The sequence below is a fragment of the Cuculus canorus genome, chromosome 3 (genome assembly GCF_017976375.1).
Source record: "Cuculus canorus isolate bCucCan1 chromosome 3, bCucCan1.pri, whole genome shotgun sequence".
Lineage (NCBI taxonomy): Eukaryota > Metazoa > Chordata > Aves > Cuculiformes > Cuculidae > Cuculus > Cuculus canorus.
The window spans coordinates 17634610-17778788 of NC_071403.1; the positions used below are offsets into that span (position 1 = coordinate 17634610).

General features: G+C 37.8%; 1 protein-coding gene across 4 annotated transcripts; it reads left to right on the forward strand.

Moving 5' to 3' along the window:
• The first annotated feature begins 15868 nt into the window (after window positions 1-15868).
• MEI4 (meiotic double-stranded break formation protein 4) lies at window positions 15869-97615 on the forward strand. Of its 4 annotated transcripts, none has more exons than XM_054064152.1 (6): window positions 15869-16017; window positions 27589-27672; window positions 34321-34569; window positions 47386-47945; window positions 60941-61072; window positions 94420-97615. In XM_054064152.1, exons 2-6 carry the CDS (start codon window positions 27651-27653, stop codon window positions 94669-94671), a joined length of 1215 nt encoding a protein of 404 aa, XP_053920127.1. In that variant the 5' UTR covers window positions 15869-16017; window positions 27589-27650; the 3' UTR covers window positions 94672-97615. The 4 variants fall into 4 exon arrangements, with proteins under 4 accessions (XP_053920127.1, XP_053920126.1, XP_053920125.1 ...); XM_054064151.1 differs by lacking the exon at window positions 15869-16017 and adding an exon at window positions 25134-25172; XM_054064150.1 differs by lacking the exons at window positions 15869-16017; window positions 27589-27672 and adding an exon at window positions 25141-25172.
• Window positions 97616-144179: the final 46564 nt, after the last annotated feature.

Genomic DNA, 144179 nt, shown 5'->3' on the forward strand with positions numbered 1-144179 from the left:
AAACTCTCCTGTTAGGCAGAATATTTTTGCCTCTCTGTTTGAGATGTGTTCTGAATCAAAGGTATCAAAAATACAGAAAGAGTTTGTCGTATAGACTGAGCGTTTGGAATATTTTAACAGGTAGAAAGAAGGATGGATGAGTGAGAGCTTAGCAAACTAATACAGGCCTGGAAAATAAGATGTGATGACCTTTTAATTACTGACTTTCTCAGTATGTAGAGGAGGATAATTTATTTCCCCTGTGCTTCAGTTTTTTTTCTGTAGAGTAGGGATAATAGAGCTCCTTGAAATAAGCCTTGGAGGGAGAAATGTTAAATACCAGCAGCTACTTACAAGTTTCGACCAAAGAATCACACTGGCTCTTTACTTTGTGCAAGTAAATACTATGTGTAGATATAGGATTTCAAAGTAAAATAGGTCATGAAATCATGACATGGTAAGGCACTCCTCTCAGACTCTGACCAAAGGGTACCAGAGGGCCTGTGGTATTTTATGAAACATCTGTACCGCGAGCAACAACTGGACATTAAAGAGCCTGTGACAATTTTTAGAGGAAAGGACAATTTTTCACCTTTAAATCTGAAATTAGAGGTAATTACAATTTTCTCCCTTAATCCCCCTGTAGTTGCCATTAGGGATGCTATTTTCACTTCCTCTCCCAAAGCGTATAGTAATGTCACTATATATTATTGAATAGCTGCCTTACGTGACCCCAGAGGTGACTGCTTCTTGGATGAAATAAGCCACACAGATTCCTTGATTACATCACAGAGATATTATGACTAGCTTAATTAGATAATGCTAAAGAAGTGTCGTGAGGTACTTGGATGAAAAGCATTATGTAAGGCCAAATTAATTATGAGTATTAATACAATCTTGATCTAAAGAGTAATTCGAATAAGGGATAAAATAATGAGATCTTTTTGAGTCACATACAGAGTGCTCCGCTTCTTCATATAAAATATCTCCCATATAATTTAAAATGTTTCCGTGGAGCAGAGCAGGACAGTGATGCTCAGAAGTGACAGGGATACGCACTTCCAGATGTGAGTCATTGCTGAACTCCAGCACTTGTTTCTTTGTTCACATTTCAAGCACAAGACATCGTGTTCCCTATGACAGTTGCCTGCAGATGCCTTGATGGAACATGAAATGAGGAACCGCAAGACAAGAAGGGGTTGTTCAGTTGTATTTTGAAGTTTGGAGGGTAATTTCTGTTCCCTGTGTAGATCTGTGGTGATATGGCACAACTATCCTTGTCCCTGGGTGAAATCCTGGCATTTCTGAAATCAAAGAAACATTGCCTTCGATTTCAGTCAAATCGGGATTTTCACCACATACAAATTTCAGTGCTGTGTTCTTTTAAGTAAGGAAACACAGAAATGCTGGAAATGATGAGAATTTGTATAGCCGTGTAGTCAATTTCCTCACAAAACCAGAAAACGCCAGACTGAAGCAAACTGACTGATCTCCAAATCTGTCTCAACAGCTGGCTGGTCAGCACAGGGTTCCACTGCAGCTTTTTGCTCAGTAAGCTTTATATGTTTTGTGGATACCAAGAAAGTGTGGTATCAGATTTATTTTAATGAAATCTGAACGCAGATTTCTAAGCTGAAAATTTTTATATTGCTAAAGTAGATTCTTTTGATTAAATACATATATCTACAGTATATTTAAGACATCTGCTCCAGGACGAACCGAGTTGCTCTCTAGATCTGCATTGACTCTAAGAGGAGTAACTAAGTAACTAAGTAAGTAACTGCATTTAGTCATGTGAATTTTATAATTTTATTTTTAATTTTTTCATTTAATTTAGGATTTTAATTATATAGAGATGGATGGAATATTGTATTATTTAATGTTACTGTGCTAGTCAACACAGAAACGTGAGCACAGAATTGTATTTTCACTTTAAAAGCAATGTATCTCTGCAGACTTCTCACTTTGCTTACTATCTAATGAAATTCTTGAACTGAATAACCATTTTCTTTTCAGGTATTGGACAAATATCTCTAATGACTACTCTTCACACACACTCCACTTACAAGGCCAGATTTCCACATGCTGACTTCCTTGTTATGTAGAACTTGAGCTGAGAGACTAAAGCCAAGGGTATAAATGACATTCTGCACATTCAGTTCTAGTCCTTTTATTTTTGTTTACTTCTTTGCTTCATTATAATGAGAGATACATTCTTTGTGTATCAGGGATTATAATTACTCATGTCCATAGAGCAGCTCACCAGAGAGTATTATTATTGCTCACATGTTGGCTCAAGGCAAGAATTAGACTTGAAAGTCTGACACGGTCATGATTCTTACATTTTAATTTGTTCACCTCCTGGTAGCACCTAACAGATCAGCTATGCCTGTCCTAATTTTTCAACACAAAGAGATTAAACTCCTGCTTCTGTATTCTTTTTTTGTGAGGAAGATATACCCGAGAATGAAGTTCACCTTACTCACAACAACACAGAGCTGTCTGAATCACTACCTGGTGCAGGGACGGGGATGGCACACAGGGCAGCCGGCCATGCGTGCCGCACAGCCAGTCTTACAGAAATGTCAGAGGCCACAGAGACATGATAGACAGTGCTTGGTGCACAGGGATAGAGGGCATTCTCCTTTTTTGGGAGAATTCAAACAAGGTCATAGGGAGGGCTACATATCTACCACAGTTAGTGAGAATTATTCAGGCTGGAGGTGACATATCCATTGCTCATGAGCCACGTATAGGTCAATAATCAGTTTGATGTGGCCTTTGAGGACTCCATCAAGATAAGGGTTACAGCAGGGATGGCCAGAAACCTTGCACCACATGTTCTCTATAGGTGCCATGCATGACCATTTATTTCCAGGTGCAAATTGGTCCAGAATTCAAAAGCACTTTTAGCACAGGAAGACATTGGACTACCCCTTGCTCACCTGTGGAACAGCAGCAGAGGAAGGCTACTGCCCAGCACAGGTACCTACTCTTTCGCTATTACACTGTCCTGTGCACCACTTACACTTCTGGCTTCTTCTGTTTTCTGTCTGGTGCATAGTATAATTTCCTGAAAACTCTCATGCTTCAGTACAACAAAAATCTCCAGGCTTTAACACAGCACACCTGGTAAAGCATTAGACCATGTGCTGTGTCTTGGGCTAAACCAAACACATTAAGCTCTATCAAGCAACAAAAACTGGAAACATTTCTTTGCCTATTGCTAGCAAGGCCCAGGTCCCTAAATCACTGAAAAGTATCTGATAGTCAGGCTTTTCTGGGGTGGATTACTCTGAGTTTGTATGAGTGTTTTCCTCCACAGCAAGGAGCTCTGACCATCTCCTCGGAGCTATACTGCAAGGCAAACATGCATGAGCTTATTTCGGGAACTATAGACCTAGCTATAATGCTAGGGATGACCAAGATTTCTTCAGAAGGCCTTAGTAAGACATATGAGGCTATGCAGACAGGGCCATCTTCCTCTCCATGCTATCACTAAGTGAATAGAAGAGTGACATTTTCCTCTGTACTCATGAACTCATTACAAATCAATAGTATGTTTTTTAGGAATTTTACAGAAATGCTGGAGTGTTAAGAGAAGAATGAGTGAGCCAGTTGTAAATATTACTTATTCAACACTGTCCCACACGATATTCTTATCTCGAAATTGAAGAGACATGGATTTGACAGATGGACTATTCCATGGATAAGGAATTGGCTGGATGGTCACACTCAAAGAGTTGTGGTCAATGGCTCAATGTCCAAGTGGAGACCTGGGACAAGTGGCATTCCTTAGGGGGTCAGTATTTGGACCAGTGTTGTTTAACAGTGCAAGGTCCTGCACCTGGGTCAGGGCAATCCCAAGCATAATTACAGGCTGAAGGATGGATTGACAACAGCCCTGAAGAGGACGACTTGAGGGTGCTGGTGAATGAGAAGCTCAACATGAGACAGCAATGTGCGCTTGCAGCCCAGAAAGGCAACTGTATCCTGGGCTGCATCAAAAGAAGTGTGACCAGCAGGTTGAGGGAGGTGATTCTGCCTCTCTACTCTGTCCTAGTGAGACCTCACCTGGAGTACTGCATTCTGTTCTAGATGACTCAGCACAGGAAGAACATGGTCTGTTAGAGCAAGTCCAGAGGAGCGCTATGAAGATGATCAGAGGGCTGGAGCACCTCCCCTGTGAGGACAGGCTGGGAGAGTTTGGCTCATTTAGCCTAGAGAAGAGAAGACTCTAGGAAGACCTCACATCAGCCTTCCAGTGGGGGCCTACAGGAAAGATGGGAAGGGGCTCTCTATCATGGAATGTAGTGATAGGACAAAGGGTAACAGACTTAAGGTGAAAGAGGGGGAATTTAGATGTTAGGAAGAATTTTTTCCCTGTGACGGTGGTGACGCACTGGAACAGGTTGCCCATGGAAGCTGTGGATGCCCCATCCCTGAAAGTGTTAGAGTGCAAGTTGGACGGGGGCTTGAGCAACCTGATCTATTGGAAGGTGTCCCTGTCCATGGCAGGAGGGTTGGAACTAGATGGTCTTTAAAGTCCCTTCCAACACAAACCATTCTATAATTCTATGAATATCTCTTAATAATAAATGTTCACAAAGAAGCACAAATGAAGTTCATTCCGCATATTTTAAATCCATTTTTACCTCTTCTATAAAACTTACGTCTCAGTATATGATTTTAAGTGGTTTTACAAAATGCTTCAAAAGACATGATTCTGTAGAGTTTGCATACACTTGATATATGTCTCCGGAATTATTTGTTCTTGTGCATCCTTTTAGTTAAAGAACAAAGGCTGCTTAAACTTTTATTGAGACTGCTCAAGTAATTTCCTTATAGCAAACTGAATGAAAAACACATCATTAAAAGAAGATTTAAAGATCAGGAAAAAGCCTTTTCATGAGAGCACAACTCTTGGATAATAACTTCAGCTTTGACAGTGAATTCTTAGTTATTTAATGAAATCCTAGTAAGCAGTACTTCATCCCATACGTGTCAGGATTTTTCAGTGAGAGAAAATGAACTTTGGTCCTAATGTGTGATCTAGGAGAGAAATGCAGTGGGAAAATATAGTAGGGCATTTAAAACTTAATTTGCTCGGTTGTCTTGGTAGCTTGGGTGCTGATAATAGCAATTCCTTGTTCTCCATCAGGCTGTGCATGCGTTTAGGAAAAAATGTGTCACCATCCTTTGCTTCACCACCCTCTCTCTGGTTCTGATCATTCATGCTGATAATCAATCAATTTCCCCAGCTCTCTCCCAGGCATCACTAACTGTGACCCAGCTGCATCCCTTCACCAATCTGCCATGTTCACCCCAAGCCTTCCTTTGCCATCACACCATCCCCATGCTCAGCCAGCAAGCCAGAGTCTGGACAGACACCGCCAGTGGTGCGTGCTGGAAGAGCACATCCTCCCACACTTCAACACTTTGGCACAAGGGCTAGTCTGAGGACAGTTTAGGGGACCCAGAGCTGCTGCAGTGCATGGCAGTGAAGTCACCCTCATGATCACCACCTGTCCCTTCCGTGCAAATGCGCAGGTCAGCACCCTTTGCAGTGGGCAAGGTTTGCAGCAATGTGTTAGGCTGCGGAGGCTGCGATCCATTTTACCTATTCCCAGCTTTCTAAATGTTAGAGACCTAGATACTGGTCTGTTTCCTTTTCAGCTAATGGAAGGAGACAAGAACAGCTGTGCTTAGAGCTGAAGATCCGGGTGGACCTCACTGCTCTCAGAAGGTGTCTGTCCTGCACCTACGGGGACATCAGTTGGCTAACACTAACTGCATGTGGCATTGCCAAGTCTCGAGAGTTTGCAGAGACAGAGCTTGACCTTAAAGTGCACCAAAATGATTTTAACATTAACAGAACTTTTATTGGCAAAGAAATTGCTCTACTATAAGGAAAGAGATACAAGTGGTCCTCCCAGCATCCGTTCCTAATATTTCAAGTCTCCTTTGCAGATTATAAGATGCAAGAGCAATACAAAAATAAACATACTGTTGTTAGAAGCTAATGAAATACCTTTCTAAATCATTTTACACCAGTTTGCAAATAGCCAAATCTCAGACTGATCTAATTCAAAAGATTCTATTTTTTGAAAACTAATAAAATAAATAAAACCATGCTAATGTTGTCTGATCAAAATTAAAGGTAGAAGCAAGAAAAGTAGAGGCAGATTATTTGTGTTTCTCAAAGATTATTGCTGGAAATCTATTTATGTCTATAAGTACAAAGAAGAAACTAAAATTAACCCTATTCATAAATCGGCACATTTAAAGTAATATTACATCAATATTTTCATTAAGTATTGATCCATTTAAAAGTCATTTATAGAATCATATAATCACTTGGTTGGAAAAGATCTTTGAGGTCATCAATCCAAGTCCAATCGTATCTGTTCACTACTGAACCATAACCCTAAACACTTCTTCTACCTGTCTTTTTAATACCTCCAGGGATGGTGACTCAACCACCTCCCTGAGCAGTCTCTGCCAGGGCCTGATAACCCCTTCAGTGAAGAAATATTTCCTGACGTCTAATCTGAACCTCTCCTGGCGCAACTTGAGGCCATTTTCTCTTGTCCTATCGCCTATCACTTGGGAGAAGAGACCGACATATAATAGCAAAGAACAATGCTCTCTTTACATGAAGTGCTTCATAATAAATAAGTGAACCACTGAGTAAATCCATCTCATTCATAATCTGCATAGAAGATGGTAAAGATAATCAGTGGGACAAAAAAAAAAATCAACTGAATCTGTCAGTGCTCTATATGAAATTATTGTTTAGTGCCAAATTAAAACTTTCTCAAACTCTTTTTGTCGTGTCACTATTTGATTCTTTAAGTTAAAGATGCATCTGAATATAAAGCCAAAGTCATATCTTCCATTTCCAAATAAGAAATAATTTGAAATTTGATTAAATACATTTCATCAAATAGCATGTCTGGTACCAGAATGTGATTGTGAAGCCCTTCCAGTACAGTAAATGATCTCTGAGCTATTTTTGAGAAAAAAGTGACTTACTTGCTTTTTAGCACTAGCTTTTACTTTTTACAAATACACATTCTGTACCTTATGTTTTTGTGATTGAGCTGTTTTGACTGATCTCACAGATTTAAAACTCAGTGAAATACCTCTGTTTCACTGAAGAGGAAGTCTTGGTCAGGCATTACTTTTTCTTCTTAAAGCTGGAATAAATATAGAAGCATATTTCTTAGTACGTTTAGATCAACATTTTCTTCTGCTCATGAACAAAGAACTCAGGAGTGAAGGGACAAAATGAGGGCTTTCTCAGGGACAGGAGAGAAAGGCAAGGGCAAAAATTGATACCCCTCCCCCTTTTGTTTTAAAATCCATAGAAGACCAGCTCTTCCTAGCCCTTCGTTTTTTGTGCTGATTGGTAACAGAGATGGGCCAACATCAGGATCATTTACTGAAATAAGGAAAAATAGCTCTCCAGGTCAAATATTTGAATACCATTTGTCTTTTCCAGTGGTTACTCAGTACTGTCTTTTGAGACAAAATGACTATGTTGTTTTGTGTTGCAAAAATATAATTGTTGTAAAAATGTTCAGCTGACAAAAACTGCAGAGCATATATTATCAATTTGTATGAGTCAAATCTTTGTTGGCAAAATCTCACTGGGATTTCCTTGATTCTGCAAAATGCATTTCCACCTCTAGCTCAATAAATTCATAGTAGAAATACAGAACTTGTTGCAAAACTCATCCCTAGTTGTTTCTGTAACAACAAAACAACAAAAGTTGTTCCAGTAACTTTTCTGTATTTTTATTTTAGAAAGTTCTTGTTAGTTGATACAAAATCCCCTTCTTACTCTGCATTCATCCCAGAAGATGCTAAATGAATTGTCTGAGTGTGAATGTGTACACACACACACGCGCGCACGCACTCTAATGTATGTACTCTATTTTGTATATACTCTAATACATACAAAACATCAGTTAGATTCCTAATATCTACACCCAGAGTTAAAAAGCAGGACTGTTTGACACAAGAACATGCAAATGCCCACACTGAACTGAAAGGCTATCTGTTTTTAAACACTCTTCTTACTGCAACCACAACATAACGGACATAGCTCTCCTATCTATCATCAATTATTTTTTTTAATGGCTCTACGTGAAAACTAGATTTAAACCAAAGTCTTGGAGGCATTAAATTCCTAGATATGTACCACTTCAGTAAACATCCAACTTCATCAGTTCAGATTTCGTTTACTTATCAGGACAGTACAAAAAAATCTGAAGAATTTTTTTATCTGCTTATAAATATTTTGAGATCAGTGACAAGAAACAAGATAAACTAATATTATTGATTTATACAAACAAATTAAGCATCAGTGAAGAAAATCATTGAAACGTCTGAAACTCCCAAAATTCTTAGAAGACTGGCTTTCTTTTAAATGAGTTTTTTCTCAATTAACTGACTTGGCAGTGCTCAATAAAAGTGAAAAGCTATTGAGCTAAGTTAATAATAAGCTAAGTGAATACAGTCAATAACAGAAATTATCTGTTTTTATGTTAGAGAGCTTCTTCACAATCAGTTGTAACCAACAGCCGTATTGTCTGATTGGGAAAACTCTTGGCTCTAGATAGATTCTTAGACGAGAAACTTCAACTTCAAAATAAATGGTTTCCATAATAAATGGTTTAATAGCTTTAAATTTTCATTTTGTTTCCTTAAATTATACAAGGAGATGGAATTTTGTTCTCTCATATACCAACCAGGAGCTAGGAAAATTTAGCAACAACAACCTGGATAGATGGTTACACACAACATACTGCATATTGCCCTAGGATATGACATGCTGTGTATTGCAAATAACACAAATCATTAAACACTTTAATGTTAAAGGCACTTAAGTAATTTACACAATTTACTGGCTAGTCCATGAGTCAGTATTTAAGGATTAATATTATAGGGTTATTGTTGTTGAACAATGCCGTGGTCAGTTCCCTTCTTTTTCCACCACCGTATTTTGTGGTTGCCATTAGTGCTATCACTTAATATTTTATTGAACCTCCATTTGCCTGTTTTCTCATTATGTAGACATATTTCTTTTCCCTGTAGCCAAATACCCACAGAATACAAATACTATCTGTTTAAGCACACAAAAATTGCTTGGATTGAGAGGCCAGTAAATAGAGTCAAGTCAATCTCAGGTGCTGTTGTCAAAGTCTTCCAATTTTTCTGCTTAGGTCTGTACATCCATTGAGTAACATGGTTGCATCGTTCATAAAGAATACTGGGATCACATCCTGACTGTCATTTCTGCTGATTTTGGAACAGCATACACTCCTCTTCATCATCTTAGGAAAATAAGAAGGGAAAAGAAAAAGAAGTGTGCTTTCTAATCATCATCGTTCAGCATACAAACTATTACTCTGAGCTATTTTAAGCTCTACTAGAAAATTTTAGCATTATTGAATACACACAGGACACAAAGAAGAATTCTGCTAACTCAATTAAAATGGAAAGAAAGATGTCAAACATAAAACTTCCCACAAATTATTAAGTATTCCTTTAGCATCATCCTGTCCTATAGGGTAGATGTGAAAGTAGATTTGTCTCCATCAGAGAAAATACCAAGCCAAATGTTGTCACTGTACCCTCTCATTTGAAAAGAAGTTGCATGATGTCAAAATGTTTTATTCCTAGAATTTATCTGACATTTTATTTTTCAGTATGCCTTGTTGTATATGTTAAAAGATTTGTTTTCATGAAATTAATGGAAAAAAAGAGGATAGTAGGCATAAAAAATGTGAGTCAAAGCAAAAATAAATTATCTATAGCCATATACCTCTCTGAAAAAATGTCAAATATCTTTGACACTAGGATAATTGGCTACTTTGTGTGACAAAGGGCATAGAACAGGCATTATCTCACTCAGAAACTGTACCGTCTCTCATTGGCGATATCCAGGCTTATTGGGTCCTTGCAGCAGGAAGGCGACCAGGAGATGAGCTGCAGTTCCATCCACATTTCTGTATTTTTTTGACCTCGTCATTCTTGTCACATGAAATCTCTGAGGATGTGACCAGCATGATGTGACTTGTCCTGCTTGTTTAGAGACGCAGGACAAGAATAGCATGTCCTACCTGCGGCTAGTGCAAGCAGTGTTTGTTTCTTTTATATCATGATTCCCTTGCATCACACATTGATTACAAGAATGCAATTTGACTCGCTCTAAATGAGGAATCACTTCATATTACATCTGTGAGTAATGTTATTGCGGTCTAAATTACTGTCAGTGAACAGAGGGTGTGCATTTCTCTTTTATTAATAATATTAATAAGCAGAATCACTTGTCTTCTTAGGCAGGCCGGGGAATACAAGCAACTGCGACTGTTCCATTAGCTCATTTACACAAGTACTTTTTGCTAAATAGATGCATATTTTGTATCGTCACTGCATGAAAAAGACAAGATTGCTGCAGCTCAAAAGAAATAGAGAGAAGCCCAGGGGTACTGTGGATATTAATTTAATCACAGGACCATTTACCTGCTCATTTGAATTCAAACCCATCCATAACAAGGAAAAAGCACTTCACCAAACTTTGAGATTTAGACATCAAAAAAAGCCTGTTATATCTGATTAAGTAAATTGAAAAGAAAATTTTCCAGTCTTTGGCATATCAAAAGATAAAAATCTTTCCCTTCCTTGCCCTCCCCCATATGCTTACACCTTGTCTCCATGAACATATCACACGAAGAAGAAACTTGTCAATTATCAAAACTTTTACCACTAAGACTGGGATTAGACAGAACATAGAAACATGTTTCAAAATTAATGCAGCAAAGAAATATGGAAGTAATAAAGACAGCCTTATGCTTCATTTAATATTTCCTCATTTTGGTTATTGATTTGCAATATCGGCATCTCATTAGAGTATAAGCTACAAAGAAGGCTTCAGGATAATAAATCTTGCTTTAGGCAACAGTGTTTGAAAAGAAAGGAACAATTTAATATTTTAACGTCAGTGGAGCTGTGTGTGGGCAGTAAGGAAAAGGGGCTTGTCTGTAGATTTACTGTGAAACAATTACGCTCCTGCAAGCTCTAAATGCCTCTTCTACTCACAATTAAGGGCATAGATAACTTCTTAACGTACAGCAGCTGACAGTTCAGATGATGGAAAGCCAATATCTATCAGTCTCTGTTTACTTCTCACTCTGTATGGGGAAAATCAGCCATATGCATAATCCATTTGAGACAAAAAGAGCTTGACTAGCAGTGTAGAGATGATTTTCAGTACGAAACTATTTAATCCATCAATTGTCTCCAGCAAGACACAACTGGATGTTTCCTTTGCAGGGCAGAGGAGGAGACACCAAAGGAGGAAGCAATCAGTTCACTGAGAAAGTGAAAACTCCTTTCAGACAAAATTTCAAGTTCTTCTTCTGGATATGCTCTGCACCACTCATTGACAGTTCTTTCGTTTGTTCGTTTGTCTTCAGAAATGTAATTGACAGAAAACTTGCCTTGAACTCACGTTTTTGTTCATAGGGTGAGCAGTGCGATAGGAAAGGGCGTGGGATATTAATAGGTCCAATGATCAAATTTTGAAGTATTTCTTTAGTTTGTGTTTTAGTATTTATATAACACCCTAACTGAGCTTGGCATAAGCTTTAGCACTTCAGGAACTCCAGAATCTGGCCTGCTGCGATTCATCCTGAAGCTCTTGCCTCCACTCCTTAAAAAGAGGTACAGTATTTTTACCCCTAAATACAATTTATTTCACTAGTAAAATTTATGCAATCCACCAACAAAGGTTGTTCTAATGCATGTTATTGCTCTGTTCCAGCAGAAAAAGCTATGAAAGAAATCATCTGAATCCAAATCATCCTGTGGCTCTCATTCAGCTCTTTGAAGGCAGGGAGGCTTGCCCTTATGTTGGAGGATTCTAGGAGCAGGGAGTTATTGGCTTGGGAAGCTGATGTGTATGATGCTTGGATTGTCAGTTTAAGCACTCTCGTAACTCTGTTCTGTGTCCTTGTTTTTCCTATTAATCTCTTCCCTTAAAGGATGTAAAAGAAAGACTGACAACTAAACTGTGCATAGAAGATTCCAAATGAGTAGTTTGGATTGTCTCCAAAATATCAGTAAAAACATCCCAACATTCATATTATTTTTCAGATTTCCATATCCTCCCTCTGTTACTTTCTTTGTTACCTTCTGTTACCTCCTCTGTTACCTTCTGTTATCTTCTCTGTTACTTTCACAAGAGATTCCCACCTGATCCTTGTCATGAAGATTTAGCAAGGAATATGTTTAAGTAGACTTTAATGAAGATGTCTAATAGTATCTTGCCCATGCTAACTATGGAGTAACCGAGGAGACCCAAGACTTGTCCTCCATCTGCCAAAATTTGTGGGTCCAAACCCATGCAGAAACGAAGTCAAAACCACTCTGTGTCAATTGTGCCCCTTCAGGATTCCATTTCGGTTTCAATGAGACTGTAAGTACACTAGGGCAAACAAGTGAAAATTACAGAATCATAGAACATCCTGAGTTGGAAGGTACTGATCAACAGTGAAATTACTTACTTCCTTTTTATTCATTTGCCTGTGACTGAAGATCACACTCTGAGAAAAATGGTATAAAAAAAAAAAAGCAGGCTTTTATTTTTCAAAGACATTTACACAATTTTTGAAATTCTTCAGGGAAATCTGAATGATCCTTTTAAGGTTTCCTATATTTGACAGGATTTTGCAAGACTTCTGTGAGCTACTTAGATATTTCACAGGGGCTTTCTTAGCCTTGCATTACAAGCTTATTGCATATAACTCATGAAACTGTAATTTAAACCTAGAAAATCAGTATGGGACGATATTTAACGCAGTAGCCAATAGCAATTTTTTCAGTTACAAATGGTGTAGTATCTTCATTTGGGAGTTCTCCTACAAAAATGTAAATACTGTGTTCTGCAAATGTGCAGAGAATTTAGGATTGTGGAACAGGTGTTTGGAAACATGATAAAGCCTATTCTATGTTATTTATAATTAATATATCTAAGCATCCAGTTTTGGAAAACCAAATTAACAACTCTTTTGCACTAGTGTCTTTGGAAAACATAAATAGTGATGGTGTATACGACTACAGAGTGACTTACAGATGTCATTTCGCCAAAGAAGGAGAAAAAAGCACTGTGTAATTTCAATCCACTGAAATAAGTCCTCCAGGAAAGGAGTTGAAGGCAGACCCTGTAAAAATGTAACTACAGCTAATGAGCATTAAGGGCAATATAAATGAATAGTAACCACTTTTGAGAGAGAAAGACAAATTAGTGGCAACAAACCTCCCCTTGATGCCCCACATTCTTTGTAGCATCACAGTCTCTGTCAGTTTTGCTAAACTCCACCTTATGCTTTATTGAAGACAGTTTCTTCATCTTACTATTTAATTTTAAAGAGTTTTGCCATTTTCACCTATTGAGCTATTTCAACTGCTAATGGAGTGTCTACTGGCTTACAGGTGACCTATTTCCTACAGAAGATTAGCTGAAGTAATCTTGAATATGATCACTAACGCCTGAAACAAGCTCTGGCTAAAAATTATTACATTGAAGAGTAAAAACACTATCTGCCTCATTTTCACTTTTGCTTCGAACAAGTAAGAAACAGGAAGATCTTGGAGACAAAGAAGCATGCACTGAAGAAGGCTAAACAAATGAACATCTATGAAAGCAGCTAGAACAAAGAGAGCAAGCAAGACTTCTGCCCAAATTAGTTGCTAATTAATATCTTCGTTAATCACGTGCATCAAATAGGATAACTAACATTATTAGATAGGGTAATAGCATAGAAGCTGGAGACAAAAGTTTAATTTCTCACTCTGTGGCTGATTATTTGTGTCACTGTATTCAATAAAGTTCAAGCAATGGCACTTCCCTATCATGAAAATGCTTAAGAAAATAGAAAGACGCTCAGCTACTGCAGTAATGAAGGACTCAGTAGTGTCTAAGAGCCTAAATGACACACAATGGAGAAAACAGATGCCAGTGAGCAACTTCTAAATAACATTCTAACAGCCTTTCCCAACTCTGCTGTAAGAGAGAGAAAACTGGGCCAGATGAACCACTGTGGCATTTTTTATGTTTTCAACTCATGTATGTTTCCATCCCTACTGGACTTCCCAGATATGGAGACGCAGGTGAAATTGTATTGACTGACAGCTGAAGGAATGAACTATGGGCCACTGGGATCGTCTCTTTGGCTTGGTATTGACTTTTAACTGAACCAAATTCCCAGAGCACTGATATGGTCTATCTGATCTGTATTCCGCAAATAAAATAAAAAAAGGGAGGACAAGCTGTTCTTCATGAATATTGGCAGAACAATTTATAGCCCTGAAAAAAAGCGTAGAAGTAATTACTTCTGAGGAAGAGAGAGATCCTTAGCATATGAGGAAACACCAGTGGCAACATGGGTTTTTTGAACTTTGTCAGTACTTCAAAACTCTGAGCAGTCTGCAGCATTTAAAGGATTATTCCTTGAAGACATTTAATAACAAGGAGGACTACCTAAATAAACACATCAAATGAGGAAAAAAAGAGCAACACATATTTTTTAACTTTTTATAGCATCTCACTTGCAATGGCCACGATGATGGTTGAGAAGGAATTCCATTATGATGTTTAAAGTTTTAAGAACATGATCCATTGTGCTAATATTGTTCATGCTCGTTCACTACCCAAATATGACTTATTATGAAAGTGTGGTAAAAATCCAGTCTGTCTGATTCTGAGTTATGGAATATGAGGAAACACACTTCTGCATCATTTGAAAAATGTTTAGGTTGCCCTTTTACACTCCAATTCACGTAACTTTTGGCTTGACATATACCTGCCTTTGGCATATTTGAAGAAATCTGTTTTTTAAATAATCAAGTTATGCATCTTAAACTTGCCTGCCTCAATCACAGCTGTGCCATGTTGCATATTTATTAAAAACTGTATTTTCCCTTGAGAGAAATATCTGCATATGTGCATGACTCTCAATGAAGTCATGCACGTACCTGTGTGTACAATGTGGCGATAAAGCATAAATAAAATAGTAGAGTTGAAGGAGGAATGAAAATTATAAAAGGTATTGGAAAATAAATCCCCTCCAAATGCAAGGGGTATGGGAACCCAAGAAGATTATCTCCATAAATACATTTCTTAGTCCAATTTCACTTTAGGATCTCGCAGATCAGCACACAGCAAAACTTTTGATTAAACTTCAGTTTCGCTTTCTTATAGACCTCAAGGAAATTATACATACAGCACAAATACCAAGTATCATATGTACTCCACAGAACTCATATTTCTTTATTTTCAGATATGAATTATCCAAGTAACCTACATAAGAAATTTACTCTGCTGACTTACTGCTTTTTCTTTCATTGTTCTTAAAATCCTTGAGATACTGAACTGTACAAGCAATCAAAGTTATAGTAAAAAGCAACAAAATGTTACAGTTGAATTGAAAAACTGCATTGATTTTGCATAACTGAAAAAATAAAATAATTATTTCAACTAAAGTCTAGAAATTAGTTAGAACTAAACTAAATATTTTGTTAATTAGAACAGAATTTAGTTCATTTTATGAACTAAAATGATGCAGTAGTTTTCACGGATTTAAATGAAGTCTCCTCACCTCAAATGGGGGTTTTAATGATGTCATAAGTCATCAGAATTCAGTCTTGTTCCAAAATTACACATATTGTAAAACTTAGGTTCATGTTCATTGTAATCAATTCCTCCTAATCATTTCTCTTCTTAATAATTCCTTGAGAAACACAGTCGGCAATTTTGTAAATGTTTTTCATATTTTCTTCTGATTTTTTTTCCTCATTCAGTAGAAACACGATGAAAAAGACAGCATACACATTTTGGCAGATGGGGATTGCCTCTTAAATCCTCCTATGGAATGGATATTTGTGAAGAATTATGGGGCATGCAATTTTCTCCCCCTAAAATATGTACAGTCCAGCCTGTATTGTTCTGATCCGCAGCCTGAAGCCCAGGTATGGACCTTCAGATTTCTAGACAGCTGCATCAGGACATCACTTGTATGGATTTTATTTGTATTCAGAATTGCATCACTTGCGTCACATCAAGCAAGTTTTAAATGGCATCTTTATTTGTATCTACTGATGCTTACATTTGTATATCACCACTGTTTTATTTCAGGCATGGGAACCATGGTAATGTGACCTCTCATGCTATAAGCAGATGCTCTTCTCTGCAGCAGCCGCTCAGCTGCCAGAAGAAATTATTTATGTCAGGTCCACTGCCCTTGATGGGTTGCAGGACCCCAGGAAGCACAGGATAGGAGTTTTGAAGAAGATACAGTATTTATTGCTCCCTTCATCTGTTAAAATTATGTTTAACCCTTCAGCTGTAAAGCTCAGTAACCATCAAACTAGGACATGTGATAGGATTTTTCTGAAGGAAGGAAAGTTGTGTGTGGAGGGGCAAAGAGTTTTATCCTTAGAAGCCAATTGTAATAGTTGACAAATATTCATCAAATAACAAAAACTTTACCGAAATAACTGCTTTACCAAAATTAGTCTTACGAGTAGCAGCTGAGGGAACTGAGGTTGTTTAGCCTTGAGAAGACGAGGCTGAGGGGAGACCTTACTGCTCTCTACAACTGCCTGAAAGAAGATTGTAGAGAGGAGGGAGCTGGCCTCTTTTCCCAAGAGACAGGGGACAGGACAAGGGGGAATGGCCTCAAGCTGCGCCAGGGGAGGTTCAGGCTGGATATCAGGAAAAAAATTTTCACAGAAAGGGTCATCGGGCACTGGCAGAGGCTGCCCAGGGAGGTTGTTGAGTCACCATCCCTGGGGGTATTTAAAAGATGGGTGGATGAGATGTTCAGGGGCATGGTTTAGTGATTGATAGGAATGGTTGGACTCGATGATCCTGGAGGTCTTTTCCAACCTAGTGATTCTGTGATTCTGTGAAAAACTGTTCTGTGTGCCTCTTTACCAAAACCTGTTTCACTCTGTCATTTATATCTATGTGTCTGTCTTTCTATGTATGCTTCTATGTATGACCTATTATATTTACATTAGATATTGCATTGGAAATTAGTTTTACTAATCTAAAATATACAACAAATTCTGAGTTCCAAGAATCTACATTTTAGTAATCTAACCTGAAGTTTACCTTTCACGCCAGGAAAAACAAATGAATCAATGGTTTAAGCTTGAAAATTCGGTGAGACACATCTACAATTAAAACAAACTGACAAAATACCTTTTAAGTGAATGAAATGGAGACAATTTACATAGCTGGGCAGATGGCCCTGCTTCTCACCTACAAGAGCAGTACAGCACAGTCCTTGTGCGGGGAAAAGCTATGCTAATTTTGAAGACTAAATCAGACTGCTTAGTCTGCAAGAATAGGTCTGTTACTCCGAAGTTATATGAGCATCTGTGTGCAAGTGAGTGTGTATAAACAATATAAGCATCTACAAAATCAGAAAATGTCTACACTGTCCTTTGCAGACCAAAGAAGCACTTTGATGCCTGGTTAATTAGCATAGATTTCTGAAGGCATACGGCTTCCTTGTGTTGACACCAGGTGTGAGGCGCAGCCAGACTGATTTAGCACAGTGCATGACACGGACCTCCTCTAGGTCTTGTGAAATGCCACAATACAGCACACACACACACATAGGTCCAGAAAACAAGTTCCATGTTTATACTCAGTGCAAAAACTGGGGTATTTTTTAGTAGGAGACTTCTTAGCACTACTACCACGGATGAGATGACAGTGTACCATCAGTAAGTCTGCTGATGACACAAAACTAGGAGGAGTGGCTGATACACCAGAAGACTGAGCTGCCATTCAGTGAGACCTGGACAGGCTGGAGAGTTGGGCAGACAGAAACCTGATGAAGTTCAACAGCGGCAACTGTAGAGTCCTGCACCTAGGGATGAACAATCCATTGCACTAGTAAAGGTCAGGGGTTGATCTGCTGGAAAGAAGCTATGCGGAGAAGACCTGGGAGTCCTGGTGGACAACAAACTAATCATAAGCCAGTAATGTGCCCTCATGGCCAAGAAGGACAATGGTATCCTGGGATGTATTAAGAAGAGTGTGGCCAGCAGATTGAAGGAGATTATCCTGTCCCTCTACTCTGCTCTTGTGGAGCCCCATTGGGAGTACTGCGTCCAGTTCTGAGCTCCCCAGTTCAACAAAGTCCAAGAACTACTGAAGAGAGCCCAGCAGAGTTCCACAAAGACGATCAGGGGACTGGAGCATCTCTTTCAAGAGGAAAGGCGGAAACACCCGAGTCTGTTTAGCCTGGAGAAGACTGAGAGGGGATCTCATCAATATTTATAAATATCTAAAGGGCAGGTGATGAGAGGATGCAGCCAGATTCATTTCAGTGATGCCTAGCAACAGGACAAGGGGCAATGCATGCAAACTGGAACACAGGAAGTTCCACTTAAACACCAGGAAAGACATCTTTACTGTGAGGATGAAAAGGTACTGGAACAGGCTACCCAGAGAGGCTGCGGAGTCTCCTCTGGAGATATTAAAACACACCTGGACATGTTCCTATGCAATCTGCTGCAAATGAACCTGCTCTGGGGCGGGGGCGGGAGTGGACTAGATGATTTCCAGAGGTCCCTTCCAATCCCTGTCATTCTGTGATTGTGTGATCCTAATAAAATTCATGGGAAGAATGAAAATGACAAAAGCAGGGGCCACCTGAGGAGCTTCTTGAGGGAGTCAAAATTCTTACCCATGTATAAAACCACCAGATCGTATGCAATTTCCTCCAGTGTAAATCAGAGTATGCATGTCCACATATAGGTCACAGGCTTCAAAACCTCTCCTGATTTTACGTTTGGAATAGTCAAATTGTTACAAAATACAGATAGTAGCTACTCAAGGCAGTTTCTGCTCAATAACTCAGTGGCCAGAGGGCTCACCTGCAATATGGCACACACTTACTCTACTCACTTCTGAGTTAAGTGTTCAAGCCCAACTCTCTCATCTTTCAGACCTATTCCCTAGATAATAGGCTGTCTTCAGGTGTATGGAGAGAAGGTAGGGGCAGAACATTCTGCTTTGCTTTTGGTTAGGTTTGATTTGGTTTGAAGGTATCATGGTATCATATATGATGCCTCACATAAAGGCGATTTTGTTTCTTATCTGAAAGTAGAGCAAGTTCCAGTTCTTGCTGCAGAAAAATACACATTACGTGGAACAGGGACAGAAACTGGAGCCCTCATCTTCCTGCCAGGTAATTCCTCTTTCATCATATTAGAACTCCCTGTAGCCTAAAGATTTTTAAGTCTTCTATCCGAAATGGAGCATTTTTAGCAAAAGGAATTGAGAGAAACATCTTCCAGAACACCACTGTGACTGCTGGGTGCAATGGTCCTGTGGGGAACAAGGTGCAAATTCCTCCCAGAAGAAAGAATTTACTCTGTGTCCTTCGCGTGCTGAACAAAGCACTAGTGGTTAGACAGGCAATGTGATAGGAGCAGCAGCACAACTGCGTCTTAAGCAGGCTAGCAACTGGCATTATTAGTGTGAAGTGCAATTCCAGGAGGTGAAACTCATTTTATCAAAACTTGTGCCAGACCCATTCAAGTCATCATTCAACTGGCACCCAATGTTTGCAGAGTAATGCCAATTAAAATGTCTCAACGTTCAAACAAAATAATATGGATATTTTAATGCACTCAGCTTTCCACATTACGAGGCAGTTAGAGAGGACTGTTCAGATGGTCTTCAATTCTAGCCCCATCTGTAGAAGTGTAATCTGAATTTTGTATATCCTAGAATAGCTATTTGATAGCAATTTCCACTTCTTTCGGGGTTTTTTTTTTTTGGTTTTTTTTTTTATAAACTTCACAAAGACAACTTTGTGGAATTACAATAAAAAGTACTAAACGAAATGAGAAGTCTTTATACATCCTTATTTTAATTTTCCTTTCTTCTCAGATGACTGTTAACCTATACAGGGAAAACGGAAAAAAGCTCTCACAAAAGTGTTTTGTCAGTCTCAGATCAATGATGAAATGCAAATGTAGACAATTTTCTGCTGTATCGTCAGGTTCATTTTTAAGCATCTCTACATTAAAGTACGACCATCATTCTGATTCCTTGCTAACATGCTTTTATCTTTTTTTCTTACCTTGTGGCAATCGTCTAGTATTGATTTCCAGATGGTGAAATTCCTTGAAAGGTTTTCTCTTTCTTTAGTACATACTCTACAGAAAAGAACGTTGTTATTATCGTGCGTGTACATCTAATTTTACTGTGTTATGTAAGTGATAACATTTAAATAAAGGACTGGTAAGTATCTACTCATAACAGAGCGTGCTGTCATAACTGATGATATGTTAATGGTAGCAAGTTTTGTTTGTTTCCCTGTTCTCATATCATGTCTAACTTTTTACATGTCTTTCACTGAATGAGCATTTCATTGCTTCAGATGCTGAAGTGTTATCTTTTTTTCCTGGTGGTAGTGCTTTATTTCTGAACAGTACAAAGAAGTCATTGCATAAGTCCCTGAACATCCTAAATCAGGTGATTCGTTCAGAATTACAGATTATGATCAAAGGGACTACTTGAACCATATTTCTGTCATCAGAATTACACACAAAACAGAGCCATCAAAATTACATTAAACTCTATTTTGAAAAGAGTATGATGCTGAGCAATGAAGAAAGATGATGCCAAAATTTTTATTTTTAAGTAAATATAGCACTGTAACACAGGAGAATGAAAGCTTAAATGAGAAGACACGGATTTTCTGCTCGTCATTTTCACACACTGTTCTCAAGATGGTGTATCTCTTGCCCTACATCAGCTAAACAAAACTGCGAACTACAACAGTTGAGACAGCAGATTTCATACATGTTTTCAGACACTTTCAGCTCTTGGGTAAACTGAGATGCATTAAAATATAAAGATGTCTGATGAATTCAGACAGATTGTAGTTGTCCAAATGGAACATTACTCTCTCACGTTTGCTCAAATTCTTGTTGATACTGCAGGCATCCAGTAAGAGCAGGACCTGCACATTCAACAGTAATGTAATGCATTTACTTTTAACAACTGATGTTTTGGAGTTTTGCCTGTGGTTTTGGAGTTTGCTCTTGAGCTGACCAGTGACTTGTCTATAATTATTCAGCATGTGGATTGGTTAAATACTAAGAATTCATGACCTCTAATGTGATTAAACACCTGCACTGCTTTTATGTTTAATTATCAATAAAAGCAGCTAATTATTTTGTATGACCTTTTGCCATGCATGTACCCTTTGACTGTTCTTTGGATCAAAAGGCATCTTGGAAAACAGAGATCAAAAGAAGCAGAAGTAGTAGAACAACTGCCTTCATGATCTACAAACTGCTTATTTCAAATCAAAGCTTGATTTTTCTATTGGTTCAGTTGGGATTACACAATTACATACGGTGCTAATCATCCTACATTTGGATATCAAAATGGGAAATGTATCTTAGTTTTTATTTATTGGATATGCATATGCACATGCACGCATTATGCATTTATAAAAAGGTACAGTTACATTATGTAACCCATGGAAATATTCAGTGCATAAAATTAATACAAGTTCTATATATTATTTTTTAAAAATGTTCTTCAGTAGAACAGAATCACATATCTCAGTGACTCCGGTTGATTGTTCCAAGATTTTGCTGCTTTTAGGTGAATAAAATAGTCCTTAGAGATTCTCTGTAATAGGAGGGGGGAATCAGCTTGAAAATATTGGGATGTTTCAATTTATTTTAAAGGCACACCTAAGGACTGTAAAGAGATGTATCTTTGTAGATATTCTGAAATCTGCATACGGTAAGTTTATAAGCTTAAGACACATTCCTTTTAACTGTTATTAGCTCAAAATAAAAAGAGGGGGGCTGTGCATCTAAAACTAAATTTATGCAGCTCTTAGATGTTTACATACAAAATAATGATGTGAAAAACACCCATCTGGGCAGCTGTTTACGGCAGAAGGTCCCAGGATTGTTAGGTGCCTCTCAGTAAGCCTACACTTGTGAGCAGGACCAGTAGTCTCACAAAAAGCAGAGCCTCTTTCCTTTTCAGAACAGTAATAATGTTGCCTCCACCTAATTCCGCTTTTTAGATTCAGCTCTCTGCACATAAAGCCCAAGTTTGTAGGTAAAAGCACTGATGTCTCTGAATCTTTTATTTCAGTCACAGTCGAAAATTGACTGTGAAAGCGCGGACATTCTGATCTGCGTAATGACTGTCCACATTGCAAAGCATGTTACCTATGTGCAGAAAAATGCACAGAAAAAGATAAACAAAATGTAGCTGCTGATATGGCACCACAATAAAAGGCTGGAGAATGTTCTGTTATTTTTTTCAACTGGGTTTCACTGCAAAATAAGCAGTGATGTCAAAATTAAAATAGTCTCTAAATTATTCAGTTTAATTTACTTTTGTCATTTTAAGTCTAAAATGAGATTTCCAACGTGCTAACAGTACTTGGGATAGTAAATCTATTTTTCAAATTAAAAAAAAAAGTACAATAGCTCACATGTCTATCACTATGTATCTTGATAAAATATAGTCTTTTGAATAAATCAACGAGTTAAAAAATAAAGCTCCTTAGATTATCCAAGAACAAAAAATGGGAATGAGAATTTTAAGCCTACATCTTCTTTATGACTTTTGAATACTTTTGCGTTTAGAAAGATAAATACTCCTCTGCTTCAGAACTTGATGCATTGTGGTAAGCCTCACTGCACCTAATGCATCTGACTCCATTAATAATTTCTTTTCTGTCATCCTGTCCTCCCTCCTCACCCTCCTCACCTGAAGATACTTCATCTCCAGCCAAGAAGGTCTTAACAAAACCTTCTCAGCACAGAATGCTTCCCTCTCATAGAATCATAGAAGCAGTAGGTTGGAAAAGCACCCCTGCTTCCCTCTCATAGAATCAGTAGGTTGGAAAAGACCTTTGAGATCATCAAGCCAAACCGTACTCACTCACTGCTAAATCATATCCCTAAGCACTTCATCTACCCACCTTTTAAATACCTCCAGAGATGGTGACTCAACCACCTCCCTCGGCAGCCTGTTCCAGTGCTCGATAAACTTCTCAGTGAAGAAATTTTTCCTGATGTCTAATCTGAGCATCCCCTGGAGCAAATTGAAGCCATTCCCTCTTGTCCCATCACCTATCATTTGGAAGAAGAGACCAACACCCATCTCACTACAACGTCCTTTCAGGCAGTTGTAGATAGTGATAAGGTCTCCCCTTAGCCTCCTTTACCCCAGACAAAGCAACCCCAGTTCCCTCAACTGCTCCTCATAACACTTGTTTGTCAGCCCCTTCATCAGTTTCATTGCCCTTCTCCGGACACGCTTCAGGACCTCAATGTCTTTCTTGTAGTGAGGGTCCCCTTCGAGACTCAGGTGGCTTTTGCCTTTGCAGCACAGTGGCCTTTTCATTCCCTCTCCTCCCTCAACACGCTACAAAAAGTAGTTACTATACAAGAAATGGAGTATTTTGATTTAAGCTAAAGTAAAGTTCATCCAAGTAACTATTTTTTGAAAGTTAGACAGAATCTCCCCCTGACAGCATGTGGGGTTTTACAGCATTTTTTCAAATACTGTTTTTCCAGACACAGTTACATTTTGTGTGAAGTATGATCTGTGCTGAACAGGTGTGTCTTTTTTTATATTGATCTCTGTTTGGAGTTTTTTCTAGTCTCAAATGCAACGTCAGGCAGAGAGCTGGAGTCAGCTCCAAATTAGCAAGAGACTCAACTTTTTGTGAAGTTCATAATAACATTAAAATTAGACCTTGGAAAATAATAGAATATGCATAAGGTTTCCGGGAACATTTATACATATGCATGCAAGTGTTGTGTCCAGTTCCAGAATCCCCAACATAAGGATACAGAACTGTTGGAATGGGTCTGGAAGAGGCTACAAAGATGATCAGAGGCCAGGAGCATCTCTTCTAGGCTGAGTTGGAGTTGTTCAGCCTGGAGAATAGAGGGATCCAGGCAGACCTTCCAGTACCTGAGGGGGCTACAGGAAGGCTGGGGAGGGACTGTTTACAAGGGCATTGAGTGATACGATGAAGGGGAGTGGCTCTACATTGGAAGGGGTAAGGTTCAGATTAGACATTAGGAAGAAATTCTTCCCGATGATGGTGGCAAGGCACTGGCGGAGGTTGCCCAGGGAAGCTGTGGATGCTCTCTCTCAGGAAGTCTTCAAGGCCAGGTTGGATGGAGCTGTGAAGCAGCCTGGTGTGGTGGGAGGTGTCCCTGCCCCTGGCAGGGGAGAATGGAACTCGATGATTTTTAAGGTTGATTCCAACCCAAACTGTTCTATGAATCTAAGTAAGAAATACATTCTGTTCTCAGCTCTGGTCTCACTGCTCACGATCGATAGAGATCACTGCCTTGTGTGGTCCAGGCCTGATAAAGAATGCTCATTTTCTAAAACTTCAAAATGAGTCTTAGAATCATAAAATCATAGAACAGTTCAGGTTGGAAGGGACCTTAAAGATCATCCAGTTCCAATCCTCCTGCCATGGGCAGGGACTCTTCCCACCAGCCCAGGCTGCCCAAATCCCCATCCAACCTGGCCTTGAACACCTCCAGGGATGGGGCAGCCACAGCTTCCCTGGGCAACCTGTGCCAGTGCCTCACCACTTTCACAGTGAAGAAATTCTTCCTTATGTCTAGTCTAAATCCGCCCCTCTCCAGTTTACGTCCATTGCCCCTCATCCTATGCGTACAAGCCTTTGTAAACAGTCCCTCTGCAGCTTTCTTGCAGCCCCTTCAGGTACTGGAAGGTCGCTGTAAGATTGCCTTCGGAGCCTTCTCTTCTCCAGGCTGAACAAACCCAACTCTCTCAGCCTGTCCTCGTACAGAAGGTGCTCCAGCCCTCTGATCATCTTTGTAGCCCTCCTTTTGATGCAGCCCAGGACACAGTTGGCCTCCTGGGCTGCAAGCGCACATTGCCGGCTCATGTCGAGCTCCTCATCGACCAGCACCCCAAGTCCTCCTCCGCAGGGCCGCTCTCGGAGTTTCTCGGGCGGCACGTTCGGTGTCCCCCCCGCGGGCCCCGCGCAGCAGCCCCGTCCCGCCCCCGCGCCGCGGGGAGGCGCCTCTCACCATGGAGCCGGGGCGCGGCGGCGCGGCGGGTGCGGAGGGGCCGCGGGGTTGGGGGGGCGGGAAGGAGGTCGGGGTCGACAATGGTGGGGGGCTGTCGCTATCAATGGTCACACCGGGGCTCCGGGGCGGTGCCGAGCGGGTGCCTGGGGGAAGGCTCGGTTTTCTTTGGTTTGTGAGCCGGGATTGGGCGCTCGCAGCCCAGAGAGCGATCGTGTCCTGGGCTGCATCAAAAGCAGCGTGGCCAGCAGGGCGAGGGAGGGGATCCTGCCCCTTTGTTCCTCTCTTGGGGGACCTCATCTGGAGCACTGTGTCCAGTTCTGGAATCCTCAACATAAGAAGGATATGGAGCTGTTGGAACGGGTCCAGAGGAGGCTACAAGGGTGATCTGAGGAATGGAGCACCTCTACTATGAGGACAGGCTGAGAGAGTTGGGGTTGTTCAGCCTGGAGAAGAGAAGGCTCCGAGGAGACAATATAGGCGACCTTCCAGTACCTGAAGGGGCCACTGGAAAGCTGGAGAGGGATTGTTCACAAAGGCTTGTGGTGATAGGACGAGAGGCAATAGGTATAAACCGGAGAGGGGCAAATTTAGACTAGACATAAGAAGGTACCTCTTCACCATGAGGGTGGTGAGGCACTGGCACAGGTTGCCCAGGGAAGCTGTGGCTGCCCCATCCCTGGAGGTGTTCAAGGCCAGGTTGGATGGGGCCTTAGGCAGTCTGGTCTAGTGGAATGTCCCTGCCCATGGCAGGGGGTTGGAACTGGATGATCTTTAAGGCCCCTTCCAACACAAACTAATCTATGATTCTATTCTATGATTCTATATTTATTCAGATTTTTACTTTTCTGATGTCTTAAAAATCCAGAGTTTTTTTTCCTGCTCATTTCACGCAATTCACGAATGAGAATGCCGCATTGTTGCAGCGCTGTCTTGCTTAGGTCCTAGAGTCCAATGAATGTTGTTAGTGTTCTGCTTGTTAAAATAAGGATGCATTAAATATGCAGATACAAGAGAGAAGACTTAACACAGTTATCAACATTTTTACTGAAAACTGATCATTTCTCATGTCATTGAATTGAAATGATTGTTGCTGATCACACTGTCCTTAGGAATGTAGAAATCATAGTAGTCATTCTCTTACATTTTTATCAGTGACCGATGGAAGAAAGTAATGATTGATTTTGTCTTATTTCCTGGTTGTTTTCTTAATTTGAATAAACTGGTAGTTGAACTGAAGTAAAGTGTAAGAAATACTTGGCTATGGACTTGGCTGTGTATGGTTGGCGAGTCACTTCTGTGGTTCATTTTCTTTTACAACTTCCAGTTCTTCATCAACTAAAATTCAAGCATTACTTATTTAAAGGTGGTTATAGTTATGCTAGTATTTATTGTACACATACGACTTCATTCTTCGTTGCATACTGTATGCTTTTTAGGGTGCCAAATTCCTAGTATTCCTAATATTGTCCATTTTCCATGTCTTTTATTGCAAAAACTTACTTTCTTTTGAACAATCTCATCTCTTATTCTGTCTATATAAAAGCTGTGTAAGGAAACCAAGAACAAGGATTTTAAAGTATAATGGATGCTTTCTGGTAAGTTACCCAAAGGAGACTTGTTCACTGAAAGATACCGATCTGACAGATTTAAAAACTTGTGGAAATGGAACTATTTAAGTAAGGACTTAAAGTGTGAAATTGAAAAGGAAATTATGGGGATACTTTAGTCAGTATATGAAGACTAGGATTGTTTTCCAGAGTCTGAAAGGCCAACCCAAAATTTATGCTTCGTGTTTATTATTAGCACATATGAAACTTTGTAGATGAATAAGCGTCTGAATTTCATGGTCTACATTATAAAGCTGTAATAAAAAGCATACCCTCATTTCCAAACCAAATGGATTTAAACCCAGCTGATTAGGTGAACACAGTTTTGTTTTGGTAGGGGAAGTAATCTGTGCCCACGTAAGAATACAGAGAAATTTATACCATTGAGTTACACCTTTAATTTCTGAACAGCAGGCGTTACAGAATAAATTCCTTTTTGTGCAACTATATGCCTATCTTTAGTAATGAGAATAGTGAAGCGAAACATGGTAGCGGCAATGGCACTGTGTGCCTGGTTCATTACGTCATTGTAAATGACACAGCAAAAAAAAAAAGGCGGCTGTAGTAGAGAAAAAAGGAGTGCAAAGTGTTCTCTCAGCTTGTTGGGAGAACACTGACCAGAAATCTGAGGCTTAGATGAAGGCTTTTTACTTGGCCTATTCTAATGGGAACAGAGCAAAAGTGTATCCTTTTATCTGGTTGAGGCTTTTATAGTGCATAAGCTGTCTTTGCTGTCAGTACTTTGTAATGTTTCTTTAAGAATTAGATTGACAGAGTTGAACTCTTGAGTGACTTAAGATTCTTGTGTGTTAAAGCTGATATGGTATTTCTCTTCTAGACATTTCTTAGAAAAAAAGACAGTTAAAAAGACCTGTCAGATGATTCTGTTCTGAAAGCAAAATGCCAGAACAGTCCAAACCTGGTAAGAATTAACTAAGCATATAATTATGTGATATTATGTGTGTATATATATATATATATATAATTATATATATACTTGTGGTATCTTAAATTGAGAGTTTACAGATTTCCAAGTGAGAGGAAATAACTTCCTCAGATAAGAATTTCCTCAGATGATGAGTGATGTACAGTGACTTCATAAGGGACCAAACTGATTGTTTTACACTCCTTTAATTCTGGGTATGCTCGATGCTTCCCATGTGTTCTACCTTGCACCCTTATGCTCTTTTGTTTGTGCATGGACGATGTTTAAATGTTCACAAGGTTATTCTTAAAAAAATTATCTGTGATTCTTGGGTTTTCTTCCAAAAAGCTTGTTTTCTTTTCAAAGATATTAAAAAAGATCTAGGGTTACAAACTTCTCTTAAAAGATGCTGATTTTAGCCTTGCAAAATTTCTCATTAGGCATGCAGAATTAGAGAATGTTAAAAAGCTCTAGTGTATCTTTTCAGTTCATTCATGTTACTTGTTTTTGAAGAATTTATATGACTTGATTTTAGACGCTAAAATTATTTACAAGCTAAATTGTTTGAAGAAATAAATCATGTTACATTTTAATCAAGTCTTCTTGTGCTTGTGACATAACATTTCAATATATATTCTTTTCAGTATCAGACTCATCTTGAGCTCCTTAAAAAAAATGTATCCTAGAGCTATTGTTTAGACTTGTGGTAGTAAACCCAAGTTTTTCCTTCAGTAAATATGTCCACATTACATATGATTGTGTGTATTAGGAGTATAGGATGTCTAAAACTGACACTCTGGAGTAGCCTTCATTTAATATACATTTTTACAATAAATGCTGCTTAATTGGAACACAAGGCATACTTTAGTCCATCTTGATTATGTAGCTGTCCCATTATCATTATTTATTATGTACACAAAAGGCAGTATTATGTTGGGCATACCAATTAAATCAAGTTTATTTCATTGTTGCTTAATGTTATGGCCTTCTGTATCTGCAATTCAGCCTATTTCCACTACTGCACTTGCAGCATTTTGTGCTCCATTATAATGAGTCAATATCTGGGTTGCTATTCTGTAATGCAGAATGAGGTTGTAACCATGTGAGTAATTTTTTTCACCTTTCTCTGTAGTGTATAATTGACAGACTAGTTAAACTAAAAATCATAGCAACAAACAAAACAAAAAAATGTTTTTCCTGTTATGTTTGTGCTTTTAAAGGCAGACCATACACATATACATAGAACCATTTTTTTGGATATTGGATACATACTGTTATTTAGGAATGTCTCAAGATTTTCTGTTGCATAGTAGTGGTGAATGGCAATTTGTTTCTGTCCTGACAAATCCTTTTTATGTCTCTTCTGTTTCAAATGTGAAGAAAAGTGAGCCCTTGAATGGCCTGGAAGCGAAATGAGTTACAGTCTATTTTGTGTCTTACTCTATTAATTTTTAAAATGTTCAATCTTAGATTATAGTGGTCTGAATAACACATAAATGTTCTGTTGTAAGCAATAACTTCTTGGGTGTGACATTTGCAGAAGTTTCTTCCATTATTAGCTATGAATTTCATGGGGAAACTATCATTTTTGGTGCCTAAAGATCATGCTTGAAGTATGTGGTTATGTGATATGAATAAGTGTTACTCAAATGTTGAATTATTTCAGACAAGTTTAGATTTTGATGTTATTTTCAGGTGCCTTATAATTCTAAATCACAGTATAACTTAGCCCCCTCTCCCCCATCATTCCATTAATCCCCTGTCTCTAAAGCCAGTCAGAAAACTGTTTGTAACACTCAGAAGGGTAAGTTATCTGAAATTATTCACTTACTTTACCCACTAACACCCCCAAAAACGTCTTAAAAATAGAGCTGAGGATTCACCTGTGCGAACTGAGTAGCTCATCCCATGATGGCTAGATGTGGCTGTCTGATGTTCCTCTGGGTAAAGGAACCCAGAGCTGGATGAGGGAGACCAATGGACATAGGCCCGGGAGCTGGGGTAGACTCACCCCAAGGTGATTTTTTTTCCTCAGGGAGCAGTGCATTTTGATCTGACTGCCGGCTTGATTGTACCCCTTTCTAGGTTAATCCTGTTTGGGAAGCCTGTTCCTCTAGTTCACATGTACTAATGCAAAGAATAATGAAGAGATCATGCCTGCACTTCTGTTAAAGACAGAAAATTATTGTTTTCCCTGTCAGCCTGCTGCTGACACTAGTGCAATTCTGTCATGAGATAGAAAAACCCAAATAGCAACCACGAGTATTTATTTCCTCTGAAAACTTAATTTGGTGTTGTATGTAGCCGTGAAAGCAACTGCTGTGCATTCAGGAGCTGAGCTATTTGGTTGTGCGTAGCTAACAGCGAAAAAAGAAACAATGAAGAGGTAAGAGGCAGAAAAGTTTCTCCTGCGAGCTAAACAAGTGCTAGGGGAGGAAGGGATGCTTTAGTGCCAGTAGTGGACTTGTAGAATTGTCTTTGTTTCTTGAAGATGTCACGTGTTTGACCTCAACTTGCAGACTTTGACAACGTGTTACTGGTATGAAAGTGGGGAACACTAACTAGCAAGGTGTGTAAACAGCCCGTTTGTGGTGTTTCAGGGCTTTTTTTTGAAATGGGAGATTTTATAGCTTGTTAAAATGACTTTAATGAGTGATTTAAGTTCAGATGCAAGTTTCATGGCTTTAATGGATGTTTTCAGTTTTTCCATAACAATGTATTATTTGAATTGCTTAGGGGATTTGACCAATAATGGAAAACGTTTGACCTTTGGAAGGGCATTAAATATAGGAAGTTTCTGAGTGAGAAGAAAAGGAACTAAAAAGGTGATCATCTGAAACTGGTGTTTTGTATTTTTTTTCTATTTAGTGGGAATTATTTCCTCTTTACACGTTGCAGTGTCAAAACAAAGGTGAGGCTTACCAGAAAGGTATCTTGCTGTAGTTAATTATGTGATATGAGCTAATGCATTGAATCCAGTTGCAAAACAGTGGGACTGGCAGGTTGGTGGAGTGGGTTAATGCTTATCAATCAGATTTATCCTGGTTCTTTCTGTTAACCTGTTTATATCTAAGGTCCTCAAAGGATCTTACACCACCTCTTATTTCTCCTTTGTTTTCTAACACAGAGCTGTACAAGACAGTTCATGACTTCTTTTGTAATTATTTCAGCAGATGAATAATTATGCAGCAGCCTTCCGCAGGTAGGACCTCGTCAGGGCTGTGTGTCCTTTATCCTCTCCCTACATGAGAGTTACAAGGCTGGAGAGAGGGCGAGGTATCCCTTTCTCAGGTAGGATAATCTGGAGACACAGTCCTGTTTGACAGTGACGTTAGCTGATCCTGCCCTCTGAGTGTACTTCCAGTATCAGATTGTGGATTGAGGGGTTTGCATTGGAAACTTGTCACTGGGTGCCATCTGTTGTTAGGGTGCTGAACCCTGGTACTAGAAGAGCTTGCAAGGGGCTACTGTTTCCCTCCTTAACACTGAGTAAAACACACAAGTGGAGCTTTGTTAATAAGTAGTTATTCTCACTAATTTGAGTATTGGATGTTATTTGATGGATAATTTTTGTTCGTTTTGTTTTCTGTCATATATTTTGGCATTAGCGGCTAGGATTATACTGGTGACTTCTTTCTGCTTTTGGCCTGGTACTGTTCCCAATCAAGGAAAATTTCTGTTTTGATTCTAAACCTTTCTCCTACCTAACCACTGGTGTCATTTCTGTGCTGATATTAACAAAAATATTACTGATGAAACTCTAGCTGCCAATATGCTTTTAGTAGAGCGCATTTGCTTTAGGTGATCTGCTGCAGCACTTCCTGAGAGCAACAGACTGCTGTGCAGGTTTTGCTAATGCACAGTTGGCCAGCATTCCCACATTTCTAACAGTGTCTAACATCCCCTTATTACTAACTGGATTTAGATTTGTGGACTGAGATTTGTAAAAGATTTGAAAAGAGGAGAGAGATGGTGATAGTGACAGTAATAGAAAGGAGGTGAAGGAGCTGTATGTTCCCTATAAAATCTTTAGGAAAACCACTGTTTCTGGAATTATAAGCAAGTGTATCACTATTTATCAATAATTATCTGGTTTTAAACAAAAGATTTTGAGATTCCAATAGAATTACTTTTCCAAAAACTGCTTTGATTTTTGTGTTGTTCCTAAGGAGGATCTGTGCTGCCTTTATTTTTTTTAACATTATCTTTACAAGTAATTATTCCAGAAAAGGATTCTTTTTCTCTAGAGTAAGAGTACCTCATTAAACTCACTCAGCGTAAGGCTCTTCTTATGTAGAAATGAGTCTGTATAAAATGTTAAAGAGGAAAAGGCCTCCTTCAAAATCCATACTTCATTACTTCACTGTGTGTTCTAAGTATTAAGGTGGAAAGTTATTTAAGATTTTGATGATGGTGATTTAACACAAAATTAGGTAAGATACTATGGTTTGTTTGATTTATTAGGGATACATATCCTTAAGAATGTAGGACTTCAGCATGTTGAGAGTGAAAGAACCTTTTGCTTGTCTATGTTGTATTATTGCCCTGTGCACTAAGGATTTTGCTCTGCTTAAAGTACAGTAGTCACCTTTAAAACAAAGTAGCAAGGTGACTCCCTTTATTTTGGTAGTAAGTGGTGAAAACATACTACTCAAGTAGCTTTTCACACTCCTAAACTTCCTTGAGCTGTAAAAATTCGGTCTCAACTATTCCCATTCCAGTTCCTTTTAATACTTGTCTACTTATTAGTTCATTTCTTTTTACTCTAAATCACTGGATTTAGAGTTGTGGGCTCTGATTTGAGAAGGGCGTAGTGGTAGAGTACCGGTAAAAAAAACAGCTAACTTTGAAATAGCATATCATGGGAGTAGAAATAAACTGAGCATGATAGAAAAGAAGGTATTGATGGTGACTCTCTAATGCTAAAAGGCACTCCAACATTCATGAAATTCTGAAATTAAATACCTTCCTCTGCCCCATACGGGAATGTTTGTCCTTCTGCAACTTCCCTGAATGTCGTGTGAAGGAAAATGTTAGTACTGACAAAGCATGTCAGTGAATCACAAAGTGAATCTGTATTTGTCCTTTTCCAAGAGGAAGGTGAATTGTAAAGCGTTTGCAAAGTAATCTCCAGAGATATCAAAAGGCTAAACCAGCAGTGAAAGCCATTTGTAAGACATCTTTCTGCTTGCTTTAATTTGTGTCTCTGCTCTGCAGAGGAACTTTGTTAATAATGGAGCTTGACAGGCACTGGGTACTATCTGGGTGAAAGCTCTGTTAAGAAGATGAAATGATCGGGGGAGCACCTTTCTGATTCAAAGACAGAGATTTTGGAGACCTTACTGTTATTAGTTACACTTCTTTCAGTGTGGTTCCAGGTATTTAATTTTATTCACAGCTTTGAAGGCAGTTCAATGACTTGTATGGTCTGTATTTGTAAAACATTTCATTTGATGTATAAAGCAAACAAGAGTATCGCACCAGTTTGACCCTCAGAGTTGTTGATCCTTTAAGGCTGAGGTAATTAACTTCTGCTTTTCACTGAAATTTTTATATATGAGTGGGAAGGTTGTTTGAAATAGATTGTTTTACAAGTAAGAAATTTTGCAAAATGTACCATTTCTTTAATGCATAGCTGCTCTAAGCAGTGGGTATGGATAGTATAGCTCAATTTCTATGGGCTTGCCCTTTCATTAGCTTTAAGAGTACACTGGAGGCTTGGAAAATGTTTTTGCCCTGATGCAGGGCAGAATGATAGTCTTCCAAGTGGAGAACTGTAGCTTCAAACATAGGTAGGTAGATTCCAAGGAATTTTTTGCAGTGTTATCCTTTGTGTTCTTTGCATTTCAAAGTGCAGCTGGTTGGTGTGTCTGAATGGACAGTGTGCAAGGAATGTGCAGGAATTGTTTGTGCATTTCAGAAGTTTTTGAAAGGTGAAAGATATGTAAAAGGCCTCTAATGCCTTTTGCCCTTCCTCACTATTTGTAACAGAGCTGATAAAAGAGTAAAAGTCTCCTTCGCTTATTTTGCTAGCCACTTGCATCACTTCAAAGCTGTCTGCATAGACTTTTCTTCAGGCTTGAGGCTTGCTGTAGAGTTAGAACTTCAGGTGCAGCAGTGCCAGGTGTCCAAAACCAAAAAATAACAACCTCAGAAGTTTTATGTTGTGAGATACACTTTTTTGTACACTTTCAAGAAATCATATGTATTGTGTTTAAGCCATATGCATTCTTCAGTCATGGGCTTTTGGGTGTTTGGGGGGGGAGGGGTGAGGAGTCGGGTTTTTTTGAGGTTAGTGTTGTATTTTCAGTGTTATCTTATTTGTTTTAGTGAAGGTAACATTTGCATTTAAAATTCTGCTATGATAAGTCTATTTGAAGTGCTTTCTATTTCCACAATTATTCTTAAACACTGCCTGAATTTTATTGTTACAACTGGAGTGCAGTGCATATATGTTTTATTCTCACATTGTGCACAGATGCTTATATTTCTACTCTATTCCTTGACGATTTAGGAATGCACTAAGAATAAAATAATTGCTCTCATAGTTGAACAGTTTACAAAGACAAGAAAATTTGTGCATAGTTTCCTTAATAGAGTCATAGTGAAGTTACTTTTTTGTTTTCTGTTTTTCTAATACATTAGAAATCAAAGATGGAAGAGAAAAACAAGTTTGGTATTTGAAAATATCAAAACTAGCATTGGCTTTTGCAATTATCCACTCAAAACCACGAGGGAAGAGTTGCAGAGAATACACTGAGCACCTTGCCAAAACTGTATCTGAACAAGATTTTGGATGGAAATCAAAAGTTGAAGCACTGGAAGCTGAAGTTCTTCGATTACGTCAGGAACTTCTTTTGCACAAGATCTGTCCAAGATTCTGCTTGGAAAACGGTATGTTTCTGAAACAATTTCTAACTATGTTGCTGTAGCAAGGGAAAAAACAGCTGTCACGTTGCCTGCACTGTTTCCCTATGCCTAGATAAGCGGGTCTTTAGTGTACAGCTTTCTGTTTTTCCCAAAGCTCTGAAGTATTAGAACACTTAATTCATATGTAATGGAATTGAGCTTGAGAAATTGATGCTTACTCAGAATTTATGGGTTTAGCCTTCAGAGTCAATAGGTATCATACAAAATAATTCCAGACGAGAGTATCGATCAAAATATTACTCTATAACCTTGGACATATTAGTTTGTAAGAATATTTATAGACCCTATTTATATATGTAATATGTCTTAAAGACATATCGCATATTTTTTTACCACTTTAATGATGCTTTATATCATAAATTAAACCTAATATGTTGAAAGAATGAGTCCCTAATATGCGTAACAGGAAGGCTGGGCAGGCAAAGGACTGTATCTCTGCTATTTCCATTAATGTATTTAGACTGGATACTGTTGAGTGTTTATTATCACATAATGGCACAGGATGAGCTTGGAAATCAGGCAGTGAAGGATGTCTCTAGGCTGTAGGGAGACATTTCCCCTAGGAAATCAAAATGTATAGCTAGCTGCTTTATGACTTGAGATTTTTAGAAGGTTTCCTGATAAAAAACTTGATGAGTCTTTATTGGAATGCTTTTGTACTGCAATGGTAGCTTTTTTATTGCCTTGTGAAAAAGGTCTGGATTCTAACTTTGACCGAATGGGTGGATGTATTAGCCTTTAGCTCAAAGCTCTTTTTTTTTTTTTAATAGTAGACCTTTCTCTCTAGAGAATTGATTTTATGACTATTTATACTTAATTATTGTTCGTGTGTCTGTTCTTTGCAACTTGTTCTAGACATGATGTTTATTTAAGAGTAAGAGTAACTTTCAAGCTGCTGTTTGCAACAGATGTCTTTAATGTTTTGAAGAACTGGTTGCATATGTTCAGGAGAGATTTATTAACATCTGATGTCTGAAGAGGGTATTCTAATTGTTGATTAAATAGAACATTTCAAACACTAGAGATGAAATCAATTAATCTGCAGTTTCTGTATTCCAAGTCTAACTTTTTAAAGCCTCTCTTCCCCAGGCTGTTGAACTAAGCAATACTGATACCTCACTTGCCAAAGAAGCTTCTTTTAGTTGCAAGATAGTGAGAGAAAAGCAACTGTAACTGGCAAATAACACCTCTTCCAAATATGTTTGATTTGCATTGCCCTAGTCACAGTGGAGTGTGTTCACAGATCTAAAATGTGGTAAATCTTGTCTAAGCTTAGATATCTATAGCTGCATTAAATTTGCTGTGCTTTCTTTAATTTGCTGTGCGTTATCTGTACAAGGAAATAACATGCTTCCTGTATAGTTTATGGTTCACTTGACCAATTGCGATATTCACTAATATTGTTATTGTTAGTTTCCGCGAAAGATGTCCCTCTCCATTATGCTACCAGTAGATTGGCTGGCTTAGAAAAAGTCTGATGATTCCCAAATCACTTCAGTAAGCTGTTCTTCATAGGTAGCTCTTTCTGGTTTTAATGGTCTCAGCAGCCTGTTCAAACATACTTTGGATAGCTGAACAAGTCTTATTTTTAGTGAAGCCAAACTTTACTTTCAGTCTACATTTAGCTAATGGAATCATAAATAGCAGAGATGAAATATGTGGTATCTACAATCCTTCTATATTCCTTCAGTTTCTCCAGGGAACAAAAACACCGCCCTACTAATTTGAAGGATTAGTGTGTAGCTGCTTTTCCCATTCAATGCTCACTTACATTTGTGATTACACTGTTGATAAACCTTTTTAGTCAGGAAACCTTCTGACATTTATCTGTGGGGGTTCACATCAGCCCCACCTGCATCATGTGCTGTCCAAGAGGAGTGGAGCATAATATTCTTCTTCGTTTTGTCTTAACCACTTGGGTGTAAGAGAGCAAAAATGTGTGGAAAATCTTAACTCTCTCATAATTTCTATTTCTTCATACAGGTTTTCCTTATAGCACACTTTTGAACTCTTGGAGTCCATCTCTGAGATGGCCATTTTTGTGGTATTTCTTTCTTTTGACTGGGTGGTTTTGGATGTCTTTTTTGTTGTTGTTATTTGTTGTGTTTTCTCCAAACCTTGGTATGATGTGAACTCTTCTGATAATAGATTTGAGCCGTGTGTTATTTTGGAAAGAAGATGTTCTTCATCAGACAGATGTAACTGCTGAGTGTGTATTCATGGGTATAGTTACATTGGAGAAAAATACTCATCCTCTTGCTTTTGAGTAAGGAAAGATCATTACTGATACTTGATGGGATATCTGTTGGTGAGATCTGTACACTCTTCTGGTGATCAAGTTAATGACATACATTAATAGCAGAACACTTGTGGCTGACATTTAAAGGGAGATGGTCATAGAAGTGAAGCCTACCTGAAACGGGCCACGCCACCACTGACATCTGCTCTGGAAAAAAAAGTTCCTCTTGTGTGTTTTGCCAGTTCTGAGATTTTTCAAGCCCATGGAGATTAGAAGCTAAAGGGTGACTGCAACCGAACTAAGAAGGCATTGGGAGTTTGGATCTAAGTTGAAAGGAAAAGTAGTGTGAGTTGTGTTCTGTTCTGTCTACCTGAAGGCTGAGGGTGTTCTGCTTAAAACAATGCAACCTCTTAAAAGAATTCAAACCCTCATCTTTTCTTTGGCTTTTTTGTGTTCTGCTTAACAACTCCATAAGCACAACAATACCAGGATTTCACAAAAATCCACCAGTGGAAGATCTCACACAGTAAGGATCAGATACTGTGTTTGTGTTTGCTGCTGCCTATTGAGAGCTGAAGTGTTCGAGTCCTTCAGCCAAGGTTCACTTTGCAGCTGTATCTTCCCTGCTCTATATTCAGAGCTTTCCTCTCCCACCTACTGTTTGTAATAATAATATTAGGTCTTTCAGAGGCTTCAGGAAAGATTAGAGACTGCCTGTGGAGTTCCATTTCCCTGATGTGAGAAATTTGTAAGCTCTTTGAAGCCTGTTTTGCTTCTCCACATAAAGTTGCAAACAGTATGGATATGCAAGCCCATGAAGGAAAAAGAACAAAGTATCAGTTTTTAAAGATATGGTGTCTAAATTATTTTTGTTCCACCTGAATATTTTTTTGTCCTTGGAAACCCTTAAAATGTTTGGGATTCCTCTTTGAGGAGAAGGAGGGAAGGAGCATGCATCAGTTTCTTGCCTTTCTTTGATTCAGATTGAAATTTCACAGAAAGGGGAGAGAAAATCATTGTAGTTATTCCAAGAACAAGAATTTAAAATACTCAAATGTTCTGTTGTCACTTTGTCTTTTCATGTAGCTCCAAAGCAAAGAGTCTTACAAAGCATTGGTGAATTGATAGATTTATGGATTGAAGCACCTGTCCTCGAAGACAAATTTCTTAGCTGTTATCAACTCATCAAATCAACAATCCTATTGTTTCTTGGCAGCTCTGTTAAAGAGATCTGAAAAGCCTGCAGCTGTTACTCCAGCCTAAGAAGGCATAAATGCAATACTCTACCCATTTTTGCCAAGTATGTGTTTTAGGAATGACAGTTTAGAAGATAGATGTTTATCGTCTGCGTTGCTTTAGGCTGATACTCTTGAAGAGTTCTAAACAGTCATCCAGGGTATATTTTTAGCTGAGCTTGTATTGAGTATGCGTTCTCTCTTTTTTAGCTTCACCTTCAATCTTGGTTCATATTATTCCCTTCTGATGCCGTGGATAGGAATTTTCTGAACTGCTTGCTCCTCTAATTACAAAAACAAAAATCAGATTTCCCCCCCTGCCTTTTTTTAGAATTAGTTTATTCTTCGTTTTATATGAATTTTGACACAAAAAGCTGAGACTGACCCTATAACTTGGGAACCAAGAGTGAGAGGGGAGAGACAAAGAGACAGTTGCAGAAAGTGTTCTAACCTGTCACAGTGAGACAAGGCTCAACTCAACTGCTTCACTCGGTACAAGTGGATGCATGTTCAGATATAGACATTTGCTTACCCTCAGTCAGAAAATGTTGGTGTGCACCAGCCCACAACGCTTTGCGTGTGAATCAGTTCTTAGCTAATGGCTACCTCTTCCCAAAGATCAAGTTAGTGCTCAAAGAAACACATTTTTTATCAGTAGAAGATGTGAAAGCAAAACCGATTGAGATCCTCAACAGCTTTTCAGAAAATGATCTGTGGAATTGCTTTGAACATTGGCAGCATCATATGCAGCTGTGTATCAGGTCAGAAGGGGACTATTTTAAAGATAGTTGTAGTTGATTTTCTTAATTTGTTAAATAAAAATAATTACAGGCACAGTTTTGCCTGTGGGACCTCATAGATTACTTACAGTAGAATTTAATTTGCCATGCTCTAAAGTCTCCCTCCTGTGTTCTAGGCCTCCACCGCAGCATATGGCTGCCAGCCCACTCTACCACAGTGCCCATATGTTTAAGGAAATGCTGAACTCTGAGTCAGAATGTGATTAACGTGAATGATTTTTAGCTGTGTCCTGAGGCTGTGTTTGACTTTTCAGGATACTGTCCCCTAAATTCTACTTCCTGTGTCAAGACATTTGAAGCAACTTGTCTCTCTTTAGGGAGTAAGAGACAGAGATAAAAAGAATTTTGTATCTCCTGCTTAATTCCTTAGCTTAGTGTGTTTCTTGAGGCATTTAGTTGTATGTGTAGAAAAAGGGAGCAGTTTCCTTTGTAGATTAGCATGAATGAAGACATTTTGGTCTCCTTTCTTCTTGTGGGTAGCTCAGGCTTGCTGCCAAAAGCAGAAACATATAGAATTGGAACCAATGAGGTCATCAGCTGAAGTTAAACTGCTTATGAATGATACGCAGCTCCAGTTTACCAGCAGCCTTGTTTAGGGCCTTAAAGTACAGCCCCTCTTTCCTTTCCATTTGCCTTTAAGTCATGGCTTCTGTGTTTCTTGTTCAGTAGAGAGAGGCAGAAACTCTGGATGCTCAACCTAAAGCCCCAGCATTTCCTTGGTAAACAAAGGAGGTCTCTGATAAGTCCTGGTTTGATGAGATCAAGAAGAGTGATAGCCAGTCAAAATCTTTTCTCAATAATTTCAAACCTGTGAAAAAGCAAAACTCTCCACTGTGACTTAAATAATTTTACTTGTGATGTTTTCTCTGCCCACTTACATTAAAAACAGCGATGGGAGAACATGATTGATCATAGATTTTGTGTTTAAGCTCATTTTCAAAGAGAAACCAATCAGATGAATTCAGAAACATCAGATCAAAAACATGCATGGATTCCTCAGCAAATAATGTTATCTACAACCTCATAAAGGATTCTTCATCATTAGTCAAGGGAGCAGTAGTCCAAATCAGGCTGAATAATACTGGTAAAAACATTAGTCTATTAGGAGAAATTACTTCCCTCCCCAGAAAGAAGATGAAATAGGGTGAAAAGTTTACAGCTGCCTGAATTGCACTTAGCAAAGATTTTGGTTCCAATGGCATACTAGTAATATAGAGTATAAACTAGAATTTTCATGTTGTTGTGGTATGTTTATGTAAAGGTTATTTCTCCAGGTCAGTATGTTTGTATGAGCTGCTCTTAGAGTTGTGCTGTCTCCTGTTACCACTTTTTGTAAGCAAGGAATGCAAAAGAACAACAGTTGCAGAGGAATTGTTAGCCCTGGTGGGGTACTTTGGGCTTCTTTCATTTCTAGCTTCTTTTTTCTGATTGTGGCCTTTTCTCCGTACAAATCCATAAGGGCAGCCCAGTCTAACTAGGTGTCATCTCAGCACTCTCGCTAAGGCATGATGGAGTCAGACAGACGGTACTTCAAAAATGAACTGTCATTTGACGTCTTAAAGGTACTTGTGTACTCCCATGCTTCTGCCAGCAGTACTAATGCAGATAGGGAGCATTGCAAGTAATGTCTCACAACCTAAAAAGTATTCTATTTTTTTAGCAGGGAAGCAGGGAATTGAGAACAGATATGTGAGATGACAAAAATGAAGTTAAAATTTGTTTAGCACAGATTTATGGGAATATGACTCTTGGAATATGATGATGAGATAAATCTGTTCCCCATAATTGTAGTGACACAATGGGGAACTTTATGAAAGCTGAGGCCTTTTCAGGATAATTAAATAAGTTAATTTGCAATCTGGAAAAAGCACCAGCTGGAGTGTAATGATTCATTGAAATCTGAGAATACTGCTCCTTCCATGGATAACAGGTCTGTTTTGATTGTGGAAACTTTCTTCCTTTGAAAGCAGATGCTGTCTATCTTATCAGATGGCATTGCTGCAGCTGTTCTAAGCACATAGTTGTGGCAGAATGGTACAAGAAGCATCCTTTTCTTTCCAGGTTTCTGTACAAGGAACCCATTCAGAGGCAAAACCAACCCAATTGTCCCAGCAAGAGGAAGGGTTTGTTATTATTTTTTTAAATTCCTTGTCTAGATCAAGTTTCTGTTAAGATGCAATGCGATTTTTAGGAATGAGGTTCATAAAAGCAAGTGGGATCCATAATTTAGTGTAGATTAATTTCCTTTCCTCTGGCTAACAGAGTGATAGTTTTGGGAAAACTGAATGTGTATGGTAAAAACGGGTTAAGGAGTGTGGATTGTTTTGCCTATAAGTCTACTGTGGGGAGCTAAGGATCAGTCAAATTTGTCTCTGGAGGTACAGAATCACAGAAGTGTTGAGGTTGGAAAGGATCACCGGAGGTCATGTTGTCCAGCCCCCTTGTCAAGCAGGGCCACTTAGAACCAGTTGTGCAGGACCATGTCCAGACAGCTCCTGTCTAAGAGTGGAGATTGCACTATCTCTTTGGGCAACCTTAACTCAAACTTAGATTGAGTTCCTCAAGTAAATCTTTGTTTGTGGGCTTCTAGATATATAAACAAAAAACCCTAGATATTTATTACATGTTGTATTCAAGAAAAGAGATGTTTTTAGGAATGTGTACCCTAGCTGATTTCTTAGGGAGTTCACCTAGAATCATAGAGTCATAAAATCATTAAGGTTGGAAAAGACCTCCAAGATAAAGTCCAATTGGTGGCCCAACACCACCATGCCTACTAAACCTTCTCCCAAACTGCCATGTCTACATGATTTTTGAACACCTCTAGGGATGGTGACTCCACTACTTCCCTGGGCAGCCTGTTCTAGTGCTTCACCTCTCTTTGACTGAAGAAATATTTCCTAATATCCAATCTAAACCTTCCCTGGTGCAACTTGAGACCCTTTCCTTTCATCCTATCACTTGTTACTTGGGAGAAGGTACCAACACCCGCCTCTCTATAGCCTTCTTTCAGGTAGTTGTAGACAGTGATAAGGTCTTCCCTTAGTCTTCTGGGGGGAGGGGGGGGGGGGGGGAGGGGGAGGCGGAGGGGGAGGGGGAGGGGGGGAGGCAGAGGGGGAGGGGGAGAGGAGAGGGAGAGGGAGAGGGAGAAGAGCCCCGGTTCCCTCAGCCACTCCTCATAAGACTACAGAACTTTCATCAGCCTTGTTGCTCTTCTCTGGACACACTCCAGCACCTGAGTGTCCTTCTTGCACTGAGGGCCCCAAAACTGAACACTGTATTGGAGGTGCGGTGTCACTAGCTCCATGTACGGGGGAACAATCAGTTCCCTATTCCTACTGGCCACAATATTTTTGATACAAACCAGGATGCTGTTGGCCTTCTTGTCCACCTGGCCATGTTGCTGGCTCACATTCAGCCAGCAGTCAACCAGCACTCCCAGGTCCTTTTCCACCTTGCAGCTTTCCATTTACTCTTCCTCAAGACTGTCGCGTTGCATGGGGTTGTTGTGACTAAAGTGCAGGACTCAGCACTTTGCCCTGTTGAATCTCATACAGTTGGCCTCAGCCCAGCAATCCAGTCTGTTTGTCCCTCAAGCAGAGCTTCCTACTCTTGGCAGACCTCATTTCAGTCTTCAGCTCATTACTGCTGCACCCAGATCATTACTGTCTGCATTACCAGTTCAGACAGGTAGTCTTCATTGGTAATGTTAATTTATTTAATACCTTAAAACATCTACTGTCTAGCTTAGAACTCCAGTTTTAGTCATCTAATTGAGGTGGTCGATATTGTAAAGCATATATTAGATCTTTTGTCATGAAAGCTGCGTGATGAGCATTAAGTGGCCCAGATCTGTATTTTCGTATGCCTGATTATTGATCCTTCCATATCTCTACTGCAAGTATTCTTTATTTGACTTGAACTACAGAAGATTTGTGCTGTGTTCTGCAGAAATTCCCTAAAAATGAATATTTATATCTTCAAAATCCTTCTAAGTTCTTACTGAATACTAAACGTTTAGGTACTTCATTTAAGAAAAATCCCTAACAAATTGAAGTATATGCTTCTAAGCCTTCTGAAGCTTAAATCCTGACATTGAACAATTAATTTGAGAATTTTAGATACTCAGTTCTATATTCAGTGCTATGAAATTATTTCTAAATGGGACAAAGTATGTCAGCATGAAATACCTTAGCTTTAAACAGAAGAGCTTTCTTTTCCAGGCTGACTATAAAAACACATGGAAATGCAGAAGTAAAACATGAGGTGCGCAGCTTCTAAAATGTCGTCATTTGGAGAATCCTGGGAGCTTTTTATTTTTTTTTACTATTATTATTACAAAACGTTCAAATATATGAGACAATATTTTTTTTCTTTGAGATATATGTAAGTATGGCTTGGTTCCAGATCAGTACAACAGTGGTGTGCTAGACAGAGGAGTTCATGAGAGAGAGAGAAAGTTGTTTTTTCTCAACCAGCCAGCTTGGTTAGTAATGAAAACAGCAGAATAGAGAAGGCTTACTGGTGAAGAAGAGGTAAAGAAAACAGTTAATATGTGTGAGGAGACTTTTTCTTTTTAGGAAGATAATAAATTTGATTCATTGTTCATGGAAATTGCACTTGTAACAAACCAATCGATGAATGTTAAATGAAGAATAACAGTCAAAAAAAATGCAGAAGTGGAGAAATGAACAGAATAGGAAAAAATATGAATAATTTCACATATTTTTTCCTTTCCTTTTAGAAATTATTGACTGAACTCCTACTTGGAAAGTAAATGCAGTATCATCAAAGAGATTTTTAAGATTGTCTCATCTTTAATTTTCTTTTATTTTTTTCTTTCAGAAGTGGAACTGAGCCTATCAATTGTAACTGAATTTTAAGAGAGCATTACGTGTCTAACATCATTGGTTTAGATTTTCAAGTGATAATCCAAGTGTGTGCTTATAAAGTGAGAGAATATAAACAATGCCTAATACTTGAAATTGAAGTAATCTTTTCTTTGCAGAATTCAAATAATCTCTTCACTTTGTTTCTTACATCTGCCACCTTCAAGCCTGTTTTCCATTCTGTTACACCTCTTGTTGGTGTAAGTGCTAAGTTCTTCAAAAGACTTGAACGCCATTTTATGATTGCACAGCAATTTTATCATTTGGGGACATTTCTTTAGTTTTAAAGTTTTGAGCTCCATATAGCATGTGGCGTTCCTCATTCAAACACTGGCCTGTAGCAGCCAGTAGTGTAGGTGTCTGAGAAAACATCTTCCACCCCCCGTGCCCCTGCTACATGAATGTTACAGGTACTGCCTCTCTTACTCTGTGCTGGGTAGGACCAGGAGTTGGGTCATTCCCTTGTCTCTTCACAGCTCTGAGAATCCTTATGACCATACGGCTGCCAATAGGCACCTGTGAGAAAAAAGGTGTTTTCCTGTCCCGGTGAAGCAGCTGGCTTTTCCTCCTCCTTTTCTTGTCTCCAAACTGAGTCTTGGTGTCTATATTAAGGTGATTATTCAGAGGTGACAGAATTCACCTGTGAGATGGGGTAGACTTTGGTGCTTACCAGGACTTGGTGAAGGCACCACACTCTCTATTAAGACTGATTGGCATCTCACTCCCGTAGTGTCTTGTGTTCCCAGAGCAGTATGTGGATTTGAGTTCTTATGCTTCACCAAAGTGCCTGCAGACCTTGCTTACGCACTACACACAGTATGTATGTCCCTTGAAAAATCTCTGGTTTACAGGCTGCAGGCTTTTTTCAGTGGTGGGTATGTGTAGAGGGGTGTTGGTTCTTCAGCCTTTGCACCCCAGGGCTGTTCTTGTGACTGTATCTTGCTTTGTTTGCAAGCCCACAGTTCTGATTTGCAGCTCGAGATCTTCATGTAGTAAGGAGCTAAAGTCCTAAATAGAAATTCAGAGTTTAAATATTTCCTGAATCTGATGTGACATATTTAAGAAGGCTGTAAAATTGCTCATGAGCAGGTATTTCATTACCTATATAAAGGCATTGCAAAATTTTGTGGTTAGTTTATCATACACACTGAATTTTTTTTATTTCTTGTTCCAGTATATTTATATTCAAATGTTCTTGAAATTACTGGTTAAAAATTATTGTTAGTGTGAGGCAGGCTTAATGCTGTTCCTTTTTTTTCATTTTTGTACTTGATAACCACATGGTGTGCACATCATGACTGCTTTCTCATATAAGTATTAGTTTACCTTCTTTCAAGAAATAAATTACAAGCTGTTTCTAGACATTTTGAGGGAAATAATGAGTATTTCCTGATGGGCGATATATTTTTTTGAAAGATAACTTCCACCTCCTACCCAGATGACTAGAACATATAAATGACTGAACATTTTTAAAGCATTTTGTATTATTCATTGAACTGGAAATATGCTGCTATTGCGGACTTAATATAACAGGGTTTTCTAGAAGCTCACCATGGGATGGGAGTTTTATATCTTGGTGAGTAGGAACCTAAGCATAAATACAACATTGTCTCCTACTGGTAAGCATGTTTCATTGAATATGTTATAATAGCTCTTTTATTTTGGGACAGTCTTTGGTTTGTATGGATATTTCTTTATTATTATTTTCTTCCCTTTTTCTTCTCTTTCCTTGTCCTTTGTTTCACCTCTGCCATTTTTTTTTCTTTCAACATGATAATCAGCAAACATACTTTTTTTTTTGGCATGTTTGCTTTGCTTTTTTTGGCTCTTGGTGTTACATCCTCATAAGCAATTTTCATGTTGCTCCATGGGATTAAGAATAGGAACAAAATATTCATATTACGAAACTCGCAGTAGATGGATTCCCTAGAAGGGCTTTTACTCCTTAAACAGCACCAAAACAACATTCTTTTGCTTTTTTTTTTTTTGTCTTCTAGAATGTCTTTTGCTCAAAACCCTTAGGGGAGAAGACATGAAAGATTGATGCTTGTTTTTGTTAGTCAGACCATGGGAAGTGTGCCTTGCTGCTTTGTTTGCTTTCCAAGCTTGGTTATGCAGGGCATTTGGGAACAGTGTTACTCTATAAAATGCTAGGCTGGTCTTACAAGCCCTGCTTTTCTTATCTCTTGGAAATGTTAGTTGATTTCCCTTCAGTTAGCCCTTTTATTGTGAGTCATTTGGTACCAATCCTGTTCAATTTCGAGTATGTCTGAATGTTAAAGGCTTGAAACTCAACAATATATAAATAAATCACATTTCCAGTGTTGATCTCAGTAGTAGTAACTCCACTGGATGGTCTGGTAGATTTTCAGAGACTGAAGTAATGATCAGAATTCAATTTGAAATTATATATTTAATGAAGTCTGTATAAACTTTTTTTAGGTAGTGTTAGTGTACAGAATACTGTAAATTGCTGCCTAGTGATGTTCTCTGTGTTAAAAATGCTATTTCTAACTTGCCATGAAATATGTATTTTTTCCCATCAGATCAAGCTATCTATAAATTTTTTTTTACTCATTTAACAATACAAACACATAGTATTACTTTGTATACTTGTGGAAAATATGAACAGTATATGCATGTTTTTTAAGAGTGAGAGGAGTAGGAGTTTGTGGGCACAGCCAGGAGTTGATCAGATGTGGTTTCTAGCCTTGCTCATGGCACTGATATGTTTACGTGTATTGTTCTTCTACTTGACTGCTCTAATTGCTTTTGCTTGTTTTGCCTGTAATCTTATGGCATAGGTAACATGTAGTGCAGAGGGAGTCTGTTGTCACCTAGTACTGAGTCTATGCCCAGAGGCACTGACTTAAATGTATCTAATGTGTGAAACAGGATGAGAGAGATTCTACAGTGGTGTATGAAAATAACTTAATAGTGTGACTGCAGTGCCTGCCTTCTGTAATGTAGTTTGCGTGTCTTCGAAGATGTTATCAGATGAGAGGTAACTGGAGAAATTTTTGATTCTGAATGTTTTTTTTGTTGACTAATGAAAAACTTAAATGTAATCTCCCATTCAACTTTTACTCTGTTAAAATTCCTTACCTGACCTGGGGAGAAAGAATACATGTGAAAGAGAAGACCTTACCTGATGCAGTTATGAAAAGAGACCTTCACTGACTTTTAAAAGCAGTTTGAGTTCTTGAAAATAAAAGTAGTGAAAATGTTTGGATGGCCAGAAATTTACATGCATTTCCTTTAATGGGAATTACTGGGAGTTCAAATGTCCACTTCAATTGTTTGTGTGATGACCATTTAAATTATATACGTCAAAACTTAAAACCTTCAGAAATTTTAAACTCAAAATTACTGTTCATATTACTATGAGCGTAAAACATCTTGCTCACAAATAGTAGCTACCTTTTGTAAGATTTTACTTGAGTTTAAAACTGTCCCTTCTTTCTCAGCTAAATTCTAGTCATGGGAAGTTCTTGAGCAAACATACATATGTATTATGTCATTTTTTTTTGGAAGCAAAAGGAGAAAGGATATGTGACACTTCCCATAAGCATGTATTAAAGTTTTACACAAACATAACTTTCATATTTGTCTTTCAGGAAAACCAGATGCCTCTGCTGAAACTCTTTTGGATCAGGAATGTATAAACCCTATGAGTTATTCAAGCCAGCTAGAAGACTCTGGATGTGATGTCTCTAATGACTATGCATTTGACTCTTTAGGTGTAGCTTCTGATTTTCACCAGTCAGAGCATAATGTCAGCGCTTCTAAATACTGGTTGGAAAGAGTTCCCCCATTGAATCTTTGCTGTACTAGCAAGGGAGAATCTCTGAGGGCTCCAGTGCAGTTTTTGCAACATCTGCTTGAAATAAGAAAACTGTCAGAAGGAGGAGTTCTTCAAGCAGACTTCACAGAGCTTGAGAATGATTCTTTTACCATATGCAATTCGGTGTCTGAGTTGCTTGATGGACTGATTGTTTTTTACAACAGTCCTGAATTTCCATTTTCGAATTTTCTTACTGAAGCTGTTTGTGTTTTGATCAATTTAATAACTGATACTAAATTATCTAATCACATTTTGAAGAAGTGTTTCAAGAAGCTGGAAGAATTTAAGAAAAATCTAATTCAGATTATTTTAAGAAACAGCAGCATCAATAGGGTAAGTTTAAAACATCTTCCAACTTTCCTACACCATTTCAGTGTTCTGTAATATTCTCCTGGGTTTATACAGTTCTTAAATATTAGTTTGTCATATTATATTCTGAAAAGTGCTTAGATTTTTGTGATTGACTTTTATTGTGATATGGACAATAAATGCTCTAGAGCATTTGAAAAACTTCTTACTCATGCATACAAGTTCTTCTAGTGTATTCCTGAGTATAGGACTTCTTAAAAACTATTAAGAAGGCAGATTAAAACCACTTTATAGAATGTACAAGAGAAAAACACGTTGTTTCTGTTGCTGTATGAAGATGCCTTGAAGATATATTCACAGATTAATGACTATACAATGTTTTTATTCTTTCTTGTGCACCTGGATTAAATAGGTTGGCTTGCTTCAGAAGGTCTCTGTCACTCTCTAGACATTTTCAAATTTGTGTTTTAAAAATAAATCAGCAAATGAGTGAAGAATTCAGAAACAGCATGTCCCTGGCACAAAAATCAAATAGGACTGACAAACATCAAATAGGACTGAATTGCATTTTGTCTGTATTCATCATTCTGCATTGTTCCATGCATCATCTTGTTAGTTTCCTCATTCAACTGAAATACCCCTAGTCTGTTTTCACCAGACTTCCCATACGTAATGAATTCCATTGTTTGTCTTTGGATTTTTGGTTTTTCTTCTGTCTTTCAAAGTAACTGGGAGCAGACATGATGGTGGAATTGATTGAGACTTAGATGTACCAAGATAATGTCCACATATATATAATTGCACTACATTACAAAGATTATATCCTTAAAATCTATGTACAGAGCCTGAAGAATGGTGACCATGTACTAAATACTAGGAAGAGCTTTAAAGTTACCTTAAGACATATGCTGCACTTGTGGCCAAAGATGTATACATTTATCTTAATTTAAAATTAATTTCACTCACTATGTAATAAGTATTTATGCCAGAATGTGAATATCAAAGAAATATTATTACCAAACTAAGCATGGGGCGTGGGGGATGCATTTAGAAGGAAATCTTCATCTATTGAAGCTTTTCCAGAACTAGAACCTTGTGTCTCTAATACTATGCTGTTTTCTATTTCGATGTTGCTTTGGTGTGATACTTCATTTTTAATTAGAGGTGTCCCTGGCCAGTGTTTTGAAAGGATGTAGGCATACATACCATTTACGTGGTATCAGAAATAGAGTCATGCAGGTGTAACTCGATTTATTTTTTTGGCATGATTTCAGCATATAGGACGAAGAAAACTTGAGGAGGCATTAATTAAGGACTTCTTCATAGTCGATGATGTCCAGTGTTTCCACCTCTTCCCCTCCTCTATCCAAATGAGAAGTCAATAAATATTTACTGTAATGTTAACTGTAGGAGAGAAATCAAGAGGTTATCCAGAGAGGGATTCCTTGTTGACTAGAAGAACCTGGCAGTGCTTAAGTGAGAGGTGTCACACCTTCAATGAGAGAAAATTCTGATAGGTTAGGGATGTTTCACATCTGCAGAGTGCTTTTATAAATCATTCAGGAAGGCTGGAATATGTCCATGTAATTTTCAAGTGGCATCTTTTCTCTGAATAATTTCATTGAAACAGATAGCTTTTTATGAGACATTTTATATCTTGCTTTCACCAAAACACTGAATTAACAGTCATTCCTGTTGGCAGCCATTACTTCAATCAAACAGATTCAGAGAGTTTAAAAATTGTAGCAACCAATTATTAATGGATAATTGTGGCAGTTTCCACCTTTCTAGGGAAAAGGGGAGGTGTTATGTGTAGTAATTGCAATGTTTATATAGATTTACGGAAATATCCTTTTGGAGGTTTGGTTTTCTTTAAACTGAATTGAATACGGAAATAAATATGTAGAATTCAGAATAAGTAGTGGATATTGTATAACTAATTCTTCATGTGCTGTGGACCAGATATCTCCCAGAGACACTTTATGCTTCAGTTTTAACCATCGCTGTTTACTCAAGTGTTGATTGAAATATTCAGATTTATAGGTTTAAAATAAAATTACCGTTAATTACAAGGCTGTCATCTGGTAAGAGTGGCAAACTGTATGAATTTTGGTTCCAGGAGGATGCTTAAATCTTTCCAGTATAAAAACAGTAGGAATTTTGTTGTATCTAACCTTATTGACTGTCAAAAAGTGTATGTGCTGGTAGCCACTAAGGCAGCTATAGTATTTGACAGAACTATTTCTTTGCCATCTTCACCTATAAAACTGCCAGGAGCTGTCAAGAAGGACAAAGGGCTGTGAGAAACACCTTCAAAAAGTGACAGAGAAATGGCTGTGGATTACACTTAACTCCTCATCTTCAAAAGCAATCCCAGCATTTTGCAAAGCAAATTAAATAATTTTTAAAAAAAACTCTTTAGCTGTAAAGGAAGAAAAACAGCAGCAGAATTACTTGCTGTAACTGTTGAGTCCCATTGTTTGAGATGTTTCTAATTATAAAGCACTGGGAGCTGTAGGAATCAGCAAAGCCATGCACTCAGTGCTTTTCTGCCTGGATTCAGTTGCCTAAAGCTGTGCACTTCTATAAATTTTTACCTGAAACTCCAAATCGACATGACCATCAAAAGGAAGAAAAAATCTATAATTTAAGATATGAGAGGTAAAATAAAAGGGAATGTTACTTAAAATATAAAGCCATTTAAATTAAAGAACTACAAATAAAAGTAGCCTGTTGAATTCCCCTATTTAATTTTTCTCCTCTCCCTCCATGTTTGGAGAACAGCTCAGAAGTCTGCACACAGATGTCAGACACACAATCTTTTGGAAGGAGCCTTCTGGAAATACCTAGGAAGGGCCTTAAGTCATGGCTGCTGGCAGTGAATCATGAATGCTCTAAGGTTAAATCATCTGCTCAAAGGCATGCCCCTATACCTTCTGCTGGCATCATCTTGGTATGGCAGCCACAGAAAAGCTTGTGAAGTTCTCCTGTGTCTAATTCTGGTACAGAAGAGCTGTTGCTTGCATGTTGCAAAATCTGTGATATTCACTGCTGATCTAGGGAGCAATCACTTTGCTTGTCACCAATTTTTGAGTCCTTAGCACTGAGACTTTTGGAGATTCGTAAGAACGTGTTGCTGTTGGTGTATTGCCTTTCAATGTGCAAATTGTTTATTCATACTGAGTCACTTCACTGTCAGCAGAACCACTGCATTGTTTATGCAGGTTCTTTGCAAGTTCTGCTTTCAAGCAGACAGAATTGTATTATAGGAAAACTCTGTGATACTATATTAAGTTTAAGGAGCCACTGGCTCTGCATTTCAAATGGGTTGTTCTCTACTACCTGAGAAAACATGAGAAAATATTTCCCATGGAAACCTTCATATGGCGTGTAATTACAACTCCAGTGGGATAGGAGCTTTGTCTCCTTCAGAAAGGAAGCACAGGAACACTTTTTTTCCGAATCTACTGATTTGGGATTTGATAACAGTTATCTCCATCCACTGCTACAGGGACATAGCGAATGTGCATCTCTCCTGCTCCTAGATGGATCACTCACTTGCCGTCACTGAGATGTGCCTGTTCTGTTGAGTTTTGCCTCTATTGTCTAGAGAGTGTTGGAATCACATGTTGGGATCATTTCTCTTAAATGAGAAAAATACAACAGTCTGAGGCACTGGGGATTCCTAGTGTTGTTTGTAATATCATGTGTGTTTTATGTTTCTGGTGAGGGTTTTACATAGCTCATTGCAGTAGAGCACTTCAGAGAGGACATTAAATTCCTTTTACATGGGCATTGTCCTGGAGCCTGCCTAGAGGCCTTCTCTGGTGAACTTGAGCTCGCTGTTGTTTCATAGTATATGGAATTAGCTTTAGAAGTCAGATCCATAGGAAAGAAAGTAAGATACTCCATACATTTCTTATTTAAAGCTCTTGTATATAAAGCTGTGTAAAACTTCAAAGCAATTATTGTTGAGGAATTCAGATTCTTATTTGTTACTTGGACGATAGAAGAAAAATACTTTTATATCTGGCTTTCAGTGCAGTTCAGCTCTATTCAAAGGTGTCATGGCCAAATACAGTTACAAGGTATTACATTACATGGGATTTATGTGATGTGATCCATAGTGGTGTCACAATATTTTATCAGCATTGTTGACAGAAGGTCAGGCCACTGGTTGTTCTTCTTTTAGGTGCAGCTAGTACTGCAATTTGGAGCATGGCTGGTGCATCAATTATATGCCAAAAGATCCTGGCCTCCACTCTGGGACCTGTACAAAGATCTTCTTGTTTTAAGGAGTTAATCGAAACACTAAAATGGAAGGCAATGGCACATTGCCTTCAGTAAAGTCAAGCTGTGTAGGGCACTCAGAACATACTGCTTTCTGTTGCCTTATGCCTATTCAACAAATGTCTCATCCATCTGCCCCTCCTCACTCATTATTGTTTTCAAACAAGGCCCAGGAGGGAAATATAGTTCAGTGAACTGTGTTTGTTTGCTGCTTCTCATACTATGTTTAAAACGTCAATACTGACTTTGATGATACCATTCAGAGTCCTGAATTGCTTGCTCCATTCAAACCAAGTGGAAAAAAAGACTTATGCTATTTCCTCTCTCTCTTTTTTTTTTTAAACTTTGTCCCCTTTGTAATTGTTTTGCGTAATCAGTATGTGAGTGGGTATTGAGACATGAGCAGAACCTTTACACACTTTTCTTATCCTTTTTGGATACTGCCTATTTTCATTTCTTTTTCTCCTATGTTCCATCTAGAAGTGTTTATGTAGAATTTTGCAAACACTCAAATATTGCTGTTGGTATCTTTAGCATGCCAAAAAAAAATTAAATGAAAGAATTCTGAGTAGTAGTTTAATGTCCTTTCCGGATGTTTGTATGAGAAAGGATCCATAGTTCTTTATGAAAATAACAAGTTAAAATGTAGCACAGTGAAAAGCAGAAAGAGAGACATGTTTGAATTGTGTTGTCAGTTATGTAATGAAGTGCATGGAAGTGTGCTTGTGCAATTGAAAAATTACATATTAGTCAGAACTTTAGTTTTTAATCTTTTCTTATCTAGGATACAATTTGTATGATTCATCAATGACTGAAATTGCCTGGAAGAGAGTTATCATAAACTGATGGTTTTAATATGTTCAACAGTATGTATTTAATACATGCTGCTACTAGTTGTCGGTGACAATAAATTCCCCTGGCCCTGTATAGTTTGCAGTATCTTTTGTCAGCAGCTGCCAGAATAGTACTTCACTCATCAGTTTATGAGAGTCCTGCCTGCTCAGGAACAAATAAGATTTGAAAATAGTTAGTTATGTCACCCGCGGTTCCCAAGTGCGGTGGGCTTCAGTTTTCCAAAATTAATTGTGTGCAAGGGGAATATCGTGGCTCTTGAAACATGGTGCATTTTCACTGATGAAAAATTTTTGCTTGAATAGTGGAAGAGGAGTTCATTCATATGAATATTAAAGCGCATTGCCAGGATTTCATGGTCTAGTAAGAGTCAATGTTTGAATCTCTTGATTGTTGAATTAAATTTTCTCAGCAATCTGTTGACCTATGTAGAGAGCTATTTAAGTCAAATGGTAATCAAAATCCATTGTCTTGTAAATCATTACAGTCTAAAGCAATCACCAAACTGACTGACTTGCATTTACTAAATGCAAGTAGAGTGGGATTTACATTAAAGTGGATCTAGGAGCAACTAGACAGGAATGAAAATTTATCTTCCTCTCAGACTTTTGTTTGCCTTTCCTCCTCAGTCAGCCTCAGCTGATATACAGCACGCACCAAAGCTACAATTATTGAAGAATTACAGAATGAAGTTAGCAGGATATTTTTTACCGTTAGGACAAAAAAAGTTTAATTTGTTGTTTCCAACCTTCCTGTATTGCTGCTTTGTAAGGAGCATCTATTTTCCTAATAACAAATACTGTCATTACCTGTTTTTAATCAAGTAATTAACTCACATTTAGGGTATTGCAGATTATTTCTACTGGGAGTATGAAAAAGGGATGGAATAGGCCTTTGCACTTCTCTTGCTTTACAAATTAAATGTATGGGAGCCCTTAACACAAGAATAAAGGAAATTCTCGTGTTTGTTGAATATGGTAGGAAATATATATCAACAGCTGTTTGTTTTTGTCTTGCCTTTGTCCCCAGTTTCTCTCTAGTGAATGCTTTCTGTCAAAGCTCTGTTAACTTTCCGTAGCATCGTATCAGCACTGTCATTTTGCTTCTTTGGTATCTCTGTGTTATATGTAGCTGAGACCATTTGGAACAGCAACATCAAAGCTCTTCACTTGTCACGCCTGTGTAAAAGCGTTTGAATTCTGTCTAGGCCTTCTTTTCTGTTATTCTAGTCATGTTACTGAACAAAAAGACCTAAAATTATTCTATTTTTTGATCTGAGGGCTATCAAAGTATGTGGTTATTCAAAAGAATCCATCACATCATTAATTACCCTAGCTCTGTAGGTCCATTCTCATCACTTCCAGATGAAGGTCTAGGGCTGTTCCCATTGTAAGGATTGTCTTTCTCGTAATTAAAAAATCCAGTTTGCTGTTTTTAACAGAGATTGTGCCTTTTTTTCTGTCTTTGGGGGAAAATTACCTCCTACATCCTCTGGTTTTTTAAGGTGGCTATATATCCCGGAGGGTTTTTGGTAGTAGTCCTCAACCATTGCTTAAAATGTGTGTACATGTTTCAATAATGAGATTAGTGTTTCTCTGTTCTTTTGCCTATTTACAAATGAACCTTTAGCTTAAATTCAGCTTAAATTTGTCATGCATCTCCAGGAAGTATTTTCGTATGCTCAAATAGAGTCTGTGTTTGTGTTATGGTGATACGATAGAAATGAAAAGTAAGCTCTGTAGAACCTGTTATCTACAGCCAGTTGCAAAGACAGCTGGGTATTCCATGCCTAAATTGTAGTGCTCAACTCCTGTGGTGAAAAGCCCTAAAAAAAGTACCTCTATTCTTCCTAGGTTTGTGTGCCAAATACTTGGCAACTTTAAGTGGTATTCAAAGTAACTCACACATTACAGGCAAAGGGAAGAACAGTGAAGGACTGGGAAATAAACCATCTGAAATCCATTTTCATTTTCAGGGACTGTCTGTAAAACTTGAATGAGACATTAATTTACATCCCTGAATTTCTTTAAGGATGACGAGTTCACTCTTTAGTTTAAAAACCTAAAAGCTAAAGAATATATGTTTTCTGTAATTTATCCAGTGGCTTTTTCTAACCAGTCCTTAGATTAAAAATTTGAATCTATAACTCGTCTACTCTGAGTGAGCTCACACTTGTTACCTCGTGTCTTCTACATCCAGTCACATAGTTTGGCAACTCAGCATCAGCAGGCAGATGATGAGTTCTTCACTCCTCTAAGCTTCTGACCAAGAGTAGTTAAGGAGGAGGAATCAAGACTAATATAAATTTTAATCACTCGAACAGGGAAGACTTTGTATCTAAAGATGCTTCTTGATAATCAACGGAATGTTTACAGTAGTATGGCAGCAGTAATATTATAGTCATCTGATTAGCAGCTGTTGTGATACCTTTTGTTTAACAGGGATTGATACTGTCTTCCTGTTGACAATATTCACTGAATCCAGCCTTATGGATGAATTAGATATTTAGATGTGTAACTCACAAATTCCATGAAGATGTAGACTTTCTTGATCTCTGCCAAGATAGTACTCCTTAAAGTAAATTTATTGGGAAAAACTCTGATGCCAGCAGGATCCCAAGTGTCTTCAGTAGTTAGCTGGATTTCTTTATACATCAGTTTCTTGTGCTTAGTCTTCAAATTAACTGATGTGTGTTTGCGTACCCTGAGGGAAAGTGTTGCTTCTTCAGCAGAGGCAATTGAGGTGAGGTGATGTAAGCAAGGTACTTGGTTTTAATGTGTGGAGGTGGATTATGCCATTCTGAGGTAGGCACTAAATTAAACATGGCAGTGATTTGCAGCCCCGAATTCCTCTAAGAACATGCAGGTTTTGCTTTGGTTTTGGGTTGGGTTTTTTTGTTTTGTTGTTTTGTGCATATTTTAAAAAAACAACACAAACTCACAGCTGGGGCTGTTATATGTATTTTATCACATCAACTAGGTGTTGTTATTTTATATATATTGTCCAGCTGAAGAGAGTGTAAGGTTCTGAAAATGGGAAAGACAAGATAAGTCTTTATTCAATGAAACTGACAGAAAAAAAGTGAAATAAGTTTCAAATTAAAGACTGGGAGATAGTATTATTGTAACTGTAGAATAGCTAACATGGCATGCTCTATTTGAAAGTGAAGGTTAAGAGGAAATTACCTGAGTAGCAGTTTATCTCAGTAACATACAATGCTTTGTTACTAAGTTAAAAGAGAAGAATAATTAAACATTTAGAGATAAATGGTATTAAATGCAATGTGAGTTTACCACAGGTAAATTGTGGAAGAACAGCGTAAGAGCAGGTGTGCCGAGTCTGGTCTGAATTTGTCTTTACTTAAACAGTAACAGCCTTCTCTTGTACAGGGATGAAGAGGGTAAACAGCTAGGAAATATTCTGGAAAATTGTTTCTGCCAAAGAGCTTGGTGGTATGAAGAACCAGTAAGGGAGAGGGGGAACAGGAAGGTCACTGCAAGGGTCTTTCCTTCACAGCAATTACTGTGGTCTGTCATCTTTTTCTCCTTGGTGATGTGGCAGTAGCAGCTGACCTGGCTTTGTTTAGCCTGTGACAGAAGCAAGCGGATGCACTAATTACTGCCTCTTTCACTTGGGAACTGGTATTGGGTTGGATAAAAGCATATATGGAGCCAGAGGGACCCTGCTGATTAGTGAGTCAGATGATGATGAAATGAACTTTAAAAAAATATTTTCAATCTAAGAGCAGGAAAAAAATGCACCTTCATATTCCCCATTTCGCATAAAAGCTTCAGGGTCAGCAAAGATGACTGGGAATTCATGTAGTACCCATCCTGGAGAACTTCTCTCTTTACTTCACAAATTCAAAAAAGCTGATTTTAAGCCAGTAATTTCTACGTTTCTTTCACTGAGTACCATGGTATCTACTGCTGGCATTTTTGGCTTTTCCAGTGTAATTCACCGAAGTGTTCTGTTTTTCAGAATATTTATTAAGCTGAGTGCAGGTTATTTGTTTCTCCATCTCCATCCTCTGCATGGTGTGTAGGTGTTGTATTACAGTAATTCTTTCCCAGATATTGAAATATTTTATTTTATTTTTCACCTTTTCTGAATATTTCACTAACGGAATAAAAAAATGTGCATCCCTTTGCATTTTAGCTTGTGTTTTCTAAAGGTTTTTGGTGCCTGCAAACATGTTGCAAGTAGACCTGCCCCTATTGAGTGTCACACTGTCTTGTCAGAATATTTTTCAGCTGAAGCTCTGCAAAAAGGTACCAAAATACTGTAATGTAAAAGGTAGTTTGCAGCACTGAAACTATCTGCTGGTCCTAGCAGAGAACATCAGGTTTAGAAGAGTGGAGAGAAGCATAAACAAGATTATGAAGGGGTCAGACCAGAGCAGGAGCTTAAGATGAGGTTTACGGAGCAAAGAATTGGAATAATATGAAACAAATCCCAAAATTTAAAGACAGGAGAAATAGTGCAGCATGAATAAGAGGAGATAAATGGCAACCACCGAATTGACAAAGGAAGCAACATGATAGTAAGATAAGAAAAGGGGTACTAACATTGTCTGTCTAAAAGTGGAACTTTTCAATTGATATTGTTGAGTTAGGAGTGGAAGTCAAGTTGAACTAAATGGGCAAAGGGCCAGGGTGATGTGAATTCAAAGGTAAAAATACTGTTTTATTTTTAGCACCTTACAGTTTGAGGATGACTGTAATAATTATTTGCCTCAGGCCTCTATTACCCAATATGCCAGTCACTTGTGGAAGAAAGCTGCTACTTGGAATTAAAGCTTTAAACTAGTGAAACAGAAACTAAGGTGCAGTTTTTGTAGTTTTGTAGTGAATTGTGTAACTCAGGAAGATATTAAATTTGCAAGTTTTAGATAACGGTTATTTAAGGCCAAGTCTAATATATTCCGATAAATGAATTCTAAACAAATTATTCATAAGTAAAGATTTTTATCCTGGCTTCCTGGGGTAACAAGGCTCATAGGAGTGTGCTGTTTGTTTTGCTTATCAGCCTTTTCATCTACTAGTAACTTCTGAAGCTGATAGCCAGTTTGAAATCACTTGGAAGGAAGTGGAAGGTCAAAAAAAACTCCCAATAAGCTTTAAAATATGTGGCTGAGTGCAGGAGAGACCAAATTAGTATGCTTGAAGCAAGCAGAACATTGACATTATATATTAATTTTGCAACAGCCAGGTTGACGCATCCACACATCCTTCCCAGCTACCGGCACAGCATTGCTCTTTCTTGCTCTGCGTCCTGAGGAACATTGAAAGAGAGCAGAAACCAAGGAGGTGGAAGAGGGTTATGGATAGACGATGCAGCTGCTTAACAGTGAACCATTGCTAACAGTGTCTATTGCTTTTTTATGATCGTATGTTTTTTGCAATCTAATTTTCTGACTGTTTTTACCATGGAGTCCCTGAAGAGTATAGGTTTTATTTCATCTATGCCATTAAGTAAGCCCAGGGGATTAAAAATTTCTCTTCCTTTTTTAATGTTTGATAGATTTGAGAGCTGAAGATACGCTTTTATCTTTAATGATGAACTATTATAAGGTTGAATGTTTCCAGAGTTTAATTAGCAATACACAAGCATTGCTCTGAAACACAGTCTTACTTGTTTGTTATTTATAGATCTCTTGCTTATATGCTATAAATTTGTTCTGTATACAATTAATGCATACAGCCTTTGAGCATTATTTTAAATGTAATTCTTTGTTTTCTCCTTATTTTCTTAAAACATAGTAAGAGATTTAACAAAATACAATATTAGATCCATACTCTTTAATACCCTTTCGGAACATGGATGTTGTCAAGGCGGAAATATCTAAGAGTTGAAAACTTTGGTTTTGTCATACAGTTTTAGTAGATACTATGGAAGATCTTTCAAAACTGTAAATATCTAGACTATTTTTAGGAAGAGAAAGTCACTGTTTTGTTTGGAAGGGTATAAATTTTCAGTATATGGAAGTCTGATTTTAATTCATATAGCCTCAAAACACATCTAGGTACATTCTATTACATTATCTTTTTGTATAATTTTAATTATAGAATCATAGAATCATGGAATAGTTTGGATTGGAAAGGACCTTAAAGATCACCTAGTCCCAACCGCCCTGCCATGGGCAGGGACACATCTCACTGCATCAGGCTGCCTAAGGCCCCATCCAACCTGGCCTTGAACACCTCCGGGAGGGGTGTTTAAGCCAAAATGTTTTTATCTCACCTTTATTCACATTTAATTTTTATAGAATCTGTGGCGTATACATTTATGAATTATTTTAATCTCAGATTTTCAAAGCTACATGTGTACAATGGGTTCTTTTTAATATGAGGAGTTTACTTTGTATCTCTGCGGATTTGATTTTGAATATAAGACTTGTGTGTCTTTTATAGTTTTCTTTTTATATGTGTTTTGGGATTAGGTGCTAATGGGAGATAATTAATAGCAAAGATTTATTAAAATTTGATTGTTATGAGTGTGAATAGGAGAATGTCTCATATTGGGCAGATGATAACCAAGCTGGGCAACCTCCTCAGTTATAAGAGGCTGGTAAATAGGTGTTGCATCAACTGCCCAACTGGTGGGGCAGTTTGACTGTCTGATTGGGCAGACAAGAAGAAACTGTAAATGAGAAGCTGCCTAATTAATGTTTTTTACAGCAAAAGTTTTTGGTCCACCTCACTGTCTGCTTACTTAGCCTAAAATTTTGTCAGTAAGAATTTTACAGGATGCGCTGTTTACAAACACGGTAAAGTCAAGGCAAATTATCTTCACTGATACTACTGGCAAGTACTTTAATTTATGTATATATGTGTGTTTGTGTACACGTGAATTGGCTCGAGAAATAAACTAGTTTGTTAATAATAGGATGTGATGGTCTGCTTTTGAGAATTAAGATATGGTAGTTAGACATAAAAATTTGGGTTGGAGTATCCTTCCGTGGGTCAAATACTTGTTTACAAAAAGTACTGAATATTAATATTGTATGTATATACACTCAAATAAAGGTATAAAATACAGTCATTGTATTTAGGGTGTATTACTTTTTTTTTCTTAAAGGACTCCAGTGTCTTTATACATAGAAACGATAATTTCTTTTAGTAGTGTTTTACAAACTAGTCTTGTTACTTTGTACAGCAGTATGTTTCCTTACATAATAGTGACACATTTGCATTTTGGGGAACAAAGAAAACAGTTGTTCTTTGGGTTTTTTTTAAATAGGAAAGATAAGGCAAAAGAATACAATTACTAATATAATTCTCATGTAAGTTCACATCGCTCCTCTGGTTCAGGAAAATGCCTTAGTTGCAGCTCATTAAACAACAATATGAAACTGAATTCCTTTAATTTGAAAATGGAGTGCATCTTCTAAAAGTTAGCATTTAATCAAGTTTATTTCGGATAACTCTTTTGACAGAAAAACTTCTATATATCTCTTGGCTTGCTCATTTGTTTGAACGACAAAGAATTTGTTTGCGCGTTTGTCTACCTGCAACAAACAACTATTGTATATGCAGGGTCCTCACCTGTTTCCTATGACAGCAGATGGGCGTGATGACAGCTAATGCTGAAAAGCTGCCTCCTGAGGAACTGATGCTCTTTGTGGAGTTTTTTCCTGTGACAGTTTCCTGTAGGGATAATCTTTTGAGAAAGGAAAGTTTCTATGTAATGGATATGGGTTTCTTGTAGATCTCATATGTATGGAATTATTAGAGTTTTAAGCTCTCTATAACTTTTAATTTGAGTTTTTTTCTTTAAAATTTTAATATGTAAATTCCATTTCTATATAAGGCAATTGGGATAAAAAAGATGGAGGTGTAATTTGAAAGATGAAATTTACTGTTATTTCTCTTTAGTTTCAGAAACTGCATGCCATATCACACACGCTGGTTTTGCTAGGAAGGAACAACATACTAAGAAATTCTTTAATAGCTCTTCTACTATCAGAAGTACGTCAGTTTGCTGAGCAGCTGTTGCAAGCTTATCAGGTACTGCCATCTTTCTTTTAGAGAAGGGCTGAAGAATGGTGTTGGGGAGTGTTTTGTTGGTGTGTGTTTCATAAAATCTAATAAATGGCTCGTTCTATAGAATATGCAAGTTTACGAACCCAGAAAATAGTAGCAGTAAAGTTCAACAGCAGATCCAAGAAAAGAGATATAAAGTAAAAAGAATTTCCTTATGGGCAAAAGTAAAATTATCAGACTGTGTAATAAATAGGCTGTATAGGTTTTAATATCATGCCCTATAATCTGGAATACACTTGAAATAATGAGTTAAAACAAGTATTGCAATGTGTGAATTGATGACTATGCAAGATATAGATATATTGATGACATAACTTAGGGATCCAGCTGGACCCACGAGGAATTATGTCTATCTCTAGCTCATGTAAAACTGAAAAGAAAGTTATGTTATTTTATTTCAGAATTAGATTTCATATTTCATCTTATAGTATTATTTTTTATGATGTGAAAGTTATCCAACACTTAACTTTGTGATTTGTTTTGTGCAATGAGTAGTAGTTGAAGAGCAGAATAGAATGCAGATAGTATTTTTGATAAAATTTATTCTTAGGGTAAATTTCTGATAAACTATAGAGTTTAAAGAAAAGAGAGAGAAAGTGAGAAAGTGGATGTTCCCTTAATATTTGGAGAAGAGATCTATGAAATAAATTGGATTTTCATAGATTTTTTCATGTGTTTATGTGTGGTGGTATGTGCTTCATGGAAACCATTCAGGTTGACTTGGGGTTATGATTTGGTTGTACACTGTCATAGAAGGGTCAATAAAAAGAAGACACACAGCTTTTTATTTGGTGGAAAATGAAGTTATTGATATATATAAAGAACATTCATCATAGGTATATCTAGTGGTGGTTCAGATTAATAAATAGTTTAAGTGTTGCTCAAGCAGTCTTAACTTAATTCTAGTATATGAAACAGGAGTAAGTTCTGATTGCTGAAGAGGGAACATGTAATTTGCAACCCAAATTTCTGGTATGCTCAAATGATATTCTGAAAGGCTTCAGAAAGGCCAATTTTGAAAGAGTCAAACAATGAGCTGTGTCTTATTTTAAGTCACTAGTACAATACCAGAGTTATTGATGGCAGCCAAAATCAAACAGACTTTAAACAAATGTAAGAATAGGGAAGTGTGTAATTAAAAAAAAGTAGTTTGGGTTTTTGAGTTTAAACAAGTTTTTCATTTTTAAAATTATTAAATTTGACCTATTTATCAAAATTAGTCATTCCGACTTTTAGCAGAGTTTTTGCCAGTGGCAATATAGAACTCTCCCGTGCTCTGCACAGATGAAAAGCTTACATTGAGCATTGCACTTTGAGTTAGTTACTACTGTACTACTTAACCTTGCCATCCTGTAATTATTTATAGTTTTCCTTTCCTATTTGGTACATAAAATTTATTTTTTATAATTTCTGAAAGAAATAGGACTCCTCTTTGGCTTCACTTTATGTTGGAAAGGATCATATATTTGATTTTAAGAACATGATAAGAGATTGCAAAACTATAACTTGCAGTAGAGAAAATGGAAGTAAATCAGTATCCTGTGATTTTAGCTGTAAAAGAGTCTCTTTAACTACACAAGTGATTTTAATTTTTATAATGGCAAATTATTTTATTACTGGCAGTGCAATATGTTTACTTATGGAAAGACAGTAGAAGAATTGATTCATATTTAAATATAGAGAATATAGTAATTTAATCCTTGAACAATTCTTACACAGCAGGTGGAATAATAAATTGCTTAAATGCCAGTCTCACTAAGGTGAGTCACTAGTTGACGGTACAGCAGTTTTCCGTTTTTTGTTTTTCACCTCTGTGGGAGCTATCTCTCTGCTTCATCTGTTCCCACCCCACCAATCCCCATCTAGAAATTGAAACCTTCAATTGTACTACTGGAGGAGCTGAAGAAAGCTCTATGTAGCGCTGAGAGGAGGTGCCTGTGAAGTGAGAGACAATTTCCAAGGGGGTGCAGGGAGGGAAACGGGATAGGACAGTGACTTGTGATCATGAATTGAAAAGAAAAACTAAAGGTTTTTATGATCTTGTAAATTTATTCTGTTTTATCATGCCTAGCAAAAGGAGACTAAAATTCAAGAAAATAAAATGCATTTGTTATATGAACTTTTCAGCCAATTCGTTTTCAGGTTGAGTCTTTGCTTCCTGCAGCCCTCTATCTGTCTCATTTTAATTACCTTGCAATTATACTTGCTGCAAATCTTAGCTATTATCAATTTACAGTACTGCTTTTCAGACTTTCTGCTACCAAGAACCTCAAAATGCCTCCCACATTTGCAAGTGCGAAAATGTGTTTGTTATTGTGCAGTGGGAAACAGAAAGTTTTTCTGACAAAACACTTACTAAGGTTACCTTTCACCCTTTTTTTTTTTTCTGTAAACAGCCCTTTCTGTTCACCCAGAGAAGTAATTTAATTCTCTTATATTCAAGAATTTAATTGAAGAATAAGCAGAGTCCCCTGCTCTGCTTCTGCTTCCTCCCACTAAGCTGTCAATCTGTCTTCTGCTGCTGAAATGTGGTAGACCTTCTTTTATTTTCTTTTTTTTTTAAGTGATACAATAATTTATTATTTATGGGGCTTTCTTCTACATCTTTTGAAAACAATTCCGTGTTTAAGTGACCATCAGAAGAGTAAGTAAGTTTCAGGCAGTGAAAGTGAGTTCAGAGATTCCAGTGACTAATTTTACAATGATGAAGTAGTCTTGGAATGTTCACAACCTCCCCCCAGCGGTGTTGAGGATTTCTGGGAACAGCAAAAGGTTCAAGGTGGCTGAATTTGAAGCCGCAGGAGCTGGGTGTTTATCTGTGGCCGACACTTTGTAGTACTATAAGTTTTTAAAAGCTGCAGTTTATGTAGGGAAAGTAACTGAAGTTCTGGTTTGCTTTGCTTGCTCTGAAAATGTTTTTAAAGTTTGTGCATCCTTACATTTAGTCCAAATAGATGTATTGTGGTCATGTACAACCCCTTATATGTTCTGTATGTGATAATTATTTCTGGAAGTACTGCTTAACAAATGCTTTCTACATATCACAATAGGACTGTAGCGTTTCTGACAGTCTGGTTTACAGACCTAGTTTTAAATGGTTCTGACTTTCTGTAGCATTATTTTTGTAGGCATGATTCTAAAAAGGATTAACATTTTTTCTTGTTATATAAAAAACTTACAATACTATATCAGTTTGAAATATACCAAATGACGGCTTTAGAAAAGATTCTTCATTAATAGTTAAATTGAAATTTGTGGAAAGATAATACTGCATATAATCAAATTTCATTAGCTGACAAGTATCCTAATACTGTTTTGCTAGTTAAGCAATACGGCTGTTAATTGCAAAGGCTTTTTATGTCTTCCACTTAAGATAATCAAATTCGGGACTTGGAATTTTACTTACAATTAAAGCTGTGCAAATACCTGCTTTATTTTTGTTTTGTAATTTGTTTCCTTTTTTACTGTTGTGACAGATGGGAGAAATAAAGAAAGCAGCAGCAGAATGTATCCAAGTTAGCTTGCAATTGACTTTTAAACATTTGGTGAAAAACAGAATTTGACAATATAGCTTGTTTATCCAAGCAAATTTATGTGGTTTATTTTTGTATAATTATAATTTTTTTTTAAGTTGAAGATGTTTTCTGATAATGACTTGTATTGAAAACAAAATTCCCTTTAATTTTTCAAAGTGAACCGTCTAGCTATCTCAGCATTTTCATTTTAACTTCCTCATTAAGACTTGAGCTAAGCTACAAATACTTGTAAAATCTTTGCATTCTAGAACTTTATATTCAATCATTTCTTCAATAGGAAATCTGCTCAGCTCAGGTTATGTAGGTTTGTGGATACATCCTTTGATAAGTATTGAAATTGTTTCACTTTAAAATTCTGATTGATTTCAGTGAGTTTGTGTGTATGCTCTCTTTGGAACAAGCTTATCTGTCTGTGACACACAGTTTTAAAGAGCTATCTATGCCCTTAGCTTTTAAAATTCAAAAAAATAAGTTGACTGTAGGAGGGTGTATCTAATTAACTACACCAGAAAAAACAGTTTACTCTGCATATTTTGATATTGTTCTCCAATTGGCTAAATCCATTAATCTTAGAGTATAACAGATTACTGTGAAATATATGAATAATAGAATTTTGTTTAATATTTTGACCAATATTCCCATACGTTAATATAGAAAATAAAAGTAACTAAGCAGCTTGTAAAACAGTATAGTTACCCTGATTTTTCACCCATTTAAGATGAATTACACGGTAGTAAACTCTCAAGTAAGTTAGTTGTTTAGTTTAATTCATTTAGGTACTTCATTATGTGCTTAAAGTGGCGCTCATAATTTCAGCGCTTTGCTGACACCAGGACACTGACTTCTAGGCAAAAGCATGTTAATATTAACTCAGTTGGATCCCTTACTTTTTACTGATTTTGGATATGTACTTTTCATTTTCATCTATAATAGGAACCTTTCATAAATACGGCTTATGAGAGTACAGTAACTGAACCTTGTCTTCCTATGGAATAGAAATCTTCTGATCCCCAACTGGATTCCTACTGAAGAGCAGATACAATTTTAAGATACTAAAATTTCAGAATGATACTGTGGAAGATGGATTATTTTTCAAATGCTGAGCTCCTCACTGTGATAGCAGATATTCCTTTATGATAACTGTTTCAAAGACAGAGGGCCAGAAATGGAAATCATATATTGGTTCAGTGACCCGTTCTAGCCCCCTAGGTGTTAATTCCAAGAACTCTGAAAAAGAAAATTAAAAAACAGAAAATAAAGTTGAAAGCAGACAAAAGGAAGGCACCCTGTGGGGTTTTGGGAAAGCCTTGTTATTCAGTAATTGCTGATACATTGGTTGTCCAGCATTATATTTTAATATCACATTACTTTCTGTGAACTGTTCTTCTATTTTTAAAACTTTAAAACATTTCTGTCACAAAACATGTACACTGAATAGTTTTTATTCTTGAAATCAAAACAGCAAGTTATATGTAATTCTTCATGTATGTTATATGTAAGCATTAAGTTTAAATCCAAATGCGGGTGCTAACTTTTCTCTTGAAACAAGTGGTGCGGTTACGTGTTGGCACAGGATACAGGGTAGTATTCATCCTCGTTGAGGTGTGTGTAGCAGACGCTGGTGTCTACTCACAGAAATCAACAAAGCAACTAAGGTTAAATAAAAAATTTGCCAGCATGAAGATAGGTAGTCGTGCAAGGCTCTGTTGAATGTTAAATTCTTGAGAATAAAGCAAATGAATTAGACATATAGTGGCATTTGTCTCACTAATCTTCAGATTTCTATGATGTTTCCACCTGACTGTCATACTTTAGTTCCTTTATAGGCAAGGGACAGAAAGAGGCATTTCTTATCCAACCTGTTTTGGATGGAGATAATTAGCCCCAGGGTTGTCTGCTTCTCTCTTCTGTCTATAAGAAAGGAAACTAAAGCTAATGAGCTGAAATATAGGTATTTGTTATAGACATCTGAAGTTAAGGTGGGAAAATTTCATCGTATCTCCCTGAAGGTCTTCTTTGGATGATCTGGACTAAAGCTGTCATACCAGTAAGGACCTAATCCTACAGAACAGTTTTAATCATGCGAAGTGTACTTCTCTGAACATTGGGAAACTTATGTAGGTAATCTTATTAGATGTTTGTAACAAGTTGTATTTCAGTTAGGATAATTAGTAAGTTAACTTAGTTCCCATGTATTCAAATTCTTTAAGCCTACACATCTTTGGAAGAGATTAATGATGAACTAGGGTGCAAGATGCATGTATTGGAGCTTTTTGTAACATACTTTCAGCTATGGTGTATCTGATATGCATGCCTCTGCGTAGGAAGAGGCATAAACTTAAAATAGTGTGTGTAGCGATATATTTAGGAAGAAAGAGAACAAGGAGGAGCATGGATGCAGTATGATTTTGAGCATCTTCCAAGTTTTTCATTGCCATTCAGCACTTTATAGCAAACAGTTGTGTCACTGGAATGTCAAATTACAAGGCAACAGCTGTATGTAGAAGCAAATGAAAGGCTAAAATATTCCTGTGGCTGAGGAGCCCTTTTTTTTCTAGCAAGCCTGTAAACTGACATTGTGAATGTCAGGATGGACTAGCTCAGTTGGTAATCAATCCATTGGGGAAAACTGAGTTTGCCTGGAGCTGCATTCAGCTAGATAACAGAAAGGTCTAAAGTGGTAAGAACTAAGCTATTAATGTCAGGCCTTGTCTTCATAAGCTTTTCTCCGTAGAGCCATCTTTGTCCAGTGGATGCTCTGGGCAGGTATGGTACCCACTACGTGCTTTATTCCAAATGCGAGTATATGTGATGTGATATAGAATCCTTCAGATAACCTCCTTTTTCCAAGAAGTCTACTTCATTTATGCAACATGTTTAGTCTCTTCAATCATAAGTTCATATAGTTTGTAATAGAGCTCTTACCAAGGCTAGGAAAAAAGCTCTACTATTTTTCTCAAATATGGTAGAAAATGGCTAAAATCATTAATTATAAAAAAAAACACTGAGAATATTATGCGTCTAGAAAAGCTAAATGCATTTTGCAGTCCACTGTTATTCAAGGTACTAATATGGCTATCCAGCATATTTGTTTTTTTTCTAGTTTCTGTTAATGACTTTTACTAATTCATCAGGCTAGTAATACTTCACCCAGGTAAAAGAAAAGAGGTTGATACCATGTAGACCTCATGAAAATAATTCAACTTGCATCTGGACATCTGTTCATCCTTTTCAGTTTGTCATTTCTTTCCTTATTATGCTGGTAAGCACAGATTTTAACCTCTTTTAAATTGTGTATGGTTAAGGATGCTGCAAAATAGTTCTCTGGGTAAATGTAGAGCTACTTTTTATTTCGTGTGACTACTGATGCTACCGGTAGCAGAGGGAATAATGGCTGAGTAAAATGATCACTGGTTCTGTATTTTGTCTCATATGTATGTACCTGGTTTGGAGATGTGTGAGAATGTAAATACCTGAAAGATGTGAGTGAGAATTGGTTGAGGCTCAGTATATGTTGGAAGAGTGCCTTACACCTTTGAGTGTATACCTGCTTTTGCTGCATATGTCATCCCCTATTACAGATTAGATTTAAAGATGCACATGTGTCAGGCAGAACTGGAAAATGACAAATGGCTCATGCCGTTTCCCTCTTCCCTTTTATACTATCAGGAAATGATAGTGCTAAGGAGAAAGGAGTTTAGAAGTATTCATACAGAGCTAAAACGTATTGGCTTTCGCTGCACTTAGGTGCCTGGGAAAATTGAGGATGACATGTAATCAGAAAACCTCAGGTGTGTTTGGGAATAGAAGCGGCAAATATTGATTACATAAGGAGAACTCTGTTTTACTGTTGACTAGAGAATTATTAATGCTAATATTGGTGAATTGTATCATTCATGGAAACATAATACTGGAAAAGGAAAAATACTTAATTACAGAAATCAGAATATACTGTACCTCAATAAGTAAATGAACAATATTCCTAGAAATCACCTTTTTTTCTTTTTTTTTTCTTTAAAAAACTTAAAAATAACATGATTATAAAGTAAAATCACCTTTTTCAATTTTTGGTACAGTGAAAAACGTGCATTGAAAGCTTATCTGGGTTGATGCTGCTATTACTTCCTTATTCTCAGTGTTAATTCTGTCCTTTTTGTATTACTTTCTTTACAGCTTAGCTAATCCTTTTGTATGCTTGAAAGCAGAATGTGAATAAGGAAGAAGCATCTAATTTTTGTGACATGTGGCATACCCACTAGTCTGGAAGACCATTTGACTACTACTTACTCTGTCTCCAAATAGGTAGCTTTAATGCTCCTTTTAACCTCCTTTCTTCATGGAGCATTCTTGCTTACTGACAGGGATTTGCCAAACAAGAGTGATGTTAAAGAAAATGAAGCTTAATGCTTTTGAATATTGAAGTTGTCTATGTGAATTAGCATATATACCATATGTGCTCTTAAAACTTCAATTTACAGGCAAGGTAATATTTTGCTACAGATTTACCTTCTGATTCTCTGCTTTCTTTTGGAGAATTGTTAAAAGTCTTCATTACAATGTACTTTTCACACAGCTTCACTGACTGCTTTTCGGGTTGCAATATAAATGCACAATTCCTGTGTCAATGCCTTTGCACTTTATTTGCTGCTTTAGTATTTCATATCTTCATAGAATGGAGATGAGAAGAGTTATAGCTATAGAATTCAGATACAATGAATTTTTGTTTGAAGGGATAGTTATAATTGCTAGTTAAAACTGTCTTTAAAAAAGAGCCTAGTTAAATATTGTAAAATGTAAATTGAAACAATGTGAATTGTGTAATTGAATGTGGATTGAATGTGAATTGCCATAGCATAATAGTGGATACTAGTGAAATAATCACTTCATCTTTCTTTCAAAATATTCTTTTTAATTTACAGGACATAAATATCTTTGGATTTCTTATCCTCGCACACACTTGCTTCTCTCTAAACATGTGGGACAGTCCTGTACGTAATGCTTTAGAACATCAGCTTGCTGCATTGGGACTTCATTTATTGCTTTGAGGTTTTTTTTTTGGCTGAAAATACCTTTGAAGCTGTGTTTATCTGCCTGTAGAGCTTATGCGTAACCATCATTGCTTTAAATCACTGTACCAGGAAGAGTAACTGATGCTTGTTCAGTGTTTTCTAATGTGTTAAAGTGCTTTTATGAGCTACTCATTATGTAGCTCACAGTGGCCTATCTTCTGCAGTGTGCTGTGGTTTGCTATCAAGCATAGAAAAACTGCTTCTGTCCTTTGCAAGTTCTTTTTTGATAAGCAACGGTTTTGGTTTGCATTCATTATTTGTTCTTGGATTGAAGTCTGGATTTTCAAGGGACTATATGGCTTAGCTTAGGTCGTTAGTTGGGAAGCATGGCTGCAGTGCATTAGGCTTAGGGTTATAATTGCATTTGTATTTAGGATATCAAAATAAGATCCTCACCACTGAAGGAAGTGCTTGAAAAGCTGTGCTTGGGAGTGTTTGTCACAACCAGCCAGACTGCACTTGTTCTGCTAACTCTTTGCCAGTCAGGTTAGAGTCGGTGTTAGAACAAACTCCTTCGTTAAGTCCTCAATTGAAACTATCCCAGGTCACAATTGTGACGATGGTGTGGATTTGAGTGCTTATGTTTAGGAGCTGCATTGAATGTCACCACATTCAGAAGGAGCTGCTGTCCCAAGTTCAGCTCCAAAACAAGTAGAGTTCATCTTGCTAGGATTTAAGTGATGTACAAATCATTGATAGAGTAGGTTCATGTCTGGGGTGACAAGGATTGGCTACCTGGAGTTTGTTTTGTAGCTAGTGTTGGAATTACAGTTTCGTTGTGGTTCAAGTCTGGACGACAGCTAAGCACCATGCTACTTCTTGCTCACCTCATCACAGTGGGATGGCAAGAGGAATGAAAAAAATGTAAAACTCATGGCTTGACATCAAGAGAGTTTAATAGGACAGTAAAAAGCAGAGACAATCATGATAACAGAACACACAAAGCAATTGATGCACCATACAGCTGCTCACCACCCAGTGACTGACACTCAACTCATTCCCAGCTAGAACCAGAATATATTCAAGTATGTTCCGTATTTTTACTCTTGTCATTTTGCGATTTTAGTGAAAGAAACAGAGAGGCTAACGTGTTGCTTTCCTGAAAACTTTGTTATAACTTAGAACTTGTTTGATTTTATCTTCCGTTTACTTCTGTCAGCCCTAGTTACATTCCAGTCATTGTCTTTCTTTATTTATTTTCTTTGTGGTGTGTGTGGAATTATAGCAATGAATGTCATTTAAAGAAAAGTATTAATTCCGTATTCATAGCAGAGACTGAATGCATACACATAACAAGGACAGGAAAAGTACTGAATAGTGTTTTTTCTAATTGAGCATCATCCATCCTCTGTTGTAACAGAAGAAAGTACTTTTGGAAAAAAAAAAAGAAAAAAAATCCACAACAGTCAGTAGTCAGGTAATTAAAACTGAAGACATAAGATAGTCAAATTAGGCTTGCAGTAACGTTGTATTGATTTAAAATTGCCATTCCTAATAAAAAGCAGGTAGCTACTAGTGCATTAAGAAACTATATAAAATAAATGAGAGGATTAATTTGCAATATTCAAGAACGTAGTCTGAATCATAGACCTTAATCTCAGCGTTTCATGATTCTGCTAATGAATCCTTAGACCGGCCTTTGGAACATGTACCACTAATTCATTCTACACGGTGGTTGCTCAAGAATCGCTCATCTCTACTTAGCTTAGAGGAAGGTATGCTTTGATTAGTGTCTGAATTTAATGAATTAGCAGTTTATACCTGTATTTTCTGTCTGTAGCATAGGAACCAGTTCCAGTTTATGATTTATTTTATTTGAGATACAGTTTCCCATGGTCACAGATTAGTAAAATTAATGAACTGAAAGACAGCTTCTTCTAAACTATATCTGATTGTTTCTCTGAGTATAGATACGTTACTAAAAAACAGGGAGGAAATTGACTTTCAGGGAAAGTATGAAGCTGCTGAGACTTCTCTTATGCATGATTTAAGACCAGTGAAGAGGTTTTTTCTCCCATAATGGTTTTAGAAGAGGCACATGGAGATTAAAGTACTTACAGAATTCCATTTTTTATATAATACTGTTGTGTTATTTGCTATATGGTAATAGTAGTCATCTTGAAGTGTAACTTCTGAAATAGAAGAATACCAATAGTTTGCTCAAAATTTATTTATTTTCCATAGATAGTGTTGCTTAATTGGCCAAACTGTAAAAGGTGCTTTATGATGAGGTGTGTGGAACGTTGTGCAACATTTATTACAATTGTGCTAGTATATAGCTTTGCAGGTCATGATATAAAGAACCAGTTGATCAATATGTCAAGAATATATTATTTTTACTAAAAATAATGGTTATTGGTAATTGTGTTTTGGATTTGTTTTTGAAGTTTTTGAGCTATTTAAAAATAAAGTGAATCATAGAATAAGGCATTTTCATGTTTGATAGGGAGTTTGCATGAGATTCTTTGTGTGCATGTTTAATGTATTTTGAAATATTTTTGACAAAGTATGAGTTTCCATAAAATAATCTGGAAAAGAGAGGACTGAGGAGAAAGACCACTTGTAATAGTCTTCCAGAAAGTGAAAAGTTGCTATACAAGCAGTAGTCCTTTTGACTTCTGGAGTGAACACCAAGAAATGGACTTTGTTATCAAACTTCTTTTACTGAATGTCTTCAAGTGCGTTCATTATGAGCATCTTTTGGGGGTGACCTAAGTGTACTTAGACCTGTCTCAGGGTGAGGATTAGGACTACAACGGTTAAGGATCCTATCAGCCATAAATCTGAACTCTGCCCTCCTGTTTATATATTATATTAACATTGGTAATTATGCTCAAAGTTTGAATCAGTTGCAAGGGAGGAGAAAGGAGACAAAACTCCACTGCAGATTTCCTCTGCTCCTGAGTTTTGGAAGAAATTGCAGTCCTATTCTAATTAAGCATGTGATTGGTTTGCACCAGAGGAAGCCTCTTGAGTCTTTCATATTTGGAGTCCTGTGAATTCTGTATTTCTCAGGCAGATTAGTTTTGATGTCCTTGCTTATACTCAGTATTCTCTGTAAGACCTGTGTGTAATATATCTTGTCTATGAAGATGAAGAAAACAGTAATTTGGTTTTGGAAACTGAGAGAAAAAAGGTACCTGAAGACGGGACTGCACCATTGACTGAGACCTGATTGAGCTGTGCTCAGTTACAGTGCTGCTGTAATGTGTGAGGATCTGAATGATGAGTAGCTTACAGCTGTGTTCACTTCAATAGCATTTCAAATAATATGTGCAGTTCTGAGCTGTTTTATGCTAATTACAAAATTAATAATATTCAAGAGCATTTTTGCTCATTTTTAAATATTTGTATTTTTCCTAAGTGCTGTTCATCAAAATGTATTTTAGCGTACTTTTTAATTTCAGAACATACATCTTAATTTCCTTGCAAACAATTTTAAATGCATTTGAAAGTTAAATTATATTACTGATTCATGGATTCTGAGGTCAGAGGGAATCATTTAGTCCAAGCTTCTTTCTCTACAGGCAATAGATTTTTCTAGAAGCTGGATTTAAGAATGTGTTATTAATACATCTAATCTGAAAACTGTTATTGATTCTGCTCATTTATTACAATTATTACTCTCCTCATTCTTTAATAAAAGCTTATGAATTTTAGCTTTCTGTATCTGAATTTTATTGCCTAGGATAAAGTAATGGTTTAAAAAAAAAGTTTTGATCAAGATTGATAGAATATGCTGAAATAGTATTACAGTGGCCTGAAGTTATATAGTAAGATAGATAAGATATGAACAAAGTGTAAGGAATTGTCCAAGCAATTAGTTTTATGTTGAATCAGTAATGTTAACTAAACGTTGATTTGTTTTGTTATTTTTTATGTATTTGTTAAAGTATTTATTTAAGGAAGAAATCCAGCTGGCGGAAACTAAATTTTTACTAGAACTCATTTGAAAGAAGCTTAGAATTCTGCAAAATTTTCAGTGTCAGGTACAATAGTTGGGAATTATCCAGTCCTGGCTATGTTGTGGTCTAATAGCATTCCGTATGCTGCTATTCTGTATCCTGTTTTAACGCAAAAGTTAAAAAACAGATCCAGAGCCTTTTGGAATCACTAGAGGACTCGATTTTTCAGCCAAATTGCATTAAACCTTTTTATTTGTAATATAATAGTATTATGCCATTGCTGTAGTTGGCAATGTTGTTGTATTTTAAAATAATAGAATAAGTATTTAAAACAAGAATTGAGTGTTATTTTACCTAATTGAGTCTCCTTTTATGTAAGGATTTATAATTTTTTCTTTTACATTGCATAACCCTTACTTGTACTGATAATTTTTATTATGACTTTCTATAAGGCCTGATTTAATAATTTATTAATGTTTCTGAAACATAAACTCTTAAGTAATGCTACCTGTGCTTACCAGTTACGTCTGCCTTGATTGTCTCTCCTACATGATGCTTTGAAACAAGGTTCTCTATATCTGTCCCCTTATTCCCAGCGTACTACATTTAGCAAACCTCAAGTACTCTAGTTGCATCTTCAAGCTTCTTATTGGCCACTTCTGTTATGATTCGTATAAGAAAACAGCAGTAACAGTATTAATATATGTATATATGTATATTAATACACCTTTCTTACAAATGCAAATGTCTGGTTTAAAGAGAGAACAAACCTTAATACAATAAGTTGTTTGTACTATTTTGTGATTGTTTTCATGTAATCCAAATTTTCTTTCTCTTATTCCTCTTATTTGAACAGTTTTAAATTGCAGAATAAGACATTCAAAGAAGAAATCGACTGGGGATTTTGAGGGATTATCAGGATACAGAAAAATAAGCTATTTGAGATTTCTCCAGCAATTCAGTCTTATTTCTTCTTAACAGTGTTGGAATGGGGAAGAAGTTTTGGTTTTAATGCAAAACCCCAAAAGATATAGCCAAAATAAGCTATACTAAACATAGCAAAGATTAAAAATACGTAACATAGTTGCCATGGCAAAGCTTTTGTTCTTTCTGATGACAGGTGAATTAACTGGGAGGGCTCTTGCTTTTCCATATGGCCTTTGTGCCACATTAGTCTCAGGTCCTGTGGGACAGCACCCCAGACATGATGCTGCCAAGCCTGCAAGCAGCAGATCTCCCTTTAGAGATGAAGGACCATTTGCTGACTTGGCACCCTGGCACACTTTTTGTCATCCTGAGGTACTTCCTGATTGATTCTCCTACCTGAAAAGTAAGGGCAGAGAAACCAAAGCATGGCATTTTAAGCATCCTTGCTGGCAGCCTTAAAGACATTTTGCTGTCACTGTTGCAGATATGAAAACTGTGTCAGAGTAGCAGATAGCGTACAACATTGCATTTAACTCTACATACACCACCACCTCCTCAAACCAGAAGATCTCTAATTTTCATTCGTTGCATTGTCCTTAAAGATGCATTCCTCATACCCACTTCTTTCTTCTGATAAGAAATGTGGTTTCAGGAAACATGACATTTTTTTTCCTCCTCTGTTACTATCAGTATGCAGGTATACGGTGAATGAGGGTGCTTTATTTGTGAAGAAGTGATGGCTCCCAGTGAATTTCTGCACATGCAGGAACTAGTGTGAACATAGCAAATTTTATTGTAATCTATGCACTGATTTTTTTTTTTTTTTCTTTATTGCATTTGACTCATCAGGGGACAGATTTCTAGAATTTTGCAGATGCTGTAGACATCTGATCAATAATTCCTTACCTGTAAAATATCAGCCTATGCTAAATTCTGAATTCCAAAGGAGACTTAAAAAATAATAATCTAAAGCTAAGAGTCTGCAAAGCCAACCTATTTCTCAGAAGCCTGTTCTCTTCAACAGGAAGTTTTAGGACAGGGTCAGGATTTGCAGTCAAATGCATTATGTGAAAAAGCAAGATTTTCAAGAATTTCTAGCTAACAACGTGGTTATAAAACCGGGCTGACAGTGTAGTCAGTGGATTTTTTTCGTAGTTACATTGAAATAAAAGCATATTGACTTAATTACCCTTGTAGTATATTTGGGATCTGCAGGAGTATCAATGAACAATTATTGTACCAGATTATAACTGTTTCTGTCATTGGTAAATGAAAAAAAAAATCAGAATAGTTAAGAGTAAAAGCATTGCATCTGAAAAACTCAAGTGTAGGCATCCAGTTGCAGCTGACATTTCTAACAAGACCTTCAGGGCTTCATTGCTGTAGGGAAATACTAGCAATTAATGTGAAATGTAGTAAGTGCACGTCTGTCTGCTATGTTAATAAATAAAACATAGGTGGGTTTTATTAGATGCCAATTGTATCCAGGAACACAAGCAGTGAACTGTGATACTTAAAATAAATTGGCATCTTACAAATGCTATTTGAGAAGTAATTATAGCCCCTGAAATGATTAGCCATAATAATAAATTTTACTTTTCCACTTCTTCATGCTATTTTAAAATTAATTAACTGTATGAAACTAAACTATGATTTTGTGATTTAATCAAATATCTGCTAGTGCCAAGTTCTTTGTGGGTAGAACAAAGGTCTGCTTCCTTTGATACTCCTTATTTGCAGTCCAAACCATGAAATATTGTTTGTATTGAGCATAACACTTTTTGCACGGGAAACTTCATATTTTTGTAGTATTCAGCATCAGCATAGAGGACAGGACTATGATCTTTAGTATTAACATAAAGGAAATTCCTTAGTAGATAGGCCCCATTGACTTTTTGGCAAATGCAATACCCTATTGAAGCAGATCTTCCAAGCAGTGATCTGCAGCTTGATATACACATATGCTTGATGTTTTAATGTAGGTCTTGACATTGTGAGAAATACTACAAAGATGCTGTGGAAAGAACCTCAGAGCACCTCTTAATAAAGTGTTTGGCTGTTGCAAATGTTGTTTCATATCCCCACTTTTTCGGTTCTGTCCGCAGTATCATCTGGAATAGAAATATCCTTTTCTTCTTCCACTTCAGAATTGGAGGATAAACCAGCCTTGACTGTTTCTGTGGGTTTTGCATAAATGCTTATAAATTTCATACTTACATTTAGTAGGATATCTTTAGTTTCATATGTGATTTTACTTTTATTCCTTACGTGCTTTAAAGTTCTCACTGTTTGATTTTGCTTTTGGTTTTAGTTTCTAACTCCACTGCTTATTCATATTCTATGGTTCCTTTAGCTTTTCTCATCAGTTACTTGCATTGTTTTACCATACCTTCAGTGCCATTAATTGCCTCCTCTTCTATTCCCTATATATGGATTATTTAATGCTTTATCAGTTCTCTCACATTTTCTTTTAATGCGTTCACGTTTACATCAGCATACATTTCCATTTGTAATGTTCATACCTGGAAAATTCAGCTGACATACTGGCAGCTTACAAGTAAAAATAGTGACTTCTGTAGTTTTGTCATCTTTAAGATAAAGCTCTGTATCTTTCTGAAAGACAGTCATATTCATTTTCTGCAAAAAAAATTGTGACTCTTTCCTTGAACTTTCAGACCAAGCAGTGTGGTTGTTGTGATCCCATCTAGATTTAAAATTGAAGGCTATGTAAAAACATTGTAATGCATTATTGATTACTTCCAGGTACATGATCATTAAGAACTTGGAATTATTTTTAAAAAGAGGCAGAATTACTACTCTGGTTTGTCTATGTTTCTTTGCTGTAAGAATTTTAAGTCAAAATATTTGTGCTGAAAAATATCAGCTTGTTTGTTTAGTTTGTTTTACATGCTCTTCGCTTCCCTTCAAAGGCAGTTGTGCTTTAGAAATGCCATTAAATGGATATGAATTTGGAGTTAGGAACGGTAAAGTAACTGTCATAAGATGTGAGAACAACAGCAGCAAAAAGAAAAACCTTTGAGAATTTATTTCTGAGTAAACAAAGTAGCAGCAAACGAGAACTTTTTTGATTTGGTTTCATGGACTGCATAGAATTTCAGCCTTCTGCAGTCTGATATATACACACAAAATAGAAATAATAGTGCTTAAGGAAATGCTATATATAATAATACAAACAAGGACTGTCTAGTTGTAAATGCTGTAATAACTGATTTCCTTATCATCTTACTGTTGTTTCTAGTTCTTATTTTGAGCAATACATGTGATTTCCTATTTAAGGTGTACCTCTCCAAGTGGGGTAGTGAGTCACTGTGACTGCTTGGCTTTTTTCTGTCAGACGAATTTTGCTGCCTCTCTCACATCTTTTTGCCACTCTGTCAACTTTTTTAATAATTTTTCCCTGTCATTTCACTACACAGTTTGCTTTAAGGCTGTTGATTTTCTAGTTTCAGAACCTCTGCTTTGGTTGACTCTGTTTAGAAGCTAAACTTCTATTCATATTATTTTTTAGCAAATATTCGTATTTTTGTATTGTATGTTTCTTGATTTTAAATAACAACAGACATTCTTTGTACTGTAAGACTTAAGTGTTAGATTACAGAAGGACATAACCAAAAAAAAAAAAATGTAGTGCCTCCACTTGTATTTGCCTATTTCCCATTGTGAAATCTTTCAGTAAGCTCCTCGTACAGTGCTAGGAAAGAGATAAATATTTCAGAATAGACTTGACAGCAGTAGATAGAATGAGAGACAGCTATTATAAGTAGGAAAAGTAAAAGAAATGACTGTTTCTTCATTTTTTTTCTGTGCAGCTCTTCTGTAGTATTGCAGTTTACAAACCCTAAGTCCTTAGTTGAAGCACATGAACCTTTTATTTCAAGTTGGAAATGGGAAAAAGGAGATTTGCTTCTGTCCTTTTAAATTAAGTCAGTACATAACAATGTTTCTGATGTCCCGTTTTCTTACAAAGAATTATTTTCTTAGGAAGAGATAGACTTGTACAGCCTAATCAGTGATTTAGACTAACAGCTTGTGCTATTCTTCACAGCTTAACAAGTTCTCTACTGTGCCACTTGAAATACCACTGACTGTATTCATATTACTATACCTTATATTCACATTTGATTAACAAGCACAGCAAAACCGGTCTGGGACCAAACAGGGAGTGTAGTTCATAAAAAACACTTGTTTCTTGAGTCACTTTTCACTACACTTGAAACACGTGGAAGGGTTAGCAGCAAACGATGACTCTCGTCAGACTCATTACATTTTTCCAGTCTTGCTGTCTCACAGTTTCACATCAAAACTATTGTTGTGTTGTTATGCTAATTTTCTTGCGTTTCTTTCTTCAGTCATATTTGTATTGCATTTACTCCTCTTTCCTTTCATTTACTTACATGCCACATTAATATCCACAGTTCATTCTCAAAAGATATTATTAAATTTGCATTAGTCTTCTCATCATCTGTGTCAATATGCTCTAACGGTGATACTATTGTGCTGTGTCTTTCTAAAGCAATTCAGAACTGAGTCTGTAGCGAATACTGCAGTTACTAGAGTAGCCTCTGTACTTGAATGAGTACCCTTTTTTAGAAACAAAGACCAAAGAAGTATTTTCAGACTTGCACAAAGTCAAATTAAAACTGAAAAAGTACCTGTGTTCTGTCAAAATTATTCCCACCAGTCAGTGGCTGTCTTCTCAAAGGCTCTTAATATAAATGCAAGGGGAGCATTACAAAAGAACAAGTCATTGACTGCTATTCAAAACTGCTTACAAACTTGAATATTATAAAACCAGTAGAATGGCAGTTGCAATCTGTGTAGAATATTAATGTGCTACTTTGCATGAAGTAAGCCTTTGTTATGAGTTCATTTTATAAGTCAGTCAGTGTAGATTGTTTTCAATATAAAATATGACAGGCAGTGGTATTAATAAAATCTTGTTGCACATATTGTCATCTCTTAATATGCAATTAAGCACAGTTTTAAATCTCAAGATAAATCATACTACACGCAGGAGCAGCAAATTAAAAACCACTGCAAGTATTTTGTCATTATTCTTTCTTCGGTTAGTGTAGCAGGGTGATGCCTAGCCATTGTAGATTTAAATTTTGAAGACTGGTTAGTGTAAATTTTATTCATAACTTTAATGAATTATTATTTTGTTTAACCCTTAAGAGTAAGTTATTTGAATGTAATTTATAAAGTAGAAAAAATAGGTCCTTAGATATTATTTCATGTAGAGCTACTGTTCTACAATATTTTTTGGATTATGAGATAAACTGGTGAAGGTGTGGGTGATGAGTTGTAGCAAAACTGGTCATATGATAACGTCTTCTCAGAAAATATGTAACAGACTAGAAAGGGTTTGGATAAACCCAACAGATCCATAGATTTGTAAAGTTATCTCTTCTGAGAGAATGAAATATTGTGATTTAAAGAGCAAACAAATAAGGATATAAATCAGTATATGATGTATAGAAGATAAACTACATATTTTTCTGCCCTTACCATTATGGAAGAACTAGATGGCACTAAAATTTGATGGTAAAAATCCTTGCATCTCAGAAAGAGACACCTTTATTCGATAGTAATACATAGTGTATTGCCTTTCCTGATCTTCAGATCCTGAGCAAGAACTTTCTAGCTACTTTGTCTGTGTTGAAATCTTCATCATATGAGGTAGTACTCTGTAATCTTTTTTTCTTCTTTGCTTCACCTTTTATCTTTCAACTATTGATATCACTGCAGATGTGTTTCTCTCTAAGGCAGTAATTCTCAGCCAGTACATTGTGATTCTCTGAGGATCCACATGTAATGGATCCTAAAGGGTGAGTAAGAAGACTACATTCAGGAAGTACTGTGATTCTATCTTGGTCTCCAAAGATGTTATGAAAAGATGCCACAATTCATACAAGGAGTACTAAACATGCTAAAGAATTAAAAAAAAAAAATGTATTTTTTTCCTTGAAAAGCCTCACTCAATGTTTCTAAAGGTGTTTCATTTTTTCAGAAGGGGAACCTAGTGGCAAGGATGGGAAGACCAAATATGAGTGGAATAAACATTTCCTTGTCACAGTAGTCTTCCTCCTTCAAATGGTGGTTGCTTTCAGGAAAAATGGATGTGGTTTACTTCCATAAAAATATTTTATGTGCTAACTACGTGATCTTTTTCATCTAGAACAAATGTAGTGAGAAAGAGCATCAGTTCAGGGAAAATGTTCTATTTACTATCCTATTCTGCCTGTTATTACAGTCCTGCTAAAAGTCGAATATATTTCTCCTTATTTGCTATTGTGCACTTTTACTTGACAGTAAGGCTGTATCTTAAGTCAGATAGTATGAACTTAATGTTCAAATAGAGCTGTGAAATGAAATTCCTGTATCAGCTGGGGACAAAAGGGTTTGGAAAAAATCATGAGGGATATTTTATTCTGGAAAGAGATTATACCTATCAAGAAAGTTTCATGGGAAAGTAAAACAACATACAGAGTAGTGATCATAGAATCGTAGAATCACTAGGGTGGAAGGGACCCACTGGGTCATCGAGTCCAAGCATTCCTAACACTCCCTAAACCATGCCCCTCAGCACCTCATCCACCCATCCCTTAAACACCTTCAGGGAAGGTGACTCATCCACCTCCCTGGGCAGCCTGTTCCAGTGCCCAATGACCCTTAGCCATTAAAAATGTTTTCCTGATATCCAGCCTGACTCTCCCCTGGCGGAGCTTGAGGCCGTTCCCCCTTGTCCTGTCCCCTGTCACTTGGGAGAAGAGGCCAGAACCCTCCTGTCCACAACCTCCTTTCAGGTAGTTGTAGAGAGCAATAAGGTCTCCCCTCAGCCTCCTCTCCTCCAGGCTAAACAACCTCAGCTCTCCCAGCTGCTCCTCATAAGACTTGTTCTCCAGCCCCCTCACCAGCTTTGTTGCTCTTCTCTGGACACTCCAGAGCCTCAACATCCTTCTTGTGGTGAGGGGCCCAGAACTGAACACAGTACTCAAGGTGCGGTCTCACCAGTGCCGAGTACAGAGGGAGAATAACCTCCCTGGACCTGCTGGTCACACTGTTTCTGATACAAGCCAAGATGCCATTGGCCTTCTTGGCCACCTGGGCACACTGCTGGCTCATGTTCAGTCATCTGTCAACCAACACCCCCAGGTCCTTCTCCTCCAGGCAGCTTTCTAGCCAGACTTCTCCTAGTCTGTAGCACTGCATAGGGTTGTTATGCCCCAAGTCCAGGACCCAGTATTTGGCCTTGTTTAACCTCTGTTAAACCAGTTTTCAACCCAGGAGGGTGTGTGCCTGTCCAGCCCAGAGGCAGACAGTTTCTGAAGCAGGATGGTGTGATGGCCCAAGGTTGACCTTGTACTGCTCAAAGCACTAGACTGAGATCCCACTGTGGGAACACTAGGTGGAAGAAGTCTAATTAACCATATAGGATTAAGGAAGTCAAAGTCTTTCAGTTCTTAATGGCCATAGGACTGAGAACTGAAAAGTACATTAAATGAATGATAGTTCTACATGATCTCATCTCTTCTATATCCAGCAGGGAACAGAAAATACACAATATTAAGGAAGAGAGATGGACCTGCGGAAAAAAAAAAAGAGAAATTTTTAAGAGTTCACAGACTGGAAGGCTTAAAAAACTTTTCTAAATCAATTTCAGTGTGCCAATATAGTATAGTAGAAACTAAATTTGATTTAAATTACTTAAGTTGGATAGCAGAAGCAGTCACAGCATGAGTTCCTTATTGGTTAATTTGCTGTCATTGGGGAAATTTGAAGGAATGATTGCATAACTACCTTAAAGCCATTAAAACATAGCCATAGTCTCTTTCTTATTTGTTCACTCTGCAAATTGCTGTATTATCCCAGAAGTTTTCCCTCTACTATAGCATGCATATTCTCTACAAGAAGACTGATAGCAATGGAATGCATAACAGATCAAATTCAGGATAGTGACTTTCCTCTAAAAAAGTTAAGCTTGAACATTAAAGTAGGAGGTTTTCTTTATATTGCAGCTGATGTCTTTCACTCATCAGTAATGTTATGATTACTATGCCAGGTAGGCTACACCTTCTAATAGCTAGAAATCTGCTAGGTGTCAGTTACAGCATAACAAAGATGATCTATGCACCTTAATTTTGATAAGATTTCGTTTTGTTCCTTCAATCCTCTTTTAATGAGTCAGTCTCTAATGATCTCTGTCATATTTTTGCTGATGTATTTCTTGCAGTCATGTGAAATCATTTAGAAGAGCTAGATGCCCTGTGTATTTAGTATTATTCATTAATATAATCTTTTAATATCTTTCAAGTGGTTTTAATCCTGCCGAATAAATTAAGCAGTTATGCTAAATTGTGTTAAATTTACAGCATTATGTCTGTTTAAAGTAGCAAAGAGAAAGGAGCAGTCCTATTGTGTCGCTAAGGGCACTTAAAGAAGCATTGATACATTCTTCAATGTATTGTCTACTGGTCATTATTGAATAGAATTAGATGACTGTAAACAGCTTTGTGCATAAAATGAAGTAGCGGGTATTTTTAAATGTTACTTTATGCAGTTAGGGAAATGCTTTATTTCTTTATTACTGAACCATTTTATTTTAAAAACATTTGTCTCAAACTGAAGCTTAGCTTGTCCTTTTGGAAAGCTAGTCATCCTCTGAAATAATGGAGTATTTCTAACCTTTTCAGGACAAATTTTTAATAAATATCATGCTATATCTAACATTGCGTTCTAATTGCACAGTAAATCTGACATTAGCATTGCATTTTCCTTCTGTGTGCTCATTTAGTAATTGGCAAATACTCTGGCACCTGCAGAAAGAACAGAGTCATCTCTGAGAACGTGCTTAATGTCAGTTATCTTAATTCTGCTAGTATGATGCTATTCGTTGTTTTACACAAAAGGTCATGTACTGTCTTAATGGTGGTGAGAATTAGGGACCGTTTTCTGTAACATTGTTGTAACTGTATTAAGCTCTGAAATTTCTTAGGTAAATACTATATTCTAATTGCATTTTTGAACTACTTTCTATAGAAGCAGCATGCAGTGTTTTAAATAGTGCTAATTATTCTGCTAATCCAGTACCGTTCAAAACTTCCATAGTTTTGAAGCGAATGTAAAGAGTTTGCAGATTTGCTTGCTTTCTACTCTTTTTGATTTTATTTTCCTTTTTTTCCCCATGACCATGTTCTTGTGGGAAGCTCAAATCAGATAAGAATTTATTTTGTCCAAATTCAGAATTGAAAGACATTAAGAGCAAAAGGGTTTGTGATTATTAATGAAATACAACCTTGTGGGTATTTCAGATTCCTGTGGTTCCTTCCAGTCCTGTCCCCGAACATGGTTGTACCAGTAGGATACTTTGTCTTACCTTGTGTTTTCCTGAGATGGGGAGGGAAAATATAGAGAATAGCCAAAACAGTGAAGATGGGGGTACAGCAGGAAAAAGAATAGCAGGGCAGGTTGTATCCATTAAGGAAGACAGGAGAGATTTTCAGATGTAATTCTCGTAATCCTCTGACTGATTCAGGCTGTTAGAGAACATCACGACTTTAGCTGGAAGGTGGGTTTGAACTCCCTTTCTGCAAAATTCAGTTCTACCAAGTGCAAGTATGTTCTTGACTTCCAGTGGTGTCACAGACTGATGCACCATTCTATTGCTGCCATTCTGTATGTTAATTTCTGGCTGTGGTTTTTGATACAATGACATTTCTTTTATGCAGCTATCGTACCACGTTCACATCAATGACAATCTGTTTCTGGGAACTTTAGCTTACTAACTGTTATCAGAGTCCCATATGGGCCCCTACAGATACATTTATGTTAGCATTCTGTAACAGGTCCACCAGACACCTCAGTCATGTGCCTAAAACACTGTCTTTTAAGATTCTCGGTGCAGATGCTGAGGCTTTATTCAGATCTTTTTTTGACTTGGAGCATACTTTGAGCTCCAACTGAACTGTTGTTTCTAATTATTTCCTGAATTGATGCTCGCGCTTTGGACTTCATTGCTTTAAACCTCTATGAATCTCTGTAGTTTGCGTGCAATAGTTTCATTTTGGGGTCTCAGTGCAGTAGATTGCAGTTCTGTTAATTTTTAGCTTTATTGTTCTTAGGTCTTTAGCTTATCACAGCCATTTGATAAAACCATCTGCACTTTTGGTGGGCTACTCAGCTCTTGGATATCCAATTCAGCTGCAGAAAATTGTCCTTCAAACAGATTCTGTGAAGGATAAATGAACCTGTACTTCACCACCACTTGTCAATTCTAAGTAGTCATACTGAGCTGTGTTGAAGTTTTGTCATAAGAAATTATTACAGAGAGTGAAAAATCACATGATTCTCTTGCCATATGTAAACCTAAATTTTCTTGAGCTTTCTTCTAGGTCATTTCAAAACCTAGCATTCCAAGATTCATCATTTCTCAGTGGCATCCCACTAGTGCAAGGAATGAAGCCTGCTGTAAATAACTGTGTTCTTGCTGAAAATGGTGGTGCTGTGCATCGAAGTTTTGGCCTAACTTTGCATTCTCAACAGTCTTTTCCTTTACTTAAGGCCAGTTGTGCCATTGGCAACTGACACATTTGAGATTTACAGAACAATCCAGATGACAGGTTTGGCACAAACTGACTTACATTGCAGAGAACTTTCCCCAAACTACATTGAATGGGAGTGTAGCTATTCCAGATTTAGCTATGGGATGCCCTTGGACTTGGATTGCCTTGGTATAACCTGATTTTATTTTAAATAATAACAATAATAACAATAGCAACAACAATATCAACTAATAATAATAAATACTCAGACCACAGGTCTTTCCTCAGTAATTCTTCCATGGTTTGTTGAAGATGCTATCATAACTTAGAATTATAAGCATTTTTCTGTTCATAATCCTTCCTGTATATTTTTTACATTCTTTTCTACCTTAGAAATTGAAGGAAAAGTTAGTTAGCTTCTGATAGTCAATTTATGGTTCAATCCCTTTCAAATTCCTTTTACTGTTTTTGTGTTCTGTCAGGATGCTGCAGTTTCAACACAAGCTGCAGAAGCTTTTCGGTTTCAAAAGGGTCTTTCTAAATGTAACTGTCTTTAGAGTTACTCGTGACATGCTGAATTTTCCAGGGCCAATCTTGAACTGCATATGACTGCTTTCCAACAGTGGTTTCACTGTGACACTCACAAATTCTAAACTGCTGCTCTGAAACTCTCAAAAATCTGTCTTTTTACATTACTGTGCTGCTGCAGCATTTGCAAAAATACCCAAACAAGTAGAAAATGTGACGATGTCTAGAAAACTGCTGCTTTGGGGTTTTCAGAAGTGTATAATGGAAAAGTAAAATTTGTAAGAAAAAACATATTTGCTCACAGTCATACCCATTTAGTTTCTGTAAAGCCTAAAAAGATTGTAGGAAGCAATCTGTTCCTTTTTCTGTTTTGTCATGTTTTAGTCAAAGGAGTAATTACTTCTAAAATTAAGCTTAACAGCGTAGATATAAACTTCTAGATACTCTGTGATGTACTCGTGATTTCATGATATTTTATATTTTTTATGATTTTCAATTAAATATTTTGCTTCTGTGATTTCTCGTGTATTTAAACTGAATAAGCGGTGTAATTTTCATATTGTTAAATTCTATTAATCCATTCAAGATTTATTCTACATACATATTCATCATAGTTTTAAATTCATTAAATAAGAAAGGACACCTGCTTGTCTATCCTCTTTAGTTTTCATGAAATTATGTTATCCTACCATACCTTGTGAGTCTTCAAATTAAAATTTGGAAGACACTGAGGCTGTTCTCTGCAAACTTGAGGTAGTGGGATTTGGCAACATAATCATGGTGGAAAGCTGATCTTTTAGGCAGATGCTGGAATCATTGAAACACCATATTTTGTTGTCTTGTTTCATAGTTATATCTAAGGGAAATAGTCATTTTAGGCAACTGTTTTGTAAGAACATTACACTTCTATGAAATAAAAGTAATTTAATAAAGATTTTTTTTTCTGTACAATGAAATGTAAGATTTTTTTGGAAACAAGAGAAAAGATATGTAGAGAAATAAAACAGTTCTTCCTAAATCAAAGTCAAAGGTTGGTTTAGTTGAACATTGCCTTGGAAAGTTATACAATATTCAGCCTTTAACTATGGAAGAGGAAAATTAACTGCATAATTAGAAGGAAACCTGCCTTCTTTAGCATTATCTGTTTTTATTTATGAAAAGTATACAGACACTTTGATTTGTTGTATGAAAGTGATTTAGAAAGCAGATGTCACTTTTTTTTTTCTTACAAGCTCTTGGCTTCTGTTCAACCAGCTTTGTCCTTTTCCTCACATAGGGCAGTGCCTAGAATCACTCCTTTTGCTCTCTTGTTAGGTGTTTTGTTCTGTCTTGTTTTTCATGTCTTTTCTGTTATCTTTTGCAGCGGATAAATGCAAGCTTTGAGTATGTATTACAATTTCAGTCAGTCTGAAACCCCCTAAACTTGCTTCTGTTTAGGACTTTTTTCTCTGTGAAACCTGAAGCAGTGGATTCCGTCTCTGGCTGTGGAGGAAGCGCTGAAGTCACTGAAACTGCAGAAATTTTGTTGCACGCTTCTGGAGCTGAAAACAAGCTTTACTTTGCCTAGGAAAAGGAAAGGGATTTTCTTCTCTAAAGTAACTTAATGTAGGTAGTAGGTAGGGCAGCAAAGTATACTGGGAGACAGAACACAAGAATGGCCATGCTCTGTGGCCGGAGATGGAATATTCTGCTTCTGACAGTGGTTATACAAGGTGTTCATGGAAGAGTTTGGAGATGTTTCCAGAAACATTCCCCCAGTATCTCTCAATCTGGGCTATCTAAGGTAGAGAGTGACTGTTTTTACAAGTGTGTCAGTGGATTTGGCTATCACACGGGTGTTTAATTTCCTTTCATCCCATGTAAGCGTTCAGCTTTTACAATACCCTATGGCAAGCAGTTTAGATGCAAATTGTGTGATAAGCTACTGCTTTGTTTTCAGGATAGCCATCTGCCACTTGCTACTTTCACTTGATACTTTCCATCTCTAGCATTGGAAGAGATGAATTTAGTAAGTCAAGCTGAATGTGAGGCAAGTTTATCAGGCTTTGAAAAACAAACAAACAAACAAAAAGTCTTATGAGGTGAAAAGAGTGTTCAAAAGCTTCTTTTCAAAAATAAATGAATTATGAGAAACATATTCTTACAATATGTTGTGGAAATCATATTACTAGGTGAGATGCTTAAGATGGCTTTGGAATTTCTTGTAATTCAGTGTGTCATACTAAAGGCTAGTGACAGGTGACCCTGCTAAATGGTACATGGAAGAGGCACAAGGCATAGATGTCTCAGCGATAAGTGTCTTCCCCTTGGGTGATAGAATTTAAAGTGTTTTTTGTTATCGAAAGTATTTCCCACGGTATGCCAAATTATCGTGTCAGGGCAGACATCATTTTCGCAAGATTTTTACTCTTGCTTCTCAAACCTCTCTGGTGTGAGGCTGGCTGGGACGTTTAAAGTGTGGTTGACAATATGGTGCTCAGGACTGTAGTCACTGAACATGCTGTAGATTTATTTGTTCCAAGACCTTAGCTGATGGTTTCCCCTCTGGAATTTAACTTTCACAAGTGTTAGTAATTCCTTAACCCTTTCTGCAGGATCTTGGATTGGATCTTGATTTATAACCAGAATTGGTGAATCTTAGGGAGATACTTGAGAACAAAGAGATAGTTAGCTTGAATGAAGTTGACACAACTAGAATTTCAGATCCTGTTGAATAAAAGATCAAAATACTTTGACAGTTTGGGGGGTGGGATTATAAATTTAAATAGGGAATTGTAGGTGATTCCAGTTTTACTTTAGGTACCGAAAGAGGCTGTAAATCAGTTTGAACTTTCTTGACAGGTGAATATTGACATGGTTAATGAGGATTATGATTACTGGGAGGGATGTTGGGGAAATATGCATTTCAAATCACAAAACAAAAAGCAATTAAAGAAAAATGCTAAACAGCTAGAAGGTGAATCCTGAGTCATGGCAATTTGTAAGGTAATTACCTTTTAACCAAATACAATAGTATTAAAATCAGTACAAAAAGATTTCTAATAGAGTCTTTCATGCATGACTGCCTTAAATATTTTAGAGATGCCTATCAGCGTATTACTTAAACACTAAACAGCAATTAGAGATAACCTCTTTTATTCTACTGTGTGCTTTCTTATAGCATGGATGTTATTGGTTTTGTACATTTAAATGATCCACATAGAGATTATTTACATGCTTGTGGAACATCATTAAAAGCCTTTCTGTGTTGTGTTGAAATAAAATGTCTATTATCCAAACCTACATACTGTACTCCAAAAAAATGATTGTCTTGTGTTTATGACTTGACCACAGCAGCAAGTACCCTGAATAGGGATTTCTCAGAGGGAAAATGAAGGGTCAAGAACAGAATTCACTTCTTTGTTCATAAAATAAGAAGGTATGGCCACTTGAGGAAACAATTCAGTCATTCTTCAAATATATTTCCATTAACCTCTGACTGAGACTGTATGGGTAGCATGAAACAGTGTTGATTTTACTGACAACTAGTTTTGTCAGCGTTACCTTAGGCAAACAGAAAATTTACTAAATGCTGATCACTTGTTGATATTGTTTCCACCTAGTCACTTCTTTCTTACTTTTTATTGCAATGATTTAGAAGCTTTTTTCTTAAAAAGTGATTCTGTTAATAACTCTCTGCTTAGGGACTTGTTTTTATAATGATATATTTGTTTAGACAGCTGCACTGTTAAAATACTGTAAACTGTTTAAGAGAAGCATCCCTGCTATATGCAGCCATAGCGAACACAGAAATGTTTTTTTCATTTCTATGGACGTCAATGGATGCATTTAGTTTGGCACTGCCTTGTTTAGTCCGAGTTCTAGATGGAGCAACCCCTCCTACTTCAGAAAACGAAGGCAGAAAATAAAATTAATAAGTAAATAAATAAAATAGAGTTGGGGTAATTGACCATAAAACATCATACCCGGGATTGTGTATCTCTAGAAATGTGTAAATGAGACTTAGACATTTTCTGACAGGCATGCTCTACTTCAAACAGTTTGAAGTAGTTTGGGTAAGTCCCAAGTTTTGTGTTACATGAGATATCAGCTTACACTCACTCTGTGGCTTCCTAGCTCATGAATCTTCATTTCTTGCCAAGAATTCAGGCTACAACTGTACCTGTGTGTACCAGAAGCCTTCTGCAAGGGAGCAAGGGGTACTGGGACTATTTGTTGAGACAGCACAGTGGTTGGAGATCGACTATTTCAAGGTAGATATAGGTTCTTTGCCTGTTCTTCCCTGCATTAAAGAGTTTTGGGGAGCTCTGGGTCCATTTGCTTCCCTGAGGAGGGGATGGGCCGTAGGAGATGTGCTAGAAATGGCTAGATGGCAGATTTGGTTGTGTTCTGTCCTCCATCCTCCTGCTGCAGTTCCCACTGGCTCTGCTTCCTTTGAAAGACAATATTAGCCAGGCTTTAGTAGTTCCTGTTCTTTATTTCGGTCTGCCCTTTATGCTTTTCTGAAAAATATGCATGTAAAAGAAGAGAAATACCATCATTTAACATTTGATATTTCAGCAAAGTTTGAAATAGAATTTCTTGGAACATAGAAAAGACACTTTGCTAGCATAAAAGTTATGTCCCTGCTGAATCGTAAAAGTTTGCCAAGAAGTGGAAGTGGCAAAAGTTGCAAGAAAAAATTTATGAGAAGCAGAACTGTTACAATATGATGGATTGAGGAGGTTTGGCGGGAACACTTTCTGCTAAAATAGCTGTCTTCTAGAAGTGTTGATTTTATCATTTTCTAAGCAGAGTTGTATAAATACTTGTATTTTCAATTTACATTTGTATCAGTATGTCAGCAATTTATATAGCATTATATTGTGTGTAGTGATTTGTTGTAATAGACATTTAAACTTGGTATCTTCATAGGACTAAAAAAGCCTAAACAGGTGTTAACTAAATTATAGGGATAGAAAAGGAGGAAAGCTTTTTGCCATTAATCGTTTTCATTTTGTCAGAAATTTCAGCATTTCAACATTTCATTCTAAACGAAGAAAGGTTTTCTGAGTGAGAGGTGTTTCTGGCTTATTCCAGAAGGCAAACAGGTGTTGCTCATGCTTTGTCTGTAGCCTACATAAGTATCTGATTTTGCATGGAAGCAAACACTAGTTGCCATGAATATAATCTCTTTCTTTATATCTGATTTCTGTTTGCACTGGTAAAGTGTTGTTTCTATTCTGTAGGTCCTTTGAGTCATAAAAGGAATAAAATTTAGTTGCCTATACTCAGAAGGTAGCATCAGTCTTCTGCGTGTGAAAATTCCAGACAACAGACTGAAATATGAGCTCTGGCTGGTAAATGACTTAAAAATTGTAGAGAATTTCTTCAAAGCTAATATTTATTCTCCTGATTTTGTTTTATATTACTGTTGTTGAGAGCATTTGAATAGATGATAAATAAATGTGCGTAAACCACCAAAACATAACAAAAATATTCTAAGTGCAAAGATTGCTCTTAGAATATCCCTTGGGATTTGTTCTGGATCTGGTTGAACAACCTTCAGAAATTACATCCATCATTCTGTGAAGGTTACTTCAATTAATTCAGTGCTTTCAGATCCCTAATTTTGTTGAAAATTTTGCTAAGACCCCAACTCCAAATCTGCCCAATAAAAGAGCATCCAGGGCCATCTGATCTGTTGCTTTGCAAAGAGGAATTATAAGAAAGACCTGGGGAACTGGAACACAGATGGCTTTTTAGACATTCTGACTGTCATTGCTGCCTACCTTTTTGAGCAGTTTCCTTTAACGTATTAGTACTGTTTTATAATAGCATTGTAAAGAAGACAGGTTAGAGAACTTCTTCCCTGCTTTCGGGTTATGTAGTAAATATATGTGCTATTCCAGGTGGTCACCCAGTAATATAGGGGAAGATTGGAGAATTAATTTCAGGGCAAAACTTTGATGTTTCCTGCATTCTGAACTTGCTGTAGTAAGCATACCAATTCTGATTAGCAGATTGTCAAAGCTAGCCGGGGGATCATTGTACCTCTTGTTTCCATCTTATGTAAAGCTCAGTCTTCTTAATTAATTTAAAATTAATTTAATTAATTTAAAAAATTAATCTTTTTTTTTAATCTTTGAAAAGTTTGTTTGGATTGAAAAATCATAATAAAATAATTTCAAAACTGCAGTACATGCAGAATGCATCTCCAAATACTTGGTAAGGAAAAGTCAGCAAGGACTGATCTCACAAAACAGTGTCCAAATCCCGTATTGCATACCTGTCTGATCTATAAAAATAGCAATTATCTCAAAATTCTTTCTGAAAAACAGAGTTAGTGTTAAAGTTACTTAAAGTTGATGTTAACATATTCTGCAGTTTTAACCTATATATGAGATCTGACACAAAAGAGACTAACCCAATAGCTTGGGAACCAGGAGTGGGAGGGGAGAGACAAAGAGATGATTATACAACATGTTGTAACCTGTCACAGTAAGACAAGGCTCAGCTTGATCACTTCACTGGGTATGAGTGGATGTATGTTCAAATGTAGACATTTTCTTCCCCTCGGTCAGAAAATGTTGGTATGCAAAAGTGAACAGTGAGTTAACAACCAGACAACACATCAGCCCACAACGCTTTGTCTGTGAAGTAGTTTTTAGCTAATACCAACATCACTGTGCTTGAGCAGCCACCCTGCTTGACAGACCTGGCTCCCTTTTTCCAAAGACCAAGTCGGTGCTCTAGGAACCCATTTTTTGTGGAGTAAAAGATATGAAAGCAAAACCGACGGAGATCAGCAACAGCCTTTCAGAAAATGTTCTGAGGAATCGCATTGAGTGTTGGCAGCATTGTATGCAGCTGTGTCAGCTGGGAAGGAAACTATTTTGAAGGTGATCACAACTGATTTTTTTTAATTTGTTAAGTAATAAGAGTTACAGGCACAGTCTCTTTTTTTGTGTTGGACCTTATATAAGGTTTGCTTTACAGACACCTCCTGAACTTTCTGGATGGGCTAGCGCCGTGTGTGGACACGTACATACGCCGCTACTCACTTGTGCATTTGTGTTGGTGAGCAAGATGAATAGGTTTGTTATCTGACTGGCACCATTAGGTAACAGTGAAGTTATTCCTCTACAAATTCTGTGACATAAATTTGCATTGGTAGCAATTACATCAATTAGCAGTACAAAAGACATCTAACAAAGAAATGGAGGCACGTTTTATTCAGATTATTAAATGGATTGGAAAGATTAATAAGCCCTGAGCCAGAAAGTGTTCTAGACTGATTTTTCTTTCCTGGTTTCATAAAACAGTATTTCAAAGTGCATTTGTTCCCTGAAAAGCCATTGCCTCAAAAATATACATCCTCCTTGCTGTCAGACTTACCCTTTCTGTTCAAAGTCAGTTCTGTGTGGCTAAAACAATTTTCCTTTAGTACAGTAGTATTTGCAGAAATTAGAAAATTAGTTAGCTTGTGGTTTCTATTATCCAAAATCAATTAAATAGTTTACTAAGTTGCAATTAGTTGCACTTTTCAAGACCCACTGAAAGTAACACAATTGCTTAACTGCTTGGAAGAGCCTGAGGTTTTGGCATTAAGTGAAGTGATGTAATTTGCTTCTCTAAAACACTTCCTATTGATTCCTCATGGGAAAGGGAGATCTCAGTGAATTTACAAGGCCCACACTTAAGGATCAAACAAAGGGGGGGTTGCTTGTTGTATTGTACTTCTCATATCCAGATTACAGGAACTTCAGTTGTTTCTGCATAGTAATTATTGGGGGGCAAAATCATACTTATCAATGTAAAGAGTTTCAAGACATGGTACATCTGAGGATCTAGTTTAGAATGGAATGAGTTTCATCCTAAATGACCCTGGGAACTAATCAGTTGCCGAAGCTGATACATCTTAATACCACATTGGATGCCCTAAGGTACTCCTCCTGGCTTGTAACTGCTGACTCATGTAAAGCTCTACTCATGCACGATGCTGGCTAGCCTTGGACGTCTCAAAATGGGGATAAATATCTACATTCGAGCAACTTAGTCCCAGCCCTTGCTTCCTTCTGCTGAATGAAACAGGAACCAAGGTTGACTATTTACTTGTTGATGCCTGTGTTTGGTCAGATGACTCTTACACTGAAAGTCTTAAGAGCAGACTTTGTAGGCCTCTAGAATCATCTGTTGCCTAGAAAGTTAGAAAATCTCAATACTAGTTATTTTCCCAACTTAGAGTTCTATAATTTAGTCGAATAAAATAAATACATTTATCTCATGAGTATTAGTTCATAGTCAATCAGTGTGTAGGTGTGAGACTGAGATTTTGGACATTTCATTTGCTTTCTTCATTTGCTTTCTAGAGGTATTGCTTGAATAGGTGATTGTCTATATTTGAGAGTAAAAAAAAAATATTTGTTACATTATTTCTCCGAAAACAGAAATCCACAAATTTTAATTATATGCCTAAACCAAACTATGCTTTTGTTATTTATGTGTAGATCATTACTGTATGTCACAGCGTGTGGGTAATCAAGTAAAGAAAACCCTCTTTGACTCATGAACAAGAGGTTATTTTGACTTTTTACTTGCTAGTATGACAGAGAGTTAGTTGTCGGGCTGTTATCACAAAAAGGAAAATATTTCTCAGAATTAATCATACTGAGTGTATAGCCATTCTGATTATATAAATAGTACTGTGAAGTTTAGCGCTATTCTTTAAATTGTCATCTGAGTTCGTGGGCTGCAGAAACATTTTCGCACTTAGCTTATGTATTGATTTTTCTTTATTTCCAGATCCAGGCCATGTATGACATTACCAAGTTTGAGAATATTTTTCCTTTGTGCATGATTCTGGAACAACTTCTTCAAAATGAGACAGAAGAAAGTAACGTTTCAAGCTCTGGCTATGATGGAGAAGAGAAAAACAAATTTCTGAAGAACCTTGATCTAATTATTCTTCATCTCTCAGATGAATTCCCTTTGTTTTCTTTATATTTATGGAGAGTGAGTGTTGTTTTGAACTCAGCTCAAATACAAATTGATTAAAACAAGCAGCCTACTTTTTAACAGTTTATTTGTTGTGGGATGGCATTAGAAAATTTTGGAGTCAGACAGGAAAATTGCAGTTATTGGAAAACATTTACTTTAAACTACTATGCTATACAGCAGCTTCAAGGATAATGACATTTATTTCCAGTGCTAAATATAGGAAAAATGTAATCATCCAAGTGCTGTTTTGAATAAATGCTGTTTCTCATGGTGGAAAACAATGTGTTGGTGTTTGCATACACAGTGAAAATGGCAACAAAAAAAGTAGTTTCAGGTGATCTTTAAAATAAGTGCTATGAATTTTAAAGTCAATACATAACATATACATAGAACCTACAAGTTAGGAAACTTTTAAGAGTAGTATAGTTTCTGTGTGCTCTGGAGACAATGGCTGCTTGGCAGAAATAAAAATGTTTATTTTTTAAACTTGTTAACTTATCTCAAGAAATTTTTATATAATAGACATGTTTCTGATTTAGTCAAAAAAGCCGTTACCTGGGCAAAATAGAATCTGGTGCTCGGTTTTACAGCTTTCTTACATCTGTTGTAGACTACTTGACTTTGTGTTTGCACAAATGTAGGCACAGTAGGCCTAATTCACTCCAAGTTGACTAATGATTTCAAAGATTTAATCTGAATAAATTTAACTCTTCCAATGATTACTTTAAACCTTTCTGTTTAAAATTAACGAATATTGATAAAATCCCCTTTGTGTGTTTATGTATTCTGTGATTTTTAAATTTTTATTTCTGTGTGATAGTAATAACTAAAGTAACATATTTTAACAGAAATCATCTTAACCATAAAGGGCCTTTAAAATATGAGTTTAACTGGTCTGGAGTCTGATAAATATAGAGGGTAAGTATAATGATGAACAGCATTTTGTTTCTAATAAATAAACGTTTTTGTTTTGTTATGCCTCCTTTCTTTCAACAGAAATATTTGATTTGCAAAACAAGTATTCCTGAATGTTCACATTAGAAAACCAGATAAGTTTAGCCAAATTAAAGAAAATAAAGTTAAGTAAGTATGTGAGTTTGGAAGGCACTCAGGAGCTACTGTACCCTTTTTGTTAGTGCTTGCTTTGTTTGTTTCAAAAAAGTAGAGGGTCAGTTCTTCTACCTCCCTCTGCAGCGCTGAAAGCATGACTACAAAAAGTAAAGCAAACAATAAACAAAAGGAGCAGGTACCTAATTGACAGAATAATTTTCATTATAATTTCTTTTAAAAAGCTTCATTCAAAAGTATTTTGCAAAGAAATTACACAGAACACAAAAGGATCCTGAAATCTCTGTAGTAACAAAATGTGTATTATTTCAAGACTCCTGTTCTAAAGAAAAGTTTCAACACTAGATCGCCCACTGCATCTTTGCTGAGCTATTGGCAAAAAAATAATTTTCTTATTAGTAAAGCAGCTTGAGCACAAAGATAGACATATTTTCTCCTTTGCAGACTGTAGTGTTTTCTCACCAGCAAGCTCTCTAGTCCACTAGAAAAGCAACAGATATTTTAGGAAATTCATGCAGCCTTGTTGAAATCTTTTTCACAACATATGTAGAGAGGGTGGGTGTCCAGAGGTGGAATAACTATGTGGCACTTAGGCTCTGACAAGAATTTCAAAGGAATTGTTGCACGTGGCTTTGAAAGTGTTGGAGTAGTGTGAGAGTTCCCTTTGTAATGCTGCTGCAGGAATTTAGACACACCCTAGTCTTTCTGCAAAAGTGCATTAGCTTGTCACTTGGGCTCTCCTTGTCTGTGTTGAACCACATTAACAAGCATATCTCAGCTTTTGAGGGAGCAAAAACCTCTCCAACCAGAAGAGTTATTAGACAGATTGTGGTCTCCTGTTTCTTGAAGAGATTCATCACCAAAGTGTGACTCACCTCAAAATGAAGATGCAGAAAAGTAGACGTGCATTTAGATGTCTCCATGTGGTTGGGATGTCTAAACTGTGAAACACTCAAAAAGTACCTTAATGTTTTGGCCTGAGTTTCCAGCTGCTACCCCAAAAGACTGCACCTCTGTAGGTCTTGTGTCACATTTTCTTTCTTCATATAGGTGCTTCTGATACTGTGAAGCATCTTTAGTGACACTGTCACTAAATGTGTCTGCATAGGCAATTGAAGCAAACCATGATGAGAGTATGAGCTTAGAAATGTAGCTCACTGACATGACCATCCACTTAGGTGTCATAATGTGAGAACTAAATCCTACTCATGGTATCTTCTCTGTTGCTAGAAGTAGGAAATCCTAGGGTTAAGTCCATTCGCTTCAGACAATATCTGCCCTTATCCAGTAACTGTTAGATGTGACTTGAGTAAACATCACTGTCTTTAGTTTTAAAATAAAATGGGGTGACTGAGCCATTCCCTGGAGGTGCCTGTTCTGGATGAGGGTTTGCGACCTGGTTGAAAGAAACTTTCCTTCAGCTTGGAGGTTAACTAAATCTTAAAGGATTTACTAAATAGGTAAGTTGACATCTAGCTTTTACATATCTGGCCTCCACAGAGGAATCACAAAGCCAAAGAAAGCAACTATGGTCTTTGCCGAGTAGAGACCATTAGATGTCTCAAAAGAACAATCTCGAAGTCCCATGTGCAGAACATAATGTGTCATAGACCTGAAGAATAGGAAGCACTAAAAAAAGAACTTGGTCAGATTCATTATCGCTCCCTGGAGTTACCTGAGTTACCCTTACTGTTTTAGAAATAACAGTTCAAGGATATTTCCTTTGTCTTCCTTTTGGTAAATACGTGTACTTTAGAATTCAGCAAAACTCTAATGTTCTGTGCATGCAAATTGTTCAGGCTTTTATGTATATACACACTTACACATATGGTTGAATTATATATTTATATGGTTGAATTAGCAGTGCTTATTAATTAGTAGCCTAATAAAAGTTTATGATTTTGGCAATTTTTTACTCTGCCACATTCTTAGCTTTCCAGGTGACTGTGCTTTGTACCTGCCTCCATCTGTTTTAAAAAGAGTTTTATGTTAGCGTGTCTTTTTATGAGAGTGGAAAAATTATGAGACAAGGAAAATAAATTTTTATTCTAGTGCTGCTCCATTGACTGTTCTATTCACTGGAGAATTTTACATGCCTACTAATGACAGCGGTGAGTGGGATTTTGAATTGAACTGTCTCAAGATATTTTTTTAAACTTAATTTGGAATCTTTTTATGATCTGTTGATTTACTAATTTTTTTTCTTTTTAGTTAGTTATTGCTTGTATATGTTGGTAATAGGGGAAATTAAATTGTACCTTATTTTAATTCTGTGATAATCTTTATTTTTTTTTCTTTCAGTTATCTGTGCATTACTAGCTGATACAGAATAACGCTTTATAGTTTACTGTGGTGCAATTGGAGGGGACCTCAAGGTTTCCAGTCCAACCTTCTGCTTGAAGCAAGGTTAGCTGTGGGGTCAAACCAAGTTCTCCGTTGCTGGTTCAATATTCAGTCAGGTATTGAAAACCTTCAAGGACAGAGACTGCACAACTCTGCATAACCTCCTCTTCTGCTTGGCTGTCTCCATGGTAAATAATTTTTCCTTATATACGGTCTGAACCAATGTTGTTTCATTTTATGATTAGTGTCTTTGGCACCACACAGAGCCTAGATCTGTCTCCTTGGTGCTTTCCCTGTAGGCACTGGAGACTGCTGCTAGGTCCCCCTGAAACCATGTCTTTCCCAGGCTGAACAAGACCAGCTCCCTTAATCCACCTCACAGCATAGATGCTCCATCCCCAGCCATCTTGGTGGCCCTCCACTGAACACACTCCAGTTTAGCAACATCTTTTTACTGAGGCCCAAAATGGGCAGTAGCAGTCTAGATGCAGAATAACAAGTGCAGAGTAGAAGGGGGTAATATGTTCCTTTCGTCTGTGCTCTTGCTGACGGCCAAGGATTCTGTTGGCCCTCATTGCTGCCGTGGCCACTGCAGGCTCACAGTCAGCTTGTTGCCCACCAGGGCTCTAAGCACTGTACCTGCAGAGCTACGCCCCTGCTAGGCACTCCCAGCCTGTGTTAGTGTAAGGGGCTCTTCCTTCCCAGGCTGGATACTGCGCTTGTCCTTTCTGCATTTCATAGTCTCTGTCAGCCCATTCTTTCCAGCCGGCATCGGTCCCTCTGATGACAGCCCTGCCCTCAAGCACATCAGATGGGACTCCCAGTCTGGTGTCATCTGCAGGTTGGAAAAGACTGTACTCCATGACCTCCTCCAGGTCATTTATAAAGTACTTAAAAAGTACACATCCCAGGAAAGCTCCCTACGATACTTCACTTGTGACAGGCATTCAGTTAAAGTACAACCCACTAACCACTGCACTGTGAGCTTAATCATCAAATAATTTTTTTACCCACTTGGGTTTAACTTACGTAGACACATCCTATCTTTGATTGACAAGGACACTGCCCAATTCGGTCAGCACCCATGAGTGCAGACCACCTGATCCCATGGACATATGTGGGCTGAAATCTCAGAAAGAAAAACCCTGACTTGACCTTCAGTTACTCCTAATAATTCCTCTCCTTGAACAATTTCACTAAACAGAAAGGCCTAGGAGACCTCATCAAAGACTGAGGCAAAGAAGGTACCAACTTCCTCAGAGTTCTCTGAATCTGCTGTCACTAAAAGATTCATCCATTGTAAATCCTTCATTTGATTAAAATCCATCTGTGAAATAACGTGATGTAAATCACTTTTAAAGTCATCAGTAACATAATTAAGTTTATCTTTGCATTTCCAAGAGATTTAGCTTTGAAATTTTGGAATTAACATCAGATTTGTATAAAATAATTTAATCTGAAATTCTGCCTAGCTTAGCCTGTTTTAGAAAGCTATGGGTTAGGGAATCATTAATCTATGTTCATGTTTTATTTATCTGCACAAGGGAATTTAGTCTTTAGATCTGATCTTCTGCTGGTATGGGAACTGAGGGCTCGGAATGACTGTTTCATCAGACTAACCATCTTGCAGATTCTGCCTTTTGGTCCACAACCCATGAGCCTGTGTGGGACATGCAGGGACAACCAAGTGGACCAAAACACAGTTTACTTCTGAGAACTGGAAAGCCCTACTCATAGCTCGTTTTAGACCTCAGAAGTGCAGTGCATTCTCCAAAGCTCCCAACTGCAAGGGAGCACTGCGGTGCTCCTTGTCTGCAAGGTAAAATAGCAATGACTTCTGTGTAAGGGTGTTAAAATCACAGTATTTATGTGCAGAACCTCTTATAACACTTTCGCAGCAGTAGCTCCTTTAGGTATCCTTGATAACCTGTGACAAGTGGAGAAGCAGGTTAACCCAAAAAAATAGACTGGGGAAAAGAGGAAGAAGGACGCACAGATAAGTGGGAGCTTTTGAAACTGCTGGGGGTGTCTGGTGAGACGACGAGTATGAGAATACCACATGGCTGACTGACAAAATGTGACATAATGTGCAGAGAGTTCAGTGATGTAAAAAAATGTCATTTAATTTTTTCACAGAAAAGAGAGATGAGACAGGCAAAATTGCATTGTTTTTAAGCTAAGGCATTGTCATCTTGCTCCCTCACAGCCACATGTCTGACTCCACCTTCCACTTCTTCAGTTCTAAACCCTTAAAAAACTTTCTTTTGTATCTTAGTTTCCCTGTGCAGGTTTTGGTGATCACCTTGAGAGAGAAATAGTTAAGAACTACAGTCAGATAATAATCAAAGGACTGCGTTAACATTAGCATCTTACCCTGTTTCAGCTTGATAGCAAAAAAGGCCAAGTTTATAAATCTGTTAAATTATTCATAATGCTAAGCACAAAACCAGGAAAAGCAAAGGATGAAGTTTCAGAGGTTTCCCTTCAGTTTTTGTTTTCATCCTCTGAGCAGCTGTCTGTACATGTACATTCCCCTTTAGAGTTCAGAAACTTTGCCCAGCTACATACTTGCAGCTTTCCTGGTTTGTGCTTTTCCATCTGTCACCTGCCAGAAAGAGTCTTTTTCTGTTTGGCAGTTCTTAATTGCCTTCATTTGAGGTAGAGTTCCTGGACCTTCATCCAGATGGTGTGCTTCACCTAAACCTTCTTTAATTCACCCCCACCTTATATAAATTGTTTCACACTCTTTAACTGTGTTTCCTTTTATTTTTCCCTTTTCTTCTTATAAGTAATTTCATGTTGTCTGTACCTGCTTCTTTAATTAAAGCAAGCAAAGTTGGGTTTCATCCTTTAATTAAGCCATTCCTTCAACATGGCTTCTTCTAAACTTGCTGATTTCAAATTTATCCTAAATTCTTGGAGTTATGCCCACCATTAAAATAGTTATACTAAAGAGAGTCTTGTCCTTGAGAAGGGCACCTGCTTAGCAGGCCTGAGTCCATGTTTGAGACAACTCTTTCAAATTATACTTGAGGAAGCAGTCCCTGCCAGCCAGGAAGATCCTCCAGTGAACAGAAATAGTTCCAAGACAGGATCTTTGGAGTTGTTCAAAAAGACAGTCATTTGTCTTTTCTTATTCCTGTAGTTGCCAGAGATTCACAGGACTCAATGACGGCCAATCCTGACATCTCACAAGATACAACTTTTCAGCACGTGAGGCATAAAAAGCAGTATGGATGCATTCATCAGCATTTTCTCCATGACAACAGCATAAGAAACTGTACACTGCAGATTTTAGTGCTGATGTTGGTTACTCCAAGAAGTTTCAGTGATCTCTTGCCTCCTGCTGTCTTTCTGGTGTTTCTTCTGTTAAAGCATAGCTTTTTGCACTTACCATTATTGAATTTAGTTATGTTCTTTGAAAACTTTGTTTCCAGACTATGGAGACTGAGATACATCTCCATCCACCATTGGGTATTCCAGGCTTTGTACCAGAGATAAGGAAATGTGTCTTGAGGAGGAAAAAGAATGAAAGATTAATCTTGTAGCATACTATTTTTCTGAGTGATTGACTTCTTTGAACTCTTTTTTTCCTTTTTTTTTTTTTTTTTTGTTTCAGGGAGGAGCGGGGCTGGAGGGGAGAGGGTTCTTTCCATGGGGTTAATAAATAAAATAACTATTCTATAAAATTCAGGACTGAATTTTACAGGATATAAGGGTGCCTCACTTGTATTTCAGTGGTACTTGTTACTCATGGTAATGAGTCCTGTCAAGATCAGGGTCCTTCAGACCTTAGAGATAAATGAAGCACCTTTCAGCTTATCTTTCTATTTATTTCAGTAGCCATCAATAGAAACGGAACTAAGGGCTGAGGTAATTCCACATTGACCTTACTCTGAGGCTGCATTGTCCTCGCAATACAAGGGGGAAAAAGGCAGTTGGGAAAAACAAAGAAACAAAAAGACAAAACTTGATGAGACCTCCCAAAAAGTGCAAACTCCAGAGAAATTTCCTAAAAGCCTCGGGCAGTTTATTGTCCTTTTAAGGGTCTGGGCAGCATGAACAATTTGTGCCTCACAGGGTCCTTGCCATTAGGCTGGAACGGGAATGGGCAGTGGTAAAAATGTTCCCACAACCTAGTGGAGTGTCCTCAGCACTGCACACCGCTGGGTAGCACTAACTGGTTTTGGATCACCAGGGTAGGCACCCAGACACTTAGCTGGGCAGGTCGCTGCAGGTCTTCTTGAAAAACTAAGCATAGTTTCCTTCCTAAATACAGAGCCAGTTGCAAGTTTTCATATGTTTTTATTAAAAAAGTTAAAGGAACACCTCATAACTGGGAAATTAAGATTGCTAAATTCCCATTCAGTGTTAATTTTTCCTGTTAATTATTGCTTACTTTTAAAGGCAAACAAATAAACCCTTTATTTCAAAGGAGACCTTGTTTTTCTCTTTTTGCTTTTGTATAAAAGTCTCTTTTGAGTAGAAAGAATTTATAAGAAATTATGTAAGACTCTAAATGCTAATCTGCAACCATTACAAAATAACAAAATAGACTCTGTTGTAGGTTTTTGGTGCAGCAATTTGTTCTTCTATTCAGAAAACAGATTGTACTATTTGATCCTTTAAAAGTCTACTCATATATTAGAAGCTAATAGCAGCACAAAGCAAGCCTGTTCCACATGGATACCACTTGACTCCAAACGCCTTGTTGCACTGAGGTATTGTTGCAAGCAGTTCTGTATAATACTGATGTATGCTCTTGAGCAGCACACTCTACTCCATTTTTTTTCCTCCTAATGGTTATATAAACCAAAATTGACATCCAAAATGTGAGAAATAAACTGACTATTGAGCTTCAGGATTCTGTTTGGCGTTTCTAGTTTTTTGTTCCAAATGGGAAAGAAAATGTGTTTAAAGTAATTTATGCTGTAGAATGAAAATCACTTAAGGCAATAATTGAAACAAATAAATTAAAGAAATACATGCCAGTCATGTATATCACCGGAATTATTTTTGAGACTTTCTGGTTTTTTCACTCATTAGCTTCTAGTAAAGAGTCCTAGAGGCAGGTTACAGTCAAGTCATTTCACTGCTAAGTTAATGATCCTTTTCCACACAAAGTGCCCTTATAGTTACTTCGAAATAAAATAAGGGTTTTCATTTTTAACAGAAAAAAATGTTGATGGCTAGAAGGCTGCTTTTTTGCATTCTGTGAATAGACTGCATACAGATATCACGTCTACCCTTACTCTTAACACCTTCCCTTGTGGCTTCAGCTTTGGTTAGGCAGACTGTACAGTGAGAGTTTATCTGCCTTTGCTTGGCAATTAGCAAGGAGGGTGAAGTATTGAAATTGTTTGATCACCCTTAAAATGAAAAATTCCTGAGGTTTTCTTACCTGTTTCTTTTTTTTTTCAAAATGTTTCACCTTTATTTCGTTACTTGAAAGCACACAGGAAAACTAAGGGTTAGATTTTACATTCCTTACTGAGGGTAACAGAGGGTGGGGTTTTTTCCTCTTTCTGGTTTATTAATTTATTTTAAATTCAGGATGCACATGTGATAGAGGAATTAACAGAAAAGCAGAGGCATGAGTCCCAAGCTCCCCTAGTACTCCTGCCCGAAAGAGCAGAAAAGACAAAAACCTTATAGATGACACTGATGAAGAAGCCTGGGTAGTTTTCCTTCTAGTTTCTCTATTTTTTCTGGATGGATTATTTTCAAAAGCATTTTGAAAAAAACCACGCTTCTTATAACCAAATCATCAAATCAACTTTTAGGCTTGGGGACAGAATTCATGTCAGCAGCATTTTAAAAGAAGATTAGAAATTACAAGTAAGTGAACAGATATCTTACTAATTTCCAGACTGATAAACAGCAGATCATCTTACATGTTGTCTTGGTGACGTGCTACCAAGTGTTGATAAACAGGAATATATCCGTTTAATATTCCATGTCCCTGGTCAGATCTTATGTTCTTCATTTGATTTAATTTAACTCTCTTGACTGTCCCCTATGATTCAGTCTTTCCAGACAGAATTATTTTTGTTGATAACCTGTGAGCTGGATTGATAATAACTTTCTGATAATGTTATTATGCTTACAGAGTAGAAATTCTAGCTGTGACTGTACCTGTTCTCTTTTGTATGGTTGCCACCTTCCTTGTGCATGTTGCAGTTGCTTTTACAAAAACACCATTCCTTGTGCTGGGTTCATTCAGCATTTAAGTCCGGTAGTAGTTATTAAGACTTAAGATGTGCATCTTTTTTTTTTTTTTTTAAGTGATAGAAGTGGCTAAACTGTTCTAACCGGTCTCTGATCACACTGAAATAGATGTTTCAGCTAAAATGTGCTCTTTGTAGTAGCTCATTTCAGCTGAGATGGGGTTTGGGTGTGAACAAGAGCAGTGCAGGAGGCCGTCATGGTCCCAGGAAAAGGTAGTTGTGAGAAGCTGGAAGTAATTTTGAGAAACGACCTTTTCAGTCAGTTCAGCTGCAAGCAGGCATAGGTGCAAAGAATTATCCTAGGCCAATATGGTCTTTAGGACTTCACACAAAAAGCTTTTATGGGTGCCTTGTTTCGAAAGGTGGCCCCAGAATGCAGTAGTAAGGCTGTTCTTTCTTCTTATTATTTACTTAGGTCGTTAACTCACCCCCCTGACAGAGGCAGGGACATCCCACCAGCCCAAGCTGCCCAAGGCCCCATCCAACCTGGCCTTGAACACCTCTAGGGATGGGGCAGCCACAACCTCCTCCCTGGGCAACCTGTGCCACTGTCTCATAACTCTCATAGTGAAGAAATTCTTCCTAATGTCTAGTGTAAATCTGCCCCTCTCCAGTTTATACCTGTTTCCCCTGGTCGTATCACCACAAACCTTTATGAATAGTCCTCCTCTAGCTTTCCTGTAGCCCCTTCAGGTACTGGAAGGTCACTATAAGATCTCCTCTGAGCCTTCTCTTCTCCAGGCTGAACAAGCCAAACTCTCTCAGCCTGTCCCTGTAGGGAAGATGCTCCAGCCCTCCGACCATCTTTGTAGCCCTTCTCTGGACCTGTTCCAACAGCTCCATATCCTTCTTACAGTGAGGATTCCAGAACTGGACACAATATTCCAGAGGAGGTCTCACAAGAGAGGAATAGAGGGGCAGAATCACTTCCCTTGACCTGCTGGCCACGCTTCTTTTGATGCTGCCCAGGATACTGTTGGCCTTCTGGGCTGCGAGTACATACTGCCAGCTCTTGTCAAGCTTCTCATCAATACCCCAAAGTCCTTCTCTGCAGAGCTGCCCTCAATCACATCATCCCCCATCATGTACTGAAAACAGGGATGTGTACTGAAAATGGGGAATTCACCACATCACCAATGTCAGAGCCTTGCTGTGGCCATCAAGCCAGCTTAAAACCTCAACCTCTTCTAATCAGGTTTGACATGTCCAAAGCAACTGTTGAGGGATGGTTCCTGGCTTGTGACAGTCCCAGGCTGAGTTGAAAGAGAACCACATGGGGAAGAGCCAGATGACCAGTGCCAGGGACCAATCTGGCATTTCAGTGATAGGTGATTTCACTTCTCTGCTCTGACACTTTCTGATTCTCTGATGCAGGCAAAGTCTTCCGGTTTCTGAGGTGATGCAGAGATTTAAACAGGTTTTTGATCAGACATGCCTCTTGCCGGGAATTTTACTTGGTCTAACATCTTGTAAAGTGTATGTCTACAAATTCCAGCACAAGGTTTGTGACTTTTGCTTTAAATGCCATCCGATCCAGAAGGAAATGTCACCAGAGGTTCTCGGGAGGTCCTCAGAGCGTGTCAGGTAAAGTCCTAGAAGAAGAAGAGGAGCTGAGCTTTAGATGGGTGAGAAGCCACAAGGCTGAACTCCTAGGAAAAAGAAGAAGGGAACTCAGAGTAAAAGGATTCCTGAAAAGTAGAGCCTGTGCTTCCAAAGTAGATGGCACACAGGAGCTAGATCACAAATCAGCAGTCAGAGGCAGATCATCCTGCGCTGAAACCTCAAGTGTATTCAAGATTATTTTCTTCCCGGAGGCATTATTTTTACTGTTAACTGAAAATACCTGTGTTGTATTTACCCTCTGATTAATCTTTCCTGTTGATTTCTTTGCCTTGTTTGTGATTTGTGAGTTCTCCCCTTATGCTCTGAGTATGTTTGAGTGTGTCACTAACACCATCTTTACTCCTTCTTGCAGTGAACTTGTGACAGTATCAAACATTGTCAGTGTTAACACCATCTTCTTCAACACCCACCAGGAGAGCTGTCTGCAATCAATTCACCAACATTTAGCATTACTCTTTGCTAATGCTGCTTTTCTCAGCTTCTTATTTACTCAAGTTGTAGCAGGTATGAGCCCAGGGGAAACTTCCAAAGGGAAATTTAAATGACAGTCAGCAGAAGGTCCTCAAGGCAGAGGAAATGAGACAGGCTTGAAGAGCAGATCATCAAAGTTGGAGTCTTGTTATCTACTCAGATTCCATCTCCAGCACCTGCTTAAATCTTTGATAGCACCACTGATCTTATTCTTACATCAGCTCTGGTGTTTATAATCCTGAAGGAAATAGTAAATGTAAGCAGGAGCAGCTGACAGTGAAGGAATTAAGGCTCAAGGGAGGGAAAATCGTTCAGAGAAAGAAGAGACTCTTGTTTTGACCTTCAAAATGAAAGCCTTTGTGGGAACAGGGCCTCAAAGTATACTGCAGAAAACCAAAAAACTTTTATAAAAATCTGTGATAGTTACAATAGAGGATACCTGTTTTTCAGTAAAGATTGACTCCTGAAATAGCTGCAGCTGAAATGTTAAAGAAGGGAAAAGCTGAAAGTGAAGATGCACACTCTAGTGTGCAAAAAAATCCAGAAAGTAAAAAAAATCATGCAAAAAAATAAGTAGTACAAGTAATTTTGACTTATTCAGCTTTAAAAAGCTGATTAGCAATTATGTTAAAACTGTGATTATTGTGAATTGTGTACTGCAGATTTTTGTTCACAGAACTTTAAAGATTAACCTTTATAGTGGTGACATCTTAGTATGAAATCAGGAGAGGGAAATTCTCATTTACAGATGTTGACAATAAGGTTGGTATATTAGAGTTAGTGGTCTATATTTCTTGTAAAAAAAGCTATTCTATTCTGTACTTTTATCAGAACTTCATTATCTGTCATTCAATTTCTATTTTTAGCTGGGCTTTTTTTTGTCAAAACCCACTAACTTCATAACAGTCTTAATACGTAGAAGCAAGCAAATTTTGAAGCTTACATTTTAATTTCTAAATATCAAGGTCAGCTCTACTGAGTGCCAACTTTTACACGGTGAAGACTTCAGATTGCCCAGAAGGTTAGGGGCAGTCCTCCTCTGGCACAAACATACTACAATTTATAAAGACAAAAAGTATGAACGCATTAACTGAACTTATGAATAATTTCAAAGAAAATATGTAAAGCATAAGATGAATATGGAGTGAATTGAGAGTGCTGACATATCAAAATTTGCTTTAATTTGAAGTAGTAATGAAATTCTGTTAAACTTATTTTGCATTAAATATAATCTATGCAACTTTGCAGTTTCTATTTTTTTTTCTGTTGGAATCTTGCCTCAGCATTTCACTTTTATATTACATTTTCTTATTTCTGTTTCTATTTTATACATAAGCATATGTATTTATATATATACTTTATATTTTATTTATATTTTACTTGTATATTTACCTTTTCTTTAGATTTATTTCTTTTATATAGCACTATTTGGTATGTAAATTATGCAAGTGTACTTTGCTATCAATATTCCATGATAACTGAAAATTCTTTTATTTGAATTGTTACTTTATCTTTGGCTTAAATCTTATAAGCAGCTGTTCAGTTCAGCTGGAAATGATTGTCATTTTGTCTTTGGTGCCTCTGGTTTGAAAACTGAGGATTTTTTAAAGTTGCTGCCTCCTAATTTGGCACAGAACAGCAAAAATATATCAGTCTCTTAGTTTGATTTTTGAGTAGTACTTACTACTGATCTGGTGTCCAGAAATCTTTATTCTCACATTCTTAAAGTTTGCATATCTTACTTGAATTACTACGTATTGTATTGCCTATTATCTCTCACCTCTGCTTTGTTTTAGCATTGGCATATGGTTTTTGACACATACACTGTCAGGGCCTACTCCCAACACCAGTGAGTGGTGTTTGCCCCCCTCTGACCTGCACAGTCAAAGAGGGAGGGTCTTCTGATATCTGCGTGGCAAATCGGAGACCAACAAATCTCCCAGGTTAAATTCAAATGTAGTATTTATTTTGGACACAGCCAAGATAACAAACCAGACATTTGTGTGCGTGCCGAGTCACAACTACTCAAGTAGCCAAGGTCACTAAACAAACTACAACACAACATGGAATCAATCCAATACTCCATAGTGCCAAAGGAAAGAGAAGGTACAGTAAGATAAGTAAGAAAGAGAGAGGAAAAAAAGTAGCACAGGGAAAAGGAAAAAAAAAAAAGGTCATCACTCCAGTGGAGCATGGTAGTTATTCAGGAAAACGCAGTCCATCCGGCAGCAATTGCTAGAATGTGCCCCAGCACTTCTTCAGGGCAGCCCCTCCTCAGGCTGATTCCTTTGGAGTGGAGGGTGCACATGCCATGCCTTCTTGGCAGCCTTAATTTACAGGGCAAGTCCATGCTCCATTAACGTGTGAGGAGTGGTCTCGTTGTGGAAGTTCTCGAATCATTGTATGCGCAGAATCTCCTTTGGTTTTTGAATAGAGGCTGGGGGCTCCGGGGGCACCAGCAGTCCAACCAGAATAACCTCCATGCAAACCACTTGGGTCTGCAGGCATGGTCAGGTGTTGGGGGCAGCGTCTGCTGCTGCACCTCCTTCTCCACTTTCTGTGGCAGCTGCCCCACTGGCAGGCGAGGGAAGAGGGGAGCAGTACCAGCTCCTACACCTCCCTCTCTCGTTGTTTAACCACAAAAGCCCCTCAGGTGCTGGCAGCCCTGCACTCAAACAATGTATAAGACATAGAGAAAACCAGTAAAGGACTCGGTCTTTCCATATACATAGCAATTGTATATGTGGGGGTTTTATTCACCTGCGTGGTTTTTTACATCCCAGTCAACTCGCCTCTTTCAGAAAATAATTATATCCAACTTAAATGTAGAGCAAGATTGTTTCAATACTTTGTATTCAAAAAAGCTTTAAACTACAAGTGGCTCGATAAAGTACTAATAATTAAGGATTTCATTCAGCAGATCAAATTCCACGAAGTACAGCTCTAAGTTGTTTAGGCATGTCAACAATCAATCAATTCTATAGAAACAAATGTTATTCATTAATGACTTGGAACCCATTAATATACAACTCTTTGAATAAATAAGCTGTATTATGTCAGAATATAATCCTCTGGTGGAGCAGCTACAATGTTTGTCTCTTTCTAAAAGCTTTTCCTAATGCCTCACTGATTTCTATTTCCTACTCAATAAATTATGGTCTAATTAGGGTAGTACTTTGTTGCAGAGAAACAGCTTTTCCTTCCTAAAATATTAAACTTTTCAAATCTACTTTCAGCAGTAGTCTGTCTAAAAATGATGCTGCTCTGCATCAAAGTTGCCACTTCATTTACTGTTATAAAATGCTGAGGTGATGAGGGGTGTGGAAATTGCTGTAATTATGCAAGTATATGTATTTACTTATTGTCTCACAGCTGCCTAAATATTATTTAAAGATAGGGCTCATTAACTATTACATTCACTGAATTTTTAAGTTTTTTACATAACGTATCTCCAGTACAGTAGAAAAGATAAAGCTTCAGTGGGGATAGATCTCTCACCTAGACCGAAGCTCAAGCTTTTTGCTTTTCTGCAATCTGGATGAGGGACAATCTTGAACCTGTTTCTATCACCTTGTCTGCTTCAGCTTAGAAATTGACTGTTTCTCTGTCTTTCACCACTCAGATATTTTTGCTGTAATTAAGATCTAATTAACCCAGTATTTTAAATCTAATTAAAACATCTACCCAAATTTGAGAAACCATTCCCAGCAAAATTTATTCTTTTTTTTGTTAGAGACTCCTTGAAAAAAGGTTTGTCTTTCAGGTGGATATTTTTCTACAAAAGAAAATAATAAATGTTTTCTCGAAAGTTCCCAGTCAGTTCAATTTAGCTGCTGGAGGGGGGGAACAGTTCGCTACTATAAATCATGCACAGCACTTAAAGATAATTTGTGGAGCAATTAAATAGCTACTAAGATTTTATGGTATGCAATTATGTTTCTTCCATCAGAACATCATTAAGAGGAAACTTGTTTACCCTTGCAAGTAGAGCTTGTTAAATGTAAAGAAAAATGCAGCTGGCAAGCAATAAAGGGCAGATTAAGGAACAAATATGTCCAAGGAGTTCTTTATGAACATGGCTTTTTTTGTGTGCTCAGCTTTTGTTTTTCTAGCCTTCCCTGGAATAAGAATATGAGCTCAAAAAAGCTATTGAAGCCCATATAGTTGGCTGCCAATCTAAAATGGGATTTCATGCATAAGTACTACATAAACGAGGTTATAGTTAAAAAGAAGTACATGCTCGACTTGTTTATCCAGTAGTATGTTGTGACATTCCCCTGTTTTTTTCAGTGTTTTAATCAATCTCCAAAAATACATCTTTTTTTTAGAACTGTAGGAACATTTATGTTGGAAAGGACCTCAGAAGGTCTGGTCCAACCTCCTGCTCAAAGCAGCGTCAACTAGAAGGACAAACCAGGTTGCTCAGTGATTTATCTAGTGGAGTTTTGAAAACTTCCAAGGACAGAGACTGCATGACCTCTCTGAACAGTATGCTTCTCTATTTGGCCTCATGGTGAAAATATTTCTCCTCACCCAGTCTTCATCTCTTTTATTTCCACTTATCCTTGTTATCGCTCTTCTATCCATGCCTGGATCTGGCCCCTTGATATAAGAATAATCCCATCTCTTGATCAGCTGTCCGTGTTCCTGCTGACACAGCCCAGGATGCTGTTGGTGCTCCTTGCTCCCAGGGTCACTGCAGGCTGATGTTCAGTTCATCTGTTAGGCGCCTCCAGCCTGTACCACTGCAAGGGGTGCTTCCTTCCCAGCTGGGGAGCATTGTCTTTTCCCTTGCTGCATTTCATGAAGTCTCTGTTAGCCCATTCTTCTGGTCTATCTAGAGCCCACTGAAGGGTGGACCATTCACGTGGTCAACTGTAACATTTATATATTTTATTTCTTAATTGAAACTTCGTTTTGGCACACGCATTAAGGAACTGCCTGAATAAAGCACTGAACTATATGCATAACATCAAGCATATGTGCCTGAGTAATTCTACCCCAATACAACAGTAACCCTTGCTTAAAAAAATGTTTAAAAACTGTAAGTATACTCAAAGTAACATACATGCTAAGTAAAAACAGAATTCATCCAGAAAAGTGAGATGAATGTATTGCTACACTGTGACAGAGTTGATAAAAGTGGCACTCGGATCCATAAGAGCAGTGAGCTTTTGAAATATGAAATCATTCTTCTCTATATCCTGATACTGATAAGGCCACAAGAAGAATAAGGACCAGTAGCAGAGAATTAGTGGTGGGGTGTTTTTTTTTTTAAAATTCTTTGTGATTAGACATCCAACCACAACTTTTTGGGAAACACTGGAAAATCAGAATTGTTTAGGCTAATGAAAAGAAGGCTTAGGGGAGACATTAATGGCAGTTGCCCAGTAAATAAAAATATTTAAATATTAAAATTTAAATATTGCATCTGATTCTGAATTTCTGGTAAGTATGTAACACGTTGAAATTTACAAGGTAAATGGCATGAACCAGCATGGCAGAAGAGTGCTGTCAGATGGAGTACCTGCTAGCTCCATCACTGTTCAAAAAAATTGATTTAAAATATAGGCAGAACTAAGTTACACTTTTCTTTCTGTCAGAAACTTGAGCTTTCAGCTGAAAGAAAGAAGAAAGCACAAATAAGTTTGAAGTATTCATTCTGTTTAACCTGTTGGTGTGAGAACAGATAAAAATTGAAAGAGAATAAAGGTCTGTTAAGCAAAGAGAAAATGTCCAAACCACTCGTTCATAGAAGGCATCCTCAAGTTTTGGGGAGAAAATGAAAGAAGAAAAAGGAAGCCTCTCTATTTCCTTGACAGGGTGTTCAAAAGTGATAGCACTTGTGCCATTTTTTCCTTTCTAGCACTCTTGGAAAGAAACAGAAGTAATTAATCTCTGCAGCCAGATTCCCAAGTGTCCACATTGAAGTTATACTTAATTTCTCATTTCAGCCTTCAACTGCAAAGTCTGCTATTGTAGTTGATTCTGTTTTCCTCTTGGGGTGAAACAGGCCACTTCCTGCTTTAACCTCTACAGGCGGAATAGAAGTAGGAATAGGAAATGAAAGGTCAGTAGATGCTTAATAACTTGAGTAATACATTTCCATGCAACTTTACTCAGAATGCCCATTCATTCTCCTCGATTTTATTGTTGTCCCTTACTGCCCTGTATTACAGGTGAACATGGAACTTACAGCATAATAAAAAGATACATTTCTGCCATAAAAAAGTCAGAATTTAAATTAAATCTAAACACAATATTAAGCCAGAGTTAGAAAAGCAGTGATTATAGTAGCTGTTATAATAATAAAATAGTTTATTTTTGCAGATTAAACTTAATCTGCAAAAATTTGAGTTTAGAATTTAATGTCCAGAGGACAAAGATGATGGATTAATCCATGTTCAGAAGAAAAAGATCCAGAAGTTTTCTGATACTAAAATTATGCAAAGTGCTATTTTAAGGTTTGCAGGATGGACCCTCCACACTCTGAATTTCTGCGTATGCTTATGTCAAACTGATCTAAACTAAAGACTTAATTGCATCTGTGGTATTTGTAGGTTATTTCTCAAATATTCCTGTTTTTAATACTCTGTGGAAGACCATAGTTCAAAAATGTACGGTGATTCTCATTTCCTTTTGTCAGCAGTGACTTGAGATAGATGGAACCTTTTACATATAGCACTTCTGTTCTTGTCAGTATATCTCCCCTTTCATCACTTATTGGTTTGCTTTGGCCTTGAAAGTTTCATTGATTTTCTTACTTTTCTGTGCATTGTGTTGTCATCGACCGCCAATCTCATCTATAGTGGCTGAACATAGTCACCATATTACGTGTCTTTTTTGCCAAAGATCTCAGGAAAGTGAGACTAAACTCAAAAAACTGGTGCACAAGCAGATCCTGGAGTTGTCCTCTGACTGAAAACCTCTAGAGGCTGGAAATCTTCAGCTTCTTGGCTGGAATGCTCCTTGCCTTTAGGCACCAGCAAAGTTCCAAGTCCTGAAAACCTGAGAGGCCACTCCCTTAACGACCTTGCAGTAGGAGATCCCAGCCTCTTAGTTTTCTTTATGTAGCCCAATAGCAAGGGCTTTTTCTACACGCTCCCATCAATTAATTAATCCCGTGTCCTGAGGCTGCTTTGTGTATGTTTTGCTTTTGCTGTCTCACTGGTTTCCTCTTTCTAGGGATAGTTTTCCAAGACATAAGGGAGTTTGAGAGCCCATTTTTCAAGCCCTTGACATTTGTCAACATATCTGTTTTTTTAAGTGTCTTTCTAGTTTTGCTATCACCACGAGGAAGGGAGAAAATATTTGAGTTCTATAATTTGTATTCTGCAAATACACAGTATGTATGGGTTCTCTGCAGTTTCTAAGATCTGTCTAATGCAGAGTACTAGTCTGCCACTGTTCTGCCAAGAACTTCATATACCAAAAGTACGCTCATTCTTCCATGCTTCCTTTCTCAAGAGGGTAGAGATTTTCACCACAGGAAACAGTCTCCAAGGTTATTTCCAGGGCAGACTAAATGTATGATTATCTCCTGCTAGAGACTCTTAGACTGGATAAATGAGTTGTGTTGAAGTCCCATGAGACTACCAGGATAGTGACTATCTTCACACCCCCTGGAATTCCATACAAGCTCTGTGTCCATCAGAGACAGCTATAGGTGGTAATGATACAGAAGATGTCAACAGTGTTTGCTTTACTGGCACGTACCAAGATGCTGCCTTCAGCCAAGTGCAACTTATCAGGCATTATAATATCTAAGTGTCTTAACTAACCAAGAGGCAATGGCTAGTTTGTGCCTGTACTTTCTGGGGTTCTTTTTGTTGGACTCTTGAGCACTGAATGTCAGGGACAAGTGTTGAGTCATTCACAGTGTGTGTGCCTACAGGCAAAGACTCAAAGGTATAACAAAAAAGGTTATTTGGTACTTTCATGCTCATATTCACTTCTGCGATTTTTGTTACAGACACTTAAAAATTAAAAATTGAATTGCACTTCAATGAGTATTAGTCCACTTACAGCGGGTCACAGACAAATGAACCTCTATGAACTGCTCCATTAATTAAATATTTGTTGAGTCTGATTTAAGGGAGTAAAAATTTAATAGATTAATAGAAGACAGTCTGAGTGAGGTTATATTTTGCAGTGCCAATTCTTGAGTTATGACCATAGAATGCTTAGAAAATTTACTCCCCACGTTACTACCCATGTGAAGATGTCTGATGCTATTTTAGCCAGTGTATCTCTGGCTCTAGCACTTTCATCTAATTTTTAGCCCAACATCTTTCCAGTAGCATATAGACTGGTAGAAAGTTTGCTGGTCTTCATCTCAGCCTCCAAATCCTGTCTTGTCTTTGTCTTTAGGCTGTTGCCTTCTTTTCTCACTTTCTTGGCCTTGGCTTGTTCTTTACCACTGTTCCTGTGTTCTCTGCGTCTTCCTGTTCTGCTCTTGTCTTGGTCTCAAAGTCTTCCTCTCATTTATGCCTAAGAAACTCCATCAAGAACAACCGAGTTCAAGCAGGATCTCAGACCTTACATAGCTGCTTGTACTTAACTACCCACAACCCCATGTTTTGGGTTTTTTTTTTAAATTAGACTACTATCTAAATAAGTTTGATTAAGATGATTGAAGTGTTCCTGGAGTTGTTAACTTTTCGATAGTTATCTCTTTTTTTAAGTTATCTGTTAATATCCATGAGAGAAGCAGGAGGAAAGATTAGTTTTACCTACAGTGGTATTTTAGGATTTGAGTGAAGGGAAACTACTTTAATCTCATTATTTCTCTGCAATTAGCAAAATTTACCTTACTGCCCTTTTGGGTGCACTTCTTGAGTCAAAGAGCTAGATTAAGAGTGGACATTTAGCTTTTTCAGCCATTAAGTCAAGGCTGTAGTGACAGACAAAGCACGAGCTGTTGGGCAGGAAGGAGATGGATGAACAAGTCTTTGGCTTTTGTGTTTTCTGAAGTAATGGATGTAATACATCTTCCAGCAGTATCTCTATGGATGAATTTTGGGGTTTTTTTAAATACTTTTTTCCTTATGGCAGTCTCATGATTTACTTTCTGTATTAATTCAGTGACTTGATAATTTCAAAATTCAGGAGCCTACCAATGTTGATTCATTGGTTGATTCACTCCATCTTTGATTTGATTTATTTGATATAGTCGTTGTTTGTTTTTAATTATCTGAACCATTTATAGTAATTTAGTACCAATCATTGTTATTTTTATTCACTTCTTCCTTTAATCACAATCCTTACACAGAAAAGAGAATTGATCTTTTGAATTACTCATTAACTCTTAGATTGTCAATAACTTAGCAGATAACTTCAGTAATTTAAGCCATTTTCCTAAATTACTACTTTTGTCCCCCCAAAATGAACTATACATTCAGTAATGAAAGCAAATTAGAGTTATGTGTTTTGATAAGAAGATACAACATGGTTAAATACAAATCAGAGACTTGGCCCAATGTCAGTCCAGGTCTGGACTACCACCCCTCTCCGAGAGGCAAGAGATAATATGTGGGATCTCTTGAGGAAGATGTGGAAATAGGATACTCAACGTTTGGACTCTCCACTAAATTTAGTATAAAAGCTGTCCCCTATTAATATCCTGGACTCCACTATATAAGCATAATCCAGAGCCTCTGAGCAACCCTGTGACATAGCTTGGGCAGAAATGAGCTCTCTGTGTGCCAGAAACAGGGTTTTCTCAGAGGTTAGTTCAAGATTAATTCATTTAGCAGAGCTAGTGACCACCAGAAAACACCTCCATCCTTTGATTCAACTGCAAAACACTTTATTTTTACTTGTGTGGCTGGAGGTCATCTCTCTTGAATGTATATAGTCTGACATTACACTGGACTCCACATGTGGTTTCACCAGGTTCTTCCTGGAAATTTATACTGTTATAGTCTATTAACATTACTTTATGTGTTAGGTGTTGCTTTTCACAATAGCATCCCATTGGTGGTTCTTTTATCCTCTGGTGGATTCAACCTCCTTTAATGTACCCTTCCTCTCCAGTTTTCAGCTGTTTAGCTACATGTTTAACACCAAGTGTATAGCCTCCTCTGTTCTGTTAATTTTGGTACATTCTTCTGTTTTGACAATGCTTCCCAACTTTGAGTCTCTTGACTACTGATTTCATTATGAGGATGGGATATCATCCAGAGGGACCTGGACAGACAGAAGAAGTGGGCCTGTGAGAACCTCATGAGGTTCAACAAGGCAAAGTGTAAGGTCATGCCCCTGGGTCGGCGCAGTCCCCATTTTCAGTACATGATAGGGCATAACATGCTTGAGAGCAGCCCTGCAGAGAAGGACTTGGGGGTGCTGGTCAATGAGAAGCTCGACATGAGCCGGCAATGTGCACTCGAGGCCCAGAAGGCCAACCGTGTCCTGGGCTGCATCAAAAGCAGCGTGGCCAGCAGGACGAGGGAAATTATTCTGCCCCTCTATTCCTCTCTTGTGAAACCTTACCTGGAATACTGTGTCCACTTCTGGAATCCTCAGTGTAAGAAGGATATGAAGCTGTTGGAACAGATGCAGAGGAGGGCTACAAAGATGATCGGAGGGCTGGAGCACCTTCCCTACAGGGACAGGCTGAGAGAATTGGGCCTGTTCAGCCTGGAGAAGAGAAAGTTCTGAGGAGATCTTATAGTGACCTTCCAGTACCTGAATGGCCTACAGGAAAGCTGGAGAGGGCGTATTCATAAAGGCTTGTGGTGATAGGACCAGGGGGAACAGGTATAAACTGGAGAGGGGCAGATTTAGACTGGACATTAGGAAGAATTTCTTCACTATGAGAGACACTGGCACAGGTTGCCCAGGGAAGCTGTGACTGCCCCATCCCTGGAGGTGTTCAAGGCCAGGTTGGATGGGGCCTTGGGCAGCCGGATCTAGCAGGATGTCCCTGCCCACGTCAGGGAGGTTGGAGCTAGTTGATCTTTATGATTCCTTCCAACCCAATCTATTCTGTGATTCTATGATTATCATCTTGTATTATCTATGGAAAATTCTTATTTTCTTAAATAAGATTGGTCCAGAAAGCAAGCTTTGGTGGAAATCCTCCTCTGCACTTTTAGTCCAAACTGCTATAATTTTCTTCTACTCAACCATTGATGGCTTATTTGGATTGCACACAACTATGCTTCTTTTACTGTGTGTGATTAAAAAAAAAAAGATAATGCTACTCCTAATTACCATTTGGCAACAGTGTTAATTTGGAAGGGGGAACTGTCAATAGATGTAGTTTTACTTTAAAGAAATGCCATGGGAGCGCCAACTGATTATTTCAGTAACTACATTTTTCTTATTATTATGGAAGCACGTTTGCTTGTTTACGCTTTTTGAGAAACCCTGAATTATATATACTTTACCCCCTGAGAAAACAAATAAATCTGGAGACCTGTCTTAACACAATATCAAGCACTGAAACAATTCCTTGATGTTCTCCAGGCATATTATTCCTGACTTTATATGACAAGTTTATTGGAAACATTCAGGTAAAATGTTCTGATTTATTACCTTTCCAAGGCAGATTTACTGAATGCATAAAAATACAGTGAAATTAAATAGGATTTTCATGAAAGTATGCATGCAATAGCATTTTGATATGAGTAAGAGATTTTAATTTTATTTTAATGTGTGCTTTGATGCTTTATTTTTGCATCAACTGTATAGTCTTTTTCAGCCCTGGTGTATTTTTGTTATTATTTCAATCATGCTCCAATGTATTTATGAAAAAACTATGGGAATTTAAAGTACTGGGACTCTTTGCAGGTGTTACACTTGGTGAGTTGTAAACCTGTTACAGGAAGGTAGGCAATTAAAAATGTATTAAGAACATATTTCATGTTCTGTGTGAAATAAGATACAAGAAGTACTTCTTGCCTCCTCTTAAACATCATCTGATATTTCAAGCAGAGCTATGATCATTAAAACTAAGAAGGGGCACCTCTGCTTTTTTCACTAGCAGTCAGCTGGGTGTACACATACAGTGAATGCAACACAGCAACTCCTTAAGGGCCTCAGAAAATAAAAAACATATTAGGAGTAGAGACAACAAGTGCCCATCTGATTGAAGACAAAGATCTCCAGTAGACTGAGACCAAAAATCATGCCCTGGGAGAGGAAAGAGTGTTCTGGTACAGGATATTCTCTAAGAATAACTATGGTTATTTGCTTAGAGGGAATAATTAAGTGCTCTCTGGAGACGTTGTGAGGCATTACGTTTCTCTAATAGTGTGATAGTTGAGGGCTTTGGAATAATTTTTACATAAACATACAACGTTTCTTCAAAAGCTTGCAATAGATAATCTGGTTTAAACTGTAGTTAAATTGCATAAATTTGCTCCTACTAGACTGTGTTTGAAATAACTTTATGTGATTAAACTCACAAAACAACAATAATTTAATTTTTTCCTTCGAGTCTCAAAACTAACATCTGAATTTAAAAACAGGATAAATTTAAAGTGTAAAGATTTTTGATGTGATAATCAACACATGTGCTCATTTCTAAATTCTTACTCACTTGTCATTGCTGGGGAACAGATCCTGCACTAGGCAAGCAAGATAATTTTTTTTTTATAGTATTGAAACATAAAATTGTCAGAAGTAAGAAAAAGGGGTTTTTTTCCTCTCCAAAATCTTTTTCTTCCTAGACTTAGAAAAATACACCCACTTTATACACATCTTCTTAATCTTTTATGCAGTAAGCCTAGGGAAAATAGTAATCTTCAAAAGGTTTGGGTAATTTTTTTATTCCAAAGATTTCCAGCCTGCGCCACCTGGAATGTTGTGATTATTGGAGCAAAACTCATTCACATTGAAAGACTGACATATTTTACTCAGCAGACTTTGATAGGACCAAGTTTAATGGCAGAAATCACAAAAGCTTAACCAATTTGCCTCCTTTCTGCAGTTAAAAAGGTTTTGTAGTAGAACAAATAGGCTTTCCTAATTGTTCTATGCAATGTTCCACAAGAAGCACTTTAGAACTGTTGCCAAACTTATGCTAGTATTCTACAGCAAAACCATTTTGTTGGTAAATGCATTGAAATAAGAGACAAAAACCACAAAACCCTTAAATTATACTTCATGTAATTGTGAAGGTTGGGAAACATTGCAAAACAAAAACATTGATAAAGCTTTTATTCGTGTCCTCTGCAAGAGCCATGTGGATTTTCTCACTGATGTAAAAAACTGCAGTAACTCAAGAGTTCAGAACTGGGCAGACTCATATCTGATGAATAGCTTAACAAGTTTTATTACTTCAGAAATTGATTCAAAGCTAATGACAGTGCCATCTGCACTTTTATAGTGAGTGTGTCACCTGGAAACTGTCCTGCTACTGGGTAAATAGATTGAATATGATGTGAAGAGTGGGAAGTATTAAAACCAAACAAACCAACAAAAAAATACCCAACAAAATCTGCCAACCCCCAAAACTTTCCATACGATGCAGAATGTCAGCTTTCCTCCCATATATCTCTTTCTTTGTTAACATATCAACAGTGTGCTATAATGGAAAAAAAAACCCCAACAATATATTTCATTATTTCCATTGAGTTAATTATGGGATGTTCATTACGGGAAACTCACTTGTTCATTAATTTTCATTTACATTTTCTGCTTCATCACAGGAAGCCGTATCAGTTTGCCTTTTTGATGTAAGATCTCTGATATAAAACAGCAAAGATAAAATATGATCAGACTTGCAAAATAAAGCAAATAAGCATTATGTCTTTGTTACAAAAATTTTAATAGCATTCTTCAATAATTCATAGTTATTGAAACCCTGCTTCAATAGACTTAGTTTTCTAGTGACTTCATGCATCAGGCAGGCACCTGTATTCTCAAATTTTAAACATTACTATTCATTTAGGCCTGTGTTTCATCTATGACTTAGTGCCATGGAGACAGCACATATTTCTTTTTCTGTTTGTCTGTTACCATTAATGCCTCTCTAGGAGCCATAGTTTAAAAATTACGTAGAAGGGACAATTTTGGAGGTAGTGGAGATGGCATTGCTTCAGCAAAATTATAGGACAAGAAAATTGGAAGTGGCTGTGGCGTATAGTGAACCTGAGGAGGTAGCTCTTGCACCTGACTGCAAACTCCTCTTCCACACCTCGTCAAGCACAAGAAGCTGCAGCAAATAACCACAGCTAGTTACCATACTCTGAGTCAAGAAGAAGATGTAAAGAACCAGCTGGTTATTGGTAGTAGAGGAAAAAGAGGTCACAGGTTGTTGTGCCTGAATTTGATGTACTGTGCACACATCCTTCTGCTGCTCCTGCTACTGCTGAGTTGTCTCTGGCACAGGAGGGCAGCAGGCAGTCCAGGCTGCCTGCTTGGTCTTGAACCCCTGCTCCTGAGCCAGCAAGAGCTGGTCTACCAGTGCCCCTTGAATTCAGCTGCGCTACCCTACACGGCATCTATTGTTACTGGCAAGAGAGATGATGCTGGCTTTTCTAACCCATAATTATACAGGCGTTGCATTGGTTCTGAATAGACTGTTCTGGAAAGCATCTCCAAAGCTCACTAGTTAATCATGGGAGGTAGATCAATTGTACACGGCTTAAATGAGTTCAATATTTCTCTGAGCTGAGGCGCTTTGCCCCTATGTGGTGCATCAGTGAATCAACATCAGAAAGAGAAATGCAGTCAGATAATAATTTCACAAAAGCAGAACTATTGGTCAGTAATTATCTCTCACAATTCGTATTTTATCCTTAAAACAAAATCAAAGAAGAAACAAAGAAAAAGAACTTTCCTTCCCCACAGCATAACAACCGTATTTTAAACAATGCTACTGAAATTTATTTGTCCCTTTAAATCACAAATCTTGAAACTGCATGTTTTCCCCAACAGGATTACTTTACAACTCACTTTCCTTGGATAATATTTTCTGTTTTTTTCCTAATTGTGTCTGCACATAAGTCGATAAATTTATCAATGATGCTTATTTTATATTCTAAATCATAAAAAGACAGTTTAATAACAGAAGTATTGTCTTATGTGGTAACAAAAACTCTGAGATTCAATAATGAAGCGTGCATGGAAGTTACAGGGAAATGTACACACATAAGAGCTTACTTAATTATATTTATGAGTTCACTGTCAGATTTTTAAGGTGTAAAATCACTGTGCTGTGAAAGACTCACTTTATGTTTATTGCATAACCCAAACTCTCACTAAAATTCTCAATAAAGAGGAAAATGGGTTAAGAAATAACCATTGAACCCAGAGGATTTTTGCATTGGCTCTCTGATGACTTTTAAAATAATACTGGGTACACTGTGTAGTGTATCATAGTCTAATAAAGTAAACAAAGCTTGCATTTCTGTAAAATTGAAAGGTTTCTGCAGAGAAATACATTTTCCTAGACTGAAAACACTGTAGCTCTTTTTTTTTTTTTCTGCATAAGTCTGTAGAATTCATACAGGTTTGTTATGTGAATGTCGCCTCTTCCAGAATGATGATTTATTCACATAGAAGGAGGATTTACTATCCCATGCTATGGTTTTTGCTCTGGTTAATGAGGAAGAGAAAATTGGGTAAAATTATTTGAGCAGTAAGAAAAAAGTACATGTTTTGTTATGGACATATTTTACATTATGTCTTCATATTTTACGTGTACAACAACATGTATTAGTGTACTGTGAGGGAGTCTTGTGCCAGCAGAAAAGTTTGGCAGCATATGGATACAGCAAAGAGTAGAATAGTAGGATGGAATTTAAGAACTTTCCACTTAGTGGTGGAAACTTTCAGGAATGAACTAGTGAGAGAAGACTTGCATGACTGGAGATAAAAGAGAAAGCAAAACGCGCTTCAGTGTCAAAGGTTTAATTGTAAAGCAGGTTTCTAATATAAACCAGAGGTTCAGATAGGGAGAAAGTCTTCAGGGTATATAATATGGTGCAAATAGAGGAGATGGAAGGGAGGGCAAGATCAGAATTGTAGAATAAGCATGGAGGATAGTGTAGAATAAAGGTCAGAGAGCCTACTGGGGACCCTTAAGAGAAGGAAGAAAAGTTTAAATCTGATTTGAAAATACCTCAAAGGTTGTAAGGAAAGTGATTGACAAGGTGCAGCTTCTGGATCATAGAATTTACACCACGATGTGCGATATACTTACTGAGAAGGCTTTAAGAATGAGCAACAGTTGAGATGAGAAGGACCTGAAGTCTGAAAGTGTTCAAGGAGACAGCTAAGCAGACAATGGGAATGCAGAAATGAATTGTAGTAAGTTTCAAGGGTGGAACAGGCTTCCTCAGAGTAGAAATTATATGAAGGAAACGCATTCTTTGGCTATGAAATACTCTCAAGGCTTTCCTGAGAACTGGGCGTTAAGAACAAAGCTCGAGTCTGAGATTCAGAGCCTAATCAAGGTTGTTCAGCAGAAAATAATAATGTACTGTAATTATAACTCTAGTTTATCCAGCTCTGACACAAAGAAGAACAAAAGTTAATGAGTAAGGAGATATAACAGAGTACATCAGCCTATAAAAGATAAAATTAAAACACTATTTTTTCTGTAAATTATTGCCACTCAGAACAGACCTAGATTCAAATAGCTACATCCTAGAGGCAGTGCAAGGGGAATGTAGTTTTAAACTTGGGGCAGGAGGGATGTGGAGTCACCAGCAGTTGAAGGAGAGCACAGCAACATAAGGATCAGGAAATGGTGCAGTTAAAAAATCTGAAAGCCCAGCCCTCCTGAGTCATTCATCACTTTGGGATCCATGGCTTGAAGCACTGTCTTGAACCTATATTCCCATTTTTAAAGAACCGAGAAGGGACTTCTCAGGTGTATGACAGCTGTTCAACACTAGCACTTGCAAGGCATCAGACAATATTTGTCATAATAGATAACTCTGTCTTGGTTGACTGTGGAGTCTGAGGGCTCCTTTTTCCTCTCTTTGAGGTTTCATGGAGAATAATTTGAACAGAACAGGAATCCAGATTTTCCCCCAGGAAGTTTAATTTGTCCAATCTTTTTTAACACCACTCTCCAGTGTACTAGTGGCTAAGAGATTTTGCAGCCTCAGCAGCACTAGTAATTCGTATTATCTTTTTCCTTGCCTGTTAAGGGGAGCATTCCCTCCACTGTGTCTGGAGTCGGTGTTAAATGCAAAGGCACACAACTGTCACAGCTGTTTCTTCATTCACCAACATCTGAAATGAGGTAACAAAAGTATATAGGAATTAGATAGCTATTTAGGAAAAATTTGGAGATGACTGGAATAAAATGGAACAGCTGCTCTCTGTGAAGCTGATAGCATCATACAAGAAGTAGAATCAGCTCCCTTTAAACCAGATGTCTTTAAATTTGGAACAGACCCAATAAAGGACTTAAATATTGATGTGCTATATTGAGATAATGTAATCCTGTAATTGAGGGTTTGTTACTGATAAAGGAACCCAAAGCACAGCAAGGTACACAGCCGTAATAACCATTGTGTGAGAACTGTCTGGCATTTCAGAATGTGACCCAAATGGCTAATACACAGAGCAAGTGGTTGTTTAAAATTAGCTGTCCAGAACGGCTGGAAAGAGGAGTCTCACCTCGATGTTCCAGAGGGGGCTCCTTACAGATACCTATGCAGAGGCCCTGCTCTCTGCTCTGGTTAACCTGGATGTAGCCATCTCCTCAGGGCATGTGTCTTAAGGAATGTGATCATTCATTAAGAGTGGGGCAAAACTTAGCCTTTTCTTTTAAAGGATACTTATTTTGTGGTAGTACCTACACTTTATGTACATTCAAGAAGTTGAATATTCAAAAGAAAGAAGTCTCGTGTTCAATATTCTTCTTAGCCCCTGTATTCCTGGCTGTAGTCCTTCAGAAGATTATCTTAACCACCAATTTAGAGGTTACGATAGACAGGGCAGAGGAGCACCTTCTGAACTTTTTAAAACTGAAGGGAATAGGAAATTCTTTGCCTGATGCCACAATAGTTTTTGTGGTAGCAAGGCAATCACCCTTTTCAGGGAGCAGCATCATTCTTCAAAGCCCATTTGGTGCAATCTCAGCAGAGCATCTCTGCTGACCCAAGCCCTTTTTTGCTGGGAATGCATAATACTAAAAGATTAAGTCAAAATGTCAAATACAGATTGATGATAACAAGGTAATTTGAGATGTTAATTGGCATATGGTGTACGTCAAAAAAATGCATTACAAAATAGCAAAATACCAGCTGTGTGTGTAAATATTGATGATAATAAACAAGCAGTATCTGACCATGAAACAACCACAGACGGGTAATTCTACAGGAGCACCTGTACTGTGCTGCGACAGGAGTCGGGGCAAAGGAAACACAATCCATGTTTCCTGAACTGACTGTAATGAGTTGTCATTGGTTATTCACATTAGCGGAGGTGGGTTAATAGAAGAAAATTATTATATTCTTTGTATAATACCATTTCTCTGAAAAATAAGATCAACTATCAGGCAAGTCAATATTTATATGGCAGGAATGGACACTAGCAAAAAAAGTTGATTTACTTGAGGAATTGAGAATGATCGTGATGTGAATACTGGTGTAAGTGTTGCATAGTGCTAATTAAAAATGCAAGCGCTTTAATTTTTTGGAACATAAATCTTTGCTTTTGAAATGGAGCAGGCACCTCTTTGATTGAAGTGATCAGACAGCAGCTATATACCCTGTCTCTGGCAGTTCAATCTCTAACATACAAATCAGCATTTTCAGACAACACATTATAATCAAGCTAGAACAACAACAACAATTAAAATACCTTAAAAGAAGAAAAAAAATACTTAGTAAAAATAGAAGTGGTTAGATGCGGGAACATCTGGGTAGCAGATCTATGGATTTTTTTTCCTTAAATCTCATTTTCCCTCTAACCTGGCATGTATATTATCAAGAGGAAAACGAGAATAAAATAAAATAGCAGCGAGGAATGTGTTTAATATTGAGTGTCAGCCTTCACCATAGATACATACAAAAGTATTAGAAGTGTTTTCTCTTTGTTTGAATTTTCAGCTGGAAATACCCAGTTAAAAAAGAATGTGACATTAAAAATAGTACATTGAAAAGCTAGTTGCATACTCTACCTATGCACACATGCACTGTTTGTCTACATTGTTGTGGAGATTTGTGCATTATATTCTAGGGTTTGTTATCCATGGGCTAGATGGTGCAGTGACTTTTGCCATATGAGGGGCCAATTCAGTATATTATTTAAAGAAACAATCAATAACATGTTGAAATGCATCATTTAATTGTTGTCCTTGAAATTCATCAAAGGAGCTATGGTACAAAGTACAGATAGTTCTGACTGTCTGTTTATAAGGAAGAAGAAGAGCTTGAAATTTAGACTGGACATTAGGAAGAATTTCTTCACTATGAGAGTGGTGAGACATTGGAACAGGTTGCCGAGGGAGGTTGTGGATGTCCCATCCCTGGAGGTGATCAAGGCCAGGTTGGATGGGGCCTTGGGCAGCTTCATCTATTGGGAGGTGTCCCTGCCCGTGGCAGGGGATTTGGAACTAGGTGATCTTTATGGTCCCTTCCGATCCAAACTATACTATGATTCTATGATATACTGCATAACAGCAGGGAGACTCCTACTCCTGCCAGTGCTATTGTTACCAGGATTGCTAAAGCTTTCTTGCACACAGAGTTTATAGAGGCTACAAAGCATTCTGTGGACCAAAAATCATCTAATAAGATTTGAAAAACGTGAGGCTTGCACGAATATTTAGTGTTGAGACGTGAAGAGGAATGACATAATGATTAGGGTGATGTAGGGATAGTCGCCCTTACACATGGCAGAGAACATCCTTGAGGGTCTCAGTTTAATCAGCTGGAATTTATGTGAGGACTGTCACCAACACGTTTCCGCTTTCCCTCCTTCATCATCTTGTTCTGTCAGCTTGATTAGCCTATTTATTATTTTACTTATGATTGTCAGTTACTCATTCTCATCCCAATTTTCTTATCTAAAAACTTACAGGTAAAGTGTTTTATGCTTATCTTGATCAAAAGGGACAATCAGACTCACTTAAGTTCCTGCCAGCTGGCTATTAGGGAACTATTTCAAAGCATGTTACTGTTAATTTGACACATGCAAGGGGAAATAAATGGCAATATAGAGTTTTTTTCATGTTGCAAGTTATGCTCAGCTATTGCAAGATGTCATTGAAAGTATTATACAGAGGACACATCTTCTCTAGCTGTAAGTAAATATGAAGACTGTTTAGTTTTGTCAGCAGATTAGTGATTATTGCATTGGTTTTAACACTGTTCATCAAGAAACTCTAAATAATAGTTTGAAAATCATGACCCAAGACTTGCGATTTTTAACCGTCTTGGCTTGCAGAAGATCTGCAAGAAGTATTGTGTCCCTGCTGAAAGATGTAACTAGTGTGTCATTTTGAAAGAGTACTTTTTTATCCTCCAGTAAAATGCAAACATCTAAAAAATCTGCAAACGAATAAAGATTGGATTTTTTATTGTTTCAGTTATCTTCTGTCCAAGATCAAAGCTCTGATTTCTGAACAAGGATAAGCTACCTAAAGGTTAATTCATAATTTATCTAATTGAAACTGGAATTATAGACATGATCAGGATGTGGACCAGAAGTTGTACTGATGAATGGGGTTTTTAACCTGAAGACCTTAGATGAGATTGAGACGATGTGGCTGGGATCCAGGAAAATGCACTAAGGCTGTCTGAGTCCTTGGAGTGGTACATCCACAAAGTAGTGGTGAGTTAAAGCACAACTGAAAAGAAACAGTATATATGTACAAAAAAAGAACTGTAGGACTGCACTTTGCATTTAGATGATGAAGGTTATAGTGGCTTCTGAGAAAATCTGTGGAATTTGTTTACTCTTCTTTTTTCCCCCTCTTGCTTTCTGACATATTTAAGGAATTCACACCCTCTCAATCATTCTACTCTTTCTGGAAGGAAAAGCAAAATGATTTCATTAATTCAAACATATCCCTGCACTGTTAGTCCAATTCTGTTTTTTTTTTAAATAGACCATGTTTCTTGGTTTTATTCTGTTGTAATATTCTGGCCTATTTTGCTTTAATATAGTTTTATTGATTATAGTAATCTTACTACATCCTTTGTAAGGGCTAGAAGGGTTTCTTTACAATGTGCCAAATTCCAAAGTAAATTCATAAAAAGATGTAGTATTGAAAGGATTCTCCAAGGGTCTTCAGATCCCACTGATGCAAGCTCAGTGGATACCTTATGAAGAGTATTTCTCTAAACTGTTTGTAAAAATCTTCCGAGCTTTACTATGTGGACCTATTCTTTCCAAAAATAAATAAATAAGTGAATAAAGATGTAATGCACTAAAAAAAGCCTACATTGAATTAATGAGAATATTTTCACTATAAATTTTTAGTTGCCCTTTCAGCTCCAAAAACATGTTTATGTCCTTTCACTTTAGCATTATTACGTAAAAATTGTATTCTCTCATCTTTATTCACTATAAACAAGTGCTTACTTCTACATAATGAATTGTTAAATAAAATTAATTAAATCCCTGGATAAAATAAGAAATTTTTAGCAGATATTTATGAAATCATTTGATCTCTTTGGTGATGAATGACTTCCCAGATGAAAACAACTACTTTGAGCTGAAGAACTTAAAACTGTTTTCTATCCTTGAGTAGAAGTAATATAAGTCAGTGCTTCCTTACAATTTTGGCACTCAAAATATACTCCTGTTTTACCGAAGATTTTTCACTGCACGTGACAGGCAGCCTCAACAGGCTCATTTTAGTCATTATACCAACTGAACACCACTGGGACAGCATGCCTGTAGCACTAAGCTTCAGGTGTCTGCATGGCCCTCTGGATGCAGATGTGCCCCAGGCTAAATTCTGCTTGCAGGGATCTCATAAGCGCAGCTTGAGGTGGGACATATGATGGACTTCTTGCCTAGAGAGAAATTGTCTGACGTTTCCTGAAATTGTATTACAGTGTGGTTGTTGTGTTTTATAACCGACCGGTCTTGTAGCTGAGCTTCTGCATTGGAGGCAAAGTTGTGCTAAATGGCAAATATAAATTCCATATTGGAGTAGAACTGCAGCAATGTGGTATTGTTATTATTCAAAGTGGTTTACCATTTTCTTTCAGACTTAAGCTTCTGATCTAAGTGTGAATTGCCTGTAGCAAACAGAGAAATTAATTTTCTGCAGGTTTTGTAGCGGCATCAGTGGATTTATTCACATTTTGTTAAAGAATAAATAAGTAACAGTCTGGAAATGCTCTGTGTTTCTAATAGGAAGAAAGACACTAGAGGAGAATGTGATTTCTGCAAAACAGTCAAGCCATATAACTTCTGATAGAAAATTAATCTCAAACTTTAGGATGTTTTTTTGACTATTCTGAATACCAGTTAAAACATGTGTTTTATAGCAAACATTGTTGACATCTTACTGGTGCCATTTGGGCACAGAACTTGCACTTATTCAAATTCAAAATTTAATAGCAGTATCTATTCTCATAAAATCATGTGTTTGTGAAGCTTAAGGATTTACTTCGAGGTTTTAAAGAAGTGATTATTCTCTTATACTTTCCTATCGAGATTTTTTGTCTTAAGATGCCATAAGAACAACACCAATTATTTGGATATAAGTGTGTATAGTATCTTTTTTCCTGGGCTAATTTATTTAATTTGGATATAATTTGGTCAGTGTGAAATTTAGGCTTCTAAATGGTATTTTTTTTAATAAATTAATATGCTCAATAGTGAAGAGTATATGAAAAGAATGTGTTAGCACTGTCTGTTGAGGATTGTTGTGTTGGGAGTATTTTCTGGTATGGACCACATTACTAGCTTTGTTTCTAAATTACAGCCCACTGATGAGTGAAATAATCTTCCATCTCTACATAGTCATAGAATCATTAGGCTGGAAAAGACCTTTGAGATCAACTCCAACTGTACCTGTCCATCATATCCCTCAGAACCTCATCTACCTGCCTTTTAAATAACTCCAGGGATGGTGACTCCACCACCTCCCAGGCAGCCTGTTCCAGTGTCTGATGACACTTTCAGTGAAGAAATTGTTCCTAATGTCCAATCTAAACTTTCCCTGATGCAGCTTAAGGCTATTCCCTCTTCTCCTATCACCCGGTACTGGAAGGTCACTATAAGGTCTGAAAAGAAAAAAAAAAAAAAAATTCCAGTACCTGAAGGGGTTACAAGAAGGCTGAGGAGGGACTGCTTGCAAAGGCTTCTAGTGATAGGATGAGGGGCAATGGGTATAAACTGGAGAAAGGAAGATTTAGACTAAAGAAGAAATTTCTTCATAATGAGAGCAGCGAGGCACTGGCACAGGTTGCCCAGGGAAGCTGTGGCTGCCCCATCCCTGGAGGTGTTCAAGGCCAGGTTGGATGGGGCCTTGAGCAACCTGGGCTGGTGGGATGTGTCCCTGGATTTGGAACTAGATGATCTTTGATGTGCCTTCCAACTCAAACCATTCTATGGTTCTATGATTCTGTCACTTGAGAGAACAGACCAACACCCACCCCTCTACAACCTCCTTTTAGGTAGTTGTAGAGAGCAATAAGGTCTCCCCTCAGCCTCCTCTTCTCCAGGCTAAACTACCCCAGCTCCCTCAGCCATTCCTCATAGGAATTGTTCTCCAGCTCCTTCACCAACTTCCTTGCCCTTCTCTGGACATGCTGCAGGACCTCAATATCTTTCTTGTAATGAGGGGCCCAAAACTGAACATAGGATTCAAGGCACGGTCTCACCAATGCTGAGCACAGGGGTAGAATCACTTCCTTTCTCGTGCTGGCCACACCATTTCTGATGCAAGCCAAGATGCCATTGGTCTTCTCAGCCACGTGGGCACACTGCTGGCTAATGTTCAGCCACTGTTGACCAGCACTAGTCTCCCTCTACCAGGCAGCCTTCCAGCCACTCTTCCCTGAGCCTGTGGCGCTGCACGGGGTTGTTATGCCCCAAGTGCAGGACCCAGCAGTTGGCCTTGTTAAACCTCATCTTGTTGGTCTCTGCCCACAATCCAGCCTGTTCATATCCCTTTGCAGAGCCTCCCTACCCTCTAGCAGATTGACAGTTCCTCCCAGTTTAGTGTCATCAGCAAACTTGCTAAGGGTCCACTCAATTCTCTCATCCAGGTCATTGATAAAGACATTGAATAGGACTGGACCCATCACTGGGCCCTGGGGGACATTACTTGTGACTGGCCTCCAGCTGGAGTTAACTCCACTCACCACCACCCTTTGGGCACAGCCATCCAGACAGTTTTTAACCCAGCAAAGGGTGCGCCTCTCCAGGGCAGTGGCAGCCAGTTTCTGAAGTAAGATACTGTGAGAAACGATGTCAAAGTCTTTGCTAAAGTCCAGGTGCACTATATCCACAGCCTTTCCCTCATCCATCAAATGGGTCACCTTGTCATAGAAGGCGATCAGGTTAGTTTGGCAGGACTTGCTACACTAATCAAATAACACTGATCTTGTTACTTCTTGTCAGCCTTCTGCTGAGGGAAATAACAGCCACGGCAAGCCGGGAGTGAGAGGATGCAGGAGGAAACTGGAGAGCTCGGGGAAGTGAGTGCTGTAATACTTTGTGTGGTATTTCTAAAGGCACCCATAGTATCGAGCATAGTTTGTCTTTCGTGTGTTAATTCTGTAGATAGGATGGAGTTAACTGTCAGTGTGTTCTGGACATGAAGTTAAATATACAAAAATGTCAGTGCTTACCAGTGTATGAGAACAGTGAAAAAGACCAGCCCGTGTCTCCAAGGGGGACGATAAATAGCTCTCACTCAAGGCTCAGTCTGAAGAGTAGTCTGACACTCTAAGACTGTCTGGTGTGTAAAAATGATTGCTCCTAATGGCAGCCTTCACCAGCCCGGAGGAAGCTGGAAGCCCATGGTCTTCAGAGTCTGGTGTACTTCAGAGAATGGTCTTGTTTATCATCTTGCTCAGACTTTTTGAAGATAAGGAGGTGAAATGAGCTAGTTTAGAAAGTGTCTTCCTGGTGAATGTCTTGTCTTCTTGTCAGAAGTTGTATCCATGAGAAAAGTCCCCTCTACATTTCTGATGGGGCTCAGCATGACCGTGGTGCTGCCCTGGAGAGGTGAGTGCTATCTCTCAATATAAACAATGCCCAGGGCAGGTCTCTTGAGACTTCCAGCTACTCTGTCCCTGCTCTGGCTCTTAAAGGTAGCTCTATACATGAGATTTCTTGACTCATGGCACAAGTTCATTGTCTTTGAGAGGACACTTTTTAATGTCTGTCAGTTGACAAACATGTACAAGCAGCAGGCTATAGACGAACGACTGTGCCTGCCTCAGTGAAACAGAGAGGACTTGATTTTGCCATTCATCTCAAAAAAAACCCCAACTTATCACTGAGTGCTCCTAGCTCCAAAATAATCTCTGATTGTCTGAAACAATCTTCATTTCTGTCGCTGTCCCACACCAATATCCTAGCCATGAAAGAGACCTCCTTCTCTTTGCAGGTCACCTTTCACAAATGCATGTGAGATGAAGAGCAGTCTCAAGCACACAACAAATAGAGGAAAGATCTCTATCATTAGAGTACACTGTTTGGTGGTTGTCTTCTCCTTTATAGGTGGGATTCATAACTTGAGATAACAACATTTATTTTTCTCATCAACCTGGCTTTTCTAAATGACATCGTAATGAGCACCTCTAAAGGGCAGTTTGTCTAGTGTGTTTGATGTGTGTGTTCACTGGTTGTTTCTATCCACTAACCACAAAAAATGGAACTACTGACAAAGTCTTGTATAGCTACTCATTTCAATGTCTAAATTAGGTAAAATGGATTCCACCTGAGATGCTTGCTTAGTTTCTGTTATCTCTAAGGGATTTACGCCTTTGTGGATAGGAACTCAGGTTTCTTCTTATTTGTCAGCAGATATCACATTGGCCTTGTGATAACTGAAGATGCACTTCTCATAAAAATTTGGTGTGGCAAGATCTACTGTTAGTATCTCAGAACTATAACTCCTGCAAATTTCTGTAGTAGGTTTCTTTTTGCTGGATTAACTTGCATGTTTGAGTTCTTAATTCACTAAAAAAAGTGACACATCCTTATTTGAAAATAGATTCTAGAAGAGCAAGGAAGAGAGAGTAATAAGTGGAAAATAGCATGTATTTGCTTGTGAAAGGCAGAAGAAATTCAATATTAGTCATGCTGCCAAACAATTTTCTTAAAGTATTGAAGGCTGCCAGAGCTTTCATGCTGAAACGGTAATAGACTATTTTGTTTCTCAGATAAGTAGGGAATGTTAGAGCCGTTCCTTCTGCACATAGCTTTTTGATTGTATGACACCGAACACTTTGATTCCAATATTTTATCTTATTTAATGTTCAGTCTCTTCCACTATCCCAAATTTGTGCATACTAATTAACTATCGCCTACCATAGCAAATAATTCCTCGTACTCCACAGTTCATCCATCTCTGCATCTGCTATGTCAGTGCTGACAGAGCCCCAAGTGTCTCTAGGTCTTCCCGTTTTCCAAACCAGCTCTACCTCTGCTCTCCTTGTGACCCTGTGTGGCTTAGTTGGCCCCAGCTCATGCCTTGGCTGCTGCCATCTGTCATATTAATCCTGAGAATGGCTAAAGAAAGAATGTGTGAGAGCAAAGGAGAAGTGCTGATGTGAATGGAAGAATCTAAGGCTGAGATCGGGGGCTGATCCTGCATCTCCGTTTTTTGCCTTAGGAACAGTGACAAGTTTCTGGGAAGACATGGGAAATTACACATCTTCCTTGCTGTAAGCTCCTCTCTTGGCTCTCAGCATAGGGAGCCACTGCGCGGTTGGATTTGATCAGATTAGACATAAAAAGAACCCCATGGCACCATCCATTGCTGAACAGCAGAAAAATTTCTTTTCTACTAATCATTTGAAGCCCCTATAACTAAACAGGCTGAGGGACTGCAAAGGAAGCTCAAGACTCCTGTATGCTCCTGTTCCCCTCTCCCACTGTGCTCCTACAAGGAATTGGAAAAGATAATAGTTAAAGGGTTATGCCTAGAGCTAAATACTGACAAAAGATCCCAGTGTGGTGAATAAGACTTGTTAAAGCTATGGGTTATAGCAGCAGGGCTGAGTCCTAGTGAGCACCCATCTACTAAGCAGATACACGAACTGAAGTTGCTACAACTGAATTAACAAAGTCACAAGATCAGGTAGCTTCTCAGGAGAACTACCAAACAAGGTAGATAAGGCAATACCCACCAACACCAAAGCTGTGAATGAATGGGATATGTGTTAGAGAGAAGGAGGGAAAACATGCTGTATAAGAATGTTGCTTATCAAGTACATATACAGTTTGTATAAGAATGTACAATTACATCCCTGGGTATGGAACTGGAGAGATGGAGTACTTAGTGTCAGCATTAACAAGAAGAAAGTTTGATTTTACCAGTTAGAGTAACATCTTATTCTCCTCAAGTTGATGCTGAGTTCTCATGTAGCCTTACTTTTTGCTGAAATGGAAGTGTGAAAACATGGCCTATTACAGGCACCCAACATAGGTATTTAGATTTTCCAGAAATTCGGAGCAGATATTCCAGCTGGTGTTTCATTAGTTTACAGGTGCTTGGGTTTCCTGATAAAATACATGTTTCTTTTACGGTTGTGTTCTAGATGGTCTAAAGGTAAGTAATGTCTCCACTGTGTTGCAGAGAGCAGCAGATTTGAGGGAATAGGTTTTCAGGGGGTTGTCGGAAATTTAGTTGCTAAAGCAATAAGAATATAAAATTTGTAAAAGGACCTTTCTTTCAGTCCTATTAGTTCCTGTCCTAAATTTTGTTTAAGAACCATGTCAGAGAGAAAATCCAAATACTGTATTTGGTGGATCACCTTTTATGTACACGCTCCCTCATACCCTTCTCAAGCACCATCTTGTTGGTGCAGCAGGTACAGGCACCACACTGACACATTCACAATGGACTGTCACTATCTGTGTTCTTCTTGTTCTTCATTACAGGCTCTATTGTCTCATCGGAGCTGAAAGTCAGTCTCAAGAGTCTGTGGTGCCCAAGCTCCCCCGTGGAGTCTTTTCCATAGATGTGATTAGTATCACCAGTCCTCTGGCATCATCATCATTTGTGTGGCAGTTTACACACTGACCCTGTGATTCCACATTTGAAAGCCTCCAGAGCTCTGGGGTGACTACCAGCCAGTACAGAGGACTGACTGGTGCCTGGCTTAGTACCTCCTGTATATTTACGTCCATGTGAATTCCATTACCATCCTGTCTTTACTGCTGTTGTGATTTGTGCTGAAGTCCTGCAGCTGCACTTATTTCTTTTACTGCTTTGGCACACCACAGTAAGACATTCAGTAGGTTCATTTTATGGGCTCCTGTGCAAACATCTACAGAATGTGTACATAAGAGCAGGGACTCCTCAATAGTTTGATCAAGCCTCTAAGCTGTCAGTTTCTTAAACTTAATACGTATAGCTGTATGAAGGGGAACTTCATACACTCTTGCACTTTGTTTTCCATCTATATAATAAAAAAATCAGCAAATTCTGTTCCTGAGTGTAAATAATACCAGCAATATCTGTTCTAAGGCCTTGGAACATATGCAACTGCTTCTTTTACAACCAGCAAGAAGTCCAAAGTCAATGCAAGACACCAATTCATATCAGTGAAAGTCTGTGCTGCAAATTTCCTTTTCAGAAGTCCTTAGCAGTCACAGCTGCCATCTCTTTCCCAGGCATGTTGTCTTTACCTGTGGTCTTGAAGCATTAACATCATGTGAGGCAGCACAATTGAACACATCTTTTAATTTCTCCACACCAGAAGAGAATGACTAAATGATGTGGGAAGGACAGGTGTTCAACCCAAGGCTGTCTACTGCTTCTACTATGCAAACCTTAATTTCAAATATTTTGACTCAAGTAAAATTATTCATATGGACAGAAAGTAAGTGGTCTACTCATAAGAAGTACCTGAGCAGATCAAATGTGGTCTGCTTCAGGTCTTCTCTGCAGACTCTGAGAGCTGAAAGCCAATGTCAGGGTTCAAATGCTTTCAGAGGAAATCACTACAGCACTAAATTGGTCTTCCTAAAAGGTTTTGACTGGACAATGCTAAAGAAATAGCAAGGAGGCTGCACACCTGGAAAGTGCCAGGGATGGTTCAACACTTCGAAAATTCCTTTCCAGTATATTGCAACCAAAGACTGGAGCATTAAAGCAGCATGATTAATCTAATAAATTATATTCTAACCAATGCCTAATATAGCTCAGCATCAGAGATCTAAAATTGCTTTGACTTAATAATTAGATCTGCAGAAATTCATATTGGCAGCGTGTTTTTTCACTCATCCTCTTGCAATAAGCTGTTATAGGAAAAGCTGCTTTGAGGAAACAAGCCGTAGCCTTGAACAAACCCTAGCACAGTGGTCCTATGGCTTCTGTATCTCTTTAAACTACGCTTATAAAGATAGAGTTAACTGACCACATAGAGTCCTCTTTCCTTGAAGTGGTTCCTAATTAGGAGAGGAAACCTAAATGAGTCTGTCTCTATCTAGTGCTTTTAAGCTTGACGCTCTTTATCCTTTTTAATTAGGAGTGAATATTTCTAATGACATTTTGATATTTCGGACTTACTCATAAGGGGCTGGAGTTGAAAAGCATCAGACTGACTGCTCTGCTGTGCTGAGGACCTGAAATACACAATGTTCCCCATGGTCATAAAACAAAACAAAAACTGGGCACTAATGTGAGCAAATATTGTGTGAAATAACAGCAAAATATTTGATTGAAGTTGTCATTAGCAACAAGATTAATCATTTATAGGCTGCTACCTAAGTATCTTAGCTATTATATTAAAATAAAATAAAAACCTGATTTGTTAAAGGAAGGCCTTTCTTTGCACAGCTCAGTCCTCATGTTCATGTGCACACACATACACAGAGGACAGGGCATATTAAGCTTTACAGTCCAACGTACTTCTCAGTGAGCACTCCTGAACGGTCACTCTCATGATTTCTGTCCATTCTCCCATTTATTCAGGCTGCTTCTCCTCTCATGCTCTTTCTAATAGTGTAGCTTTGTGTGCAAACTGGGAGTAAACAGGTTTTGAAATGTTGAAAGCTGAATTTGACTAAGGCATCTTTAACACAGAAAACAGAAATTATTTGGGATTCTTTACTACTTTAGTAGTAGGCCTTTACTACTGCCCACAGAAGCGGTGGATGAAATCACAGTTATGGCAAATGTACTTCTCCAGTGCTTCCAGAAATACTGACTCTTGAAGCAGTAACCCCTCAAACCTGGCAATCGTTTAGGTAGAGTAAAAACTCCTTTAGTTAGTTAGTTTGCTCTTCTATCCCCGATTAAATCTCTCTACTGATGCTCTCGGAACATTCTGCTTTTGGGAGGCTTTTTTCATATTCCACCTGGAATAGTTTTCACCTCTGCACTGTATTCCTAAGGAGAAATTTGTCCTTTCAGGTAGTTAAGGCATCTCTGAAGTGACAAAGAAAGTAATCTGGAGTGGGCCAGGGTGGAGGTTACCCAGCCTATGCCACTGCCCAGAGCAGTTCCTTTCCTGTTTCTGCTCTTAAAACCACCCAGAGATGAGGGCTGCACCAGCCCCTCAGGTTTTATTCTCCTTAGAAATTTGAATTTCATCCTAATAACTCCAATAGTTATTGCTGCACATTAAGCCATCACTTCTTGTCTGGCCACCATGGACAGAAGGATCAATTGCTCCTTTGCACTCACACAACCTTCAAAAACTGTCCTGCCTTGATCTTCATTCCTGTAGTGAAACAACCTCTGGGTCTTCCCTTATATTTTCCTTGCCAGGCATGTTTGTGTAATTGATTTTTTTCATCAAAATAAATTATTCCTGTGGAACAGGAAAGCTGAGGAGGGGCTTTTTTTTATCAGGGGATGAAGTGATAGATTGAGGGGTAATGGTTTTAAGCTGAAAGGGCAGAGATTTAGATTAGACGTTAGGAAAAAATTTTGGACTGTGAGAGTGGTGAGGCAGTGGACCAGTTGTTCAGAGAAGTCATGGATGCCCCGTCCCTGGAGGTGTTCAAGGCCAGGTTGGATGAGGCTTTCAGCAACCCGTTCTAGTGGAAGGTGTCCCGCCCATGGCAGGAGGCTTGCAACTATATGATATTTAAGGACCCTTCCAACTGAAACCACTCCGTGATTCTATAATTCTATGAATTTTGCCCATTTTTTCTAGCCTTTATTGCCAGTTACTCAAGATCACTTGTATGGGCTTGATTCTTTCCTTTGTTTGTGTTGTTGAGGGGGGAGGTTGTAACTCCTTTCCAACAGTTAGAACTTGTGACTATAATCCTCTGGTTTTATATAGATGTTGTGGGAATTTATAATAGGGAATGAGAAGCCAAGAATGGATCTAAGTGCAAAAGGATGAAAAACATGGGAAGACAGGTTCTCTTATATATTATTGTGTTAAAATAACTGCTTGTCTGCAATTCTCTTGTGAAACTGTGCAGCATTATCATCATGGGAGCACAGCAGAAGTCCAGAAAATTTTGGAAAATAAATAGCATGTGCTATAATAAAAGCATAATAATTAGTTTGCCTTCTTTTCTCCTTGGAATTACATTTTTTTTTTAACAGCCACATTTGGTCTGTTCTGAGGGGAAGGAAGTGTGATAGGTATGTATTAGCTGATTGATCTTGCAAGACTCTTTCATTACCTGAGCAACAGTTTCAAATATCCTTTGTGGGCACCACAAGTGGTACAGACTCTGGGACAGACTCTTGCAACCACTCCTTCAATTCCATTTCCTTGCAAAATTTTCTTTATCTTGAGTGGACTTAGTCCTGAAGTGGCTTTGTTCCCTGCCCTTTTCCTTCTCCAGACCTCCATGACTGGAATCTGTTGCACAAACTGCTCTCCTCAAAACGCAAATGTTGGCCAGTGGAGGTGGGGGTAGAAGAGTACCTTTCTAGATGCCTTTGCTTTTGTGATGTTCATTTTCTGTGTCCTTCCTTGAAGTCACTGGAGTGGTATTAAATATCACTGTGTTGCTTGTAATAAAATGCCCTGAGATAATCAATGCTCCCTTTTTTGTTTATAAAGCCCACCTTTGTATATCTTGAAAGCCTGTCCTGATTTTTCTGGGTTAATAAGGGATAAAACTCTTTCTGGAAGGTTTATGTATACCATCTACTCAAGTGCTGCATTGCTTGCTCATCTCCTTAAAGGTTATTTAAAAGATAATCTCTATTGATTTGAAACACATAAAGTCATGGGTAACCCCAAGATAAATTAATAGCTGACACAGCACTATAGTATTTAATCAGTCTCCAAAGCTATTTCTGGTGCTATGTTATAAAGCAATTTTTATTATTCTGTTAGAAACCTTAAAAAGAGTGTAAAAAGTACCGCGTGCCCTTTTGTGTGCAACATCAAAGTGCTGAGGTGACTTATGGTGCTTTGAGCTCTCTGCTCTGCAATGCAGTCATTCAATACCTGTTATATTTGTTGTATCCATGTTTGACACTCTGAACCCAAGTCAGACCTGTAAGTAGCAATTCCCATCAGAGGCAGAAGATTGACGTCTTTTAACTGTAGATCTGTTTATGTCAGTAATATATTTGTATTTTCACAAGACTGAACTGAATGTTGATTTCATTTAGGCTTCCCTCCCATCAAGTTCATTGTCTTCTCAAACTTACGAGTTATTGTTTCCACAATTCCTCTTGTGTTTTAGGAAAGTTTTGAGAACTGACTTGTTTAGACTGTCCTGATGTCACCTTACTTCAAAAGAAGAGAGAATCTGGATGACTATAAATCATAGTGGTAAATTAATTCCCGTGTGTTGCTGGGTAAGGATCTTAGGCTAACACAGAACAGAAAGTCTGAGGTTGCTCTTCAGTGCCTGACAGGTGGCTCTTCAGACCCCGTGCCTGTGAAGACGTTGTGTCTCTTTGTGCATCAAGCTGGTCTGTAGAGACAGGCTCTTCCAAATTTTGTCCTCAGAAACTTGTGCGTGCTGGCAGCAGCCTTGCTCACTTGTGTGCAGGGATAGGGAGGCTTTCTCTTGACCTGAAAGACTGTAGTGTATTTGGGAAAAACCCATCACAAAGAGGAGAATTTTCCCTCAGCTAACAAGAGGCACAGTCATCCATAATACTTCCATAGCCCCATCAAGAAATTTGTGCAAAATTTGCAAAGAGAAAAAGATATTTTTCTTACTGGATCTTAAGATATCACCTATCAGAATGTTAAATTAGTCTCCAGATGACTCCATTGTTTTTTAAATAGGAAAATAAATGAACCAAAACACCATTATGCAGTCCCAAAATTGGGAATTATATGCCGAGACTACATAGCTTGAAAAATTTTCCTACCGTAGTTCGCAACGGAGTCACTGCCCAACAAAATGTTAAGATGGCAAACTTGACAAAGATTCAATGTCATTGGACAAGAAAAAAAAACATTTCTTCACTTTGCTTCTTCAGAACCAGTGTGTCCCTGTTGGAATAATTTTGTAAATACAGTGTTGAAGAGATTAAATATATTCTTAGAAAAGAAAGACATAAAGTACAATCAGGACACATTTACCACTTCCCGCTTTACCTTTGCACTCAGTTCTGGGTACGTAGAAGCAGATCACTTGTTTCCGGGTTGGTAATTCTTTTCCAATACTTGTCCTCTTGCATTCCTGCTTTTTGTTTGTTTTTCAACACTGCGTGCTCCTTGCTTCATGTAAAGACAATCACTTTCCTGAAACCTTTTCTCATTATCCCACTTTTCCAGCTTATGTCCCTGCTGTATGTCTCTAGAGCAAATCTTACTGTCATTTGTGTCCCACTTTTAAGAACAAGGTTTCCAAAATTTTATATTTATGGTGTGTGAAAGGAAAACAACAGACCAAAAACCGACATTCAGATTTCTTCAGGAGCAGCTGATGGTAATCAATACTTGAGCTTGCTCTGAATGCATAAAATACTTGCCATTTGCGAATAATCAGCATCTCACATTCCAGTCTGGAATCCTTTTTGTTCTTGTAGTGATGGATTTTTCAAGCTTCTGTACCAGATCTTGAAAACTACTATGAAATTTCAGTGGAGTCAGGAAAAACTGTAATGAGTGTGGCAGCAGCACTTTTAGCCAGATCATGTCTTCTTAGTCAAGACAACCAGTTAGGACGCATGTGTGGGTGCCGATAGAGAAGCCATCAAGAGACTACTTTCTGTCATGGCAATCAGGAGACATTCCCAGCACCTTCAAAAAGGTAAATGTTATGTCCATCTTCAAAAATGGAAAGTGGGAGTCCAGGGATCCTCAGAACATTCAGCTCACATTAGTCCATGGGAAGGTTATAGAGCAAATCCTTCTGAAAGCTCGGTCTGGACAAATGAAAGACAAGACAACTATGAACAGCCAGATCAGATCTACTAAGGCCAACTTATATGTAAATGACTTCATTGCCATCAGTTACAAAATGACTAGTACAGTGGATGAAGAGAGAACAGTGAATGTTGTTTTGCTTACTTTAGCAAGACTTTGATAGTCCTCCATAGCTTCTTTGCAGCCAGACTGAGGAGATGTGGACTGGACATGTGGACTACAAGTTGTGTGAAATATGTCTGAACCATTGGGCTCAAAGAATAGTGGTCAAGGGATTGAAACCCAATGAATAGCTGATAGGAGTAGCATTCCTTAAGGGCCAGTCCTGAAGGCTGCACTGTTAAACATCTTTTTTAGTGACCTGAACAACAGCAAGGAATGCACCCTCAGTGATTTGATGCATGACACCAGAGTGTACAACTCAAAAGAGTTCAAGATGATGAAGGACACAGCTGTGATTCAGAGGGATCTGAAGGAGAGGAAGGAACTGGCCAAATGGGGACATCGATGCAATGATACTCAGCAAAGACAAATGTGAAGTCCTCCTCTTGGGACTGAACAACCCCATGCAATAGTACAGGCTGGGAAGTAAGGAACAGCTCCACAGAAATGGGCCTGGGGATCCAGGCCTTCCTTCTTCAGAGATTCACAAAGAAAAGACAAAAGAAAACCAAATTCTGATGAAATATAAAGAGAAAAACATCTCAGAGAGGTTGGCTAAACGCTGGAGCACACTGCTCAGGAACACTGTGTTGCCTTCACCCTCAGAAATTTTGCAAACTTGAACAGCCTAATCTAACACTGAAGTTAGCCTTGCTTTCAGCTGAGGTCTACACTAGATGCCTCTCAAGGTTCCTTTCAACCTAAAATACTTTATGATGATTTTTATAATTTGCCCAAAAGGAGCTGGCAGATTTCTGTCTATCTGAGAGAAATCGGGACTCAAAGTATTCCTTCTAACAGTATTTCACCAATGCACCTCTACTACTCTTTTTGCCTTCAACAAAACTATTTTTTTTAAATGTCTACCTCTTCTGGATGGCAAAGCAACTGTCCAGACCACACCTGGAGACCTGCTGAGCCACTGAACCAAAGTGATGCGGGAACAGAGAGGGCTTTGTGTGTCTGTTGCAGCTGTGGTTCAAAAGAGAGGTGTTAGACCTTGCAGTCTCCTCTTCTCAAATGATGTCAGACAGATGTGACAGGGAGAAGTTAAACTAGAAAATCCCTTTAACCTAATGCAGAAAAAAAAAGTAACTGCAGAAGTCAGTAAGATTTATTTATTCTGTAGAAAGGAAAAAAAAAAGTAAAACCTTGGGCAGAGGGAGAGAAGTGATTTTGAAGTGTAATATTTCTCAGCAGAGAGAAAGGAAGAATGTTAAAGTCCATCCATCTGCTCTATATTCTCATGAAGGTCTTTGTCTTTCCTAACACTCTGTCCTTAGCAGCTGCTATGGTGTTTTTTCCCTGTCTCATTAAGATACTCGGTAGAGTTGGCATTGAAAAATTTTTTGAATGACAGCCTCACTTCTTACTGCTCAAAGCATTTCCTTGTGGGTGTGTTTTGAAATGTTTCTGCTATAGCTGCAACTGGTAAAAAATTCTCTGTGGCTGAACTGTGTGTAAGTTTGCATTCTGGTTACATTCTCTAAAATTTCAGCCTTGTGGGGAAAAGGAAAACTTGCCATCATTGTTTCACTAGAGGCTTTAATATCTAAAAAGCACATCTGCCACTTGGTCTCTGTTGTCTTTCTAGCAAGGACATGTCTCCTTTTTCATTCACCTGAAATTCCTCAAGTTTTGTGTAGACTGTTAATTTGATGATTTGGAGGAACATGGCTATTCAACTGCACAACACAACTCTTCAGCTCATTTCCAATCATTGCCACACTGAGTATTGTCCACTTGTTTGCTCTATGTTTTCTGGCTTCCATTGACTAGTTTGTGAGCTGCAGTAATGCCTCATCCCATCACCACTTAGCTTAGCTCCAGCTATAGAATTAGCTTGGGTATAAACAGGTTGAGCTTTGCCCAGATTAGAGTATCTCAGTGAAGACGAAGGTTCATATAGTGGGATCAGTAGCACAAGCAGCTGCAATCTACTGCATGAGGAGCAGTCAAGCTTCATCTCTGCCTCTTATTGCTTCTGGCTGAAGCCCTGGTTAACTCAGCCCAGCGCTCAGCTTGCTGGTGCAGGCTGAACAGAGAGAAGCGTCTGAGTTGTCCCCTGACTTAGCTCTACCAAATAGATTTTTGTCTTATTTTCTTATGTTTGGAAGAAAAACCAAGTCTGATGACCCTTTATAAATACTCTTTCCATTTTTACTCCTTGTTTTTTTTGGCTTTTTTTTTAAGTTTCTTCTGGACACCAGTCCATCAGGCTTGTCTTTACTTCCGGTGTGCAATGCTGTATGGTTTAGCTGAAGGCAAGCATGACTTTTGTCACAAATAGGGGTGTTAGCAGCTGCGTGAAGCTGCTCTTCTATTAACAGCCCACAGACCCATGCCACCTTATAGCAGAATCTCTACAAATCTTTGGACCATCTCCAGATCCTAAAAAAAATGGCGGGAAACAACTACTTTTGACACATAAAGAACCAGGCCGTTTCCCAAATTATGGCCTCAGGACACTGCCATAAGCAAATACAGTATATGCCCTGCAGCACCCTTGTCCTCATTCAACCTTCCAGGGGGCAAGAACTATGGATTGGATTAGGCTGCAAAGTGAGTAGTGCTGAGAAGAAAGGTTTGATAAAAGCTGTAGAGATAAACTAGGTGTGTAAATACTGAGGATATAATTATTAACACAAAGTGACACAAATATATCTCCCAAGGAAGTGTCTGCTCTGCCTTCCCTGTCCAGTATTTTAAACTTTACCTTTGCTAAGTGTGCATGACCATCTAATCAGAAACTTATTGTGGTAAAGGCATCTTGTAGCTCACAGCAGCTGAAGCACACTGTTTATTTCACTGTAGCAAATCATGAGCAACTGCAGTTGCAGAGACATAGCTTAGACTACACTTCATTGTGGCTTTGCTGAGTACGAGCAAAACATTCTTGTAATTAGTGCGGGTGACAGCAGCAGCTGAGGCGAACGTGAACCAACTGCAGAAGTACTCTGGACAGGCTCATTCAGGCAGGCTAGTAAACACCTAGATAAAGACAAAAATAAGCATCTAGTTTTATTTTCTGTCTTTCGTATTTTCTTTTGAAGATGCTTGAGGTTGTTAGAAATGTATCTTTTTGAACAGTATTTTATAGCCACCCTTACAGGTTTTCCGTTTCACCTAACTCCCAAACCACGTTGATTACTTTTAAATATGGACAAAACAGCTAAAACACCCTTCATGTTTCCCTTCTCTTGACAGTAATCATCTTCATTTTCTCAGATGAGACTAGCTTGGTTCAATATAGTAACTGCAGCCAACAGTCCATCTCAGGGCACTTCAGTTTTGTACCAGTAAT

Coding starts and splice junctions, on each gene's coding strand:
- MEI4 (XM_054064150.1), top strand. CDS start 25,145: ATGGAGCCGGGGCGCGGCGGCGCGGCGG. Junction 25,173..34,320: donor GGGGCGCGGCGGCGCGGCGG/GTGCGGAGGGGC, acceptor CTAATACATTAG/AAATCAAAGATGGAAGAGAA. Junction 34,570..47,385: donor AAGATTCTGCTTGGAAAACG/GTATGTTTCTGA, acceptor TTTGTCTTTCAG/GAAAACCAGATGCCTCTGCT.